The sequence below is a fragment of the Rhinichthys klamathensis genome, unplaced genomic scaffold (assembly GCF_029890125.1).
Source record: "Rhinichthys klamathensis goyatoka isolate OS25496 unplaced genomic scaffold, OSU_Roscu_1.1 h1tg000159l_1, whole genome shotgun sequence".
Lineage (NCBI taxonomy): Eukaryota > Metazoa > Chordata > Actinopteri > Cypriniformes > Leuciscidae > Rhinichthys > Rhinichthys klamathensis.
Window position 1 is genome coordinate 1,278,232 of NW_026606693.1, and position 144,179 is coordinate 1,422,410.

The following is a 144,179-nucleotide window of genomic DNA, read 5'->3' on the forward strand; positions in this document are numbered from 1 at the left end:
AATAATCTAATTGCGATTTTTTTCTCCAATATTGCGATTGCGATTTAATATGCGATTTTTTTTATTTTATCCTCTTTTTTCCCAACAAAACATAATGAATGATTTAAATATGACCCAACACAATATTAGATACATTTAGTGTGAAATGTTCTTTCCCATAGGCTGGGCCTATTTGTTAGAATTCAATTAAAACATGTATGACTTAAATTAAATGACATTTTTATTGAACTGCTCATTACAGAAACATCTGTGGCTTTGCCACTGTGCATTTAAATAATTTAAACAAAGGCATGCACTTTGTAAACACTGACTGTGTGCAAAATGTACAGTCTTGAGAAAAAAAATAATTAAAAATGATAATTATCTTACTGCTCCCAACAAGTCAGTAACATTTCACACAACTGAAACATAGAATTTGCTTCAAAGTAAATCAATCAAAGTAAATAAAGTTATAAATAAAAAACTGAGAAATGCACTTTTAAATTAGACAATAAAAAACTATTTGAACATTATAATATAGAATAGATCAACCTCACGTATCTCAAGTACACAACAATAACAAACCACAAAGACTAAAGTTCACTACGAGTATAGCACTGCCAGCCATAATGATCCAACAGTTTTGTTCTCAGTGGCTCACAGGTTTTTTGCTAAGAAAACCAGAATATTGACTTTTGCTGGCTTCAAGGATGTGCGAGTGCAAGTCACAATATTCCCTCCTGTGCTAAAAAGACGTTCTGAGGGAGCGCTTGTGGCAGGTACACAAAGATACTTGCGGGCCATGATGCACAACTGTGGGTAGCTGATCTTGTGCACCCTCCACCAAGCCAAGGGATCATCTTCTCCATCAATGGTAGGAGTCATCAGGTAATTGTTTACCTCTGCCTCTGCGGCATCTTCAAGATTTACAGGCAAAGAAGGAGAGGCTGCACTGGTCTTGAAAAAACTGCCAAGAGACCTCTTTGCCTTTTCCCCCAAAGGCTGTGCACTTTGAGGCATCTGAACAGTTTCAGTACGAGACCTCTTCTCCTATTAGATAAAAACAACAGCCATTAGTTTTCCAGTTAGATTTTACAGAAAAAATTGTGTTTTTGTGAAATACATAATTATCACTTACCCGATGATATGTACGTTGTGCTAAGTCTACAATCTCTGTCTTCAGTCGGGTCTTGATAGCAGGGATGTTTTCAGTACTGATGTACTGTATTTTGAACCTAGGGTCCAGGAAACAGGCAACATCCAAAAGCTCCTGGATGTTTGGGTCACCATATTTGTTATTGAGGTATGCTAGGACTTTGGTTTTTATTGATTTAGTCAGGTCAGTGTCCTCAGCATCTTCAGCCAGGACTGATGTGGCAAAAAGGTGGAGAACTGGCTTGAGGTAGGAGATGCTCACATACTCCTCTCCAGAAAGAGCATCAGTAAATTCCAGTAGAGGATGCAGTGCCTTGTGAATCGACTCCAACACATCAATATCCTGCCAGGTTGGGATGAGGGAGCGTGCATATCTATCTCCAGACAATACCTGAGAAATGGCTTTGGCCTGTTCAAGCACTCTGGCAATCATCATTTCTTTAGATCCCCATCTTGTTGGGCACTCTGTTATCAGGTTGTGCTCAGGGAGTTTGAGCTCCCTCTGTGCCTCCATCAGTGCTGCCTTTTTCTTCCAACTGTGGGAAAAGTGCCCCACCAGCTTCCTGCACAGTGCTGTTGCCCTTGACACTCTGTCATCTTTGAGTGCATTTTCTGAAAGAAATAAAAAGTAGTGTATTACACACAATTTGAGTTTTGTGATACAAGGCTATCACTATTACACACTCACATTCTCTGTAATTCTGAAATCCACACATCCACACTCCTCTCTCTCTCTCTCTCTCTCTCTCTCTCTCTCTCTCTCTCTCTCTCTCTCTCTCTCTCTCTCTCTCTCTCTCTCTCTCTCTCTCTCTCTCTCTCTCTCTCTCTCTCTCACACACACACACACACACACACACACACACGTGTGTTTATTTTTAAAATGTAAAAAAAAAAAAAAAAAAAAAAAAAAAAAAAAGAAATGCAGGTGGCCATTCCACCACAGACATACATATAAGCACATAAAATCAAAACATATTTAAATTTACATATTAGAAAAGTCACATCCACAATCACATCCACTTTCCACAACATAATTTATATATTTGTAATGTATATTCAGCTTATTACTAATTGACACATCTCTCTCTTTTGCACACGCACGCACGCACGCACACACACGACATAACTTACCAATGGCAAGATGTAATCTGTGCCCAAAACACTGGAGCCTCATCCATTCATTAAGCCGCGCAGCCAGCACCATATTTGACGCGTTGTCCGTAGTGATGCAGACGTGATTCTCCTCGTGGAGATCCCAGCTGGCAAGCCCTTCTCTCAGGCCGGCTGCAATATTTTCCCCTGTGTGGTCGTCTGGGAAGTAGGTAGTTTGTAGGCAGCGAGCTCTGAGGTTGAAATCTTCATCAATAAAATGGACTGTTAGACTCTGGTAAGGCTAAGCTGTGCGGCTTGACCACATATCAGTAGTGCTAGCAAAAAACTCCACCGTTTTAAGCTCCGCGGCGACTTTCTCTTTGCACTTTTTGTACAGCTCCGGTATGGCAGTCTGACTGAAGTATGTACGGGAGGGTATACTGTACCGTTTATCAAGAGTATTTACCAATGCCACGAACCCAGGCTTGGTCACCGTGCTAAGAGGCATCATATCTTTGGCTATGAACTCGGTTATTGCCCGAGTGATTTCCCCGTGCCGTTTTGAATTACGTTCATACGGAGTGACACTTTCGAACATTTCCGTCAGTGATCCCTGTCTTAAGGTATTTGGCTTGTCTGGCGCACTGGTGCTCGGTATTTTGGTCATACAACTGTCATACATTGATTTGTGGTATTTTTTTAAATGCTGAAACAAGTTTGTAGTGTTACCCCGAGAAGTAGCAACGGGAGCACAACATGCTCTGCATAACACGTGAAGCTGCGCAGCATCTTCTTTTTTGAAACCAAAATAGTTCCACAACCACCGACGTGCTGTTCCTCTTCGAGATTAAAGTCTCAGCTGTGTCAGTTTCTGACTGTTCCGTCGAGCCAGAGGCCATTGCGCAACAGGTTAAAGCAAGGACAGCATGAAAAGTTGATGCAGCCCAGCCGAGTTCTTCGCTCTTTCGCTCGCGTCACGGGACCACCTCAAATCGCGCACGTTGCGATTAGAAAATCGCGTTTTATCATATCGCGATATTATCGCAAATGCAATTAATCGTTCAGCCTTAGTAAATTCCTCTTCCATTCATTCATTAATTCCAATTCTAATTCCAATTCAGTACAGAATGTGAACAACTAAATTCAGATTCACACTAGATTCAGAGCTATTTCTTTGATCCCGATTTTTGCATAAGTCTGCTTCAAGCACACACTTTAAATGTACTTTTGTGTGTCTATTTGTCCCAGTTTCACTTGAATCCCGCTCAGTCTCTGGTGGTGATGGAGGGCGAGGATCTGGAGCAGATGAACGGCGCACTGAGGAAAGTTTCTTACATCAACTCTCGGCAGTTTCCCAGTATGGGAGCGCGTCACCTCCGGATCTCAACGGCAGTGCAGTAAGATCATAAATATTCATGAGAACTAGAATACTAGAGTGTTAGCTCTGAAATATGGCATTATGAATGATCAAACCATTCATTTCAATGTTACACAGTTGTGATTCACATCCCGGAGTCATACAAGAGCTTAATTTTAATTTGCTTCGGCTCAGGGCTGGAAAAGTTATTAAAACTGCATCATACTGTGAAACACAATATGCAGAAGCTGTATCGTAGGAAAATTAATACAGTATTTGAAACTAGATTTGTACATTTTCTGCTAGATTGCTGTCTGCTTACTGTCTAGTTCAAATCCTCAACCCCGAGTATGAGCGATACCAACCCTTTTTTTGTAACCTTTTCACTTTTCCTGTTTTTGTCTAATTCGTATTCAATGCTTAGGGAGGTTTCATTTTTATGTACAGACAGGGAAATGGAAAGAGAGTGACAGAGATTTGTTTTTTTGGAGCACACGCGCACCCATCGGCACCCTGTAATTATTCAGAACAGAGCATGAATATGCATAAGCCCCTGGAGGATTATGACCCGCCCCTCTGAGCTTCGAGACAGGCTGTGGGCGGAGTCTTTTCGGCTAGATCTGCTGGGAATTAGCTTGAAAACACACACGCACATGCATAACGCTAAAACACACACAATAAAGGCAATCATATAAGTATTATATTATTTTGAGTAAGACATAGCTATAATTGTACGCTTGCTTCTCTCAATAACATGCAGATCACAGACTTATATTAAGACACGAGACACGACCATGTGTTGTGTTTGTAAAAGTAATTTACACCATTCATTTACACTCGCTTCTGCAAATAAAATAACACATAGCTTGCCAATGAGACAAACATAGCACAGCAAATTATATGACTCAGAATTAAAGCAACTTGCAGGGAAAGCAATGATTGAAAATAGAGACTATAGACCTATGCGGACAGTATTTGTTTTGCATGGTGACCCGAGGCATTTACATTTATATTATTTTTTACAAACACTAGGGGCCAGATTTACTAACAGTCTGCTAAAAAACTACCGTCAGAATTTACTTAAGACACGCAGTGAAAAATTAGCGCTGGAAAGGCGTGGACAGTTATTTTTGATGATGAACTTGTTGCATATGCGTTTGTAGGAGTTTCCCTTTCAGACGCAAAATTTATGGGAAGAGAGTATTTAAATGAATCATGCAAGGTGATTTACTAAGGTTTGCATTAGTCATTTTACTGGTATATATGACATTATTTAACACCCAAAAAATGTATTGGCAATTTATTTCCCTGTCCAAATGCATCGGGGATGCACTGATATTATAATTCTGGCCAACAACAATAAGCTAATAATTATTTTTGTGTTTTAACTAAACAGAAAAAATTATATGCTTTGTCTAAAAATTATTAAAAATATTATAAAACATACATTAAAAATCGTGATCACATATATGATTTTATAAAAAATAAATTTATTAAAATGATAATAATTGTATTATTATTTACCAACTTACTGACATCATTCATTTATAGAATTTTTTTAATCAGTGGATTTCCTTGACCTTTAAATATACAGGTCCTTCTCAAAAAATTAGCATATTGTGATAAAGTTCATTATTTTCCATAATGTAATGATAAAAATTAAACGTTCATATATTTTAGATTCATTGCACACCAACTGAAATATTTCAGGACTTTTATTGTTTTAATACTGATGATTTTGGCATACAGCTCACGAAAACCCAAAATTCCTATCTCAAAAAATTAGCATATCATGAAAAGGGTCTCTAAACGAGCTATTAACCTAATCATCTGAATCAACTAATTAACTCTAAACACCTGCAAAAGATTCCTGAGGCTTTTAAAAACTCCCAGCTGTTTAATAACTCAAAACCGCAATCATGGGTAAGACTGCCGACCTGACTGCTGTCCAGAAGGCCATCATTGACAGCCTCAAGCAAGAGGGTAAGACACAGAAAGAAATTTCTGAACAAATAGGCTGTTCCCAGAGTGCTGTATCAAGGCACCTCAGTGGGAAGTCTGTGGGAAGGAAAAAGTGTGGCAAAAAACGCTGCACAACGAGAAGAGGTGACCGGACCCTGAGGAAGATTGTGGAGAAGGACCGATTCCAGACCTTGGGGGACCTGCGGAAGCAGTGGACTGAGTCTGGAGTAGAAACATCCAGAGCCAGCGTGTGCAGGAAATGGGCTACAGGTGCCGCATTCCCCAGGTCAAGCCACTTTTGAACCAGAAACAGCGGCAGAAGCGCCTGACCTGGGCTACAGAGAAGCAGCACTGGACTGTTGCTCAGTTTTGCATGTCATTCAGAAATCAAGGTGCCAGAGTCTGGAGGAAGACTGGGGAGAAGGAAATGCCAAAATGCCTGAAGTCCAGTGTCAAGTACCCACAGTCAGTGATGGTCTGGGGTGCCATGTCAGCTGCTGGTGTTGGTCCCACTGTGTTTTATCAAGAGCAGGGTCAATGCAGCTAGCTATCAGGAGATTTTGGAGCACTTCATGCTTCCATCTGCTGAAAAGCTTTATGGAGATGAAGATTTCATTTTTCACCACGACCTGGCACCTGCTCACAGTGCCAAAACCACTGGTAAATGGTTTACTGACCTTGGTATTACTGTGCTCAATTGGCCTGCCAACTCTCCTGACCTGAACCCCATAGAGAATCTGTGGGATATTGTGAAGAGAAAGTTGAGAGACGCAAGACCCAACACTCTGGATGAGCTTAAGGCCGCTATCGAAGCATCCTGGGCCTCCATAACACCTCAGCAGTGCCACAGGCTGATTGCCTCCATGCCACGCCGCATTGAAGCAGTCATTTCTGCAAAAGGATTCGCGACCAAGTATTGAGTGCAAAACTGAACAATTATTTGAAGGTTGACTTTTTTTTTGTATTAAAAACACTTCTTTTATTGGTCGGATGAAATATGCTAATTTTTTGAGATGGGAATTTTGGGTTTTCATGAGCTTTATGCCAAAATCATCAGTATTAAAACAATAAAAGACCTGAAATATTTCAGTTGGTGTGCAATGAATCTAAAATATATGAACGTTTAATTTTTATCATTACATTATGGAAAATAATGAACTTTATCACAATATGCTAATTTTTTGAGAAGGACCTGTAATTAAACAGGGAAGAAAAAAAAAATAATATATATATATATATATATATATATATATATATATATATATATAAATAATTTAAAAATAATTTATATAAATTAGATTATATTGCACTTTCACAGCACTGAACAAAATGTTCGATCTAACTTATTTTGATTTTATTTATACACTGAATTAATGATTAGAAGTAATGATTTCAGTGAAAAGTACTAAACATTTACTTACTACTACTAAACATCATTGCAAAAAAAGATTTTTTCTTGTGTTCATAATCGTTGGAAGGAAAAAAAAACAAAGACAAAAAAAATAAAAAAATAAAATTTGATTAATTGCCCAGCACTGCATGCAACACAACATTATAATTTACAATATTAAAAAAATATATATTTACTTTGAGACTTACAAAAGATGACATTTACTGTAAAAATGCCATTAAATTATTATTGTTAAGAAAGATTCATTTTAGGTTAACGATAGATGAATGCAAACAAAGACAAAGGCAATCTAAATGTAAAAAATAGAAGTACATCAGCATGCTCAATTAAATATTCAATATCGAACAATAAAGAGAGTTCACACTTGGCTTTTCTCAATGCCATGATGGAATATGCTCATGAGATTACACAGATCTGAGGCAGACATCCGGGTTTGTTGTATAAATGGCAGAATGCCTTCTTTAATCAACTGCCATTTGAATGCATGCATGGAAAATCCATGCAAATGTTCGACACACATCACCCTGAGAAATGATTAACATCAGAATAGGGCTAAAGATGTCATATAGCGTGCATCAATATAGCTTGTTTGTTTAGTTATCACCCAGTAGTCACATATTCTAAAATAATAAGTAAAATCACATTATAGTATAAACCTACTGTATCTTTTTGCAAACCGCTGTTTCACAATGAAATGTGGATTAATCTTTTCAAGCCTCAGTGTATCTAAACCTTTAGTCACAGATGGTTTCCTCCATTCATTTCCTGTCTTGATGAATGTGAGTTTGTTTGTGTCAGGATTAAAAACAACATCTTTAATTAGAGAGGGCGGAACGTCCTACTTCCTGTCGTTCAGCGCTGAAATCACTAGAGTTGTAAATTAATTCTAGTGCACACCGTTTGTGTGTTGCTTTTAAGCTTATTAAGTCCAATTACTGCAAGATTCAAGAAAGCTGAAGTGTTATTAATTCACTCCAGGCGTAGTTTTTCCTCTTTGTTTTAAGTTATCAGCCACTGCAGTCTCCGTAATGAGTTGGGAACGGCTCCAAGTCATTTGTTTACACTCTACAAATCACTGTCTAATGCGTCTTATTATTTATATCGAAGTGGAGATGTCTTCACCTCTAAATGAGTGTGTGCAGGATCCAAAATTAACTTTATCTGCCAATGTCAGAGAAAATTTACCAGCTCAAAATATTTCTTACTTGTCATGAAAAGATATTTTGCAATATACAGCCAAAACATTATGACAACCGGCCTAGTATGCCGTTGATCCTGCCAAAACAACACCGCCCCGCAGAGGCATCGACTCTACAAGAGCCCTGAAGCTGTCCTGTGGTCTCTGGCACCAAGACTTCAAGTCCTTCAAGTCCTGTGGGTTTCGTGATGGAGCCGCCATTGATCGAACTGGTTGCTCCAGCACATCTCACAGATGCTCAGTTGGATTGAGATTTGGGGAATTTGGAGGACAGAGCAACACCATCATGCTCCTCAAACCATTCCTGATCAATGTGTGAAGTGGGGCAGGGTGCATTATCCTGCTGAAAGAGTCCACTTCCACCAGGGAACACCATTGTCATGAAGGGGTGTACTGGTCTGGAACAATCAGTACGTTTACATGGACAACAATATTCCGATATTAAGCCAGTTAAGACAATACTCTGATTAAGAAACTACTATGTAAACAGGGCTTTCTGATTACCTTAATCTGGCTAAAGTCAACAAATCGCATTATTAAAGCGCATTACAGACATGTACACACCTTAATCACACTATTAACGTTGTGTGGGAGTTTTCGACGCAATTTGCGACAGCACACATACACACATGGCAGCAGTGGTCAACCGTTTGAAGGCAAACAAGAGATCATGGCTTCAGAATTTGTATCCAACCTCGTCTATTTGCACGTATAGCATGATAAAATAATTAAAGGGTTAGTTCACTCAAAAATTAAAATTCTGTCAGTAATTACTCACCCTCATGTTGTTCCAACCCCGTAAGACTTTCGTTCATCTTCGGAACACAAATTAAGATATTTGTGATTAAATCTGAGAGCCGGATCACTCCATAGGCTTCTTAAGGGATCGAAACTGGCCGGCCCAAAAGTTATGAAAGACATCGTTAAAATAGTCCGAGTGACTACAGTGGCTCAATCTTAAGTTTATCAAGCGACGAGAATACTTTTTGTGCGCAAAAAACAAATAAAAATAACGACTTTATTCAACTAATCATTTCCTGTACGGCCGTGACATTTCACGTAGTGAAACTACGCAAAGCTTCTGGGTTGTACGTCACGCATCACACACATGACCAGCGTCGGCCAATAGTGAGCCTACGTGTGACGTGCAACACAGAAGCTTTGCGCAATATCACTATGTGAAATATCACGGCCCACAGAGAAGGAAATGAATAGTTGAATAAAGTCGTTATTTTTGTTTGTTTTTTTGCGCACAAAAAGTATTCTCGTCGCTTGATAAACTTAAGATTGAGCCACTGTAGTCACTCGGACTATTTTAACGATGTCTTTCATAACTTTTGGCCCGGCCAGTTTCAATCCCTTAAGAAGCCTATGGAGGAGTGATCCAGCTCTCAGATTTAATCACAAATATCTTCATTTGTGTTCCGAAGATGAACGAAAGTCTTACGGGGTTGGAACAACATGAGGGTGAGTAATTACTGACAGAATTTACATTTTTGGGTGAACTAACCCTTTAACTGCACTTGAAGCTTTCGTAAAATGAAACACCCAAAACTGTATATGATACTATAACAAAGACAAACTGTTGATACGGAGGGAACGTCAAACTGCGTGCCATGGTGACGTAATGACGTGTGCCATTAATCGATCTATGGTCTTTAACAACGGGAACATGAAAGGAATATTCTTAAAGCAACTCATGTAAACACCTTAATCAGAATATTGTCTTATTCAGATTAAGGTCAATAATTAGATAACTGCTCTCCATGTAAACGTAGTCAATGTTTAGTAGGTGGCACTTGTCAAATTTACATCCACATGAATGGTCGGACCCAGGGTTTTCCCAGCAAAACACTAGACTAGAGCATCACACTTCCTCCACCGGCTTGTCGTCGTCCCACAGTGATCCTGATGCCATCACTTCCCCAAGTAACCGGCGCACATGTACACGGTTGTCCAAGTGACGTAAAAGAAAACGTGACTCATTGGACCAAGCAACCTTCTTCCACTGCTCCAAGTTACAGATCTGACGCTCTCGTGCCCTTTTTAGGCTCTTTCGACGGTGGACAGGGGTCATTTTATAGGCACTTTGATTGGTCTGCAGCTCCATACACTGTAAAGTGTGTTCTGACACATTCATCCCATAAACATCATTAAAAATTTGTGTGACTTGTGCCACCGCAGACCTTCTGTTGGCTCAGACCAGACAGGATTATCTTCATTGCCCTCATGCATTGATGAGCCTTGAGCGTCCAACACCCTGTCACTGGTTTGATGTTTGTCCCTCCTCGGACACTGTTAATAAATCCTCACCACTGCTGACCGGGAGCAACTCACAATCCTTGCCGTTTCAGAGATACTCTGACCCAATCGCCTTGCCATAACAATTTGGCAAGTCACTCAGATCTTTATTCCTGCTCATTTCTCCTGTATTAAACGTTGATTATGAGAACTGATTGTTTGCTCACTATCTAATCTACCCAGACCTTAACATGTGGCCTTGTTAGGAGAGATGATAAAAAAAAATCAGATATACCGACTGTGTGTCAGATGTCAGATAAAGCAGCGAGGGTGTACAAATGTACAAATATAGAGTGTGTATCTAAAATAACGCACAAAACTGAAATGCAAGGTTGTGTTTGTGATCTCTGCAGGTGTTTCGGAGAGGACGTGTGTATTTCTGTCCCTGATATTGAGGCAGCTGTCATGGTAATGCAGCCCAGTGAACCACGAATCACAATCACTGGGGCGGAGCACCTGACGATCCCCGCCTCCGACCTTGCCCTAGGCCTATCCCTGTTCAGAGATTTGCATATCATCAGCACAGTTACAAAAAGTGACGAACCTACAAACACAGGTACAGAGAAAATTGTTTCAAGAATCACCTTTCTCCTCTTAACAGGATAAGTGAAAATTCTGTCATCATTTACTCACCCTCATGTTGTTACAAACCTCACATTTACATATTGTTCTGCTTATTAAAACATGTCTTGACCCACCATATTTTATATACCAGAATGAGATGTGATAATGCAACATTTTCAGCAAATAGCCTGAGGAATATAGCTCACAAATGTATGGTGCTTTATCATCATTTTTGGAGCTTGACCGGATATGACAAAGAGCAGCAGCAAAGCATTCTGCTAAATTTGACCTTATGTCTTGTTCAAAAGAAAGAAAGTCAATGACATGAGGGTGAGCAAATGATGACAGACTTTTCCTTTTTGGGTGAACTATTTCTGCAACAAAAAAACAACACACAAACAATGCCCCAAATGCAGCGCAGAGCACATTATTCACTGACATACGGCACAGGTGTCATGCTGTTCTGGTGGCAAACAACAGTAAATGCAAAAAACATGTTAATAAATCGTAAAAGAAAGATGCTCACTGCTCCCCCCACACTCTGAACACAAGACATGAGTCTTTCATGAGGATGCTTTTCTAAATCTGAAACACTTCATTATCCTTAGGGCTTATGTGTTTATAACAACATTTTCCTTGCTCTTTCCAAATAAAGTTAAGCACTATGTAGACATACATACTGTTAAAAAATGTGGTGTCAGTAAGATTTTTTTTAATGAAATTAATACTTTTATTCAGCAAGAATGCATAAATTAATTGTCATTTGTATTGTGGCAAAAGATTTATGCTTAAAATAAATGCTGAATCCTGAAAAAATGTATCACAGTTTCCACAAAAATATAAAGAAGGACAACTGATTTCAATATTGATTTCTTGAGCATCAATTCCGCATATTCTGAAAGATCATGTGACACTGAAGACTGGAGTAATGATGCTGAAGATTCAGCATCACAGGAATAAATTATATTTAATTAAAACATTAAAATAGAAAACAGTTATTTTAAATTAGAATAATATTTCACAAAATGCAGCCTTGGTGACATAAGAGACTTCTTCCAAAAATATACCCCAAACTTTTGAACGGTGTACAAGGTTCAAAATACAATGTACATATTAACATATGACTTGCAACATTTACATATCAAACACCTATTCACTAATAGAGGTCATTTGCATACAGAAGCCTAAGTGAGATATTAAATGCTACACAATTTAGGATAGGTTCATTTTAAAAATAGACTACAATAGTTCAACCAAAAATAAAATTGTGAACAAAAAATGCATCATATGTAGCCTATTCCAGACGACTCATGCACTATACGTATATCTTATTTTTGAAAACTATGGGAATTAAGGCATTATTATTCATAAACCTAACCCTCTTGTTTCATTTTTGTATGTGTGCAGATCACAGGTCAGTTGTATTGAAGGAATTCACACATAATCTGGACTATTGTGACATCATGGTGTTGGGGGAGGAGTTAAAGGCGGGGCTAGAGAGTCTTGAACTGCAACACAGCGCCTTATTGGGCAAACACCTGGAATACGCCAACTCTAGCACCGGCATGTCCATATATGGTAAAGACACACATTCTACAACATACTATTGTCTTTCTCAATACAAAGTCCTTACATTTTTCTTCCTCTACATCTGTTTTAGGTGTAGACTCTATTTCTCACTACACAGAGGTGATTCGACAGGTGCGTTATCAGAGCCGCCAGGCTGTCGATTCCGTCCGCACTTTCAGACTCACCTGTTCTGAGCTTAATGGACGTTACACCAGTGATCAGTATACATTACAGGTGAGAATCAAACAAAGAATGTTTTTTTTTGCATCCGCACTAACTAAACCACAGCTCTGAACTATGAGCTAAAGTTGCTCTCTATCACTCTTTCTCCGAGGTCAACATCCTTCACAGTGAGGAAGCTGTGGAACATGTCAATCATGACATGGCCCCGCCCAAATACATGCAAATTATTCATCCTAAAGTCATAGAATCTAACAACTACTACAGCTTAGGTGAGTGTCTGTAATTGTGTTTATATTAATATAATAAGGTAAATATTAGAATGAAAAGAATTATTAATGGAATCATAAAGGCCCTGTTTACACCTGGTGTTAAGATGGGTTTTGGTCGATCGGATCACAAGTGGACGGCACTAAATACAGGTGTAAACGGGGTCTAAAACTTTCTTCCACTTCCAAACTTTCGACCAGATTGCTTTCGTAGTGTAAACGCTCATGTGGTCAAACTGCCACAAAAGACTGTCTACTCTCCACCTACTGACCTAATGGTTAAACATTATGGGATGTGCGCTAGCCAGACGGGATTTAAACTTTGTCGACTGAAGATCTAAGTTTGGTCTGAAGATGAAAAACATACCAAACAAAATGTTCTCTCACCATTCCTGATTTCTAAGACACACTCACAACGTTCGGTGTGATCTTGTGGCTATCAGAGCAGAAATTAAAGATGCCTCCAGTCGCGTTCATATCTAAATTGCGCAAGTTCATTTCGTCCATTTCATCAAAAGATCTGAAAAAGCCCATACATTTTACCCCGCCCATAGACCCTCCCCTCGAAGAAATCAGGGCAGAAGTGGTTAAAAGTGGACAAAAGAGACGAATTAAAACACCAGGTGTAAACGGGAATGTGTCTCCCTCGTCTACTTGTGATCGACCAAAACGAATCTTAAAGGGATAGTTCACTTTGAAATAAATTGTTGGTATGTTTTAGCTTACCTCAAGGACATCCAAGATGTAGGTGTCTTTGTTTCCGCAGTAGTTTCAATTTTGATATTTTTAGGTCAAACCATTCTTGTCTGTGAGTCATATAATGCAGGTCTATGGTCACCACCTCAAAGAGCATGCACAGAGAAGTCCAAATTAAACATGATTTAATGACTCGTAAATGTAAGTACACATTGATGGCCTAAGACACGAAACGAGCAGTTTGTGTGAGAAATCGAACAGTATTTATATTGTTTTTACCTCTTGTAACCACAGCCACGTCCAAGTGATCTGAGGGCGCCGGCGCTTCGGTCTGTGCAACCGCCGGAAGTGATCTCTCGCGCGTGTACGTCACTCATTGTTTACACAGAGATTTCGGAAGTGTTACCTTTCACTGTGAAGATCTAAACATATTTAGATATACAGGAAAGCGCAATGGAAGACGATTTCGATATATCAACAGACAACGTTGAATTTTTCACAACCATATTTAGATCACTTCCGGCGCTTTCCGGCGCTTGCGCAGACCGAAGCGCCCGCGCCCTCAGATCACTTGGACGTGGCTGTGGTTACAAGAGGCAAAAACGATATAAATACTGTTCGTTTTCTCACACAAACCACTTGTTTCGTGTCTTAGGCCATCAATGTGTACTTACATTTACGAGTCATTAAATCATGTTTAATTTGGACTTCTCTGTGCATGCTCTTTGAGGTGGTGACCATAGACCTGCATTATATGACTGACAGACAAGAACGGTTTGACCTAAAAATATCAAAATTGAAACTACTGCGGAAACAAAGACACCTACATCTTGGATGCCCTTGAGGTAAGCTAAAACATACCAAAAATTCATTTCAAAGTGAACTATCCCCTTTAATACCAGGTGTAAACAAAGGAACCAAAGTCATTAAAGGGATAGTTCACACAAAAATGAAAATTCTGTCATTAATTACTCACCCTCATGTTGTTCCAACCCCGTAAGAACACAAATTAAGATATTTTTTAATAAATCTGAGAGCTGTCTCACTCCTCCAGATTTAATCAAAAATATCTTAATTTGTGTTCCGAAGATGAACGAAAGTCTTACAGGGTTGGAACAACATGAGGGTGAGTAATTACTGACAGAATTTTTTTATTTTTGGGTGAACTAACCCCTTAAGTAGAATTGATAGAAGAACCTGATTAACAACTCTGCAAAGCATGGCTAAACATACAAAACAGATTTTACTTTCATCCCTCACAACTTGGCGTTAAATTAATTATGACATCTACTCTATATACAGTCTATAGGCTCTAAGATTCAAATGCGCTTATTGTCTTTCCAGTTGTGCCTGCCGTTGCTTCCGCAGTCGGTGTGGTGTGTATCGCCGCCCTGCTGGTGGTGCTGCTGGGTGTTTACCGTCTTAACCAACCACTAAACAAAGACAACATACACACACACACACTGCCAGAGAAACAAGCGGACTGTGACGGCTCCTCTCTCTCCATCACTGTCAACCCACTGGAGGTAAGACAAACCGTCTACAACCAACATAAGACATAATAATGTAAAGAAGCTGCCAAAATGTTGACGCCTGTCAAACTGTCACATCATGCACGAGTCTCCATGAATAACGAAAACATGTTTATCCAGCTGACGGGTGTACAGCAAAGTAACACAGCTGAACAACTGCTCTGAACACTGTAGTTTCTAAGGAACTAAAGTTATGTGCAAGATCATCAAAGTATCAAATTTTCATCTATCATAGCTAAACAAAATCTGGGTTACAGTGAGGCAATTTCAAAGGAAGTGAATATGGCGAATTTTAAATATTAAATCACTCAGAGTTTCAATAGCCATATGACGTGTGTTGACATGATTTATAAAACGATAAAAGTTGCTTACTAACCTTTTTATGTGTAATGTATATCCAATTTTACAAAATTGCCTTGACAACATAACTCTATAAACCCTAAAATAATTGCTAACTGTAAAAAACTGGTTAATATTATTTAAATGTGTATTTTTTTTATTATAAGCTTCACATAAATCTTCAAAAATTGGCCCCATTTATTTGTAAGTGCCTCATCGTAGCCTCGATTTGTGCTTTTTAAAGATGAGGAACGAGTCTAAATGAATTATTGTGTTAATTTTCCCATTCCTGTTGTTCCAAACGCATCTGACTTACTTTCTTCCTGAATGTTCACATCTGCAATTCATTTCCTTGGCTCGTCATCAACACAAAATCCTGTAAAATAAAGAAAGAAAGAAAACATAGTGACAAAGTAGAATTGTTGTAATGGTTAGAAAATCAACCAAATTAATATTTTAATCACTATCAACTGAGAAAGATGAATGTTTAAGTGTTCGATAACCACATTTTAAAGCATGTTTGTGTTACTTTTTTCTTAAAATGAAAGTGGATGGGGACTGGAGCTGTCAAACAACAACAACAAAAAACCACTGTAAAAACACTATGAAATTAGTCCATTAGACTCATACACTATTCCATGGCTGCGTCCGACCGAAATCTCATACTCTCTTGAGTAGGATCTTATTTAGAATAAGTAATTACTTCACAACCACTGTAAAAGTATGTTCTATATAGTGTGAATGTATGTAGTATGAATGTAATCTGGACGTACTACTTTTGCTATGTTGTCATTATCATGTGACGTACCGGCTACCACCGTTAGTTGTGACACTGACTGCCATTTACAAATCCTCTCCTGTGGCCTCATGGGATAGTAAAGTGTCCATCATATGCACACTTCACAATCTCACCGGAAGTAGTAGGTCATCCAGATACTTGCTTCCTGAATTCTGACATACTTATTTTGTCACATACTGTTTTTTGCCTACTATATAGTACGGAAGTATGCTATTTCGGATGCAGCCCGTGTCTTTTTAAGTTGTATGCTAACTTTATGTGTGGAACAGACTGATGTTGATTTGTTATTTAATAAAAGTCCAGCTCGACAGCCATAGTCACCATTCAAGTTCATTGTTTGGAAAAGAGCAGCTTGGACATTTAGCTGTAAATATCTCATAATAGTCTAAAGAAAGTCACATGGTTTCCAAAAAGACATTTATGAGCAAATGAAGACACAATTTAAACTATTCCTTTCAGATCCTTTGCTCTTTTCTCATTTTTGTAAAACAATGTAAAATATTTCATTTGAATTACTATGAACGAGAGTAACCAGATAATTGGTTAATTCTAGAACTTTCCGGAGCTTCAGTCAGCAGAAGAAGTAACCGAGGAGGAAGAAGATGAGGAAGAGGAATGTGGTGTATCAAGTACCGAATCAGACAGCGATGTAGAGGAAGCTACCACATCTTTCATACATCATCAAACCAGGATTCAATGGGGGAAAGCAACATTACACTGCTGAAAACACGCTCAAAACACAACGCTTACCTGTAGCATTGTAGTGGCCTGCAATACAAGCGAGTTTACATGCAAACAAACGAAAAGACTCGGCTCTGACAAACTAATAAAAGCCCTGCATCCCGTCTGATCCCTTTACGCGCTCAGTCTCTATCGCTGGAGGACAATAATAACAGAAAGTACGAGACAGTGAAGTCACAGAACAAGACTTTCTCTGCGCCGTTCATCTCATTTGATGTGAAATGGTCATCCTTTCATAAACACCCATGAATTTTAGCTCTAATAACTGACGGTGAAAAAGTTTTTTTTTGTCGTGAGTCTCGTACATTTTTATAAATCCATGCGTGCGCCCTTTAAATGTTGTCTTACTACTACTACTCTGTGTAACATTGGCTGCCTGTGTGTTTTTGTGTCCGAATGGTTTTGTAAATGACTGTTCACTCATTATAAAGTGCGAATGGATGGGTTGTATTTGTATATCTTACCGACTTTTTTGTGGTCGCTGCTGCACTTTCTGTACATGGGTCAATAAAATGGTTTTAAGAAATGAGTCGTCTAATTTTTACTCTTTCACGTGGCTATCAAATGTTTGCTGTAGTAGAAAACACAACAATAAAAAGTATCAACGTCGAACTGGAACCTCAAACGGCTGCGAACGCGCACAAACAAAATATCTGTAATACAACAGCGCCGTCTAGTGGTGCATCACACGAAGCACGTGTTACACTCGGGGGGTTTTAGACCTTATTCAGAGCAGTAGCCTACCACTACAGGTATCAGGGGCGTCACTAGGATTTTCATTTTAGGGGGGCTAAGCCCCCAATATGATTTTTTTTTTTTTAAATAAAAAAATGTAACACTTTAGTTTATCTAAAGATCACTATTAACCATTTTCATTACGATGCAAAGGCATGGTTTTATAATAACTGTGGTCCCTAATGTGAGGTAGGGCAAATAAGGGGGTTCGGGGTCTCCCCGAGAAAATTTTGATTTCTCTGATCTACATATGTGCATTTTAAGATGTTCTGAAGGCCAAAAAAACTTGGATAGTGGGCAGCTGATTATTTTTCTCTCCTCATCAGCATCACACTCTTTTTCTCTTTGTTTTTATCTTGCCCTGTCTCTTCCCCTCCTAAAGCTGAGCTTTGACTGATATAGGCTTTTCATTTTTGTCTGTCAGTGAAGAAAGTAAACATGGGGTCAATTGATAGGTTGATTTTGCCTATGAATCATTTTCTCAGACGCGTTTATTTACTGAAAGCTACTAAAGGTAATTAAGTTTATTAAATGCATTCACAATATGTAGGCTACACATTTATTATTGATCTAATGCCTAATACAGGGCCGTAGACAGGGCTTTAGTCACAGAGGTCCTAAATTTGAGGTTGGTAGGGGGTTCAAATTTTTTATTTCTCTGATATGTGCATTTCAAGACGTTTGAAGACCAAAAAAGGATAAGAAATAGCTTTAAAACCATGTCAGTGGGCAGATTATTTGTCAATACCTGCTCTCTTCTCATCTCCATCACTCTTTCTTTTTTTCTCAGTCTCTTCGTCCCTTTCTCTTCCCCTCCTAAAGCTGAGCTTTTTTAATTTACTAAAGGCTACAATTTGTATTATATCCTCAATATGTACACATTCATTATTAATCTTGTGCCTAACATGATGAAAACGGCTTTGTTAATGTTTCTTGTAAACTAATTATTACATTACATGAGTCACGTTACATAGGCCTATTTTCAGTTCAAAATGGCGAAATTAGACAAAACTATATTAGTTTGCCTGATTATTTTTTGTCATTCGTTTAACATTTATGACCTAAAAAAAGTAAAATATGAAATGTTAAGTTTAGCTACTTACATCTTATCTCGCACTTGACCGTACGCGTCGAGTCGCACTGTTAAAATTCGCGCTCAGCAGCGTCTGTGAACATAAAGCCTGCCTACTTTGATTTGATTGGTCATCTCAAATATTCTGACATTGACGAGCAGTGACAGACCAATGAGGCTCAGATGAACACACATGAACACACACACACAGCCTGTCCTCTGTTTCTGACGTGCTCTCTGTCGGCGCCGCTGCGGATTGAAGATGAAGAACGCGCTGAATCTGATTATAACAAGACTGAAGCGAACACGAATTTGTGTAGCCTACATTAATCTCACATTTTTAGGGGGGCTAGGCAGAAGTTTAGGGGGGCTGAAGCCCCCCTAAAAAGGGCCTAGTGACGCCCCTGACAGGTATGATTGCTTGCTTTAAGTTAATTTCATTATATAAATCGCAGCAGGTTTCAGACAAATATTCGATTTATACTTCGGAAAATACTACAGAGATGTTGTCAATAAAAGAGTAATTTTATTTATGTCACACTCACTATATGGACAGCTTTTAGGTTGCAGAGAAATGTTTATTGAGACAGTTCTCACAAAAAGACAAAGTTTTAATAAACTCCCTCAAATTGAGGGCATCGTTTCACACTGACAAGTGACGTTTTGTTTCTAGCGTTCAGCACAGTGTAAAAGATTTTAAGTGATTCAATACTTTTGCTGTTCCCCAATTTAACATTAAAAAACACCTCCGCAAATTGTGTGGCATTTCTATGGAAGCTTGTTTCCACGACCACACTGAATAAAAAATAAAAAGGTAAATGCATTTTTTTATCTCACAATTCTGACTTTGTTTTCTCTCTCAGAATTGCATGAAATAAAGTTACAATTTCTATGTAAAAGTATTTTTTTCCTCAGAAATGTACTTTATTTATAACTCTAAATTGCGAGTGTATATCTCACAATTCTGAGAAAAGAAATCTGAAGCATCAATTTGAGTATTGAGAATCACCCCATTTATTTTATTTAACTCACACGATCTATTTGAATGTATTTGACATGAAAGTGAATGTTGCTCACTTGTTAGGCACGACGCGTTTACAATTCGTTTACCTTCTTTAATTGCCAAAATTTTAATGCTAAATTTAACCCATTCCCGTTTGTCAATTAAAGTTAATTCAGGCATAGTTTTAACATTTTTAGTCATTAACAAAACAGAATTACAAAAGGATTCACATTTTAACACATTATTGTTAAACATGAGTTCTGGAAGACGGTGGGCTGAGAGAGTGATTACGGCACTGTGATTCTTTGAAACTGAAAGATAAATATTACAGTCAAATGAGGAAGAAATAAGATTTGAATGTTGAATGCGCCCTGAAAAGGACCCCATGTAAACTTTTTTTTTTAATGCGAGTTCTTTACACGCCAAATATCAATCAGATCAAGAAACTATTATGTTATGTTACGGTAGTCAAGTCAAGTCACCTTTATTTATATAGCGCTTTTTACAATACAGATAGTTTCACAGGAAAATAATGCAACAAAGTTTGTTTCCAGAAGAAAATAGCATCACAGAGTCCAGTTAAAGTAAGCTCAGTGATGATTCTTTTTTTTTTTTTAAACGTGATGTCATCGTCCAGCTCAGTTCAGTTCTCATATAATGGTGCCAATGCCGTCAGATCAATAATATTGTTGAATATTAAATGAAATGTCCCCAACTAAGCAAGCCAAAAGCCAATGGTGACAAAGGCGAAGAAAGGTGAAAAAGGCAACAGTTGCAAGGAACCAAAACTCCATCAGGTGGCAGAATGGAGAATTTTATTTTGGGAGAAACCAGGCTCAGTCGGGAGGGGCCAGTTCTCCTCTGGCCAACGAGCGAACAGTGTATGATTATGATTCAGGCAGCATTATGGGTCAGAAAACAGATTGGATTGGAATTTTCAGAATATTATCCAGTTCCATCTGGTTGAAGATCAGAGTCATCACGCGCGTATGGAGACGGGTTTGTTGGCGATCAATGCCGATGGCTGTCGTGTCGATGAGGCCTTCACATGGGAGTCTGGTTGACACAATCTCTGCTGACACTTCAGCGATGCGTTGTGGTCGTGTCTAGACGCAGGTCCACCATCTTATCTGGATACGGCCCGGATCCGGCTGACTACATCATGAGTTGTGGACGTGTCTAGACGCAGGTCCACCATCTGATCTGGATACGGCCCGGATCCGGCTGACTACATCATGTGTTGTGGTCGTGTCTAGACGCAGGTCCACCATCTGATCTGGATACGGCCCGGATCCGGCTGACTACATCATGCGTTGTGGACGTGTCTAGACGCAGGTCCACTGGATAAGGCCCGGGTCCGGCTGATTACAGTTAACCTCGGAATAAACAGAAAGACTAACATTAGCGTAGATAACATTCTTTTCCATAGATTTACTTATAACATAAGTGTTCCTGATTCTGGCTGGCCTAATCTATGCAGCCTAATAAGCAAGTAAGTAACTAAGTAAGTTAAACTTGCTTTCTGGAATACCCCCAGGAAACAGCTCCCAATATTAAAAGATGTCACCACCGACAACTTTTCTCACTTTTCCTCATTTACCTATATCATAATTTCTTTGACAATATATTTATAATTTATATTTTAATTTGACACTGAGAGTAAACACTTAGCAAACTACTTTTAAAAAAACTTTGGCGAATAGCACTTGCTATTTTCTAAAAAGTTTGGTATTTGTTCTTAGAAAAAGACACTGGTGTGAAGATAAGTATCATATCACACAGATACCACAAGCAGATTAAGGAATGATGTAAGGAATTATGAAATCAGGAACAATGACAACACTGCATCTCAAAATTGTAATATTTTTTTTCATAAAATTGTAAATACAATTTTATTTTATTTATTTATATCGGTCTCGGAGCGACCATCTGGTTGAACCATCAGATCCAAGCCGTTCTGAGCCGCCGTTCTATGAATTGCATAATCTTCCTTAAAATGTGTACACGTCTTAATCTTTGGCTCCCTGTATATCAAGCTTTTGTTTTCTCCTCTATATTTTGTAGATCTATTGTGCAGAAGTTCCTCATCCAGGATTGCCAGTTGCTTCAGCAAGTCTATGTCAGGCTTGATGTATCTAATCTTTATGAGACGATCAATGGCATCCTCCACTCTCCAGTGGTGGTGGATTATGAGGTATGCCAGAAAAAGAGTAGGGGCGTAGCTGACACCCTCAGTGCAGTGAATGAATACCTTATCTGTGGAAATAAAAACAGAAAGTCAGTCAGAAAAAGTCTCAAACAGTTTGTCACTCCAGAACACTTGATAAAAGATCTTACTTTCTGGGTTTTTCAGGGCCTTGTGGATGAATTTGGCAGCTGGCAAGAAGTATTTGTTGATTTTCAAACGGCGTGTTGAGGGCAAGCCACAATAAGTGATGTTCATGCCTCTGTAGTAACTCGCCCCTGTATCAACTGTTTCTCTCAGGTCTTTCTCCCGTGGGACTCCCAACAAGACCCTCAGCTTCTTCTTCACGGCAGCAGCATTGAGGATGTGAGTAATACCCAGCTCCTTCAGTCTCATTCGGTCCCTTGCTATCTCTCTGCACAAGAACACAACAGCCAAGATTAGTCTTTGCTAAAGAGGATTTATAATGTAGAAATATAATTGTGTTTGATTCAAGTTCATACTCCTGCATTACATTATTAATCACATGGTTCATATTAGTCTAAATGGGTTGTAGACTTACTCATTTCCAATGAAGATGTTTTCCCAGACCTCAGTGACAGGTTTCTGAGGCAGTGTACAGGCCTTCACACGATCCACCAATGTGAAACAGGTTTTTTCCTTCATCTCAGAAACGCTTGGAACCGGGATACATGATTCATCTGAACCAACCAGATCCAATTCAGCTTCCATGCTACCCTGATCGATCCCACTTCTTCTCCCTGAAGGCCCTGCTGAGTCGGTCAGATCATCAGACAGGCTCTTCAGGTCTGAGATGGCATCATTGACTTGAACCTCCTGACCTTCTGAGGGCACTGGTTCTTGCTCAGAATGGTTTGGATCTGGGACACTCGAGTCCTCTGGATCAACCAGATCCAATTCAGCTTCCATGCTACCCTGATCGATCCCACTTCTGCTCCCTGAAGGCCCTGCTGAGTCGGTCATATCATCAGACAAGCTCTTCAGGTCTGAGATGGCATCATTGACTTGAACCTCCTGACCTTCTGAGGGCACTGGTTCTTGCTCAGAATGGTTTGGATCTGGGACACTCGAGTCCTCTGGATCAACCAGATCCAATTCAGCTTCCATGCTATCCTGATCGATCCCAGTTCTGCTCCCTGAAGGCCCTGCTGAGTCGGTCAGATCATCAGACAGGCTCTTCAGGTCTGAGATGGCATCATTGACTTGAACCTCCTGACCTTCTGAGGGCACTGGTTCTTGCTCAGAATGGTTTTGATCTGGGACACTCGAGTCCTCTGGATCAACCAGATCCAATTCAGCTTCCATGCTACCCTGATCGATCCCACTTCTGCTCCCTGAAGGCCCTGCTGAGTCGGTCATATCATCAGACAAGCTCTTCAGGTCTGAGATGGCATCATTGACTTGAACCTCCTGACCTTCTGAGGGCACTGGTTCTTGCTCAGAATGGTTTGGATCTGGGACACTCGAGTCCTCTGGATCAACCAGATCCAATTCAGCTTCCATGCTATCCTGATCGATCCCAGTTCTGCTCCCTGAAGGCCCTGCTGAGTCGGTCAGATCATCAGACAGGCTCTTCAGGTCTGAGATGGCATCATTGACTTGAACCTCCTGACCTTCTGAGGGCACTGGTTCTTGCTCAGAATGGTTTGGATCTGGGACACTCGAGTCCTCTGGATCAACCAGATCCAACTCAGCTTCCTGCTCAGAAACACTTGGAACTGGGACACTTGATTGAACGATATCAACCAGACCCGTTTCAGGTGTTGGCTCAGGAATGCCTGGGTCACACAATGGCTCCGGAACAGCAAAAAGCATATCATAGAATCCACAAATTTTCTTCATCAGCCAAACTTGTGTACTTTCTGAAAAACAAAAGAAGAATATGTTATTAGGAACATCTCAAACCACAGATTAGATATAAATAATTAGTTTGACTTGAAAGACATTTCTGTTTGCATCTCATTGTTAATTTATAGTATTTAACTACTTGACACGCTTGCCATTGTACTGTTTTTTAAACTACAGGTGGTGACTGGAGTAATTTTTGTTGTAATTGTTTGTTTGTTTGTTTATTTTAGTACACTTCTCCAAAACCACACTACAAATTAAGTGTAAAACCCAGTAAACCTTGAGATTATAACTTGTGACATTATAACAAAATATATGGATATGAGAACATGCATACAACTAAATTACCGATCTCTTAAAAAATGTTTTTTATTTCACTGAATATTTAGTAGTTTCATGAACATTTTTATTGAACTTGGACCTTTATGTTCATTAAAAAGTCTTATTATTCTATTGTAGGCTCATTTAAATGTGATCAACTTATTTAGACATTAGCAAACTGGGTGCCGGCGATGATGACACATGTTCGGCCAGATTCGCCTCAAAGTCGTGCATCTTTGGAAGCGGAAAAAGTTACAAAAAAATGGCGTGCACGCGCCCTCAACGCAACGGTCGGGCACACCGGCGAAGTCGTCATTTTTTAAGCGCTCAGGAGTTTTTTTATTGAGAAATAAACTAATTTACATACACAATAGGCATTGAACAAACAATAGTAACACTTTACAATTCTCAAAAGGCAGACGCAGTTTCAAATAACGAGTAGCGGACAAATTATTTCTTTTCTTTTACTGCAACGGTACGTCATATGTTTTAAAAACAAAATTCAACATTTTAATAACACTTTTAAAAAAATAGCCCACTTGCAAATAAATTGTATTGCAAATAAATTACTAAATGCTAAAAGTGAATACATGTAAATTAATTTGTGTTGCATTTACAATCCTGTGAAAAGCTCCCCTACTTCCCGCGCCCCTAAATATATAGAACATTTATCAGTGGTGCATGTTGACCTGTGCATGTTTAACATTCACCTGTTGTGCTGTTCTCGGGAGTTTCAGGAGCTTCTGTTGGAGGCAGCAACACTGAGAATACGTTCTTGACCTCCAGGTGCTCATCTCTCTCTACACAAGCTGAGGCTGAGGTTGGGGTTTTCACATCAAGGTCAAACTCCACAACGTTCCCCTGCAAAACGTTGCAACTGACTGACATGTCCTCAGTCGTATCGACCTCCAGCTTCGCATCGATCATTGCCGAGGGACCGAAAAGGTCGTAGAGCGCCTCGCTGACCCTAAACTCCACCTGCGCATCTTCCTCTTCTGGCACCCAGCAAGTTTCAGAGGTGTAGAACTTGCCGTCAACGTAGATCTCCATACACACCTCAATGTAGTTTGAAGACATTGCGCGTTGTGTATCTAATGCTGACAAATCAAAGATGTACAGTTGTCAAACTGTATACGACAATCAAGCACACTGTGTGTGACTCTGTACAGTTGAGTCTATAAACTGTGAGTAGCTGCCTACGCTGAGTATAGACTCTGTCTGTATAGAATGACGACGTCGTTTTACTAAACTTCTCTGCTATAATGCAATCGATACTTCACTCAAAATCGCTTCTGTTCGGGAATAACGGTGAACTGCAAGGACTAGAGCTTGAGTATTTATAATCTGTGCTGTCTGTGACGTAATCGAACATTATGACGCGCCAGAGCGGCAGCAGCGGCCGTGACGCGCCATTCATGGTTGCCATAGAAACAGATTGTTTAGCAATCGCGGGCTCAACAGTTTAGTTTTCTTTTATTCTCGAATGATATATATATATTATAATTAATATATAATATATATAATTATTAATATGAATTAAATAATATAAGACAAATTCCTGTACTCATATTACATTTTCTAAATCGATTTCAATGTGTAGTATTAGCAGGTATTAGGTTATATACGGTAGCATTAGAATGCATCAGGCACGGCGCCAGGTTTCCAGTTTTGGATGGGCCAGACCAATTGTGGGTGGGCCTTAAATTAAAACGTTATCAAATTCAAAATCAAATCACTGTTTAACCTAATAAAAATGACTGACTACTATACTCTTATATTATCTGGTTAGAACGACATGATGGCGAGTAATTAATGACAGAATTTTCATTTTTGTGTGAACTAGCCTTTAATAGTGTAAAACTTCCAGACAAATTATTTACTAATGCTACTAACAATCCTACTATATTTTCTCACATTTTATTATTCTATAGCCTATAAATGTTGTCACCTCCACTTGTTCGTCTGTCTGTTCATGGCCACGGTAAAAGCAAAACTGCCGGTCACGTACACAAACGTTTGCTTCACTATATTATTAGTGAGGAAACTGAATATACTTCAATTGATTTTCAATCACATAACCCAACCTATAAACATACATGTGGAAAACACTACATGTTTTGGCCGATTTATAAGCCTTTTCAAATAGCAAGGACCAGTAAAATGTCCTCATGATCAGTTGTCATAATTTCACTATACCGGTACATTTGGACCTCACAAAATAGGTTATAGCCAAACCTGTACACACACAGCAATGAAAGTGACAAAAACATGAATATTTAACAACTAATATATCAATATGAGCAATACACTTTAGGTCTTAGTGTAATTTATATTAAGTAAAATATAAATTATAAACTTTAAAGCTAACAACTTTGAACGCTTTCTGTACGCTATTCTTCAGAGACCCACAAGGTGACGCCATTAACCCAAAAACTCAATAATATAAACCCGAAAATAGATATTTAAATATAAATCATCAGTAGATTCAGCAAAACTCAACATGATGACCATTTGAAAATACACTAACAAAAATGTTACTACATCAGAATTGGAATGAAAAATATTAATCTAAAAGCAAGTGATACAGCAATGAAAGAGGAGCAGACTGCATTTGGGTTGAGTTTTATTTTTATTCACATTTCAAAAGTCACAAATGAACAAAGTCGTGTCTGCCATCTTGCAGGTTTTCCACCACCACCCGGAGGCCCAAAACACAGACTGCTCTGGCAGACATCAAATTCATATAAAAATCAGATCTGTAAAAATCTGCTTCACAGACGCCGCGGCACATTTCATAGTCGCGTTTATACGCTAAAACATCTGAAAACCGATTTAATCAGCTTCGTCATGATTACAGCTAGGGGGGTCAAAAACAAACAACAACAGAAAAGATTTTAAAAGATCTCAGGCACTGTGGATGATGCGTATTAGTGAAGACTGGTGAAACAATAACGACTTGTTTTCTGGAATAAAATATCATGCTGGATTTATGTGCAGAGAACCAAGTCTATAGTTGTTGAGATAAAAGTGAAGGAAAATCTAAATCATCAGCTCTTAAGAAAATTATTTCCATGGAAGACATGAACTTGAGTCATTCTCAAACACAAACACCTTATTGTTACAATCACCTCATAATCATGTATAAAAACTAGATACTCGTCGTCTGGCTGCTCAATTCGGTAGCGTCCGTCCCTATACGTCACTCGATTAACATCTGTGCACAGCACAAAGCTTCTACAGTCCTGAAGTCACCAGCACCAGGGATCATTTCTGAGCGGGTGTCCAGTTTTTTGGCTGTGTGTGTGTGAGAGAGAGAGTCTCATTGGTACTGCAGGTAGTTCTTGAGCGTCTGTGGCAGTGGCAGAGACTGGATGTGATGGATTCGGTGTCGACCCAGAGCCTGTCGCGCCGCTCTCCTGCACAGCTCCATCAACGGCAGGGGTTCAGCTACGGGACACAGCAGAGGTCGGTTAGGGTCAAAGACCTCAAGCCATCATGTGAAAACATTCATTTGGACTTCAAAAGACCAACATTGATTCAAGATAAGCTCAACGATTCATGGTTGTGACACTACAAACTGATCAAAAAGCCAGCCAATCACGAGAGAGGCCATTTGGTAACACTTCAGTATGGGGAACATATATTCACTATCAACTACAACTTTTGCCTCAAACTCTTAATTTACTGCTTATTAATAGTAAGGTAGTTTTTGTAGCGTTTAACTTTAGGTATTGGGTAGGAGTAAGGGATGTAGAATAAGGTTATGCAGAATAAAGCATTAATATGTGCTTTTTAAGTACTAATAAACAGCCAATATCCTAGTAATATGCATGCTAATAAGCAACTAGTTAATAGAGTTGAACCCTGAAATAAAGTGTTACGGACATTTATATAGAGAATAATAGAAAAAGGTGGGAATGTTTGTAAAACATCTTTGCGATTTAATTTGACCCACAACTCACAAATGTTTAGACATATACGGTTAAAAATTAAAGCATTGCGTGACATTAGTGGAACTTGAGGGTTGACTTTATACACTACCATTCAAAAGTTTGACATCAGTTTTATTTTGTTTAACAAAAAATGAGCACTTTTTTTTATTCAGCAAGCTTGAATTAAATTGATCAAGCATGACAGTGAAGACATTTATAAATGTTACAAAATATGCAATGATTTCAAATGCTGTTGTTATGAACTTTCCATTCATCAAAGAATTCTGGGGGAAAATGCATCAGGAATTGCACAAAAATATGCAGTGGCACAACTGTTTTCAACAATTGATAATAATCAGAAATGATTCTTGAGCAGCAAATCAGCATATTATACTGATTGTTGAGAGATCATGTGACACTGAAGACTGGAGTAATGATGCTGAAAATACAGCTTTGATCACAGGAATAAATTACATTTTAAAATATATTCAAATAGAAAACAGTTTTAAACTATTACGGTTTACTATATTTACTTTACTATACTATGTTTATTTAATATTACAATAGTACTGTTTTTACAGTATTTTTAATGAATTAAGAGTCTTACCGACCCCAAACCTTTCAATGGTACTGTACATTCACTAATTTTCCAGAATACCAGCTGATTTAAAGACACAAGCAAAAATATTAAAGAAAATGTTGGTGAAGAGAAAAGATCATGCAGCACAGCAAGTGCTGTGTAAAAGCATCTGCTAAAATCTATGACATTTATGGCATTATTTATTCATTAAGTGTGACTTGCATAGGCTATTGGGAGGAAATACCAGATACAAATGCTACTAAGTGTAGTAGGATATGATCTCTTTAAATTCGTGATCAGTGTTGCAACGTCTATTAGATTGCATTTTCAGAGACAGATGTTAGGAAACATGAGAAAAATTTAGAATGCTTTCATAGGTACATCATTTTTCAAATCTGCCATTACAAAAAAAGCACTAGATGAGCTACACGTAAACATGTTGTTACAAATGGTTGCGCAATTACTCACATAATGAAGCAACAGCAAAGCTATAAACAGCATCTCAGCTAGAGGCTGGAAATAAATACACTACACGTCTTTTGCCCAGACTTACAGTCTGAACGAGTCAATGCTAGTTGCGGAAAGTCAGAGACGGTGTGCAGATTTCACAGAAAATATTGCGTTCTCTATGATGGACACAGACTCTGTTCTTTTAGCTATTCTATTAGCTTCAGACTTTGATTCCATTCAGTCTAGGCGATCAAACATGCTTGATATTTTGTGTCTATTTTAGTGCACGTTGTTTTTATTTGTCATGCGTTGTTATGAGGGGCGCATGTTTCTGTATTAGCTTGTTGTGTTCGGAACGACTTGAAAGTATTTTCGTCTTAATTGTATAATACCCGGTTTTAACGTCGGCTTACACCAAGAACGATAACTAATATATAACTATGTTATATTTTTATTATATGTTATATTATATATTTGTTAACTATAAGCACATGCTGCAGTTGTGGCCAGTGACTTTAAATGCTTAAGCTCTTTAAAGCAATATGAATTCTGATGCTGAATTTAATAGCTCCGTCAATAGCTAGTGACCAAATATGAATTATAAATAGTCAGATGTAACCACGTCAACTTAGAATGAATTGGTAAAATCAGATTTAAATTTCATTCGGATGGGTTGTAAGGGGTGGTTAAAACCTTGTCTAATCTGTTCGAGAGGACATGTAAACACTTGAACGGATTGAAAACTTAAAACCGGAAAGTTCTGCGCATGTGCAATGACGTAGTGACGCATGACAGACAGAATGAGCTGTTAAAAAAAAACATTTTAAAACGATATTGTTCCTCCGTGCTTTTATTGTTATAGTTGTGGTGTGGACTTCTCCATTCTGATACAATTAGAATGATTATTAAAACTTTATAGTTAGCATTCTTGGTGTGAACGGGCCTTTAATTTGTAACAATGTAGTCACTATGTGTATGATGCCTAGTGTTATAAATGCGTTAAGATTTTAAAAGTAGTGTAAGTAGAAGCCCCATGTAGAATTTAGAAACCCTTGTTATTAGTGACACCAGTGGCCGTTAAGTGAACTGCAGCCAGCAACTTTACACTTACGATAGTTTGTGTGTAAAGTATATCCGAGACTATTGACTATATAGATCTGACTATATGAGACTAGTTTGAATGAATCCCTTTTCTTTGCATGACACTGCCATTACAGAAAACCTTTTTCAACATTTTCCTGAACATTGTATAAGCATTCGTTTCATGAGTCAGAACGGATGAGAGGCTCTCAGGAGCGTGTGTAAAGTTGATTTTCCCAGCAAAAACATCTGAGCCCTTCACATAAAAATTAGTCTACAGGCTTTCATAGACAACCTAGGAAGTCGGGGAAGGTCTCGTTTTTTTAAGTTTTCTTACAAGCGGTTCACACATTGGATATTAATGCATCAAAATTCGTACATATAGCCCCTTTAAATCTAAAGAGCTGGCTTCAAATCAACATGCACCGCCCTTGGATACGGGATTAAGGAAAATATGGGAAAAAAGGAAAAACAGAAGTAGCAAAACCTGATATTGATACATACGGTCTAATCCGTTGATGTAGGTCATGCTGACTTCACAGTGACCCCACACGGCGCTGACGATCGGGTACAGCCTCTTTCCTTTCAGGCCACGAAACGCCACGCCCAGGTAGTTCCCATCGGCACAGAATCCCAGTGTGCCTTCGTCCATGTCCAGCACCACCAGAACCACTTCGGGCACGGAGAACGTCCCTTCCTCATCTTCGTCTTCAATAAACTGCGGGTACGACGGCGCCGGGCCGGTCTGGCTCTTTCTGTCGTGGTACAGTCGGCCTCGTCCCAAGTCCCAACCCCAGGATTCGGCGTCACTACCGACTAGGGCCGAATATCCGACGGCTCTCAATGGAGCCAAAGAAGTTGAGACCCCAACAACCGCGTGCGTCCCGCGCTGCCGAATGGGCCATCGCAAAGTCCATGCGTGCAAGCCGCGAGTAAAGCCGACTTTTCCCCGCACACAGTCCGTGCTTTGGGCCACCGGGTGGCGGTGGAACGTTAGCCGGTCTTCGTCTTTGATGAAGAGGTTGAGCGAGCGGTCGTCCGGGTTCCAGGTGTGCAGCAGCTGGGTTTCCGGTCCCGCCGGAGGCATGTCCAACAGCAGCTCCAGACGGCCGGGTAACGGGACGCCGCGACTATGGAGCGACGCACACACTGGCGGATACGCCAGCTCACCAGTCTCCGGCTCATCCGCGGATTTCACCACACCCGACACCCTCTGCCCCATCACGGCCCAGCCACGGGCATCAACAACGACAGCCGGGGTTACCTCATGAGCAGGGTGGACCGGAGAGCGTCAGCCAATCAGAAGAGACGACACTGCCCCATCCACGAGAAGTCGTTCGGACCGGAGTAGACGGCACTGTAGAGCAAAATGAAAGCGAGTAAGGATGCTTGTTGTGACATTTTTATGTTGCTGCACTTCAATCAAACTAATTGCAGACTAGGTGCATCAATTACAATGTTGTTCTCGCCTGAACTCATCATCAACAACATCATTATTCCTGACACGTCAGTAAACAACATGGAGGAAGGGCTAATTTTTGCTCGATAAGGACAAGCAATTCCATGTTTTACAAATTAAAAGTTTGTACTTTACACTCAAGCAACTTCTTTTGCAAACAATATTTTCAAATATACACACCATTCAAAAGTTTTGTATATTTTTTAAAGAATTCTCTTATATACAGCCTTGTGGAGCATAAGGCTGTACATCAAAAACACACAAAAAAAAAACTATTAAAAATAACAGTTTTCTCGTTGAATACATTTTTATAATGTAATTTATTCCTGTGATCAAAGCTGAATTTTCACCATCATTACTCCAGTCGAGTGTCACATGATCCTTCAGAAATCATTCTATGACGATTTCCTAATCAAGAAACATGTCTGATTATTATCAGAGTTGAAAACAGTTGTGCTGCTTCATATATTTGTGGAATTGGTGATACATTTTTTAGGATTCTTTGATAAATAGAAAGCTCAAAAGAACTTACACAAATCTTTTGTAACATTATAAATATCTTTACTGCCAATTTTGATAAATTGAATGAATCCTTGTTGAAAAAAAGTATACATTTTTCGTTTAAAAAAAAAAAAAAAAAAAAAAAAAAAACTTGCTGACCCAAGCTTTTGAAGAGTAGTTTAGCTATCATAGGCTTATTTAATCAACCCAATAATGGTAATGGCATTAAACTAGAATGGATACGTGTAGACGAAATCAAAAATATACATTAATATGAATAATTTAGCAGTATTCATTTAATAACAGATCTGAAACCTTCACATACACAATTAAATATTTTGCTAAAACTAGTTTATTTAGCAAAGAAATTATTTCTACCCAGTATGGCTGTAAATCAGGAAAAGGCGAAAGAAAAAGTACAGAGGAAGTCTTCACTAAAGAGACACTCCTCAAGACGGAGATGAGATTTCACAGCATCTGAAGGCGCCGCTTGCGCTCACACTCCACCGCAAGCATGAGACTGAGGGAATCGGTTGTGAACCTGAGAAGACCGAGCTTTCACAAGAGTGTGTGGATCGGAGATGAATATTCCCTCTTGAGCAATAAAGAAAGAAACGACAGCACGTTCTGTTGGAATCACTGACACAAACGTGCAGTCAGGGCCAAAAAGCAAACTTGCACTGGCCAAAACCTAATCCAGTAACTCATTTTCTCCGGAAAAAGAGCCACATTTGACACAAGTCCACATGGGGTGTGCACATTTCCCATAAACGCCCTCACATGAAGAGCACGACTCATCATTCCAGCTGCTTCTGTTACTGAACGGAGCATCACAAGAGCCAAACACTGCTCAGGAACTGAGCTCGACTGGCCTAAGCCAAACAAAGACGCCTACATCTTAATAAACCAAGACGGCAAGACGAAACAAAAAAGAAAATGAGAAAACGCTGGGTAAAGAAACTTGGATTTCTATGATAATCAAAAGTTACATTTTGCCAAAAAGCAAGAATGCAGCTACTAATCACGCAATGTTATAACCGGAGTGATAAAGAGATGAGATGTCGTTGCGAGGGTGAGGGCAAGTTAATCGCTGCACCTGAAATCACATGCTGAGCAGGAACTACATCTGAATTTCAACTTACTTTAGTGGCATGTTCTTTATCGTATGAATATGGGTAGTATGTACTTAGTAGTACTTCACTGCTATTCATAAATCCTCTCCCGTGGACTCATGGGATTGTGAAGTGTCCATCGAATGCACGCTTCAGAATCTCGCCGGAAGTAGTAGGTCATCCTGGGACTTTTTCACCTATTTTTCTTCGAATACTACATATTAGGGAAGTATTCCATTTCGGACACAGTGAATGTCTTTGATGAAAGATTATGAAGGCACATGAATTAAAAAAATAATAATGTTGAGGTGCATGGATAAATCATTTATAACAAACACAGCAATATTCCATGAAAAGAGTTGCCAATTAGATTTTATGGTGACTTTAACATTTAAAAATGAAGAAATAAAGACAGCCTAATATCAGTATTGTAATTGTATAGTTGTACCGCAAGATAAAAATATCATTATTATATTACTTTTCTTAAATACTCATTTTTGTACAGTGAATATTACGACAGTAGTATTTCTTTTTAATTTGTTATAAAACATTTATTTAATTATTTTAATATATTCTTATATATTTTTAAACAATTTTATTTTACAGTGAAATAACAGTAATTTCTTATTTTGTTATAACATTTTTATTTAATCATTTTAATAATTGGTTATCATTATTATTATTATTAAAACAACAATTAATATCATTAAACATATTTTATAGACATTGATTCAAAAATCACAAAATGTTTGGCCAAATTGTGCAGCCCAAAAAACAAGCACAGCATGGAGCATTTTCAAATAAGTAAATAAATAAAAATCACATTAAATTTATCTCAGCAAAAAAAAAAAAAAAAATTTTTTTTAAATGCTAAAATTAGATTTTTACTCAAAATGGCAGCCCCAGTTTCTAGGGTGAAATGGTTTGTTACTTAATGGCTCAATACAACCCTTAAGTCTCTAGATATTGTTCGGGTTTCTCATTCACTTTTTTCCAAACCAGTTGGCCAAAATTGTACATCTCATCGCTTAGAATAGTAACAGCACACATATCATCAACAAGACACGCGATTTGAGTGAATAGTGTGGGATGAAGTTCAATACTAAGTGTTACAGGTTTGTTCAAATCACTAACTATGAACATATATAGTAATAAAAGCGATTTGAAGAATGAGATTTTGTTAAGCACACATAAACACTGGATTACTCCACACAACAAACACACAAGAACAGTCTGAGCTTACCCTGCATGCATTGCTTCTCCTGTGTCAGCATAGAGCAGGAGGAAAGGGAGAAAATGAAAGAGAAATGAAAAGGGGTAAAGCAGTTCACAGTGGAGAGAATCCAGAGCAACTCTCCACCCTTCAGCCAAACACAGAGCCGCCTTTCCTCTCTCTATCTCTCTCTCTCTCACACACACACACACTCGTTCATCCAGAACACTCCTCTCACTCATGACGATGGTGATTCACCGGAATGAACTGTGGTGTAAGTGTGAATAACTGAGCAAACACTTACCTTCCAGATCACTGCAGGACTGAAGGAGGACGAGTTTTATTAGGCCTTGAACTCCTGCGCAGAGACAAAGAAGAGTTCTGTTAGGAAAAATGCTATACCTGTGCACAACCAGAACCAGGAAGCTAACATCTCATCAGTCAGCACACATGCAGGAGTTTCTGTTTCTCAAAGAGTAAAATAAGCTCATCTTTTTCCATTTTCATGTAAACTAGGGGTTGCGCAGACAAATCGATTAGTTTTTTTGTGAAGAATCTGGTTCTATTGTTATATTTTGAGTAGTATTCTACAGTGTTCTTATAAAGCATACACACACGCTAATATATATATATATATATATATATATATATATATATATATATATATATACGGACACATTCCCAGGACGAATGTATTAATGTATTGGTACAATGTATTTAAGTATTAATGTTAATGTATAAACATACTATTATTCAAATATAATTTACGTTCTGCATAATATCCCTTATAATGTGCATGCAGAAATTAACAGTAACCTACATTAATAAATGCTTTAAAATAATTACTTGTTAGTAGTTATATGGCTACTTAGTAATGGCATCAAGTGAAGTGCATTAACTAATATTAACACACTAAACAACCGTAAAACCAACACAAAATCAATATATATAATAAAATGTTACCAAAATATGTCCTGAGTAAACAGAGTACATGACCTTCCCCAAAAGCAGCATTTGTGCCTCATTACGGTAAACATTGACCCGCTGACTAGTCGACTAGAAAGAATAAGCAGTCGTGCACGGCCTAGTGGACACAAAAACAGCTGGTCATGCCTGACTACAGGACCGCCTCCATCTGTCACATCTGCATTATTCATGCTTGCAGTGTCCTACATTAAAAAGGTATCGAAAACTGTCTGATCAACAGAGATGTGATGCTGTGGAGCATCTGAGTCATGTTTGAGTACAGTTGTATATAAGTGAAGTTATTGTGCATAGTGTTGATTTAACAAGACTATCAGTACTAATAACTTCTTTAGGCGCCAAGATTGTATGTATTAGCAGAGCACCACATGTGGTCAGTGACTCCACCAGCGTGACATTCACAATGAAGTTCAAAGGTCACACAGAGTTCAACGTCAGGTCAATGAAGACCCCTGAAGCATGCGTTTGTGCTTCCGTGACGACCTCGTCTTACGTTTGACCCACACGGGTGAACAGTACACGTCTTTGCATGAGCCATAAAAAAAGGAGAGAATAGAACGAGATGAAAGAAAGAGGAAGAGGAAACCGTACTGGGACTTCCTGCTTCCGTCAGTCTCGTTCTGAGCATGCTCGAAAAATGACCGAGCAGAATGACCTCAGCTGAAAGGAGAAATGACAGCACTGTAGTTTTAGAAACACAAGACAGAAGCTGAGAAAATGAACTTTTGCCTCTTCATGAGAAGAGCCATAGCATAATAATCTTTTAAAAAAAAGCTGTGTTTTAAAATAAAACGGGACATTCCCAGAACATTCCAATTCGGGATAAAATAGGCTTTATCACTTTCCAGTAATGTACAATTTTTTATTTTAAGATTTAATAATCTATGTTAAATGCATTAATATACAACTGTTCAACGCTAATTTACATTCAACATAAAAAATTAAAATGTGGCCTTTTCATGAGGTGACTGGTTTCAGTGGATGGTCAACAGCAACACTATGCAGAATTAAAGTTCCCTTTTCAACATTATATTTTTCTAATTATTATTTATCTGAAAACTGGGCAACACTTTAGTTTAGGGTCCAATTCTCACCATTAACTATTTGCTTATTAGTATGCATATTACTATGTTTATTAGTACTTATAAATCACATATTAATGCCTTATTCTGCACGATCATATTATAAATCCCTTAATCCACCCCGATACCTAAACTTACTAACTATAAACAGTAGTTAGGAGTTTGAGTCAAGTCAAAGCATGATGCTAATTCTGATTGACATATTCCAAGTCTTTATTTGATGAACCCTTCGACCTTTAAAGGAAACAAAACTTGAAAGCTCAAACAAACACACATGTACACGACTGTCTCAATGCTTGTTTGCATAAGGGTTGAGTTTAAGGTATCCATAATGAATAACGAACATATGCAAATTATATAGGTAATGGGAAGCGGGCATGGTTTTAAAGAACAAAGACGGATGAGACAAAGGGAATAGAAAGAACTTTGCAGAAGTGACATCAGCCCACACTAAGAAATAAATAACATGTCTGAATCATTGCTGACATATATAAAAAGTATATACAAAAGATTTTAATAGTCTCCCCCACTGTTCACCAGTGATTTATTCGTGCATTTCACAATAGCTGTGGTAGATAAAAACACGGAGGGAAAAAGCATGATTAGATTATCTCTGTAACTCTTTCCACTGTGACCTTTACACGTAAACACTCATGGAAATTGACACACAAACCTATTTTCAAAACATCCCTTTTTCATGTGCACTGCCTGACTGACAACGTTTTTTCCAACAACAAAAAAAAAGCCTTGAACGAAATGTTTACAGACACATCTGTGCAAGCGAAACAGTGAGTTTTAAAGGTGGAAAAGGCCAAATATGTTGCTGGCATGTGGCACAATTAAAGAGCAAGTATATTTGCAGCATGAAAACATGTATGACATGATCCAGAACTAGAATACACAATCCTAAAACGACCCGATACTGTCCTGCGGTTTCAGCTGCTTTGAAACAATCTAACGCACAAACACAAACAAACCAGCCACGCGCTCATCTACTTACTCTCGCGAGAATCCTTTCGCAGCTTCAGCGCAGACAAAAACACTCGCCGCCAGTCCCGAGATTTTCAATTCTACACTGTATACGCCCGTATATAACGTGTCAAATTCGTTTAAAACAAACTTTAACGCTAAACGAACGCGTCGGCGTCCTGTCGCTCGCTTCCGGCCGGGAGGAACAGACCGCGCTGATGGCTTTTGTTCCGCGAGCTACTTAGCGAGTGACGTCACCGTAGGCCAGTGCGAGCTGATTGGCCGCGTCGACGCGAGGGCGGTGACGAAAGCATGAAGGGTTCTGGAGAAACGAAGCTTTTCGAAACTCTGAATCATTTGCTTGGCAAAATGATTCACTGAATCGAAGCGCTCCAAACACCACAGACGGGCACAGTTTTTGTTTGTCAAAACTGCGCAAATGCAACAAAACCTCAGCTCAAACTCAGCTTTTACAAACCAATTGTTTTCATGAAAGTGATATCTATTAAATGCATTGCACAAATAATTAAATACCATTAAATATTAAGGTTCTGTAAATATTTTACTTTATGATTAATATGTAGTGATTGGCAGGACTTGGCAAACTATAGGTCAATGAGAAGCAATTAAATGTACTTATTTTAGTATCAAACATGCACTCTTATTAAGATGTCACCATTCACCAGAACTGTGACCCCAAAACCGAGGTATTACCGAACCGTGACTTCTGTGTACCGTTATACCCCCACAATCTATTTTAAGTTTTAATTTTGGTTTGGTGTAAAGATTAGTTTCATGTATGCAAGCATAATTTACTGTTAATACTACAGTAAGTACAGAAACTGATTCGCCGGTCTTTTCTTCTGGTCTCTGCATGCACTTGACCAGTGTGTGTTAGCAGAAGTGCTGATCGGTGTGTGTTTGCAAAAGCTGATTCCACATTGAAGCTGAAGACAGCAGTCTCTGTCTGAACTGGCACAATCTCAGCCTTGAATAATCAATCTATTAATAAACTAAAAACGGTGGTATATCTCAGTGAATTAAGGGTAGGCCAAGACACCTCAGGGCAGTTTACAGAGGTGCATTGCAGGCTAAAAGTTTAATAGATAGAGGGTGAAAAGCTTGAGAAAGGAGTAATCCATATCCTTTCTGATGTAATGTTGCTCATGGCTAAATGCTTCTGCACAGCTCTTCACCCGAGAGCTGAAATGTTGCTCAAATAAAGTTAATTTAATCAAGTGATACATGCTTATAGTCAGGCTTAGCAAAAAAACAGAAAACTTTGTGTTCTGGACGTTTTTGAAAACGATACCATTATCATATCCGTGTAAAAAAGAAAAACGCGCATTTGTGAAAACGCTGACGCCATGCGCTTGCGTATTACGTGTAAAATCTACAGGCGCGTAGTGTTTCTTTACAATGTGACAATGCCAGGTTTGGCCTGGCTGTACCCAGGCCAGTACCTGTTCCTGTTTGTGGCCAGGAAACAACACAAACATTTCACTAAACCTCCTTTCATGAAAGGCCTCATGACACATAATGCGTTTCATTACATTAGAGCTTATTCAACTCTGGAGCTGGTTAATGTGAAGCTCTGATCTCTCACATGCAGACTGAAAGGCTGATTTCATTCTTGTCAATAGTCTGGCAGAAACAAAACTGCTGAAAAGCCTCTTCTTTCATTCCAGTAGTTCTCTAGTTTCATTACGGTGACGTCTGTAGATCTTCTGTGTATTGGCACACTATATTAAGCACAATGCACTGTGTCAACAGGCTGAGACAAACTACAGGATCATGACTTGTGAAACGAAATCTATTACTGTCTCTTAAAACACTATAATGGACAAACACATTACTTAAAATCACACATAATCAGAGATGTCAGTGCAATCATTTTATTTTTGCCATCATACAGAGACAATAGACAATGTTTATGTTGCAGAGAAATCTATAGATCAGTCTAAACAAAGTCAATAACTCAAATTGAGAGAATCGTTTCAAACTGACATACTCTTTGTTCATGTCTTTATGAGGTGGCTTACAATCAGAAAAATAAAAATACATAGGCTAAATGTGAGATTAAAGTGATTTAATAATTTTGCTGCTCCCCAACGAAATTTTACGGAAACTCTAGTTTATTTTAGCTAACTACGCACAACTACTTCATCTAAATCTCACATTATTTACTCTGAATCTGAAGAAAACGTGTTGCCTGTGCAACAGAACAATGCTTATGATAAAATACTTATACTTTTCCATAACACTCATATTTAAATTCTTGCACTTAATGCTGTAAGATGCAATTTGCTCATGTTTACATTTCATTTATATTAGTTTTAGGGTGTATTCACACCAGGAAAGTCCGATGGTTCACTTGCTTTGGTCCGGACCAAATACATTTTTTTTTTTTTTTTGGGTACGGTTCGCTTTCACACTGCTCTTTTTGCAAGTGAACCAAAATTTGTAAACAAAACCACACGTGTGCTAAGGTCGTCCATTCATTGGACAAGGATTCTCAAGTAGGGAAATCAGGAAGTGCAAAAAAGGCTTTACGTAAATTAACGCAGCATCATCCTTGTATTGTAACTATCGTTACATTATATGAACTGCAAATGCTTTTTTTTTTTTTTTTGCATCTATGCGCGATTAGACTAAAGAGAACGCTCTGTATGTGAATGTCCTGATGCACACACTCATTCATTCATTCCATTCCAATGATGCACACACGACGCGCAGAAAGACGCGCAACAGATGTAATGTAGTAGGCTACAACAGATCACTTTTCCATAACGCAACTCCGACTACGGAAGCCTGTTAACTCAAAGGCGCAGTGCTTTCTTGCAATTGGGTCGGTTCATGTTCACACCGTAAACGAACCGTACCAGAGTTCGTTTGGAACCGTACCGAGACCACCTCTTCAGCTGGGTCTCGGTTCGGTTGTTTGGTCCGCACCCGAGTTCGATTGCTGTATTCACACCTGCCCAAAAGGTCCGCACCAAGGGGGGAAACGAACTAGAGTTCGATTCAATCGAACCAAACAAGGCAGGTGTGAATACGACTTTAACTTGTTCAAGTCTCTGAAGTCAGCATGAAACAGAAATTTCAATCGCCTTTCTTTCCTATTGTGACGTATATCTGAGTGAAACGGCTTCTCGAACAAGAACAAATGTAGGGCGGGACTTGACTGTCCACGGGGAATTGATTGGATAGTTGTGGTTTGCTGTATAGAGGTTATGCGTGTGACGTCACCGTCGGGCGGAGTGACTGCGGTTACACACACTGAGTGGCAGAAAGACTGAGCGGCAGCATTGGTTTTCAGCGTGAATGCAGCGAAAAACACACAAAACACATCTACAACGGGAAAGAGCTTTGCGATTGACTGTACAACTACATTTGACAAGAAATCTGAGGTTTATTTTTTACAGACTGCCGAAAGCTACAGAAAAGATAAGCAAATGGATTCACAGAAACAACTGGACTACAGGCAGCGAAAGCTTTGATTTACAGTTATCATTTTGAGTCAAAATGCTAAATTTAGGGGTAAAATCATACCCTATAATATTGTATTGTTATATAATTTATTAACAACTCATCAATTAAATATTTACCATCATGTATTCTGCATAATTGGATGTTTTTAAAGAAACACTGACAAAAAACTATACAAGTTTTAAGGCTGGATGATATATAACATGGATATATAAGTAATCACATGGATTTAGACCTACCTATACTGTATTTATATAAATCGCTCACAGGCGTATTTGCTTTATGAATTTCCTGCTCTTCCATTTAAATCGATCAATATAAATGTCAGGAAACACGATTCCTGACTGTCAATATCCATTGATCACTTGATCTTTGGTAAGTTGTAAGGAACACTATATCAAGTCCAACCTTTAGTTTAAACTGACAATCGTTTGTTTTACTCGCGTTTCCGCAGTTTCCCCTATTAAACCAAGTCACACAGCAGCTCTTCTGCCACTCAGGAGGCGTGTTCCTGCGGGAAAGTGACATCAATGCATACCCTCTATTGGTCAATCTCATGTGAGTGACAGGTTGCCCCGCCCTCACGCATCATCAGAGAAGAGATGTCACTGCAAGAGGGAGGGCAAGTTATTTTGATTCAAGATTATAACACATGACATGAATTTAAAGTGATAGTTCACCCAAAAATGATCATTTACTCGCCCTCAAGTTGTTCCAAACCTGTATGAATGTCTGTCTTCTGCTGGACACAAAAGAAGATATTTTGAAGAATGTGGGTAACCAAACAGTTGATGGGCCCCATTGACTTCCATAGTATGGAAAAAAAAATACAATGGAAGTCAATGGGGCCCATCAAATGTTTCAAGATAATAAATGATTTTAATTTTTGGGTGAACTATCCCTAAACAAATTAAATAATGATGTGCACAAATAAATAATTAATAATAAATACTGCAATATTCCATAAATATAAGAATTGTACATTTTGATTTCATGGTGACTAGTGCCACTTACTTATATTCATCAGTTTTGATTTTTCTGCATGTTGTTTTGCAATATTCTAATTGTGCACTGTTTAAATGTTATGCAAAAGCACTGCAATTACTTCGGCAATACAAATGTACAATATTATTCATGCCAATAAAGCACTACAAACTAACTAACTGGATGGATGAATTTTGCTCACTGTGAAACTTTGGGAAATGCTTTTTCATATGATTTGCTACCGAGTTTGAATGTCTAAACCTCTGTCCACACTGAGTGCAGTGGTACGGCTTCTCTCCGGTATGAAGGCGCTCGTGTGATTTCAGGTGTGCAGACAGAGAGAAACTCTTGTCACACGATGAGCACTTGAAAGGTCTTTCTCCAGTATGAATGATCTGGTGGCGTTTCAGTTGTCCAGGCGTAACGAAGCTCTTCCCACACACACAACACACTTGATCTCTCACACCCGTGTGTATTTTCTCGTGCAGTTTACAACTTTCCTGCAGTGAAAAACTCTTGCCACAGAAAGAACACACATAAGGCCTCTCATTCGTATGGACTTTCAGGTGGTTTTTCAGATTTGATGATGAATTAAAATCTTTCCCACAATGCTCACAGTTAAATGGCATTTCTCCAGAGTGAAGGTGCAGATGATTTTTGAGACCGGTTGCATCTTTGAAACTCTTCTCACACTGAGTGCAGTGGTACGGCTTCTCTCCGGTGTGAACTCGCTCGTGGGATTTCAGGTTTCCAGATTGAGTGAAACTCTTGTCACAATATGAGCACTTGTAAGGTCTTTCTCCAGTATGAATTATTTGGTGTTGTTTCAACTGGCCAACTGTGGTAAAGCTCTTCCCACACTTCGAGCACACATGGTCTCTCACTTCATTATGTATTTTCTGGTGCTGTTTACAACTGTCCAGCCGTGAAAAACTCTTTCCACAAACGGTACACAAGTACGGCCTCTCGTCTGAATGAATTTTTAGGTGTTTGTTGAGATGTGACAATGAGCTAAAATATTTACCGCACTGATCACAGTCGAAGGGCTTTTTTCCAGAGTGAACAGAGAGATGATTCCTGAGAGATGATTTATGTCTGAAACTCTTTCCACACCGAGAGCAGGTGTGCAGCTTTTTCAAGTTACAATGTTCCTCCTCCTCTTCATTCAATTCTTGTCTTGGCTCTTTCACTTCCATCCAATCTAAAATAAACATATTAAGTTTAGGTGAACCCTGATTTAGTAGCAGATATCAACAGAGATCAGGTATATGTCCGTATCAGGTATATTGATGTGCCAAAGGTTCATTCTGTCATTCTCTTGTCAAAGCAATTAAATAGTGGATGAGAATTGCTATAGAATGATATGATCATTCGGATGCATTTTCTGTAGGGAGGCACCAATATGAAAAATTTGGCCGATACCAATAATTCTTTATATTTGAAAGCCGATAACAGATATATTGGGCGATAAATCTAAATCCAAATTTTCATATAATTTTTGAGAGCCTGATTACAAAAGCAAAAGTCTCACCATTAAATCCATGACCATGTCCAAATAACAATAACATTAAAAAATCAACATATATCTGCAGATACCGATATGGTGGGTGATATGTTGTGCATCCCTGATTTCTGTATCATTTGCCATTCACTTACTGTTTATTTCACTGACACAACATCTGTTTTGTTACCTTAAAGAATGGACACCAACCTGTTTGTTCCTCTGTATCTTCATGATCGATTCTGGATGGTTCTGAATCACTCGTGTCCTCAATCTCTACTTCAACAAACGCCATCTTTAACAGTCACAACGAACTCAGCTTTAACATCTGGAGTATCCCTTCTCTTGTATGATGATGGCAAAATTCCCAATTTTTATTAGTGATGTTTTGGGAGGGGCACCAGATCTGACAAATAAAAAAAAGGAAATAATAATAGAGTTTTAGAGTATAAGCCGCATATAAAAAAAGCTCTATAGAAAGGTTGCTTATGTAACCAGGGCTTTTGTAAGCATGAAACGGCACACCTTATTGAATTAAAATTAGAAACCTGACATAGAAAACAGAGATTTACATTTACATTACATTTATCCATTAAGCAGACGCATTTTTCCAAAAAGACAATCTAGTGTGCAATGACTTGTAAGTTACTCAGAAAGCTTTACTAAGAAACAAGTTACAGGTGAAATGCAAATAAAATGAATTTTTTTTTATAAAGAATGTCTATTTATATAGAAGCTGATCAAGATTTATGGCTACATCTAATTCTACATTTCATTTACAGTACAATGTACATCAACTCAACACAAACATCAATTCTTACATTAGAAAAGAAAGTTTCAAATAACATTAAACCTTAAAACAAAATATTCTTTATCACACATAAATATACACTCACTAGTCTCTGAAGAACTCTCTGCCAACACATTACACTCTAATTATTAAAAAACCAGAGTTCATAATGCGTTTCATACTTCAACACTCGCATAATCTCTCGAGTTTCTCTCTACGCATGCGCATTCTCTTGTTCTTTTGGATTTGAATGGGAAACTCGAAAACCATTTAGTGCATTGCTGCCACCTACTGGAAATGTTTATTCTGCCAATGGCACCAAAATGAAGAGATTTGAGGAATGTAAGTTTTGTCTATCTGAAAGCTAAGTATCTATAGTAGTAGTTAAAAGATAACTTGGAAAAGTTAATACTGCAGTACACAGAAAACGAATATGCAAATTTGCAAGCACTTTTGTGTAGTAATACGTGTCATGCAAACAGAAAATTCACATGTGCATGTACATTTTTTACACATTTAAGTGTATAGTGAAAGAGACAATTACCATAAAATGACATCCAGGCAAACTCCAATTTATATGCTTTTATACATGGTAGATTGGTAAGATTGCGATTCCTTTTTCATTATATGGCAGGTCATTTGCCAATTTAGCAGAATTAAAAAGATATTCCCACACACACCTTAACCTACTTGTGAAATACAAACACTGAAAGACATAATATAATCGATTATGTATTGCAATCACATTGTGTTGTATTATCCTGGCATTAAAGAGCACAGCCGAGTTTGACATTTCACTTGGACCTCACTATCAGTGACGCATGTAAACACATGGGCAGAGATGCTCTTTATTTCTGAGATACTTTAACACAATATTCCCCAAAATTAAACAATTCACAAAAAAGGGAAAAGCCTTTGGAAATTCCTTTAAAAAAAAATATCACTGAGGATGACTCAGATAATGTCAAATTAGGTACATTTATTAATGCTGTTAAACATGTTTAATCTAAAGCAATAATGTGAGCACTTTGTGCTGCAATAATGAACTTCAATCATCTTATCTTTTGTTGTACAGGATAGTAAAGAGTTGACAGGAACGCGCAGAAAACCATAAAGGCTTTGAGTATATCTATACCTTTACATAAACAATTTCAGCATTTCATTACTGATCTAAATTCTTCTTTTCTCTATGATATGATCCTGACAGATGAATCTCTACCAACCCCAAACGCAGGGTATAAGGGTTCAGTGAAAGTGGTCTGGACTCTGTGAAGGAGAGTCAGTGTGTCAGAGACGCTGTAGAAGGACAGAGTTCCTGCTCTGTGATCCAGATACACTCCTATTCTAGAGGAGGAGAAAGCAGGGATTGGGACATGCTTATCATCATGTCTGACATAAAAATTCTGGTCACAGTGGGTCAGTCTCCAGGACTTGCTATTAAACCCCAGTCTGCAGTCTTTACTCTTTCCTTTACGAGTAATTCCTATGTAGGAAACTGCTACAGACCAGTCGTTCCCACTGCACTCGACCTCCCAGTAACAGCGACCGCACAAACCCTCTCGACACAAGACATTGCAATATCCATCAAATCGCTCTGGGTGATCAGGATACTGCTGGACTTCAGCTGAATTTGATACTTTTCTGTTCTCTTCTGACAAGATGAGGTTTTTGCGTGCTGTGTTTGGATCCAGTTGCAGTTGACAGAAATCTGATGAGGACGGAGGGACAAATAGATATTCAAATAAAGTCCTGCCATCCACACTTCCCCCTCACAATGTCACATTTTAATAGTTATTTCTAACAATAAGCAGATAAATTTATTATTTTTAATAAATAACAGATATAGAGATAGTTAATGAATATTATTAACTATCACTATGCAGTTGTGTGAGAGAACAATCTATAAAAATAAATCTCAACTTACACTGCAAAAATCCATTTGGAGTTTCAGATTCTGGAAACTCTGAGAAATGGACATTTGACACTAAAGGGGTAAGAAACACAATCGAATGTTTTGTTTTTATATGAAATCCAAACATTTGAATGAATCACCTTATTTTCAATTTAAAAAAAAAAAAATAGACCTTCTCGTGATATTCTGGCTGTTTCCTGTTGATAAACGTCCTCCAAAACCTCCTTAAACGCTGAGATTGAAATGTCTTTAAAAGACAGATGAGTGTGTTGAGTGATGGAAACGTCTTCAAATGAGGGTAAAACACACACAGACTGACAGCTCTGAAATGAGAATATTAAAAATAATTAAGACTTAATTTTTGAAGCAAAACAGATATTTTCCAAAACATAAAGCAAGCACGGCACAACAGTGTTTTATTTTATGGACGTTTCTCAACATTTTTGCATCATTACCTTCAGACACTGGATCTGATCATCAGTAACCAGAAGTTTGTCAATCTCTGCTTGTCTTTTTCTGAGTTCTGTCAGCTCTTGATCCAGATGTTTGTGAAGTTCCTCTGCTCGATCTATCTCAGTCTTCTCCTGAGCTCTGATCTGCTCTTTAATCTCAGAGCGTTTCTTCTCCAGAGAGCAGATGAGCTCAGTGAAGACCTTCTCAATGTCCTCCATGCTCTCTAGCGCTGAACTCTGTTGGACAGGAACAACAGCCTAAATACTGTATTTATAAGACCAGTTTCAATTAAATTACTCCATTATCATAAATATTTTCCAAATCCAGAGAGTAATTATGCATTCTATCAGTCAAATGAACTGGTAAAACTAAAATGTAGCTTGTTTATACTGGATTAGTTTTCCGGTTATTTGCAAACATACTTTATATAACTACAAAGAACTGAAAGCAATGCTTCCGAAAAATAAATTACTACTTTTGCATGCGCAAAAACTACATGAACCAGAAAACATTAGCATTGGCACATTTGTTGTTGTTGTTTGTAGGAGTATGTTTTCGCTCTTGTTTTTCCGCTGCAAATATCACTTAAGATTCTCTGTGGGATCTGTAATAATACGTCACTTTTACAAGCACTGTAAACATCACTGTCATACTCACTTTAAAAGACTTCACAGCTTCACGGAGTTCCCGCTTTCCTCTCTCTCGCTCCTGGATCAGCTTCTGACACGACACCTTTATCTCCTCTAACTCTTTCTGAAGATGTTAACAAAAGGAGGAAGTTGGTCAGTATCTCACTAATTTAAATTGGTAATTTTAAATTAAAGTACACAAGCGTTGATTACCTTTTTACTAGTCCATTCTGAATCCAAAGGCACCACATTGTGGTTTTTATGACCGTCAATCATACACAAGTAACAAATACACTGACGATCATCCTGGCAGTAAATCTCCAGTAGTTTCCCATGACTGAGACAGATGTTCTCCTGAATATCTCTGGAAGCTTGGACTAGTTTGTGCTTCATAAACGCAGGAGATTGATAGTGAAGCTGCAGGTGAGTTTGACAGAAGGAGGCCAAGCACTGCAGACAGGACTTTACAGCTCTGTTCTTCTCTGTAGTGCAAACATCACACTCCACAGCAGCCGTTTGTAGAGACGTCTTCTGCAGCGTCTCCATCATCTCAGCTATCAGAGTGTTCTTCTTCAGTAGAGGTCTCTGACTGAAGCTCTCTCTGCATTGGGGACAGCGGTACGGCGGCCCCTGCTCCTTCTGGCCCCAGCAGTCAGTAATACAGCTCATACAGTAACTGTGTCCACAGGGAATCGTCACCGGCTCCTTCAGAGGATCCAAACAGACTGGACAGCTGAACTGATCCTCATACTGACTCGCTGCAGATTCAGACATTTCTTTGCAGTGTTCAAAGATGAACAGATTATCCGTCTCTGTCCTGTAATTGCCAAGAAAAGCAAAGTTATTAAATGCTTGAGTGAAAGGACAAAGTCAAAGTGTCCAACCAAAAAATAGTTTGAGAGAAGCCTAATCACAATGGTAATCACAGTTTAAATTGTTTAACTGAGGAAAGAAATTCTGTTTTATGCTGATCAACTGCAGGCTGTAAATATTGTTGTATATGCTGTCAATAGAGTTGAACTTGTATTTATCCAGAATAGTCTTTTTAGTCATGATCACCACAGAAATAGATATGTATTTTAAAAGAACAAATCGCAAACGTAAAGAGTAAAAGTAGCCTACAGCTTTTAAGTCGGCATGTAACCCATTTCATTACTTACGTTTTGATTAGACAACAAAATCCAAAAATACTCGTTTAACAAAAGTAACGTTACAAAACAAAAATGTTGTTTTACCAGGCCTGATGCAATTTACAGGAGTAGAAACTCTGTACACACAATGCGATTTCCTTACCTCGACAGAAATACAACTCAAATATGATTTGCTTAACAGTTTTGCTCCAAAGAACAGCGGTGTTGATCTATAGAGGTTGAATAACTTATGAAGTGGAGGCGAAATAAGTTTCATTTCGCTTGAAATCAAATAGGCTAACTTACTTCCTGGTTCTCAGCGCGTAAAAATAAATAAAAACACAACAATGGGCGTGTGCTAGCTGTCTCAAAGAGGAGAGGCGAGAGAAAGATATATATTCACATGTGATCGACTGCTGACCATTATTGACCTGTAATTATTAAACTACACATTCACAATTGAAGATCATGAAGTAACGTTAGTTTATCTCGTCCACTACTGGGATAACGACGCTCTACCGAGGGTTGTTCCATAAAATACGCTAAGAAAAGTGGGATTAAACTCCAACACCTGACTTGAATGACTCTAACAAATAAGTTGGGGCTAAAGCGTTTTCGTAAAAGGTAATTGAAGTTCACGCAATCCCACTAATTTGATCCAGGTGTTTATCTAGTCTAGATAATTGCGTGTGCACCAGGTGTGCACGCGTGTCTGAAGCAGTCCTAGAGGTCGATCGAGGATCAAATCGATCCACCATCAAACAGCATATATTTTGTGCTGTTTTATGCGTTTATGCGTTTGAGTCTTTTCTTCAGTGCAAAACATACATTTCACAGGTATTTTCTCCATCTGTAAATGTTAGAAAGTCGTGCAAATATTTCCATTTTAATGCTAAACTTCACATTGAACGAGCGCTGCTGCGCGCATGCGCGCCAAACAGGAGCGCAATAATTCTGACTAAAATATACATTTTGCTTGGAAAATCCATATGCAATATTTTATAACACCAGAAATATATTTTAATTATAATGATTTATCTTTAGGATGTTGGATAAGTTGCAGTGAACTTATATCTCATTACACTCATATATTTTATACTTAAAATAATAAATAAAAAAATGCTCAGATAGCCTTATTGAGGGGAATTTGTTAAGAAACCAAATATAATAAAGATACAAAATATAGTTTTGGGTAGAGGACCTATGCTACTTAATAAAGATGACTTATACTTATTTAGAATGGTGAGAATCACAGCTTTTAATGCAATAATTTATTTTGGAGAAAATATGAATGCCCAGTTTTAAATGATTGGTTAGATTTAGTTTCTAAAGTACACTATGAAGAGGATAACATGAAATTAAGAGCAAAAGTATACATTTTGAAAAGATATGTGCAACTCTAAAATCAAAGAATATTCCAGGCCTAATATAAAGGAATACATATTAGCCACATTAACTACATTTTTATAGAACCCTCCCTCCCTTTTAATTCTAGCTATTTTTTATTTTATTTATTTACTTATTTAATATCGAATATGTGATATTTAAATAATATTATTGAATAACTCATTAGGAATTGTGTGTCATTATAATATGTGAATGTTTCATTTTTATTAATATTTATTGTTATTAATAAATATTTTGTCTTTTTTCCCTTTTTTCATATATAAAAGTGTCTAACTATATACTCATTGGTTATTGTTCTAATTATGTATTTTTTAGGCTATGTGTTGGTGGGTATTATCACAAAAGAAAAAATGTAGAAGGAAAAATAAGGAATATTTATTGAGGAAAAAATATGATGTCTTTAAAGGAACTGTCCATTTGTATAAATGTGTTTGAATTGAAAGACATAATAAAGTAATATATATATATGCAAAAATATTTGTAATTTTGACATTAGCCTTATTTAGAATTTTAAACCTACAAGTGTATTTCTATGATAGCAATAACTGTAAAGGGTCAATTGTAATGGGGTAAATTAAATGTAGGCTTATACTGTAGGCCAATTACTAGCTCAGGATCATCTTACAGTTAAAAAGTATATTGTACTGTATGTAAAGTATTGTAATTTTTAATTTGGGGATTTAAACTTCTGCTATTTTGGATTGTAATTTTCTAATGTTCTTCTAATAACCATGAAAATGTACTACAGCTGCCAAACAACACCAGAGAGAAATGTATTCATAAATCTTTAAAACAATCTAATTAAATCTTGGGCACAAAACATTCAGCCAGTAGGAAAATAAAACCTGTAGGATATATATATATATATATATATAGGCCTATATAACAACTTTAGGCAAGGCAAGGCAAGGCAAGTTTATTTATATAGCACATTCCATACACAATGGTAATTCAAAGTGCTTTACATAGAAGAAATTCAAATAATCAAAACAAATAAGAATAATTAAAAGAGTTTAAAATAAAAAATAAAATAAAATAGCTACAGTAAAAACAGTCGGACAAAGTGGCACAGTGCTCATTCAGTAAATGCACAGCTAAACAGATGTGTTTTGAGTCTGGATTTGAATGTGACTACTGTAGGAGCACATCTCCTGGAAGAGGTGTTAGTGAGGCCAGCAGGGGGCGCTCACCCTGTGGTCTGTGTGGGTCCTAACGCCCCAGTATAGTGACGGGGACACTATACTGTCAAAGAGCACCGTCCTTCGGATGAGACGTTAAACCGAGGTCCTGACTCTCTGTGGTCATTAAAAATCCCAGGATGTCTTTCGAAAGAGTAGGGGTGTAACCCCGGCATCCTGGCCAAATTTGCCCAGTGGCCTCTGTCCATCATGGCCTCCTAATAATCCCCATATATACATACACTGATTGGCTTCATCACTCTGTCTCCTCTCCACCAGTAAGCTGGTGTGTGGTGAGCGTTCTGGCGCACTATGGCTGCCGTCGCATAATCCAGGTGGATGCTGCACATTGGTGGTGGTTGAGGAGATTCCCCCTTCCATGTGAAGCGCTTTGAGTGCCTAGAAAAGCGCTATATAAATGTAATGAATTATTATTAATTATTATTATTATCTGATCTCCTCTGGAAGCTGGTTCCAGCTGCGGCTGGCATAATAGCTAAAACCAGACTCTCCATGCTTAGAGTGAATCCTTGGTATTTCTAGCTGATGTGATATACATAAGACCTTTAAAACATAAAACAAATCTACAGATCACTGTTATCTAAGAATAATAAAAATATATACTTTTAAGATTATTAAATCATGATTAATGAGAGCATAACCATTTTAGTTTGCAAAAAGTGGTGGAAATTTACCATTAAGGTCTACCATTTACTGACCTTTTTGCATTTGTGAATAGTTCATTGATGTTATAAATAGTTCATTATAGTAATTTATGGTATATATTCTGGTTTTATAATTGGTCTTTTTTCTGCTCTATGATCCTGACAGACGAACCTTGTCCAGTTAGAAACGCAGGGTATAAGGGTTCAGTGAAAGTGGTCTGGACTCTGTGAAGGAGAGTCATTGTGTCAGAGACGCTGTAGAAGGACAGAGTTCCTGCTCTGTGATCCAGATACACTCCTATTCTAGAGGCAACAGGGATACGGACTTGTGCTTTAGCATGAATGAAACTGAAATTATGCTGATAATATCCCAATCTCCATGATATTTTGTTGGAGCCAAGTCCACAGTCTTCACTGTTTCCTTTACGTCTAATTCCTTTGTAACAAACTGCTACAGACCAATTGTTCCCACTGCACTCGACCTCCCAGTAACAACGACCACACAAACCCTCTCGACACAAGATGTAGGAAAAAACATCAAATCGCTCCGGGTGATCAGGATATTGCTGGACTTTATCTGAAAGTGATATTTTCATGTTGTTTTCTGACAGTTTGAGTTTACTGTATGCAGTGTTTGGATCCAAGTGAAGTGCACAGAAATCTGAGGAGGAATGAATAAAAAAATAAAGTAAACTTTGGTTCCAAATGGTCACATTGTAACAGATCATATCCACTGAGACTTATCAAATATGAGTGTTTGTCTCGAAGAAACTACAGTTCAACTTACACTGCAAAAAATCTTGTTGGGTCTTTGGTTCTGGAGGCTTTGTAACATGGATATTTGACACTGGAGAGAAAGTACAAAACAAAGATATGATTAATTTGTTGGTTTAATCATACAGAGTATGACAAATTAATACAACATATCAAAGATTCAGACCTTCTCGGAATATTCTTGCTGTTTGCTGTTGACAGGCGTCCTCCAAAACCTCCTTAAACACTGAGATTGAAATGTCTTTAAAAGACAGATGAGTGTGTTGAGTGATGGGAACGTCTTCAAATGTGGGTAAAACACACACAGACTGACAGCTCTGAAATGAGACAAATACAGCTCCGCTTATTATGTAAAGAGATTGTTTAAAAATGTGAAACAGTGAGTATAGAAACATGATGTATACTGATGAAAGAAATTTCATTACCTTCAGACACTGGATCTGATCATCATTAACCAGAAGTTTGTCAATCTCTGCTTGTCTTTTTCTGAGTTCTGTCAGCTCTTGATCCAGATGTTTGTGAAGTTCCTCTGCTCGATCTATCTCAGTCTTCTCCTGAGCTCTGATCTGCTCTTTAATCTCAGAGCGTTTCTTCTCCAGAGAGCAGATGAGCTCAGTGAAGACCTTCTCAATGTCCTCCATGCTCTCTAGCGCTGAACTCTATTGGACAGGAACAACAGCCTAAATACTGCATTTATGTGACCAGTTTCAATTAAATTACTCCATTATTATCATAAATATTTTCAAAATCCAGAGAGTAATTATGCATTCTATCAGTCAAATGAACTGGTAAAACATACTCGGTTACCTAACGTAACCTCGGTTCTCTCTAGAGAGGGAACAAGTATTGCGTAAGTTTAGCTTACGCTACTTAAAGTTAATCTTTTCTCGAGATATTGAAGCCAAAAATTATCCTTAATTTTGCATTCTTTGTCAACGCAGTGCAGCAGCTGCAGACCTAGAGCGGGCTGTCTAGCGTGCTCATTGACTGCTCTGCGGCAACTGCAGCAGCCTACCAGTGAGCCTAGCGTGACGTCACGCCCAATGGTGGCGCTTCGCGCTCACTACGCATCACAGCCCCCCAAAGTGGGTGTGGCTTAGCGTATAAAAGCACAGCTCAGAGGCTGCTTCCCTGGTTTTCATCAACTGAAGCGAAAATCGCTCGTGGCGCGAGCACGGCCGGTTACGCAATACTCGTTCCCTCTCTAGAGAGAACCGAGGTTATGTTAGGTAACCAAGTACTTTCTCTTACGAGAGGTTCTCTCGTATTGCGTAAGTTTAGCTTACGCTACGGGAACCCCTCGTCAACGCCAAGCATTCACTATATGAGTCCCAGGGAATCCGAGGAACACTGAAAAGTGGGCGGCCAGCAAAGCGGGCCGACACATGTATATATAAGCACCCATGGGAACTGCAGAGTGACGCTGCCGGTCTGCATATTACATATCAGCCCATATTAGTGCAGCTCAACCAGGAGAGCTAAATAGTTGAAAGTAGCCTGCGCACAAGCATGTGGGCAGAACATACACATCTTAGACTGACAGAAGTCTAGCCTGCAAGGCGGGAACTTCCATGTTATAAAAACCTCACAAATGTAGATGGGGAGGCCCAGCCCGCCGCCATACAGATGTCGTGAATGGAAATTCCGTTGGACCATGCCGAGGCCATGCCTCTAGTGGAATGAGCACTGATGCCCAGAGGGCATTGCAGACCTTTCGACGCGTAAGCGGCACCAATAGCATCCACTATCCATCTGGACAGGGACTGTTTCGAGGCGGCGAGACCTTTGGTGCGCCCTCCAAACGAAACGAAAAGCTCCTCTGAGCATCTGAAATAGGTGCGAAGTAATGTAAGCTCTCGCTGTCGGATACTGGCAGAGCCGACAGAGAAATAACCTGCGCTCTGAAAGGAGTGCCAATCACCTTCGGGACATAGCCATGTCTTGGTTTGAGGATGACCTTTGAGTCAATCGGGCCAAACTCGAGACACGCGGCGCTAACGGACTGGGGGTATCCGTTGATTAACCATACGTGCAGAGACCAGCGCGCTGGGTGGGGATGCCAGATCGAACTGCGAGCTTGAGAGAGGAGATCTCTCCTCACTGGCTGTGTTTGACAGCCACGTTAGGTCTGGGAACCAAGTTTGGTTCTCCCATCGCGGGGCTATGAGGAGCACCGGGCGGCGCATTTCCCTGATTCTCTTGATTACCTGTGGTAACATCGAGACCGGAGGGAAAGCATACAGTGGGCGGCTGGGCCAGATTTGGGCCAGCGCATCCTCCTTCTTTGAGAAGAACACTGCGCAATGAGCGTTGTCCTTTGACGCAAATAGGTCGACTTCCGCTCTGCCGAAAAGGCGCCATGACAGCTGGACTGTTTGGGGGTTTAGAGACCACTCCCCGGGGGGAATATTGTCCCTGGACAGTCTGTCCAGGCCGTCGTTCAGATACCCTGGCACATGCGCCGCTCTCAGCGAGCGCAGAAAGTGCTGGGCCAAAACAAGGAGGCGTTCCGTCAGATCACAGAGGCTCCTGGATCTGACACCACCCTGAAGGTTCACGTAGGACACAACAGACATGTTGTCCGAGCGGACTAGAACGTGTTGGTCCTGTATGAACGGGAGGAAGCGCTTCAGCGCGTTCTAGACCACCAGCATCTCCAGACAGTTTTTATGAAGGCATTTGTCTCGGTCTGACCAAAGGCCAATGACTGGTCTGCCCTCGAAAAGGCTGCCCCAACCTGAGTGGGAGGCGTCTGTCGAGATGACCTTTTGGTGCGAGATAACTCCCATAGTCACCCCCTGCTGGTACCAATCGGCCGCTAACCAGGGCTGCAGAGCTGAAATGCAGCTCTGAGACACTCTGATCTGCTTGTAGCCGCGCGTCCATCCTCGGTGAGGTACGCGAGCGGTCAACCAGCGTTGTAGCGGGCGCATGCGCAGTAAGCCCAGCTGAAGCACTGCTGCAGCTGAGGCCATACAGCAGAAACGTTTTCAGGGAGGCGGTGTTGCCCCTCTGGAAAGATGCGGCTAGGTGTCGATTACGGCGCGCGCGCTCTGTCGACAGGCGAGCCGTGTTGTGGAAATTTTAATTGTCATTGATCCCTAACAGATATCATAAGAGAGAGAACCTATTCAATGTGTACAAATATATGTGTGTACGTGCTTGTGCGTGACGTTTAAGGAACATATGGGACAGGACAACTGACCTTAGGGACGGACAGTTTTGGCCAGTTTATTTCAGTACCAGTTTGTGTCTTTAAGTAGAGACTGAATAGCAGTAAGGACCTTTGCCCGGTTGCATAAAGCACCTTAAGTGTAATTTTCCCTTAAAGTCGCCCTTATGTTTCCCTTAAACCTAAGGGTGTTGCAGAAAAATACCCTTAAGTGTTACTTAACGGTTTTTTTAAGTGAAACGTCATAAACACTTAGAATTTCCTTAAATGCTGTTTTTTCACTTAAGTAATCGTTAAGTGTTGCATAAAACCCCTTAACGGTAATTTCCCTAAGTATAACTTAAGGTTTGGAAATCGTAACCTTAAGAGTAACGCGGACAAAAATAAGACGACATGGCTGAATTTATGAAACCAGCTGAAGATCATAGGGAATAGGGAGAACCCTTTGGACCAATTTAGCCATGAAAAATTGTTGCAAGAATACCGATTTGATCGACGCGCAATATTTGACATCGCTATCAAACTAGACGGCTGTCTGTCTGTCATTACACGCGACTCGCATGTAAACTATCACAACGTTAAGTCAGTGTGCGCACGGAGAGTGTGTGGCCGACAAAAAATTCACAGGAGAACGAGCTGATTCTGTGTTTTAAAAGGAATCATGACAGAAGAAAAAAGGTATGCTATGGAAATATACTCAGCTGTATTTCGAGACACAGAGCCAGAAGTGCATTCACAAAACCTAAACAAATGCCAAAGCATGAGACGGTGAACAACACAAACTGCCGCCACGTTCGGAGCTAACGCGGTGTTGCGTGATAGCGTCACTGGACTGACACGTGATATTCCGACATGTTAGTGTTTTGCGTATCTATGGCGTGAATCCAGGATCGCTGTCGTGAAACACTTAAATGTTTCCCTTACCTAAGAGAACCGTTTAAGAGATTATATGCAACACCCTTAAGTTGTTCTCTTAGGTAAGGGTAAATCGCCCCTTAAGTATCATACTTAAGGGAAAAACTTAAGGTGCTTAATGCAACCGGGCACTTATCTGGGTGGGTGAAAGGTACAACGGGTGAAGAGGAACCTTGAAAAGAGTATAAAGGCTGTCTCATATCTTCCTGTTGTGTGTCACTCTCATGCACAGTGTAACTTCTGTGTGTCAGATTGAACCTATTCTTGCAAGAATAAAATCATTTTAAAAGACCTTTTGTCTCAGAATGTCTCTTGCGCAGTGATATTGGTTGATATTGGCTTCAGAGCGCCCACGCACTGGTGACGGTTAACAGGTTAATGATTTTTTTGCCACAACAGCCGTCATAGCCACAGAGTCCAGTTCTATTCCTAGAAAGCAAATTGACTGACTGGGCAGTAATGAGCTCTTGGTCCAGTTGACCGTGAGACCCAAGCTTTCCAAATGACTGAGGAGCATAGCTCTGTGAGATACGAGTTCTATCTCCGACTGTGCTAAAATCAGCCAATCGTCCAAATAGTTCAGAATTCACACGCCCTGATTTCTCAAGGGGGCGAGAGCCGCGTCCATGCACTTCGTGAACGTACGGGGTGCTAGGGACAGGCCGAACGGGAGGACGGTGTACTGATATACCTGGCCGTCGAAGGCGAATCTCAAGAATGGCAAGATAGCTCCTCACAGTGGACGCAGCCTCCCGACGAAGTGCGAGGGCTGCATGGTCTGGGCCCAGGCAGAGAGCGCAAATCACATGGCGGTCTCCGACGCTGAGCGGGGCTCGGCACGAGCCAAAGGAATTGCGAGGCATTCTGAAAAGAACGCTCGCGCTCTTTTACTTAGAGAGATGTGTGTGTCGCAGCGGCGAGCACACACAGTAATGCAATAGCAAAAAAAGATATGTCGCCAGATAGCGTAGCTGGCACGGAAGGCTTGAAGGTGGCGAGAAGTGACCGGCTTCTTCAGGCGCTTTCCTCTGCTTGCAGTCGCTGATTTCAACGGCGGCGGCTTCTCTCTAGATCCAGCGGTGCGAAGAGCTTCGCTGAAGAGATGAAAATCACGGAAGCAGCCTCCGAGCTGTGCTTTTATACGCTAAGCCACACCCACTTTGGCGGGCTGTGATGCGATTGCGTAGTGAGCGCGAAGCGCCACTATTGGGCATGACTTCACGCCAGGCTCAGTGGTAGGCTGCTGCAGTTGCCGCAGAGCAGCCAATGAGCGCGCTAGACAGCCCGCTCTCGGTCTGCAGCTGCTGCACTGCGTTGACAAAGAATGCAAAATTAAGGATAATTTTTGGCTTCAATATCTCGAGAAAAGATGACTTTACCCGTAGCGTAAGATAAACTTACGCAATACGAGAGAACCTCTCGTAAGAGAACTAAAATGTAGCTTGTTTATACTGGATTAGTTTTCCGGTTATTTGCAAACATACTTTATATAACTACAAAGAACTGAAAGCAATGTTTCCGAAAAATAAATGACTACTTTTGCATGCGCAAAAACTACATGAACCAGAAAACATTAGCATTGGCACATTTGTTGTTGTTGTTTGTATGAGTATGTTTTCGCTCTTGTTTTTCTGCTGCAAATATCACTTAAGATTCTCTGTGGGATCTGTAATAATACGTCACTTTTACAAGCACTGTAAACATCACTGTCATACTCACTTTAAAAGACTTCACAGCTTCACGGAGTTCCCGCTTTCCTCTCTCTCGCTCCTGGATCAGCTTCTGACACGACACCTTTATCTCCTCTAACTCTTTCTGAAGATGTTTACATAAAAGGAGGAAGTTGGTTAGTATCTCACTAATTTAAATTGGTAATTTAAATTAAAGCACACAAGAGTTGATTACCTTTTTACTAGTCCATTCTGAATCCAAAGGCACCACATTGTGGTTTTTATGACCGTCAATCATACACAAGTAACAAATACACTGACGATCATCCTGACAGTAAATCTCCAGTAGTTTCCCATGACTGAGACAAAAGTTCTCCTGAATGTGTCTGGAAGCTTCGACTAGTTTGTGCTTCATAAACGCAGGAGATTGATAGTGAAGCTGCAGGTGAGTTTGACAGAAGGAGGCCAAGCACTGCAGACAGGACTTTACAGCTCTGTTCTTCTCTGTAGTGCAAACATCACACTCCACAGCAGCCGTTTGTAGAGACGTCTTCTGCAGCGTCTCCATCATCTCAGCTATCAGAGTGTTCTTCTTCAGTAGAGGTCTCTGACTGAAGCTCTCTCTGCATTGGGGACAGCGGTACGGCGGCCCCTGCTCCTTCTGGCCCCAGCAGTCAGTAATACAGCTCATACAGTAACTGTGTCCACAGGGAATCGTCACCGGCTCCTTCAGAGGATCCAAACAGACTGGACAGCTGAACTGATCCTCATACTGACTCGCTGCAGATTCAGACATTTCTTTGCAGACAGTCTGTACCTCAAATAGAAACTGTTCTGCCAGAAGTAAATCATTAAAGTACATAAATCCACATGTAAATCATTGATGAAAGAGCATGTATACAAATCTACAAAATGCTAACAGTTTTGTGAATTAATATAAAAGAATCCTAAACTCTTGATCCGTAACCAGAAGAATAAACATGAATCATCCAGATTAACATGGAAATATTATCAAACTCATACAGTAATTGAATGCCCTGTTTTCGATGCAACAAGAAGACATAAAACAATTAGTTAAGGATTTCTGACGTTCTTACCTGCTTTGACAGAAAAAATATTCCCTCCTTTACAGCTTTAACCAAACTAGAAGAGTGTGGAGAGGCTCGTGTAGCAAGGATATAGGTTTCGTTTCTCTCGAATCCACAAACTTCCTGGTTTTCAGTGTGCGAGAGAGAGAGTGTGTGCGAGTGTGACGATCTGCGGCTGGAGTGCCCGCTTGAGCCTCTGGGGGGCACTCCTTCTTCTTCTTCTTCTTCTTCTTCTTCTTCTTCTTCTTCTTCGTTTTTTACTAACGACTTGCAACCATATGGAGCATTATCGCCACCTACTGTATCTTAGTTACATTTGTTTAAATCCTTATGTTTAGTCCAATTTGTTGTAGATACAATGACACGATTTTAAGCACCATCTTTCCAGAATTATTTGAGAAGATATTTGTAATATCCATTTGCTTGATTCCTTCATGTTCCAGTCCATTCCTTAGAGCCAGTCTTTGATTTGAGTATTTAGTGCACTCAAACAGCACATGTTCCACAGTTTCTGGTTGACTGCATATCTCACAATTTCCCGTTGGATGCTTCCCTATAATGTGGGGCACTCCTTCCTAGTTTATTGTTTCCTTTATGTTTTACCCTGGTCTGATTAGGGTTTATTTTATGCACCTGTGTTTTATTATCTTGTTTAGCGCACCTGTCTTAAGCCTGAGTGGCCCTTTATACCATTGCTCAGTATTGTATGTGTCTGACTGCATTACCTAGCCTTGTTCCAGTTTCCGAATATTCCAGTGTTTCGATTCATCTGCCTGTTCCTGGTTTCCCGTTTGCCTTATCCCTGCATTGATTTGATGTTTGTTTGGACTGCTTACTTGGTCTTGACCCCTGCCTGTTTCCCTGTACCTGTCTCTGGATTCTCCTCATAATAAAGCCTGCGTTTGGATCACCTCTGTCCTTGTTCCATGTGCAATTTCATGACAGAATACTGAGCCACTACTGATCCAGCGGCTGAGAGGAACACGGACCTCGTTATGGATCCCACAGCGCAGATCGCAAGCCTCCGTCAAGGAGAACGTCCTCTCAAGGTTTTTGTGACAGATTTTTTGAAGCTCTCTCGTCAGTCCTACTTAGATGATTTCTGTTTAATGATGTTATTTCGGGGAGGACTGTCTGAACCGCTCAGCTCTGCTATACCGTTTCCGAGTTCAAGCTGGACTCTTACCCAATATATTGACCTGGCCCTTTCCATGAGCGGTTCGCTTTTTACTGTGGATTTCTTGGAACTTTTGCTTCACAAAGGACCCGACGATTCGCCACTTTACAAGGGACCCACTGAATCCACGCATCAATTGTCTCCCGGTGAACCAGCGCTTCACACGTGCTCCGCCGAGTTTGCGCTACATGAAAGCCCAGTTGAACCAGCGCTTCGTAAAGGGTCCGCCGTATCCACGCAACATGTGAATCCCGACGTTCTAACACTTCACGTAAGCTCCGTTATATTCCTGCCTCAAGAGTTTTCTACTGAGCGCGTGCCAGCCGAGTCAAGTGAGTCAAGTGCCGCCGAGTCAAGTGCGTCCAGTGCTGAATCTAGCAAAGTGAGTGATTCAGACCAAGTGATTGAATCAAGCCCAGTGACTCGCCGTTGCAGGAGGAGGAGGAGGACTCGTTCGGCTCGCCAGGCTCCGGTGAGTGTATCCAGACGCCTCGCCCTGCCGGCCCCGCCTCTGCGCCTCGCCCTGCCGGCCCCGCCTCTGTGCCTCGCCTTTCCGGCCCCGCCTGTTAAGTGTACTCTGCCCTGGTCCTGTGTTATGTGTACTCTGTCCTGTTCTCCTGTCACTTATGCTCCAGCCTACTTACGGAGCGTGCCTCCCCGTGGTCTCGTGCCATGCTCTGGTCTCCAGGGCCCCTGCCTCTCCACGGGCCTGGCCCTCCACCCCATCCCCGTCGACCTCCCTCCGGAGCTCTTAGGAGCGTCTGGAAGCCGCTCCTTAGAGGGGGGGGGGTTATGTGACGATCTGCGGCTGGAGTGCCCGCTTGAGCCTCTGGGGGGCACTCCTTCCTAGTTTATTGTTTCTTTTATGTTTCACCCTGGTCTGATTATGGTTTATTTTATGCACCTGTGTTTTATTATCTTGTTTAGCGCACCTGTCTTAAGCCTGAGTGGCCCTTTGTACCATTGCTCAGTATTGTATGTGTCTGACTGCATTACCTAGCCTTGTTCCAGTTTCCGAATATTCCAGTGTTTCGATTCATCTGCCTGTTCCTGGTTTCCCGTTTGCCTTATCCCTGCATTGATTTGATGTTTGTTTGGACTGCTTACTTGGTCTTGACCCCTGCCTGTTTCCCTGTACCTGTCTCTGGATTCTCCTCATAATAAAGCCTGCGTTTGGATCACCTCTGTACTTGTTCCATGTGCAGTTTCATGACAGCGAGAGAGAGAGAATAAACAGATTGATTATGTGAATCCGTGACTTTGCAGTTTTTAATGCTATACTATACTTTGCTTAAAATCATACCGAATCTCTTTACACCAATAATCAGTTGTGGAAACATCTTGAAAAGAAAATGGTCTTTTCCCATAAATTTCTTATAAAGTATTATTTTTTAAAGTAGGCCAATACATTGTATCATACATATTTCAAAGTTAAGGATTCATTAGTTTGATATAGCTTGCATTGGAACAAACACTAACATCTTAGTTGATGAGTTTATTTTTGACAAACATATACTATATATTTAACCAGCCCATTCTCATCCCAAGGCGTCATCTAACTGACGCTTTTGACCATGCGTCAACATGCCGACGCACATGGCACCCCTTAAGCGCAACATGACATCATGACTTTGCGTAAACATACACGCCACTTTCAATTCAAGTGGCGTGTTATCTATACGCATTTTGAGCTATCCGCGTGTATGTCCACGCCGAAATCTTTTGCGTGTATGTCTACGCCATTAAACGTCCGAGTGATTCCGCGTGTATGTGTACGCCGTTAAATGTCCGAGCGAAACGAAGCAAAATCTATATCTACATCTGTGGAGCGATATTTCTTTTCCTAGGATGGTAGGAGAAGACTCATAAATGGTATTAACCCCAGTGACGGGTAGGTTTAGTGACGGGGTTGGGGTAGGTCATATATTTATATATACATAATACAGTAATATAACGTTAAGTCAAAGGCGTTGATAAACACGCTGAAAAGCGATTATGCGTGTTGATAGTACGCCAAAAATGGAAATACGAATTGGCGTGTCATACATACGCCATTTCATGAGATCAGTCTGCTTAAGCGTCAATATGAGACGCGTCTCCTAGTGGTCTAAACCTAACCCTACCCCAGACCTAAACCTACCCATAACGGAAGCGTCATCTAACTGACGCTAAAGGGTGCCATGTGCGTCGGATTTAGACGCATGGTCAAAAGCGTCAGTTAGATGACGCCCGAGGATGAGCGTCTCATATTGACGCTTAAGGGGTACCATGTGCGTCGGCATGTTGACGCATGGTCAAAAGTGTCAGTTAGATGACGCCTTGGGATGAGAATGTGTTGATTTAACATATGAGCAGAAACTGGCAAACAAAAGCTTAGGGTCTATTTTAGAATAAAAACTAATCTATCCAAAACTAGTCAACGAAATGTTGTCTTTCATATTTCGTCTGTAACATAGTAAACAACAGTGCTCATCTGTGCTGTTCATTCATTCACACACAGAGATGCGATTCATATTTAAACAGTCTTTTTGCAAGCTGTAGTAAACAACAGTGCGCATCTGTGCTGTTCATTCATTCACAAAGAAACGTGATTCAAATTTAAACAGTCTTTTTGCGTTTACAGACACTATTCTATATCCCGATTAGAACAAAGCACAATAATAAAAAACTTACACAATTATCAGCTAGATCCGTTGCTCCTCGAAATGAAAATAAACCATCACTTGTTCTGAGGTAAATTTCCCAGGATTATTCCTCACTGCCTCTCAAGACGACATAGTTCATTAATCTGATTAAACTTGGTGTGTTTTACCGAGTTGATGTGGGCGCTGACTCATTTGCATGTTGCCTCAGATCATTTGCGTCACATTAGCAGAATAATGAGCTGTGAGAACGATAATGAGAACGACTGACATCTCTCTCTTTTTATATAGATTACATAAACAGAGAATATTTATTTTAGTTTTGAATTAGATTATTGAAAAGTACACACTTAAATGATTACAAAAATATATTGCTCATGCCTGGGTGAATAGTGAATAGAGACATGCTCCAGAAAAAAAATTCAAAGAGACGGAGAGGCAGAAAGCACACCCTGTTTATTTTCTTAATTTTACAAAAGCACAATTTCGATTGTAAGTGGACACATAAAAAAGTAGACATTTAACAGTTTATTTTTTCATATTTCTTAAGTCTGTATGACCAAAAATTGTAAGTCTATTTTGCTGCTATGTGAAAAAAATCGAGACAATCATGCAGGCGCGATAGTGGACCCCAGAGGGTTATTTACTATTTCCCCTTGGGACCTGTCAACAGTCCTCAGGGCCCTCAAAGGGCCCCCCTTCGAGTCTCTACAGTCGGCCGAACTACGGCCAATTTAGCTTAAGACCGTACTTAGCATCAGTCAAGCGAGTAGGCGACCTGCAAGCACTCTCTGTCAGTGCTTCCTGCCTTGAGTTTGGGCCCAACGACTCTAAGGTCATTCTCAAGCTAAGGCACGGCTAACGTGCCTAAAGTGCTCTCTACTCCTTCAGTTATTTCACTGTCTGCTTTTCCCGCTTCAGAAGACGAGTGACAACTAGACTTACTCTGCCCTGTACGGGCCTTCAGAGTGTAAATATGGAGCTTTTTTTGGATTTAGACCATCAGAGCAGCTTTTTCGGTGGCCGCACCAAAGGGGTTTCCGGTCACGAAGCAAAGACTGTCTTTTTGGACAGTGGACGCTGTTACATTGGCTTACACGTCGATGGGCCTTCAATGCCACATCTGCGTCAGAGCACAGTCCGCGAGGGACGTGGCATCTTCCTGGGCATGGTCCAATGGTGTGTCTATTGGCGACATCTGTGCGGCGGCCGGCTGGTCCTCACTGTCCACATTCGCCAGGTTTTACAACTTGGAAGTCCCTGCCTTGCAGGCACAAATTCTATCTGTCTAGTTGACGTTGACCTCTAGGTAGCTCAACCAGCTTTTACCTCTCTGGAGGGTTCGACCTTAGTCTGAGCAACTTTTTTTGGTCGGGCATAATTCTGCTCCTCTCAGCCCTCTCAGGCTAGGGCAATGGAACACGTCGTTCCGCTTCGCATAGCACGGCGTGATTGGATTGGTTCCCCATCAGCGTCTAGCAAGACGCAATACGAGTGAATGTTTCGAAAGGGAATGACCTGATTCCTTTGGTGAAATGGGCTACTTTTACAGGCAGATGCCCCGCCCACTTCGGCAGGTTCTGCGTTCTCCCCCGGCGGGACACGCACTGTTATAGCTGTGCAGTAGCACTGCGTTATTAAATAAAAGGCTTCAATAATCTGAGAAAAATATTGCGTCTAGAAAGACGCAATATTCATTCCCGTTATCTCAGGGCAAAATCAAGCATTTCACATCCTGAAGTCAATCCAGTCATCCAAATTGTAAAGAAATACGGCCCAATGTACTGAAGGAATTTTCAGTATTGATTTTTCACAGGTGTTTTATCATATTTTAAATTATATGTTGCATTGTTTTGTAGGATTAAATGAAATGTCCGTAACCTTAACATATTATGTCCTGCAGGAAAATGAATTGCAAAAAATAATTTCCAAACTAATTGATGTTTACTAACTGCATTAATTATTATGAGCTGCAGTAAATAACCTTGCTGAAGATGAGGACTTTCAGATGCCAAGATGATGAAAGTACATTACTTTAATATACCAAACTAGAAAATACACTTTGATTTAAGTAAACTGGTTTACATATGTTTAAGTATGCAGAGTTACTATTGAATTTAAAGGAACACTCAAAAAATGGTTTTGTGGCACTGTTCTTTTTACCCAAATATGTTTTGTTAAAGTAACACACATATATTTCTTTTACCAACAAAACACACTATTGTATTGCGTTTAATTAACTTAACCTGTATAATTTTCAACTATACTTAATTATTATTCATTAAACTAATGTAAAGAGTTTAATTTAAAAAAAACCTGGATGTGACTATTTCCAACGTATTGGATGAAGATGCCGTGTGAAGAAAATGGAATGGTGTCACGATGTGGGTTTGTGTCCTGTCATGTTCTTTGGTTCACTGTCTTGTTCATTAGTTTTCCCAGGTGTTTCTGATTTTCCCACGCCCCCTTGTTATCCTGTTAGCTCGTTTGTACTTGATTATTTAAGCCCTGTGTTTCTGCCCTGTCTTTGTGAGTTGTTATATGTTTCAGGATTAACGTGAGTGTTGGTTTCCCAGTGTTAAGATTCTTGTTCCGCGTTCTGAGTTTCTGTTTGAGTTTATTTAAATAAAGCGTGGATCCAGCCTCCTATCTGCCTTCACCGCACCACGTTACAGAACAACTCACCACAATATGGATCCAGCAGTTGTCAGCAACCAGGCCCTCATAAGTTTCCTTGCCTCGATATTTCAGGAAGGCCAGTCCATCGAAAGGTACGTGAGGGACTTTATGTCGTGCTGTCGTCTGGGGGCTTTAGACGACCTTGAGCTCATGGAACTGTTTTGGAGCGGGTTGGACGAGGACATTGCCGAGTTGATGCCGGATGACTGTACCAGCTGGACCCTAGAGGGGTATGTCAACCTGTCTCTTCTTTTGGAGCGGTTCGTCATTTACTGTGGGCGTGGAGGAGAAGAAGCGGCGAGAGCCCGCGCTCCGCGAGACCGCGCTTCACTTCGGCTCAGCCGAACCCGCGCTCCGCAAGCCCGCGCTTCACGTCTGCTCAGCCAAACCCACTCTTCGCGTCGGACCCCTCGAGCCCGTATTCCGCACTGGTTCTGTTGAATTTGCTAATCCCGAGACCGCGGCGGAGGTTTCGCCGGCCGAACCGGAGTTTGAACGCGTGCCAGCCGGCGCGAACGAGTCAAGTGAGTCAAGTGCCGCCGAGTCAAGTCCCGAGTCAAGTGAGTCAAGTCCCGAGTCAAGTGAGTCAAGTCCCGAGTCAAGTGAGTCAAGTGCCGAGTCAAGTGAGTCAAGTGCCGTGTCAAGTGAGTCAAGTGCCGTGTCAAGTGAATCGAGTGAGTCAAGTGAGTCAAGAGCTGAGTCAAGTGAGTCAAGTGCCGAATCTAACCAAGTGAGTGAATCCAGCCAAGTGAAAGATTCAAGCCCAGTGAAGCGCCGTCGCAGAAGGAAGAGGAGGACTCGTTTGGCTCGCCAGGCTCCGGAGGGCGTTCCCAGATGCCTCGCCCTGCCGGCCCCGCCTCTGCGCCTCGCCCTGCCGGCCCCGCCTCTGCGCCTCGCCCTGCCGGCTCCGCCTCTGCGCCTCGCCCTGCCTGCGCCCTTCAAGCTCCGGGAGGGCTTTCCTGAACCCGTGGATTTCCCCAAGTATTTTTTTGGGGGGGGCAAAGGGTCCGGTGAGGAGACCATGAAGGCTGCGCCGCCATGGTCGTCTGCAGGGGCTTCACCTCCATGGCCGCCATCACGTCCTGCTCCGCCCTGGCCTTCGCCTCGTCCTGCTCCGCCCTGGTCACCGGCCCAGTCTGGTCCGCCCACGCTCTGCGGCCCAGGCCCGCCTTGCCTAGGTCCAGGTCCCGTTCTCCTGCATGGGCCTGGCCCCCCATCCCTCCCCCAAGACCGCCCTCCTGGACTTTTGTTTGTTTTATTGGGCTTCAGGAGCCGCCCTTAAGGGGGGGGGGGGGGGGGTTATGTCACGATGTGGGTTTGTGTCCTGTCATGTTCTTTGGTTCACTGTCTTGTTCATTAGTTTTCCCAGGTGTTTCTGATTTTCCCACGCCCCCTTGTTATCCTGTTAGCTCGTTTGTACTTGATTATTTAAGCCCTGTGTTTCTGCCCTGTCTTTGTGAGTTGTTATATGTTTCAGGATTAACGTGAGTGTTGGTTTCCCAGTGTTAAGATTCTTGTTCCGCGTTCTGAGTTTCTGTTTGAGTTTATTTAAATAAAGCGTGTAAACTGCGTTTGGATCCAGCCTCCTATCTGCCTTCACCGCACCACGTTACACATGGCCTCAGAGAAAATATAAAGTTAATCTAAAGGCAAAGACTTTCATTTCTGTGAGTATTTCGGAAAGTCTGTCCTGGAATGCTTTAAATTAGGGCCGGGACTCGATTAAAAAAATTAATCTAATTAATTAGAGGCTTTGTAATTAATTAATCGAAATTAATCGCATTTTAATTGCATAAATATTTGACCTGAGAACAGGGAGAAGTAATTTTTTTCACATGGATTTTTAGCATACCATTGAATAATGACTGAATACATAAGCTTAAGCAACAAAATATTGTTTATTTTTGTTCAACCAAGTCCAGCAGACCAGTGCAATTTTTACCATTAAGTGTAGCAATAGCATATTGCTACACTAAGTTACACTAATAGCAATAGCGAGTTATTCCTTGTTGCATAGCTTGCACACAGCATGCTCTTATCAGACTGATCTCATGAAATGGCGTATGTATTTCCATTTTTGGCGTGCTATCAACACGCATAATCGCTTTTCAGCGTGTTTATCAACGCCGTTGACTTAACGTACATTACTGTATATATAAAAAATGTATGACCTACCCCAACCCCGTCCCTAAACCTATCCGTCACTGGGGTTAATACCATTTATGAATCTTCCCCTACCATCCTAGGGAAAAAATATCGCTCCCCAGATGTAGATCTACATTTTGCTTCGTTTCGCTCGGACATTTAACGGCGTAGACATACACGCAAAAGATGACGGTTCGTTTCGGCGTGGACATACACGCGGATAGCTCAAAATGCGTATAGATAACACGCCACTTGACTTGAAAGTGTCAAGTGGCGCTTTTGTTATAAATGAAGTCTGCTTCAGTGCTTCAGAAGCTGCGGTTTCGTCAGCTTCTTCGTTCATGTTCACTGTGGTTTGTTGGATAGACTGTAAAAGGTTTGTTGTTGTCTGAAGTCATCATGAACGCTAGTTGGTGCTCCAGTATAATCGGTCCGCCGAAACTCATCCAGTGAGAAACGTTCCGCGGTGCAAAAATAAGTGTTTAACGTGTTATTTTTTGTGTAATTAATTAACGCGTTAAAGTCTGTAATTAATTAATCTTAATTAACGCGTTAAAGTCCCGGCCCTACTTTAAATATATTGCAATGAAAAAAAAAAATATTTTGGCTGCTTGTTCAAATTGCTTCAAATGAGCTCAAGCAACACAATTGCTACATTTTGTCCAAACTTAATTTGATTGTGTTCAATCTGCTTAAATATGTAAAATTAAAGTTTACTTAATCCGTTTGTGTTGGATTACATGAATGATTTGTGTTGCGTTAACTTAAACTGGGCGGTGCTTGTTAGTTCCCAGCATGCTTTGCATATAGCTGAATTAAGAGAGAATAAATGTTGAAATTAAGTTTTATTTTGTGTTTTTGAGAAAATGACGAAAGAGGAAGACTTTATAGTGTGTAATTGTGTTTAATGTTCAATTACATTGCAATTATTAGAACCATTTAAATTACAGTGGGTTACCATTGTGGAAAAGAGTGGAGCATTTGGTTAGGTTGTGGACTGATTAATAAAATATAACTCTTGTTGCTGAAAGAGCATATACATCTTAGCATTTAATATGTTAATAAGTGCTATTATAGGCTAATAGTAAGCTATAGTATAGAATTTCAATTGAGAAATTATGTAAATCCTACATACTTTTATTTGTCAGTGAAGATTTAAATAAACTAAAGCATGTGCACCAAACTTAACCGGTTTAAGTTACAGGGAAGCAATTCCATTGATTTGTTTGGACTCATTCAGTTGTGTTGTCACAACACAAGGAGCTTACATAGATTCAAAAAATCCCATTAATGTTAATTAGGCATGTGCCGGTATAAAATTTTCATGCTGCGGTTAATTGATTGAGCTTTTATCACGGTATACGGTATTATCATGATATTTTAATTGCTCAAGAGAAACAGATGGATTGTGGGTATCTAAACAACTTGCATCATAATGTGTAATTGTGATTTTCAAAACATATGGTAACTAAACAATTTTATTAAGTTTAGCGACAACATGTTACAATGTTTACATGGTACAATGACTGGTAGGCTACTGTTTGTATTATTCAATTAAATTCTTGGATTTTATTTCAATCTTAATTCAATATTGACTCATTTGGATAAATATTAGGTAGGCTACAGTCTGCATGTAAATTTTTCTCAAGAAAAAAATATATCTCACAATGCTGTAAACATACAGAGAGAAATGAAATACAATGCGGTTTTCATTATAATAACAATTATGTAATGACAAGTAAACATATAATAAATATGTAATATGCACATATTTAGCCAAATACTCCTCGCTGTACTGTATCTTTAAATAAAAAGTAACAGATGATCGGTTTACTTGAACTGAGGCGCAGCGATCTGTCACAATGGACAGAACCTAAGAGCTGAATGTTTTTTTATATATATATATCAAATGTAACCTGCTCTGTCTAGTCTGTCGGTGTCAGTGTCCTCTTTGCTCCGCGATTTTTCTCTGCGTGAGAGCGTGTGAAAAGTGTCAATTGAGTAAAGCGCCTTTCAGACAGGACGCGGAATGCGCGGCGCTGGCCGCTGGGTTCAACGTTGCCCTTCAGATACAACGCGATTTGCTATTTTGCAAATAAAAAGTTGAACTATTTTGAACTTTGACCCAGGCGTGCTTTGGTCGACGCAGCAACAAAACGTCCCCGCGCGTGTTCCGCGTCCTGTCTGAAAGGCGCTTATTAAGTCTCAAGCACTGATCTATATAATGACTTCATTCTATATAGATCAGTGGTCTCAAGCTGAATGCGTGAGAGTTGGCAGCCCTGCAATCGTCGGCAGCGTTCCTCCTCCCGCCATGCTTCTACTCCATGTGAGGATTGTTTAGACTAGAGTGCGCACTGCCGCATGCACACAGTGCTTATACATGTGGGGATTGTTTACATCGGAGTGCGCACGTGTTTTGCGCAGCATATACGCAGTTTAAGCGGTTGATGGAAAATAAGCTAATGCGCGTTCTAAAAGTCTAAATTCGAATCTATTATTTTTCACGGTATTTTGAATTGCCCGCGATAACAATATCGTGCATATTCATTACCGCGATTTATCGCATTACCGAATACCGGCACATGTCTAATGTTAATAAAACGCAATTTGCTTGTGTGGAACCACTGTCCATAATTAAATTAAGTAAGTTTAAAGAGTCATTTTTTTGAGTGAATGTTTGATGTGTAAATACATTATAAAAGTATTTTAATGCAGTTATTATGCCTTGTAATGCACCTTATAATGCATTGTATGATCTTATGAGTAAATGTAACAGTTATGATACATTATAATATACTTATATATTAATTGAACACACCACCTTTAGAAAGTATAATGCATTAAAAGACACAACAAACGACCAATTTAAGAATATGCAAATATTATACATAAAGGTTTTAAGTGTTGCGTTTAAAAAAAAATCAAATGTATATTGTGTAGATTTTAATGTATTATTTTATGAAAATTATATTTTTAAATTCTGCTCTTCTATTATCCTGACAGACGAACCTTTACCAGAATAAAATGCAGGGTATAAGGGTTCAGTGAAAGTGGTCTGGACTCTGTGAAGGAGAGTCATTGTGTCAGAGACGCTGTAGAAGGACAGAGTTCCTGCTCTGTGATCCAGATACACTCCTATTCTAGAGGAGCAGACACCGGGGATTGAGACTTGGGTTTTATCATGTATGAAATGGACATTCTGTAGCGAGCGGGACAATCTCCATGATATTTTGTTGGAGCCAAGTTTGCAGGAATCACTGTTTCCTTTACGTCCAATTCCTTTGTAACAAACTGCTACAGCCCAAATGTTCCCACTGCACTCGACCTCCCAGTAACAGCGACGGTACAAACCCTCTCTAGACAAGATATAAATATACCAATCAAATCGCTCTGGGTGATCAGGATATTGCTGGTCTTTATATGTATGTGATATTTCCCTGTTGTCCTCAGACAGTTTGAGGTTTTTGTGTGCAGTATTTAGATCCAAGTGAAGTTCACGGAAATCTGAGGAGGAGGAATGGACAAAATTTTTTATAAATTGAACAAAGTAAACTTTGGTTCCAAAATGGTCACATTGTAAGATATCATATCCACTGTTACTTATTAGTTAATAAGTGTGTGCCTTGAAGAAACCACAGTTAAACTTACACTGCAAAAAATCATTTTGGGTCTTGGCAACATGGACATTTGACACTGAAAATAAAATAAAAAACATAACTTGTGATTAATTTGTTGGTACCGAGTATGAATGGCAATTATATCAAAATATTCAGACCTTCTTGTGATATTTTGTCTGTCTGCTGTTGATAGACGTCCTCCAAAACCTCTCTGAATGCTGAGATTGAAATGTCTTTAAAAGACAGATGAGTGTGTTGAGTGATGGGAACGTCTTCAAATGAGGGTAAAACACACACAGACTGACAGCTCTGAAATGAGACAAATACAGCACTGCTTGTTATTGTCACTTTCTGAGTGGCTGCAATGAAGTGCATAACGATAGAGAAATACTAGAGAAATCTTTAATAGAGCATATGTAGGGGATAATCAGGAACTAAATAAGATAAAGCTGATGATAATCACAGAAACAGGGACATAATCAGAAAGCAAAGAAACTGAAACTAAGCAAAGAACAGGAAATTAAAAGAAAAAAACAGAACAGAATAACAAAATAAAAGTCCATTACTGTAACAGTTATGTAAAAGAGACCATTTAAAAATGTGAAACAGTGAGTAAGTATAGAAACATTGTGGTGTCAAGGACTTTCATTACCTTCAGACACTGGATCTGATCATCATTAATCAGAAGTTTGTCAATCTCTGCTTGTCTTTTTCTGAGTTCTGTCAGCTCTTGATCCAGATGTTTGTGAAGTTCCTCTGCTCGATCTATCTCAGTCTTCTCCTGAGCTCTGATCTGCTCTTTAATCTCAGAGCGTTTCTTCTCCAGAGAGCAGATGAGCTCAGTGAAGACCTTCTCAATGTCCTCCATGGTCTCTAGCGCTGAACTCTATTGGACAGGAACAACAGCCTAAATACTGCATTTATAAGACCAATTTTTCCATTATTTGCAAACACACACATATATATTTCTTTCTTTCTTTTTATTTATTTTCATCATATTAAATGATTTTACAAGCACTGTAAACATCACTGGCATCTTCTGATACTCACTTTAAGAAGCTTCACAGCTTCACTGAGTTCCCGCTGACCTCTCTCTCGCTCCTGGATCAGCTTCTGACACGACACCTTTATCTCCTTTAACTCTTTCTGAGGATGATCACATACAAAAATCAATATTAAAAAATAAAACTATAAATATATACCTTAACAATCTCATCTTGTCATTATTAAATATCAAATTAAAACATTCAGTTATAGTGAGATAATGAGGAGGTAAGAAAGGTACTATTATCCCCAGTAATTTAAGTTAGTATTTAAAGACAAATAAATAAATAATTTTGATTAATATTATAAATAAAAAAAAAATCTAATCTACCTAAAATTGTAAGGATTCATTACCTTTTTACTTGTCCATTCAGAATCCACAGACATCATGTTGTGGTTTTTATGATTGTCAGTAACACACAAGTAACAAATACACTGATGATCCGCTGAATACACTTCCGCAGGTCCCCCAAGGTCTGGAATCGGTCCTTCTCCACAATCTTCCTCAGGGTCCGGTCACCTCTTCTCGTTGTGCAGCGTTTTTTGCCACACTTTTTCCTTCCCACAGACTTCCCACTGAGGTGCCTTGATACAGCACTCTGGGAACAGCCTATTTGTTCAGAAATTTCTTTCTGTCTTACCCTCTTGCTTGAGGGTGTCAATGATGGCCTTCTGGACAGCAGTCAGGTCGGCAGTCTTACCCATGATTGCGGTTTTGAGTAATGAAACAGGCTGGGAGTTTTTAAAAGCCTCAGGAATCTTTTGCAGGTGTTTAGAGTTAATTAGTTGATTCAGATGATTAGGTTAATAGCTTGTTTAGAGACCCTTTTCATGATATGCTAATTTTTTGAGATAGGAATTTTGGGTTTTCATGAGCTGTATGCCAAAATCATCAGTATTAAAACAATAAAAGACCTGAAATATTTCAGTTGGTGTGCAATGAATCTAAAATATATGAAAGTTTAATTTTTATCATTACATTATGGAAAATAATTAACTTTATCACAATATGCTAATTTTTTTAGAAGGACCTGTAAAGGTTTATCCAAACTGGCAGTCAAGGGGGTAATCCATCAGCCGGAAGTTGAAGCCTCGCGGAAGCCTGCTGTCAGCATTCCATTGACTCCTATTCATTTTGGCGTCACTTTGACAGCGAATAACTTTTCATCTGAGGCGTCCAAAGACTCCATTTGTCCATTATTTATTTCTAAAGAAACACGACAATGTATAAAAGGCTCCATTACCTTGTATCTTACGTTATGGCCCCGTAGAAGCAGTTTTTGTAAAAATAGGCTAACGATTGCGTCATAACGAATCGACTCTCCGTCGCACAGTAGAGAAATCACCGTATAGACAGAAGTAAAAGCTCGCAGGCAATCCGGGGGACGTGGATGCATAAAGTTAAGGGAGAAGCCCATAGAGAGTCATAAAGTTGATCCTGCTGCTAGCTCATGGACAGCTAATACTCACTCTCTCCGTCTCTGTGAGATTCGGAAGGGAATTATTCAGATTTCACTCGGCCCAGCTACTAGAAGACATACAGGTTGCTCACGTGACAGGCTCAGTTTGAGCCTGCGCAGTACGCCTGGCTATCAGCTTTTAACAGGCTTCAATTTTCTCCGTGGAAATCAATGGGGTCGCTGTGTCCATATGACTGGCAACAGGCAGGAGTTTTGACCCGGAAGGGCAAAGGGTTTTTGACCGCTGCGGCGCATTGGCGCTGGAAACCTATTGTTGACAGTCTATTATATGTATATGTATATGGTTTGCCATTGAAACTGGATAAATGGACATTTACCTCTGCACGGTCAAACAAATAAACTGAATAATCAACAAAACATGGTGAATGATAGAGTATGGTAATAGAATAACAAAGGTCCAGCACGTCAGCCAGGGCACTGCTGGGCTAAACCACCTCAGTAGCCGTCAGACTGAGCGATTACAGGACAATACAGTCACCTCTTGCTGCAATCCTTGTCAATCTGTAAGCATTTGGTGCGGTGTTTACAAACTGTACAAATTAGTAGGAAGCAACATAGAACAAAATAGCCGCTGGATTTAAAACATTTAATATAACGTTACACTTGACACGTAAAACATTTGTTCAACATCGATTGTAAACTGTTTGTTCAGCCGACTGCATCATGGATTCAGACATGGATTATTATGAGCTGCAGTAAAGAAACCTTGCTGAAGATGAACACTTTCAGATGCCAAAATTACAGAATAAACAAAATCAAAATCAATGTAATCTGATTTTGTAACATCTGATAATGAACTGTATATTTATTTACTAAATTCAAATTACGAGTGTCTTAAATGGGTGTTGAATATTCATTGATGGTGTTTAAGTTTGTTCATCCAAACTTCAAATTAAATTTAAATTAAAATACCGGCCTACGTGTTTCAGAAGTTTAGCAATTGAATCTGAAACTCAATCAATTAAAAATTAGTATGGTCTGTCTGAACTCTCTTCTGCTCTATCCTGACAGAAGAACCTGTACCAACCCCAAACGCAGGGTATAAGGGTTCAGTGAAAGTGGTCTGGAGTCATTGTGTCAGAGACGCTGTAGAAGGACAGAGTTCCTGCTCTGTGATCCAGATACACTCCTATTCTAGAGGAGCAGACACCGGGGATTGAGACTAGCGTATTATTATGTATGAAATAGACATTCTTTTGAGAGCGGGACAATCTCCAGGATTTTGTGTTGAAGCCAAGCCTACAGTCATCACTTTTTCCTTTACGTCCAATTCCTTTGTAACAAACTGATACAATCCAAATGTCCCCACTGCACTCGACCTCCCAGTAACAGCGACTGCACAAACCCTCTCGACACAAGATGTAGAGAAACGTATCAAATCGCTCTGGGTGATCAGGATATTGCTGGTCTTCAACTGAATGTGATGCTTTTCTGTTCTCTTCTGACAAGATGAGGTTTTTGTGTGCTGTGTTTGGATCCAGGTTAAGTTCATATAAATCTAAGGAGAATGGATGCACACAAAGAGAATTATAAACTTTATTATTCTTATTATTTTCTTTATATTTCACTTTACTGATATTTATCAAATAACATGTGTTTGTGAGCAATAGCTCCACTTACATTGCCAAAATGTTTTTGGAGTCTTTGGTTCTGGAGTCTGTGTAACATGAATATTTGACACTGAAAACATTAGAAGAAAATCAACAATAAAGTACATTTTTAGGTGTAGTCATGTATAGTATAAATTACACATTTTATATTCCAAGGAAAATCACCCAGACCTTCTCTGGATATTCTGGCTGATTGCTGTTGACAGGCGACCACCAAAACCTCCTTAAACGCTGAGATTGAAATGTCTTTAAAAGACAGATGAGTGTGTTGAGTGAAGCTGGGAACGTCTTCAAATGAAGGTAAAACGCACACAGACTGACAGCTCTGAAATGAGAATAATAATTCAAAATTTGTGAACGCATGACACTTTTTCCATTCATTAAGAGAAACTATTTATGGTGATATGTTGTGAAAGGTTCACACACAGATATGATAAATATAAAAAATACTTTCATTACCTTCAGACACTGGATCTGATCATCAGTAATCAGAAGTTTGTCAATCTCTGCTTGTCTTTTTCTGAGTTCTGTCAGCTCTTGATCCAGATGTTTGTGAAGTTCCTCTGCTCGATCTATCTCAGTCTTCTCCTGAGCTCTGATCTGCTCTTTAATCTCAGAGCGTTTCTTCTCCAGAGAGCAGATGAGCTCAGTGAAGACCTTCTCAATGTCCTCCATGCTCTCTAGCGCTGAACTCTAATCAGAGACACAAAGATCTGATCATGCAGATTGTTCTGACTCAAAACAATACAGGTAGAAAGAAATTTAGTGGCAGCTCCAAAAGTGACAGAAGTTTCAATAAGAAAACTGTGAATATGTCACGATTCTTATAGCAGTTTTTTAACCATTTTTTGGAACTCAAAATCCATCGGTTATCATGTACTTTCGTAGAATTTTATAAAAGTTTAAACCTAAACAACACATATAGAAACATACTTTAAAACCCTTAGGTGCTTTTCTGACCGTATTGAATTTGAAAAAATCACAGCTTCATCGGAATGTTACGAAACTTGGTGACTTTTATGGCATTAGGTATGTGAACAAAAAAAATTTTGAGGTCATGATTCGAGCTGGCTAAATGGTCGTAAAAAAAAAAAGGTGCCTTTTGTGCTCTTCGGTCAAAAATGACCGACCATAGGAAATTAATGGGAAATTGACAAAAACACAAAAATTCTCTATGATGCAGAACAATGCCACGATGCAGAAAAAAAAGTGCTCAGCAATAAAGGGGTGACACTCTAAAACATCAGTAGTGAAAAACATAACATAATTAAAAATTATAATTAATATATTTATATATATTAGGTCTCCAGTCACTTTTGACCGGGAAGATAACAAGTGTTGCCCCCAAATGAAGAGCACCTTAAGAAGCTTCACTGCTTCACTGAGTTCCCGCTGACCTCTCTCTCGCTCCTGGATCAGCTTCTGACACGACACCTTTATCTCCTTTAACTCTTTCTGAGGATGATCACATACAAAGGAGGAAGTAGGTTAGGTACTATGTCAGTCATTTAAATTAGTAATTTAAAATAAATAAATAAATTTTACTATTATCAACTCAAGAAAAAATTACAACTACCTAAACTGATAAGCGAAAAATAGTTTATGCATGTTTGTTTATTATTGTTGATATTACCTTTTTACTAGTCCATTCTGAATCCACAGACACCACACTGTGTCCTTTATGATTATCAGTACACAAACAACAAATACACTGACGATCATCCTGACAGTAAATCTCCAGTAGTTTCCCATGAATGAGACAGATGTTCTCCTGAATGTCTCTGGAAGCTTGGACTAGTTTGTGCTTCATAAACGCAGGAGATTGATAGTGAAGCTGCAGGTGAGTTTGACAGAAGGAGGCCAAGCACTGCAGACAGGACTTTACAGCTCTGTTCTTCTCTGTAGTGCAAACATCACACTCCACAGCAGCCGTTTGTAGAGACGTCTTCTGCAGCGTCTCCATCATCTCAGCTATCAGAGTGTTCTTCTTCAGTAGAGGTCTCTGACTGAAGCTCTCTCTGCATTGGGGACAGCGGTACGGCGGCCCCTGCTCCTTCTGGCCCCAGCAGTCAGTAATACAGCTCATACAGTAACTGTGTCCACAGGGAATCGTCACCGGCTCCTTCAGAGGATCCAAACAGACTGGACAGCTGAACTGATCCTCATACTGACTCGCTGCAGATTCAGACATTTCTCCGACAGCGTGTCCTCAAATAGAAACTGTTCTGCCAGAAGTAAATCATTAAAGAAAGTACATAAATCCACATCTCATTAATGTAAATCATTAATGAAAGACCATGTATAAAAATCTACAAAATGCTTACAGTTTTGTGAATTAATATAAAAGAATCCTAAACCCTTCATCCGTAACCAGAAGAATAAACATATGACATCCAGATTAACAATGAATTATATCAAACTCATACAGTAATAATTGAATGCTCTTTTTTCAATGCAAGAAGACATAAAGCAATTAGTTAAGGATTTGTTGACGTTCTTACCTGATTTGACAGAATAACAAGTCAAATATTCCTTCCTTTAGCTTTAAACAAACTAGAAGAGTGTGAATCCTTAAGCAGAGGCTCAGGTAACAGGGACATAGGTTTTGTTTCTCTCGAATCCACAAACTTCCTGGTTTTCAGTGACCAGAAAAGACTTTGACTTTTACAACTCTTTATTAAAACATGTACTAAAACACTAAAATACAATGTATTTCACCCCTGTAGACATACTGCTACAATCTACACATGCAAAGAAAAAAATTAAAAAAAATATAAATAAAAAAAATAAAATAAAAAATGACCATTAAACATCACCAATTAAACACTATGGTTTCATCTTCACATATTGACAATAAAGCACCATTCACACACCATTTAGACTCAAATTCAAATAAGTTTTTTGTGATTTCGTAGAATTTATGTTCCAGTCTGATTCTTGATTCAACCAAAGCAGTAAACATTTTCAGCGCGCTCATATTTCTCCCCTCAGCAGCCATTCTGCAAGTCTTCCAAATGGCTAGTTTAGCTTGCTTGTCCAACTGCAAAATTTGCCAAGGTACACTGTTCTCTGTGTGTTTTTGAATACTTACATCCATAAATAAAAAATGTCTTGTTAAAACAAAAACCTAGGCTTCCAAGTATTCTTTCCAATAAGGTAAACAGTGATACTAGCCTAGGACATTCAACAAAAACATGAAACACAGTCTCTGGTTTAGTACAAAAATTGCAGAGTGATAAAACAGCCATATTAAACTTAGAAACAAAACTATTTGTAGGTAACACAGTGCAATATTCTCCGCTGCAAATCCCCAGATCGTTTTGGAAGGGGACCTTTATTCAACAGTCTCCAAGAGGGAGCAAGATCATCAGAGTCCATAAGATACTCTCTCCATTTTGTATCACATCTCTGATTAATATTCCCAAAATAGTCAGTCTTTACACATATCTGATAAAACTCTCTTTTTCCAACAGCCTGAAAATCAAGCTCCTGCAACCCCTTCAATTTCAATAACTTCCCCTCTTGGTCATCCTCTGTACAAACCCTTGGAGACACAAGTAACTTAGGGAAAGAACATTGCATCGAATCACCAGACAGGAAACAATTTACAAAATGGAGAAATTGGGAGGGAAAATCAGCTTTCAGACTGTTTATGAAATGTTCCACCATCCTCACAGACCTGAATCCCACCTGTTCACAAATTTTGGCTGCTGGTCTCCATTTTCTGGAAGCAATATCAAACAGATGTGCAACTGTGGTCAAGCCCTTATCTATAAATGTTTTAGCAATGATATTAGACATGCAAACATTACCACCAAGAAAGGGATTATAAAACAGTGGCTCATTCAGGCCAAAATGGTCATTTTTTCGTCCAAATTCCTTAAAAACAGTCCAGGAATTTAAAACTGAGGCATAAAATCTTACATCAGACAGACCTATAATGTTTCTACTATACAAAGACATCAAAAACAATTGTTTATCAAGAGAAAAGCCTCCAAAAGTTCTGAGCAAAGCCAGGCCAAAAGACACCCATGATGTTGTTTGCCCTTTAGAATAAAGCAAAGTCTGAGCAACTTTAAGCCTCATAGCTTTAACTTTAGCGGTCACATCAATTAACCCTTGACCTCCTTTGGTAACTGGCAAGTAAAGAACTGCAGGGGGAAGCCAATGGTGACCGTCCCAAAAAAAATCTACAAACATCTTCTGCAAACGTTGCAAAAGAAGTTTTGGTGGATCAAGTACATTTAATCGATGCCACAACATTGATGCAGCTAGGTTATTAATTATAAGTACTCTACCCCTATATGACAAATTAGGGAGAATCCACCTCCACCTTTGTAGACGGCCAGACACTTTATCAATTATACCTTCCCAATTATTCTCCATATATTGATCTAGCCCCATAAAAACCCCAAGCACTTTGAACCCTTCCAAGCTCCAAGAGCAGAGCTGAGGAAGTACTGGAGGGCCTCCGTTCTCCCATTTGCCCATCAAAAAGGATACACTCTTTTGCCAATTTATTCTTGAGGAAGATGCTCTTTGATATACATCCAGAGATGCTACCAGATTCTTAATATCCTCATCTGACCTTATTACCACTGTAACATCATCAGCATATGCACTTAATCTAGCCGTTACCAAATCTGTACTATAAGGACACACTGTAGAAATCCCACTTAACTGACGTCTCAAAACTGCCAAGAGTGGTTCAATATTAATAGCATATAAAATACCTGAGAGGCTGCACCCTTGTCGTATGCCTCTGCCAACTAAAAATGGTCTTAAAAGAGTGCCATTTACTTTTAATATGCTATATACATCCGTGTACAGCAGCTTAACATAAGAAATAAATGACGAACCAAAACCAAAAGCATTGAAACATTTAAAAAGAAAGCCATGATCAACTCGATCAAAGGCTTTCTCTTGGTCCAAGGAAACCAAACCTACATCGAGTTTATGCACTTTAGCAAAGGAAATCAAGTCTCGAACCAAAAAAAGATTATCAAAAATAGATCGATTCGGAATACAATAAGCTTGATCTACATGAATCACTGAAGATATACAAAGTTTGAGTCTATTAGTCAAAGCTTTGGAAAATATTTTGTAGTCAACTCCGAGCAATGACACAGGGCGCCAATTTTTAATGTCTCCAAGATCACCCTTCTTGGGTAGTAAAGTAATCACGGCCCTCCGAAGGCTCACAGGTAATGTGCCTCTTTCCAGACACTCCAAGAAGACAGAAAACAAGTCCTTCCCGATCACCGACCAAAACTGTTTGTAAAATTCAGCATTCAACCCATCCAATCCTGGAACTTTGCCCGAAGAGAGTTCCTGAACAGCTACAGTCAGTTCAGCAAAAGTCAAAGGTTGATCAAGTCTAGATTTCTCCTCTTCTGTAAGTTGAGGTAAATCTTGAAGAAGAATATCAGCCATTTCATCATCACAGGGTTCAGCCTTGTAAAGATCTTCATAAAAAGATAAAGCATGTGACATGATTCCACGATCATCAGTCACTTTTCTCCCCCTGGAAGTTTCAAATGACATAAAATCTTCCTATTTACGGTTTTCTTCTCCAGATTAAAAAAGGATGATGTCGAAGCGTCCATATTGTTAATGGTGGTAAACCTTGCTCGTACAAGTGTCTCTTGGGCCCTCTCTTCTAAAAGATTCCGTAAGAGAAATGTATTCCGTTCGAGGATTTCAGCAGTGTCCACACCATCCGCTTTATCATCAGTGTAAAGGATGTCTTGTTCAAGCTGTTTCAATGTACTTTCCAGAATGCTTTTATTATAGGCAATATAGTTTTGACAAAAAAGTTTAATTTGTGTTTTGCCAATATCCCACCATTGACTTAGGGACTTATATAGCATTTTACTCTCTCTCCACATCTCCCAAAAAAAGGTGAAAGAGTGCACAAAGTTGTGATCTTGCAACAGTCTACTATTAAACTTCCAAAGCGAGTGCTTAAAAGTGCTCTGTGCAGTAGAAACTTCAACAGACATGTACTGGTGATCCGATAAGGCAGTGGGCATAATACAACTCCTAAAAAACCTACTTTTCTGCACATAGATTCTATCAAGTCTGGCTCCAGATATCATATTAGAGTTTACTTTCAACCAGGTATATTGTTTGGTCTGAGGGAAAGCTTCTCTCCAAACATCTACAAGACAATGATATGTTAACACAGTTTTAAGTTCTTCTGACGACTGCTTATGTGGTTCTGCATGGTTCCTATCTAAGGTATGATTTATGGTACAATTAAAATCCCCAGCCAGAACAACCATTCTATCCTGCAAAACATCACTTAAAGCATTTTTCAGTTTTTTAAAGAAAAGAATTCGCTCTGAACCAATGTTTGGTGCGTACACATTAAATAGCGAAAGATTGAGTCCAAGAATCGTTATATCAACACGCAACATTCGACCAGGAACCAATTCAAAAACACTCACAGGATGCTCCTTATACTCTGGCCCAAAGAGAATTGCAACCCCTGCGCTAACACTAGAGCCATGACTTAATATAGCCTGCCCCTTCCATTCACTCTGCCATTGTACTTGATTATTTAAATCTGTATGAGTTTCTTGAAGAAAAACTATACTAGCCCTCTTTAACATAATATAATCAAAAAGACTAAACCTTTTAACAGCATCACGACACCCATTAATATTTAACGTGCCAAATCTCATGGATGCCATAAAGAAAAAGAAAGAAAAATACCCAAAAAATTGCATGCTAGCCATATCACTTTTTGCCTGGTAAATTCAGTATACTTCTTACATTGCAAAGGATCTTCTTAAGGCGGTACCGTTTTGGTCTATCAAGCTCATCAAAAGTTGCCTTCCGCATAGCTACAGTACAAGACATCAGGAAAAGTTTCAAATCCGGAAAGTGCGACTCAATACTGGGCTTGCGAAGCCCCTTCGTATTGTCAAGGAAGGTATTTATCTGCTGTAATGAATAAAATTTAATCCTACCTTCAGAAATATTCTCCAAGTCCATCATGTCATTCCCATATAGTTCCTCGTCATCCTTATCTAAATCCACTTCTTGCGAAACATTATCTCCTTGACTCTGATCAATCGATTCATCAGTAGTTATTTTAATATCACTTAACGTTACTTCGGGTCGTATTTGTTGTTCATTCTCGAGTGATTCGGACTCATGCGCATCTTTTGCACGCGCATGATCCGAACTCAACTCTGGCTGTGTAACAACGGCTATGACATCAGCTACCTGGTCAACCTGAGCTATCTCCACGGCACTATTGCTGGAATTAGTCGACAGGGATCTTTCCCCATTCTCCTCGAGCGAGCCACTCGGCGCCGGCGCTGACTCCGCGACGGCTTGTGGAAGTAGTAACGGCGCAGCGTCCGCAACATCAGAACCTCGCGCCCCACCGTCAACCATATTATCAGCCAAACCTTCATTAGCGCTATTTTTATTACGATTCGGGCAAGTCTGTCGAACGTGTCCGAATTCGCCACAAATGAAGCATTTCATGGACTCAGAACTTATAAAAATAGTGTAATCCTTCCCTTCAATAGTTAATTTCGCCGACAAGTTCAATGGATCGCTCTGAGAATTCAAAATCATGAAAACCTGGCGCCGAAACGACATCACATGCTTAAGTTGAGGATTTTTGCATCCAAGCGTGATCATCTTAATGGGACTCACTAATTTACCATATCGCAATAGTATTTCCTCTAGCTTCTCATTTTTGACAAATGGAGGTACGTTTGACAGAACAATCTTTTTTGATGGGCTCAACAGAGGCAAAACGGGAACAAACATTTCGTTTATTGTTAATCCGCTCTCTATTAAATCATTAACCATTTGGCTTTGACTCAAAAAAATGACTATCGCCTTATTCATGCGAGAGGCAGACCTGATGTTTACGCCGCCGACTGCAGCACTCACGGCCACCAGGCAATCCTCTACTGACACAGACGCATCAGGCATACATTTGCAACCATGTCTGATAGTCAGTTGCGAGAAATCACCCGCATTAGTCCCCATTTCCCCACTCGCTGACCGAAGTCAGCCAAAAATAATCCTACCACTAAATAAAACTAAATTCAAGAAAGAGAGAGAAAAGAAAAAAAAGGAAGAAAACAAAAATATATAAACTCCAGCTCAACAACACCTCTCACCCACGCCAAACTCCGTTCACTCGCTCCCAGCATGCAACACACAGAGAGAGAGAGAGAGAGAGAGAGAGAGAGAGAGAGAGAGAGAGAGAGAGAGAGAGAGAGAGAGAGAGAGAGAGAGAGAGAGAGAGAGAATAAACAGATTGTTTATGTGAAGCCGTGACTTTGCAGTTTTAATGCTCTACTCTTTGTACTTTGCTTAAAATCATATCATGTCCTGTTACACCAATAATCAGACTACAGTTTAAAGGTTCGTAATAACATACAGAAAAAGTGTTTCTTTGTTTTAACTGCTTCTTACACACTTCCAGCAATCTGTGCGTAAAATGATAAAATCATTAATGAGTTCATGCTTGTTGCTTGTACAATGTCATTGGCATAAAATCTTTCATAAATAATTTCTTGTTTTAACAAGTGATGCTTCTTTGTTATAAGAACAGCAGGTTTTCATTCAGATGCTGTGGAGAAAATAATAATCACACACAATCTCACAAAGATCATGCAATCTGGAGACACAATATTTCCTAAAACTGCCACATTCATCAAATATCACTAGAATGTTATTAACACGAAACACACCATTTCATTTTATTTTCTCTTTATTTGGTCAAAATTACAACATTTATTACATACTAAACTGAAGAAAAGTATAGGCATATAGAGCTACATTTATCAAACATTTCTACTTTGTATTGACAGAAGGTCTGTTTAAACTGCGCCTCTTTGAAAAGGTTTCACAGCTGTTTCTCAGCTTGTTGTCAACAACGTCTGCTTACCGTAACTCAATGTAGTGTTAATATGAAGGAATTTTCAGCATTGATTTTTCACAGGCGTTTTATCAAATTTTGAATTACACATTGCATCATGTTGTGTTTTAGAAAAGAAAAAGACATTTTTTCTTTTTGTAAAAGAAATGTTCATAGCCTTAACAGATAATGTCCAAACTAACTGATAATGATGAACTGCATTAATTATGAGCTGCAGTAAATAACCTTGCTAAAGTTGAGCCCTTTCAGACGCCAAGATGATGAAATAAATACACACAAAATTTCACTGTAACATTTGAATCTGAAAAATGTGATAATGAACTGCAGATTTATTTACTGACATCAAATCTGAGAGTGTCGTAAGGTGATTGTGATAACTAAGAAAGTATCTTTAAAGTACCAAACTTGAAAATACACTTTGATTTGAAGGGATATCACCCAAAAATGAAAATTAGCCCATGATTTACTCACCCTGAAGCCATCCTAGGTGTATATGACATTATTCTTTCAGACGAATACTATCAGTTATATATAAAAAATGTCCTGGCTGGGAGTGAATGGCTGTATGTCTGAAATGGCTGAAAGAGTAACCCTTGAACTTGACGCACAACATATTAGCCGCGTTTCCACTGCCGGGCCAGGGCTAACAGCGAGCCGAGCCGAGCCAGTGGCCTCGGGCCTCAAGCACCGGGCTTGCGTTTCCACTGCCGGGCCAGTAGCCCCGCAGCGCTGCCCTAATCCCCGCCCCTAACACGCCTTTCTGGATCAAACGTCATTTAACCAACCCATTTCAGCGGGTATTATGAATTTATTTATTTTTTAAGTTAGGAAGATATCATATTAACTCACCGGCCGTGGCTGCAGCCTGCAATAGTGTCCAGATTGTCTCGCGAGTCGCCACTAACAGAGGGAGGGTGACCCAGCACACCGTCCATCAAGTCGAACCATGGAATTTGGAAAGTTCCTTCTCTGAGCTCCGCTTTGTCCATTGTGCGTTTGAATCGCCTTGTACAATACTGCGCCCGCAACTTTTTTTTTTCCTGAACTTAAAGCGTTGCTCACTGAATGCTTAGCTTAGAAAGTTCAGCATCGATGTATTTTATAACGTCCTCGTTTCTTCACACGCCGTCAAATTGACGTTGTACCCTTTCTTCTGCCCAAATGCTCAGAAGAGCTTTGGTATCTTCGACAGACCAATAAGTTACAGGCGATTCACCATTTCGAGCAGCGATTATTTTGCGCGATATAAAAAAGTAAAATGTGCATCTTGCTTCAGATCATAACGTTCCATAACACCGATAAACTCCGTCTTTTACCTTGACCACGCCTCTAGCCCGAGCTGGCCCGCTTTGGCCCAAGGTATTCGACGGGCCAGAAATCCTGGCCGTTGGCCCCGATCAAGCCCCGGAAGTGACAGTGGAAACGCGACTGGCTCTGGCACGCACTAGCACGGCTCGGCCCTGCCCCGGCAGTGGAAACGCGGCTAATGATGAATGCGGTTGCCCAGCCTTGTTTGGTTTGCCAGCAGTCATATCACCCTGTAGCCCAAGACTGGTTGCCCACTGAAGCTAAGCAGGGCTGAGCCTGGTTAGTACCTGGATGGGAGACCTCCTGAGAAAACTAGGTTGCTGATGGAAGAGGTGTTAGTGAGGCCAGTAGGGGGCGCTCACCCTGTTCTCTGTGTGGGTCCTCCTAACGCCCCAGTATAGTGACAGGGAAACAAGTCAAAGAGCACCGTCCTTCGGATGAGACGTTAAACCGAGGTCCGAAAAAGAGTAGGGGTTTAACCCCTGTATCCTGGCCAAATTTACCCCTTGGCCTCTATCCATCATGGCCTCTTAATCATCCCCATATACTGATTGGCTTCATCACTGTCTCCTCTCCACCAGTAAGCTGGTGTGTGGTGGGCGTTCTGGCGCAATATGGCTGCCGTCGCATCATCCAGGTGGATGCTGCACATTGGCGGTGGTTGAGGAGATTCCCCCTTCCATGTAAAGCGCTTTGAGTGCCCAGAAAAGCGCAATATAAATGTAACAAATTATTATTATTATTAAACCGCGAGAGGTGTCAAAGCTTACACTACTCCTACGTCATACATTATCAAGTGTCACTCTTTTGGCGTAAGTCGACTTGCGTACGGCCATCTGCCGAAAGCTAGTTATTTTAGTCAATAAAGTTTTAGATATAGATATTTTTATTACACGAACCAACGCTTCACTTCAGAAGGCCTTTATTAACCCCCGAAGATCTGTGTCACTTTAATCATGTATGGATGCATTTTGATGGACTTCCAAAGACATACACCCATTCACTCCCATTATATACACCTAGGATGGCTTAAAACCATGGAGTAAATCATGGAGGAGTAAATCATGGGCTAATTTTAATTTTTGGGTGAACTATCCCTTTAAGTAAAATGTTTTACATATTCAGAACTATTCAATTTAAATGAATGTTTGATGTGTAAAATTAACTGTCAAATACAGTCATGTCGTTTTAAATGTAGTTTTCTGATAATATTTTTTAAATTCTGTCCTTAATGATCCTGACAAACGAACCTTTTCCAGCTAGAAACGCAGGGTATAAGGGTTCAGTGAAAGTGGTCTGGACTCTGTGAAGGAGAGTCATTGTGTCAGAGACGCTGTAGAAGGACAGAGTTCCTGCTCTGTGATCCAGATACACTCCTATTCTAGAGGAGGAGAAAGCAGGGATTGGGACTTGCTTATTATCATGTGAGAAACAGACATTCTGATGATAGCGGGACAATCTCCAGGATTTTTTGTTGGAGCCAAGTCTACAGCCAACACTTTTTCCTTTACGACCAATTCCTTTATAACAAACTGCTACAGCCCATTCGTTCCCACTCCACTCGACCTCCCAGTAACAGCGACCGCACAAACCCTCTCGACACAAGATGTAATGAAACTCATCAAATCGCTCTGGGTGATCAGGATATTCCTGAGTTATATCTAAACATGATATTTTTCTGTTGTCTTCAGACAGTTTGAGTTCTTTATGTGCTGTGTTTAGATCCAGTTGCAGTTGACAGAAATCTGAGGAGGATAGATGCACACAAACATTGAATTATGAACTATTATTATATTCTTTATTTTTCCTATGCACTTTTAACAAATATTCACCAATTAATACGTTCAGTATTTGTGTTTGAAAAAAATAGCTCAACTTACATTGCCAAAATTTATTTGGAGTCTTTGGTTCTAGAGTCTGTGCAACATGAACATTTGACACTGAAAACGTGAGCAGAAAGCAACAATAAAGTCGATATTTAGGTGTAATCCTACATAGTATGAATGACACATTTTATATTTCAAGGAAAATAAGCATTCAAACCTTCTCTGGATATTCTGGCTGATTGCTGATGACACATGTCCTCCAAAACCTCCTTAAACTCTGAGATTGAAATGTCTTTAAAAGACAGATGAGTGTGTTGAGTGATGGGAACGTCTTCAAATGTGGGTAAAACACACAAAGACTGACAGCTCTGAAATGAGAATAATAATAATTCAGACTGAAAGGCACAGAATGTAAGTTTCGCCACTAGAGGTCGCTTATTCAAAACAATAATAAAGGCGTGAAAGAGTGTAGAATCATGAGAGTTGTCGTCTTCACCTCCAGAGCCGGGAATCCAACGGGAGTCATGACTCAGGCAGAAATCATGTTAATGGATAAGCGAATGTATTAAAGTTTTATTAACGTTACTGTGGTATGAAGCAGAGCGGGGCCGAGAGCCGTAGGACATTTTACCTTGCCTCCTTCCTTGAACTTGAACTCTGTTGCAGTTACAGTTGATCACCTTAATTCACATTATTTTATTTTATTCAAATGAAACAGTCGAAAGTATTGAATTACTACTCAAACAGGTCACCTTATTTGACAAATTAAAATTGTGGAGTAACGCCGCACTGTTTTAGTTGGTCAAAACAATCATGATAAAATACATTTGAGTTTGTTGAAAGTTTTGTTAACGTTACTGTGTGCGTTCACTAGGTGGCAGGTATGAGACACTTGTTGCACATTACAGTAAGCTAGATGGATGTTAAAATATCCATGCACGCGGCGCATGGTCTAAAAGGGTTGTCCCTATTCTCTTAATGAGTAATGGGTGTGATTTGGGCTTAACGCGCAATAAACTAATCAGAGTCTCATCTCCCATTTCCTTTCAACGCCAGTTGCGCTCGCGCCATGGTGGATTCGCTATTTACATGGCGAATTTGCACGCGGAAAGACCGAACGCTTCTCCAGAGAATAAATGGATCTGCTCATGCGCGAGGTTAAAGCGTGCGTGCAGACCATCTACGGGACAAGTCGGATTCCACCATATCTTTATGTAATAATCTTTTACATTGTAATCCTTTTAATTTTTATATTTGGCCTGTTTGTGTTCTGCTGCGCGTCCCTGTGTGTGTAATAAGCAGAGAATACATACGTTGTGGACCCGCCTAGACGCACATTACTAATGTGCTCTTTAAATAACAACAACAAAAATAGCGCCATTGACTTTAGAACAGGTTTCAGTTGGTTAATGGCGCAGTGTATTTCAGTTGCCTCAAAATAGCAACGCGCCATCAATGCACCTGAACACACCTTGCTTACAGACCAGCACACTCATGGGCACACAGATGAGCGCAAATTAATTAGCTATTTAAACAACGTGGTGCAGGACGTGAAAATAATAACTGCATCGGGCTGAAACTAGCAAAAAATACTCGCGTCGCGCCTAATGCTGTGTTGCACCGGGTGTATTATAGGGGCCAAATATATTAAAGCTGGTGTTTTCATGGTTTCTATGGAAGTAAAACTGTCTGGAAATATATATGACGATATGACGAATATATGACGTCATTAACGTCAATGCAATTACACGGGCCGTCACCCTGGTTAAAATGTATTTAAACATTGTTTGAAACATTTGGGATGTACACAAGTCAACTAAGTATATAACATTGTTCAAGTGGTTTTTAGATATTTTCATTAAAAAAAATCTTACATTTTGTGCCTTTCATTTTTTTGAAGCAATTTTTTCCAAACATAAAACAATCACAGCACAACAGCGTTTCATTTTATAGATAGTTTTCGCTATCGCTAATAGGCATTTTCGCATCCTCACCTTCATACACTGGATCTGATCGTCAGTAATCAGAAGTTTGTCCATCTCTGCTTGTCTTTTTCTGAGTTCTGTCAGCTCTTGATCCAGATGTTTGTGAAGTTCCTCTGCTCGATCTATCTCAGTCTTCTCCTGAGCTCTGATCTGCTCTTTAATCTCAGAGCGTTTCTTCTCCAGAGAGCAGATGAGCTCAGTGAAGACCTTCTCAATGTCCTCCATGCTCTCTAGCGATGAACTCTGACGGAGACACAAAGATCTGATCATGCAGATTGTTGTGACTCAAAACAATACAGGTAGAAAGTAAATTAATAACAGTCCAGCTCTAAAAGTCTCAATAGGGATCTCCCAGTCACGTGACCCCTAGCCGCGTGTCAGCCATTTTGACGGAATACATCCGTCGGCTACATAGATCCATTGCCGTGGGTAGTATATATTATTAGTATATTATACTAATAATATAATTATTAGTATATTATTATACTAATAATATAATTATTAGTATAATTCTCCTAAATATTGCAATACTTTGCGCTACAGTATTGATATAATTGCATGCGCAAAATCATGGTGCAAAATATCTCGATACTGAACAGAATCGATTTTTTCCCCCACCACGTCATGTCATCGCACTTATTTTTAGCATCACAAAAATAAATATACAAGAGGAAGATAAAGGAATTAGGAATCATATATCCATATGAAGCACCACAAGTTCTAAATGTGTAGAAAAACTAGGGATTGATAAGATTTTATCAACATCAATGCCACTAACGGTTCTGCTTATCGATCCGATTCTTTAACGATTCTCTTATCGATTCCTGATAGCATAGACTGCACTGTGTGGAAAAAAGTAGGCTAGTCATATGCTTTTTCGGGGGGAAAACAAGTGGTTTTATTTGTTTTAAAGCTTACACTTGAGCAAACTGTACTCATGTAATTTATGTAATAAATGGAACCTTATTGTAAAGTGTTACCGATTAGTTATACACCGATTAAAAATGTCCCGTGAGTTCAGTGTTGGAAAGATCAGTTGATTTAACCATTCATTAAAACGAATCGGTTCAAATGAGTCATTAGTTCGCGAATCGGACTTGTAATTTTCGGACGTGTGCGCGTTGTGTGATTATCCCGCGGTTGGGACATCCCACAAGATTTGTGTCATCACAGAAAACGTTTCATCACTGGATAGTTTTTTTCGTTTATTTAAAGTGTGGTTTATGTCAGCCGAATGTGCGGAACGCTTTTCCGATAAAGGCAACGTAGGCTATTTTAGCACAATTCACACCCAGCGGTAGCCTAATTCAGGAAAAACAAATCTCCGAATGCTCCACATGAAACTTTAGTCTCCCGACCTTACCATCGTGTCGTTTATTTTGATTAATATGTGCGAGGGAGAGAGAGCAAGACAGCGCTTAGTTTTGAGACGGTTCAACCTTACTTTCGCTTTGCTCCGAAGAGAGAGTGCGCGCGCGCGACCGGGGCGCTCGCTCTCTCTCTCTCTCTCTCTCTCTCTCTCTCTGCTCGTTCGGTTAAACATGCGCCCTGTCACAAGCGCAGCAGTTCATCTACATTACTCACCGATCAAATAAGACTTTGGCGGTACAAAAATTCGCTTTGGACGCCGTGCTATGGTGATTGATAAAGGACAAGTTCACGGTCTGTAGCCTACATACTAAGGCTGACTCAGAGCAGGAGCATCGATAAGAGGACTCGTTAACGTCGAGGGCATACAATATCGATGGATCGTAAAACTTAGAACCGGTTCTCGAGTGGAACCGGTTTTCAATGCCCATCCCTAAGAAAAACTTCCTGAGATTGAATTCGGTGACATTACAGCTACCTTTTCACTTCCCATCACGCTACACCGGAGTTTCATTAAAAGAAAATGATTTTTCAATCATCACCGCAAAGGTTGGTCAATGTATTTTTATCACCAAATTATAGTACCTGTAATAATTTTTAAACTGAGTTTACAGGGAAAAACACAAAACAAAATCACCAACAAGATTAAGTGTATCTTTAATGAATTTGTTTAATCTAGTTTGATCCAAGAAAAACTAAATAATAGCCTATGCTTATATACTTTTTTATACTTATCACTGACTGTTACTGTATGATAAACTGTCATTGAGACTGTTGTCTCAACCAGTGTTTCTAACGATTTATAAGAAGTGTCAAATAAAATACAAGATCAGCTTTTGGTATTTGAAAACAAAAGAATGTAATGTGATAATACGCCTAACGAATTAACTGATCTAGGATGTATGCGTTTTGCCTGTTTATTGCCGCCAAACACTTTTCTCCGTTTTGTTTCTTTTGGGATACGGTATAAAGATATTCCTTTTGTATTATCACGTATCTGATCGCATCCAAATGCACAGCATCGCTCGGGCATGATAGGAATATTTCGCGACGAGCTGTATTATCACCGGCGGTTTAGCATTTTCTATTCCGTCAAGATGGCTGCTCCAAATGGCGTGACGTCATGCGGGACGTCCCTATAAGAATTAAAATAATGAATTGTGTTACGATTCTTTTAGCATTTTTTTTAAATAAAATTTTGGAGCTCAAACCGTCTCGGTTACTGACGTAACCTCGGTTCCCTGAGATAAGGGTAACAAGTATTGCGTAAGGCTAGCTTACGCTATGGAAAAACTCCTTTTCTCAAGAATATTGAAGCCACATTTTTAAAACGCAGTGCAGCTGCACAGCAGACACAGATGAGCGACAGCGCGGTCATTGGCTGTGCTGCGGCAACTGCACGAACCTATGGCGAGGCTGCTCAGGCTCAGTGAGTTTCAAGTTTATCAAGCGACGAGAACACTTTTTGTGCGCAAAAAACAAACAAAAATAACGACTTTATTCAACTATTAATTTCCTTCTCGTCACACGCATCACACACATGACCAGCGTCGGCCAATAGTGAGCCTACGTGTGACGTACAACACAGAAGCGTTGCGCAGTTACACTACGGGAACTCACTCGAGGCCCACAGAGAAGGAAATGAATAGTTGAATAAAGTCGTTATTTTTGTTTGTTTTTTTGCGCACAAAAAGTATTCTAGTTGCTTGATAAACTTAAGGTTGAGCCACTGTAGTCACTTGGACTATTTTAACGATGTCTTTAATAACTTGTCTGGGCCGGCAAGTTTCAATCCCTTTGAAGCCTATGGAGGAGTGATCCAGCTCTCAGATTTAATCAAAAATATCTTAATTTGTGTTCCGAAGATGAAATGGAAGTCTTACGGGGTTGGAACAACATGAGGGTGAGTAATTACTGACAGAATTTTCATTTTGGGGTGAACTAACCCTTTAAGTTTGAGTTTTAAGGACAAATGACAGCGTACTGATGTGGAAAAGGAAAAGTCCGTGAGGAAACGGAGAACCAGAAATCCGATAAACAGGAACACACAAGGAGAACCGGGAACAGGCTACAACACACGGACGCTCCAACAATGATCTGACAAAGACAAGACGAAAGGCGTTAAGTAGGCTGGCTAGATGAGATGCAGCTGGCGCTAATGAGGGAATCAATCATCAGCGGTAACGCCCACATGGAACAATCAGTACGAACATAACACACACACACGCAAGACATGAATAAGACAGTGGATCTAACAACCGTGACAGTAGCGTGCAGGTTGTTTGACCTGACACCGCACTGGCGATTTATGTAGGACACCACTGCCAGGCCTGGTAATCTGGCATACTGGGCAAATGCCCGGTGGGCCGACGTGCTTTTTGGGCCGATACATTTCTTCTTCTTTTTTTTACGGCCCATTCGTTTTGTTTTCTTTTGCTTAATTGGCGGCGCTGGGTTAATGCCGGTGTAATGCATTGGTCAAAAAAAGTCAGCGTTAGGTTTTTTGTTTTGTTTCCGACAGACCAGCCCACGAAACACGTAGATCAGCGGCCCATTGGTTCTTTTCTTGATGGACACTAGGCTGGACCAATAACATCTTTAAACACCTCCCCCTCTGGGCTCTGAGCGAGCGTACAGTGTCAGTGTGTATTTGTCAAAATATTCTGAGAGATGGAGAAGAAACTCAGGGAATGTGCAGAGAAATAGCGTGAAAAATAGATACAGGCCCTTCAAGCAGACGCCGTAAAATGTGTCAAAATATGTTTTCTTCAGCAGCAGGACCTTCATCGGCTCCAGTGGCTGATGATGATAGTGAGGTGGATCAGGAGAGATGAGAAAGTGTAGAGCCTGCGGTAAGCAGAACTACTTTCAACTATGTCATGAGTGTAGGAACCCATTACCCAGTTACACATGCCCCGAACCCCCCTAGAAGGCCAGAGGTCCACCCACCACAGTTTTACCAAAACTCCTGTGAGAAACACTGGTATTGCTATGCCAATAGAGCTTATAGCTTGTTTTTTGGATGCAACACTGTGGAATATTGTTCAATTGTATTAATAAATTACAATTTTGTATTTATTTCATCTGTTAACTCTCATTCGTTCTTACTCACTCATAACATGGCATTAGTGGTTTTAAGGAAAAGGAGTTGGTATACATATTCAAGGGCGTGCAAAGATGGGTGGTGTTTATGATCATATGTTGTGGGCCAGTCTGGACTAAAATGTCAGGGAAGGTTTTTTGTCCCAGTCCAGCCCTGACCACTGCCATGTTGTCCGTCCGGACCAGGACGTTGTGGCCTTCCTAGGTTAAGAATGGGTGCTTAAATAGCCATAAGCCACGCCCATTCTGATGGGCTCTGACACGCCAGGGCGCGAAGTGCCCAGATTGGTTCACGCGTCTGAGCCGCCTCGCCATAGGTTTGTGCAGTTGCCGCAGCACAGCCAATGACCGCGCTGACGCTCATCTGTGTCTGCTGTGCAGCTGCACTGCGTTTTAAAAATGTGGCTTCAATATTCTCGAGAAAAGGAGTTTGAAAAAGCTAGCCTTACACAATACGAGAGACTTTTCGAAAGAGAACCCATTGGTCATTGTCTACTTTAACTGAATTAAAAAAAAAATAAAAAAATTTTTGCATGTCAAACCAACTTTAAAACTAAAGAACACATAAAGAAACATACTTTGAAAAGCTTCACAGCTTCACTGAGTTCCCGCTGACCTCTCTCTCGCTTCTGGATCAGCTTCTGACACGACACCTTCATCTCCTTTAACTCTTTCTGAAGATGTTAACATAAATAATAAAACAATACGCGACAATAGACACCAGTCCAGTAAAGGGGTGTAACATACTGTAGTACATAAAAATTACAGCACATCAAAATATGCAATATAATAATAATAATTAAATAGTTTATACATGTTTTTTATTATTGTTGATTTTACCTTTTTACTAGTCCATTCTGAATCCACAGACACCATATTGTGGTTTTTATGACTGTCAGTCATACAGAAACAACAAATGCATTGATGATCATCTTGACAGTAAAACTCCAGTAGTTTCCCATGACTGAGACAGATGTTCTCCTGAATGTCTCTGGAAGCTTGGACTAGTTTGTGCTTCATAAACGCAGGAGATTGATAGTGAAGCTGCAGGTGAGTTTGACAGAAGGAGGCCAAGCACTGCAGACAGGACTTTACAGCTCTGTTCTTCTCTGTAGTGCAAACATCACACTCCACAGCAGCCGTTTGTAGAGACGTCTTCTGCAGCGTCTCCATCATCTCAGCTATCAGAGTGTTCTTCTTCAGTAGAGGTCTCTGACTGAAGCTCTCTCTGCATTGGGGACAGCGGTACGGCGGCCCCTGCTCCTTCTGGCCCCAGCAGTCAGTAATACAGCTCATACAGTAACTGTGTCCACAGGGAATCGTCACCGGCTCCTTCAGAGGATCCAAACAGACTGGACAGCTGAACTGATCCACATACTGACTCGCTTCAGATTCAGACATTTCTTTGCAGTGTTTAAGATGAACAGATTTGAAGTCTCTGTCCTGTAATAAGGGCTGTTTTGCCAAGAAAAGCAACATTATTTGTCAAATATTTGAGTGAAAGAATTGATACTGTCAAAATTTTACACAGTCCAAGTATCTAACCAAAACATCATCTGAGAGAAGCCTAATCACAATGCAGTGTTAATTTTGATTTTGTTTTAGTCATAGTCTGACTAAAATGCCATTTAGTTTTAGTCATATTTTAGTCATCCAAATTGTTTTCGTTTTAGTCTAGTTCTAGTTTTACCATGTACCACAAATTGGTTGTATAACCAGTTTACCCATGGTTTTACTAAAGTATATTGAATTACATTTAAGCTTAGTTACAACAAACATCTACAAAATAACAACATAAAGAAAAGTTACCATTTAATGATACAGACTTTATTACAGAAGTTACACAATCTTAAAGATAAAGAAAGAAAGCTGTTCTCTTCTGATCAACTGCAGGCTGTACATTTATCTAGAATAGTCTTTTTAGTCATGATCACCACAGAAATATTTTGTATTTGTAAAGGATTTTGAAATTGTAAAGAGTTAAAAAGTATAGTTTTGAGGTAGGCCTATGTAATCGAGTTCAATTCAATAGTAGCCTATACGTTTTCAATAGATAACAAAATCAAAAGATAATCGTTTAGCAAGAGTAGCCTACAAAGCAAAATGTTGTTTCACCAGGACTGTTACAAGGAAACTCTGTAAACAGACACGTGCACACGCACACATAATTGCACGCGATTTCTTATTAAAAGGCGACAACATGATAAAGACATAATCTTTGGATCTAATGAAGTCCTTACCTCGACAGAAATACAACTCAAAAATGATTTGGTTTACAGCTTTGACACGAAGAACAGCGGTGTTAATAAAGGTTGAATCAATTGTTGGAGAAGTAAGTTTCGTTCTCTTGAATTCAAATACTTCCTGGTTTTCAGCACGTAAACAAAATAGGCGTGTGTTCTGTGTGAGAGAATGAGAGAAAGATAAATAAAATGTTTATTTTTACCATATTGTGATGAATAAGGAAATGATTGGAATTTAGGTGGGATTAATGTACACGCCCCTCTTAATCTAAATGAGTGTTGCGTAATTAAATTAAAAGGTACAGCTGATGTGGGAGGAGTTGATGATTATTTAAGGATGTTGTGAGTACTGCTCGGGAGAGATTCGGGGGAGCTCTCACTTGTGGGGAAACGCCAGACGGCCGCTCGGGATGATTAGTGTCTCCGGCGGTGATATACAGTTAGTGGAGGGTAAATGTGCCAGATAGTCAGGGACGCGACTTCGGGCTAGTGATGGGCAGATCAAGGCTTCGTGAAGCAATGAAACAGTTGAAGCAAACGTGCCATATTGTTTTCGAGGCTTCGAATCAATCCGACACCCGTCTCCACGGTGACACCTAGTGATCACTTGCAGGTGTTGATCTGAAACAACTTTGATTTTTAATCCAACGAGCCAATAATATATATATATATATTTTTTTTTTGCTAATATATGAAGCTTGTAACCTGTAGTCTCTTCACATTGCATAATGTTATTTTGGTCATGAAAAATGAATAAAAGAAATCAAGCCACAATGTCTCACTTTCTTATAGATTTGTATTAAAAAATATCAATCTCTCTGCTGTCGAAGGACTCAGCTACTTCTTTTTTTTTACAGAAAATTTCTCCAGCCTTTGAAAAAATCCTCTCAAAAGGGACACTTGTTGTTGGCATGCAAAGATATTTTTTTAGCAAGGACATACAAATGAAATGAGGAAAGATTACTGCTCTCTCTTTCCAGTAAGTTAGGGGATCATGAGTTCTGGGCAAAAACGCATCGTTGAGGTATTTTTTCACTTCCACTGTGGCATCAGCTGTAGCATTGTGTATCATCTGGGTTTCACGGATGTGATTATCAAAATGTTCCCATAAACTGTCCTGTGTTTCTACTGGTGTTGATGATGATGATGATGGGCCTGATGTTGACATTTGTGGCTCTGAATGAAAATGAAAATCTATTATATGCATCTATCTATTAATCTATGTATATCTAATAATCTATCTATCTATCTATCTATCTATCTATCTATCTATCTATCTATCTATCTATCTATCTATCTATCTATCTATCTATCTATTACAGGGGCGATATATTAAATATTGATGTCCCCGTCCCCACCAATTTCAAAATCAAACCTACGCCACTGATCTATTATATGTATCTATCTATTAAATGTATATATCTAATAATCTATCTGTCTATATATATATTTCTATCTATGCATCTATGAATGTGTCACTATATGTACTCTGCCTCTCAGTCAATGTGTAAATTTAAATGGAAGCCTAAATATAACTAAACAAATCGCACTATAAATGTAACTATATCACCAAAAATCCGCTACCTCAAAAACTCCTTTCACAAAAACCCACGATGTGAAAATGCGTTTACTTCACTTTTATACTGTGTGTGATAGTGTGATCTTTCCCGACCGACCTGTCAATCAAACCCTGACTCGGCGGTCACGGCGGAGCACTCCACCTGATGAAACACTCAGAAGCTTCATTTAGCCGTAGTCACGTGACGTGGGTGTTTTGAATCACGCTTCGGATCAGTGTTTCGAATCATCTGCGCTTCGGGATCTCGCAAAGCTTCGGAACGACTGTTTCGCGTCAGCCATCCCTACTTCGGGCTAGGAGAGCTCCTAATCGGTGTGATAATTGCAAGCAATAGAGAGTTTGGAGAAACTGATGCTGTCAGTCGAGTGACGCAACCGAAAGGCTCCTGTCCTGGGTATCCTCTTTGCTGGACCTCTTGAATCCTCTTGAGTCTGCATGCTGACCAATGGTCAATGGACTGAACAGAGATTTCCTGTGTATCCTTCTCGTCAGGACGTGAGCTCGTCTGCTTGTGGATCAATATACTGAGCAAGGGGGGTAATGTGTTTTATGAGCTGATATTGTGTTTTAACCATTAATAAAGAGTTGTGTGTTAACTGCCGTCCGTGTACTGGTCTCTGCCTCTCGCGAACACCGTCGGTTGTTATTATTTTGGATGTCTCGTTTGATCTCGGATGTTTTAAGCAACGTACGAAGAACGGGCCACTGAAGTCTAATCTCTTATAAGTGTAATGTATGTAGACAATAACCCTCATTTCTGTATTTTGTTTCAGGAAAAATGTAGTTAGTGCAAATGTAATGGGCATTTGCACTATTTTGCTCAGTCATATATAGCTATATATATTTATATATATTTTTTTTTACATATATATTTACAGTATTATTATTGTTGTAACTAGCGTAGCCAGAAAAGAGACTCTGGGTGTGCATCAGAAAAATTGGGTGTGCCACATTTATTGTCAGATTAATGTGCAAAAAAAACCCCTAGGGTTCAACATTAAGCCTTTTCACGTGCTTGTCCGAGAACTTAATCGGTCATTCACTTGTCCGAGTAAAAAGTTTTTTTGGTGTTGTACATATAATGTATTCTGAAGTAAAAAAAAATATCATCAGTGTTCAGTCAGCTTTGACATATTCAAATCTGCATGTTTGTGATATGTTAACCTTTATAAAAGGGCCTTTTCCCTAATCGTTTTAAATGCTTCATCTTTCACTTTAAATTCTTAAATTTGATCAATAAATTAGAATAATAAGACACTATAGGGCTGTTACCAGTCAAATTAAATTTACACTGAAAAATTACAACTGCATTAATGTAATGAGATTGTTTTAAATATTTATTGGAATATGCAAATAAGAAATGTTGGAAAGAACTTTTAACCCTCTGGGGTCCTTCGGCCCAAATGGACCCGAAGCATTTAAATATATATATTTTTTTAAATCATTGCTTTATCGGAATGGTCCGAAATTTGGTGACTTTGTTGGTACTTGGCATATGAACACCCCAAAAAATTGGGGACAGGATTTGAATAGTCTAAGTGGTTGTAAAAAAAATAGTCACACTCAGGACCTTCGGGTCCAAATGGACCCGCATAGGAAATGAATGGGAAATTGGCAAAAATGTGAAAATACAGAGTTATTTTGTGCGTACAAACTACAAATCAGCCACGATCCAGAAAAAAAGCACACAACAGTGAAGGGGTGAATCTATAAAACATCAAGAGTGCAAAACAGACACATCCACACACACACACACACACACAAACACACTTTTATACACATACACACTAATAAATTCAGATTACATATGGGTTTTGAATTTTTAAAATGCTCAGTTTGTCCACCAGATGGCATCCATCTCATTTCAAAAATTGCTTTCATGAGGCCTAGGCTTGACTCTAAAATGAAATACAGCTTTAAAAAAAAAAAAAACAATTTTTTTTTTTTTTTTTACATTTCTATTATATTCAATGGGGAAAAAATGGGTCATAATTATTGCATTAATATTAATTATAAATCATTTTTATTTTTGAAATTATCTCAAAACACCAAAAAAGAAAAGAAAAAATATTATAAAAAACAAGTAAAAAAAAAAAAAGATGATTTTTTTTAAATAAATATTAATCCCACCCTTCCGGCCCATTTGGACCCGAAGGTCCTGAGTGTGACTCTGAAATGAAGGACCCCAGAAGAAACTAAACCACCAGTAGGTGGTGGCAGGCGACCGTCTAAATGAATAGACGTTGTGCTATTCTGCTGTGATCTTTATTTGGAACTATTTTCGCTGCTGAAATGGAACAAAAACAGTCACTTAATAGCCTATTAAGTGACTTAATATTAATTGTTTATTGAACATATGAAATATTGATCATATGAACTGTTTCACATTTTCAATCGTGATGGTATTCTGCACTCTTGATCGTGTATTGCTTCATATGCAATATAAAAACTATGCAATATGTTAACTGAGTTTCACGATCATTTGTTTCCATTTCTCCTCATGAGGCTGCGCGAGCCTCAACAGCACAGCCTTGTTACTGTCAGTAGGCTACATTCGCCACTTACACTGAATGCAGAATCATTCTCTTGTTTTGGCGATTCCCTAGCTAGTTTTTATGTTGGTTTTTTTTTTTTTTTTTTTGTTATTGACGTTTTAATCAGGCTAACTGAGTTCTCGTTCAAACATCAGCCATGAGAGGCTAGTATTGTGTCCGGCTGTCCATTTTTATTATATTTATTATATTTACATAATAATCAAAATATATAAATATTCTTCTATATATATAAAAAAAAGTGGATTTAATGAATGAATGTGCATAGAAAAGCACATTTTCGTTTAATGTAAAAGGGATGTATGTCTATCAGCGAAAAAGTTCAGAGCCTTGCCTCGGTTGCGGATTAACATTGATGACGTCATAATGAAGCCCCGTCATGAGCGTGGAATTATACAACAGTTAGAAAGGCGATTCACTGTGCTCAGTTTTCTTCATGATAATTCTGCTGTTTTTTATCACCTGGTTTTCTGTTTTTGGCAATTATCATGGCTCTTAAAAGAAAAATGAGTTCTGGCAGCGCTCAGGTGTACGAGCCCCAGCAAATTACACCCCCAACACCCAGCACTAAATTTGCGGCGGAGTACTATCAGTCAGTTACTGACCGTGGGGGAAATGAGATGGCGAAGAGAAAGAGGAGGAGGGAGGAGAGTTTTGACGAGGGGCCAGAGAGAAAGAGGAGGAGGAAGGAGAGTTTTGACGAGGGGCCGGAGAGAAAGAGGAGGAGGGAGGAGAGTTTTGACGAGGGGCCAGAGAGAAAGAGGAGGAGGAAAGAGAGATTTGATGAGGAGCAGGAGAGGAAGAGGGAGTATAGTTTTGAGAAGCTGCCATCTCTTAACTTCTTCAGGCCAGGTCAGGGTCAGCAAGTGGAGGACCAGTCTGAAGTCCTTACCTCTAAACATCTGCAAGTTCAAACCCCTCCAGCTCAAGTCCACCACAGACCCGTCAGTCCAGCATCAGTTTGCAACAAAGTGGACTTGACAGTTGAGGGTGAGTTTACTGCTATAATCTCAAAGATTACACACTTTTCACTGCTAAAGTTTCATGTTAATTTACAGGGGTTAATTCAGACACACACAGACACACACACACACACACACACACACACACACATATATATACATATATATATATATATATATATATATATATATATATATATATATATATATAAGCAGTGTTTCTTGTGCTGTTTTTAAGCAGTGGCACTTCAATGTGAAAAAAATGTCACTTAAACTTGTGATTTATTTGGCCTACGTAAAATAATAAAATAACTTGTCTTCTCTTTGTATGTAGTAAAGATAGACATACTTTTACTAGCTCAGAGACATTTTTTTTTTTTACCTTTTGATGTGTTTAATGGCCAGTGTAATAATTTGGTGCCCTGGATATTGACATTTAATTTTTTATTATTTTTTAAACAGTATAGATGATTTTTGTGTTAATGCTGCTGTTTTGCACATCCATTTATCCAAATGTGTATGACAGTCAGCCCATGAATCCATACGAATTATGCATGGATGCTTGCTTTGGTGTTGCCACCACTCAAAGTCCTCATGGCACCCTATAAATATTTTTCGAACTATTAATTGTGTATCTTTTAATAGAGGACATTTTGAGCCAATATGAAATCAGCAGAATGCTTGGCCAGGGAAGATTGGCCACTGTCTATGAAGGGAGGCGCTTGGAGGACATTCTTCAAAATATCTTCTTTTGTACAGCTTTGGAACAACATAAGGGTGAGTAAATGATGACAGAATTTCCATTTTTGGGTGAACTATCCCATTTGTCAGTGGAAACTTCACGCATCGCACCTGGTTTGGAAATGTCCACATTGATTCCTAAATTGATGCACCAGTGTTTTTGAATCGAATAAAACCTATTTTTGTATGCTAATGGGTACATTGAAAACATGCAGTAGTATTTCAAGCTTACTCATCAGACAAAATGTCTTTCCTTCCGGCACAGGTGATTATTCCCCATCTGAGTTCAAAACTGAGGGCGGGGACCATGGGAAACCTGCCACTGTATGGTCACTGGGAATTTTTCTGTTCACATTGATGTGTAGACGATTCCCAGAAAGTAATGATCTGGAGATGATTGATGACAACATCTTGCTTGAGCTTAGCGTTTCAGAAGGTAAGATGGTATCAAGAAGACAAATTGTTATTCTGAATCATACTAAACAGAACAAAGAAAAAAGGCGCCAAAAGTAACACCTGAGCCAAATGGCTATAAAGATGGGCTTGTTGATAATGCAGGAATTTTTCCGGATTTTCTGACCTTACAGATTAGCACAGTCAAATCTTATAGCTTATTATTACAAAGACAGCAGGTGTAAAGTTTAAGGTTATAATCTGACTCTCTCTCTCTCCCTCCCATTGTTCTTAACAGAATGCCGCCATCTGATTCGATCCCTCCTTCAGCAGGACCTAAGCGGGCGGATTAGTTTGGGGAAATGTTTTTTCCACAGATGGTTTGAGGTACTGAGCCTAATATCAGCCCAACATGACTTTGACTTCCATCAAAGTACACCACCAACGGACGAGGGGCCTGAGAGAAAGATAAATAGGACGAATAGTGTTGAGATGGTGTCCGCGCCCTCTTTCTGTGACCCGAAAGGCAGCTCAGATCAGGGTCAGGCTCAGCATATGGAGGATGAGGCTACTGTATACGAGAGACATGCTGAAGGTAAATCAGATAACCTCGCCATTTGAATCTGCAACTGTTTTTTGCTCTGTACATCAAAAACTTGACATAATCTTTCAGCTAGATATGAGTATCCAATAATGGAAGCTTAATTAACATTAAGCATAATCATAAATGCCCCTAACTGAAGAATCATCATAATGTATGAAGGATTTCATTATTATTTAATTGAATCATGTTTTTGGTTAATATTTCCAGCATTATATCAAAATGTAGTGGAAGGTAGCTTTCAGGAGCCTCATTTCAGTGGCCTTGAAGCAGGGGTGTAGCACAAGATCCCGGGCCCTATGCATAGGCAGTCCTGATGCCCTACCCTACCCCACATGTATAACCAAATTATCATCTTAAAGTGTATGTTCTGGCAGAACATACACTTTCAGATGATAATTTGCTTATATGTAATCTGAAGTTAAGGCTAAATAAATAAACTGTACACTAATAATGCTGTTTGCATACAAAACTTCATTATAATAGCCTAATTTGAAACATGTTTAATTTTAAATTAATAGGCTATAATATCTCAAATTAGCAATAATAGGCTAATCAGTGTCACTCATAGGTAGCTTGGTAGCTCTGTAGCTACAGTGAAACTCGAAAAATTAGAATTTTTCTGCTCTTTTATTGGGTTGTCTCAGTTCATTTTTAGCACTAACGATCGCAGAGATATTCAAGCAGTTTAGCACTATACATTTCGTGTTCTGGTTTGTGCTCACCTTTCTTTGAAAAGAAGTCAGTAACCAATTGTTTCCCCTCATTTTGTTTTCTTTCCTTCTCCTGTCTTTCCTTTCTTTTTTGGTGGCCTGATTTAGCTTTCTTTGAGAAAGACATTTGTACAGCGCTCAAGAAGATGCAGCTCAACTAAACTACACTTTCCAGAACCCATTGAACTGCTGGCGATTTATACGGGCATTTGGACTCAGCCTGGCTTGTCACACGGTAAGATGGCATTCATCACAAAAAGATAAAACCTGTGCCAGGAATTCTGGAAGTTCTGAACGTACAGTTTAGAATCTTAAATCTTACAGCTTATTACAAAGATAGCAGATGTAATGTTCAAGGTTGTAATCTGACTCTCCCGTCTCTCTTTCTCTCTCATTGTTCTGCACAGAATGCTGCCATCTGATTCAGTGTCTCCTGCAGCAGGACCCAAGCCGGCGGATTGGTTTGGAGGAAATCCTGCCACATTCATGGTTTCAGGTACTGAGCCTAAGATCAGCTACTAATGGCTTAGAAGAAGTATTCACATTTTGACTCCCTATTATTATGCATTTGTTTTTATATGTCGTATCTTTATTGTTTGTGACACAATTCTGAAGTCAAATCTCTTCTAAATGTAACGTATGTAGACAATAACTTTCTGTATTTTGTTTCAGGCCATCCTGTAAGAAAAAAGGGATCAAACTAACTGATTGACTTCAGATGCTGGGATGTCCAAATGGAATCTGCTTAGGTATGTATTATAATTGTCAGAAAACACAGACTCGCAGAAGTAGTGAGAAACAATAACAAACGTTTATTCATTCAGGTAGATGGCAAGGTAAGTAAATTGCAGGTAGACAGCAACCATAAAGATGATGAGGATGAAGCTTAAGCAGTCCAATAGAGGTACAGTGCACCACACGCACACTTCACACCAATGAGTCGCTGAGTAGCTAAATTAAGAATTTGTTTCTTCTTACTGGGAGAACTATCCCACTATTTTGAATCAAATAAAACCAAATATTTCTTTCGCATGCTAATGGATACAGTGAAAACATGTTTACAATTTTAAATCGTAATCTCTTTCTCTCTCATTGTTCTGCACAGAACGCTGCCATCTGATTCAGTGCCTCTTGCAGCAGGACCCAAGCTGGCGGATTGGTTTGGAGGAAATCCTGCCACATTCCTGCCACCCAGCCCATCAGCTTTTTGAACTGTTGCCTTCAGGAAAACGCTTTAGATCGATCAAAACACGCACAACCAGACTCCTGAACAGTTTTTATCCCAATGCCATCAGGATAATGAACCATGAACTGAAACCACATCCTCAAATTATTACCACAAGACATTCTTGACATGATAGACAATTACGTGAAATAACACTAAGTGGCAACTTGCAATATGAATTTAACTACTCTTTACTGTGTACGTTGAAAAGTACAAAAAATTTCATTGTATGTAAGTACAATGACAATAAAGAAATCTAATCTAATCTTCATGGTTCAGGTTTCTTTTCCACTGCATGGTACGGTACGGTTTGGCTCGCTTCGGCTCGCTTTAAATGGTACTACCGCTGTAGAGGTTCCAAGCGTACCGTACCGATACTAAAGTGTGACGTGAAAACACTGCAGATCACTGATTGGTCAGATAGAATCGTCACTACCAGCGTCACTGTATTAGATCAGCTACCAATGGCGTTGAAGAAATATTCACTATTTTTTGTATATTTTTTGTTGATTTATTTTGACACAATTCTGGGGCCCGTTCTTCGTACGTCGCTAACTCAGTTAGCTGGATTTGATTGTTGGCGATTTGGCATGATCTTGGATTGTTTGGTTCTTCGACGCTCATCCTGGACTTGCTGTCATAACAACAGGTGCGCCAGCTTGAACCTGCTCGTGAGCAGGCTTATTTCATGTAAACAGGATTAGATCGCGGCTTTATAAGCGGAGCTGATACGGGAAGTCTTTTAGCGCAGCGCGATAGTGTACTTTTTGAGAGATATCATTTTTCTCATGACTCGTGAGGATGTCGTTTACATCATTAATTTGTTGGAAACGCATAAATGTTCGACTCGTTGGAGTCGGGCTTTAATAACAGTGCAGGCAAGTTACTATTGCGATTCTTATCCAGATTAGTATTATATCAAATTTTAAAAAGGCAGTTGACTGACTAAAATCTCTTAGATGGTGTGTGACTATGTTCCATATCACAAATATGGCCAGGATCTGTGCATGACTCAAGAATTTTCAGAGATTTATGCACATTATTTGAACGTGGGAAGGAAAAAAAAAAAAATATAAAGCTCACTGTATTACATACACGTATGCTTATCCTAACAGAACTGAATTTTTCCATTAAACAGGTGATTACAACAGGATCCTGCTTGGAGACAGGTGTTTTATGACCCCATTCCCTGACCCAAACCCCAGACCAGTTACAATGCAGCTCTAGCCAGGACAAGGCCACACAATGAAGTGAACTTTAACTAAAGTATCTGAAAAGTCTGAGGGTTGCACCTGACAGGGCCTGTGACATTGCATGGGCCATATTACACAACATTGCACCATCAGAAAAAATATAAAACATTTCATTAAATGTTTAATAAAAGACAAGACAAATATGCTTAGTTCCTTGATTTTTATTTTAAAGGTCCCGTATTATGCCCCTTTTCACAAGATGTAAAATAAGTCTCTGATGTCCCCAGAATGTGTATGTGAAGTTTTAGCTCAAAATACCCAACAGATAATTTTTTACAGCATGTTTAAATTGTCATTTTTTGGGGCTCAGAAAAACGCGCTGTTTTAGTGTGTGCCCTTTAAATGCAAATAAGCTGCTGCTGCCGGCACAGGGGGCGGAGCTTCATGAGCTCGTGCTCAGTCTCTCAGGACAATTTCATCTCACGGAATGATGATAATATCAGAAACTCTCAGTAACGGTGTTCATTTCGAGTCGGACAATAATGCCTACGGAGTCAGAGTGCTGTATAGAGATGGAACAGGTATAGTTTAGTAGTTTAATTACGGTTATTATAACGTATTTGTCATCTGCTTGTATGTATCCATTATTCATTAATAGCCTACAAGTCTGCTGTTTCGGACCAGGTCCGAATGATGATCAAACATATACTGATGAGTTTAATAAAGTTTATTGTACATCACACAAAAGATGAAGCGTCAGTTTTACTTCAGAAAATCACCGTAAGAGCTGAGTAAACACAGTAAGTTATAAGAAGTGCGCAAGTTGAGGGAGTTGAGGGAGCATTCCTGTGGGCGGACGTTAGTCAAAAACCTGTTCTACTGACGTCATTAAAGAAGGAAGTAGAGGGATGTAGTCCAAACGGGCCGTTCGATGTAGGCGACTTCTGTTAAATAAAATATCTCGCTTGGCATTGAACTTTGAGCTTTATAATTTTACAGATATTATTTATACTCTAACAACAACATTACACACTAACTAAAGTGTGAAACATGGGATCACGAAGAACGGGACCTTTAATTGTTCTTTGTAAAGAAAAGCCAGTGATCAAGTCATCATTTGCCTGCAAATAATATATATTGTACTCTGTGTGAAATAATATATTAGCACTTACTCTGAAGTTCCTATGAAGCAACTCTATCTCTAGTGCCAGTTTTTTTCTTTCTTTAAGTTGTCACATATTTTCAAAATACTCTGTTTTCTATGGGTAGGGGTAAACCTGTCAAACACATGGCTTATGCATCAAAAATTAAAAGGAAAAGTATAACACTGCCCACCTCTGCATCACTGCTTTGTGCAGACTCTTCTGTAGATGTGGACTCCTGCAACTCATATTAGAAATAATAGGTACTCAAGTGTAAATTAAGTAAAGTTATTTATGCACTTAAAGATACCTGAGAGGGTTTCTTCACTGTCCTGTGCATTGGGGGAAAAATTTGGCATTACAAAGTGTTGTACTTTCTTCCCTTTTGATGTAACATTTGAAAAAGTCCACTTACTGCACTTGCTTCAGCCACTTGCTTGGGAACACATAAAAGTGTTGGTGTATTGTTTAATACTGCACAAAAGAGGAAAACACAATTTCATTACAATGAAGTACACTGGGGGGAAATGTGATCAATAACTCATGGCAACATTTTTTTTTTTTTACATTAACTATGTAGTTTCACAGTCACACACTTTCACAAGTCAAAGCAATTCATTGCTACTCAAGGTTTAACAGCTGATATGACTGGACAGCCATTTGGATTATAGGCCTACCTAATTTAATGCAGCAACAAATTATTTTACAGTGTAGGATCATAAAGTTAATTTCCCAGCAGTGAAGGTGTTCTGCTCCTGGCCTCTGGCTGTGGGTCTGAGGAAGAGCTGAACCCAGGGATGCCCTCCACAAGGTTCACACTCAACCCAAGGGTCAGCTCTTCTGCCTGGGTATAATGTGGGGGTGCAGGACCACCACCTGTTTGTTTTTCTTTTCTTTTTTTTTTCTCAGCCTTTTTCTTGGTTGCTTTTATAAACAGGCAAACATTTATTAACAGTGCTTTTTAAAAGAGATTAGTTAGTACAAATTACTATTATGTAAAATATTCTAGTACTTCACTTTTACTTGTTCCCATGTTCTAGTAGTGGGTGGTGACTGACATTACAATGAACAAAGTTATTAATAATTTAGAAATTATTAAAATATAAAAATATATTATACTTTATATAATATTTAAACTACAAACTTAGTTTGTCTGCTACGTTTTGCCAGCCCTCTCTCTTGGCTTTTGCACACTTTGAGGTGTTCCCTCACGCATGCGTGAGAACTGAGAAGAGGACGTTCTTCTTCTCATAGACATCATATGATATCTATGCTTCTTCTACTACTTCTTGTTCAGTTCTCGCGCATGCGTCGTGGAAATCTCTTGAACTCTCGTCTCAGGCCCACAAGGAAGAAAAGGAATAGTCGAATAAAGTCGTTATTTTTGTTTGTTTTTCCGCACAAAAAGTATTCTCGGCGCTTGATAAACTTATTGTTGAGCCACTGTAGTCAAATGGAATATTTAAACATTTTCTTCAATGACTTTCTGGGCCGTCAAGTCTCACTCCCTTATGAAGCCTATGTAGCAGTGATCCAGCTCTCAAATTTAATAAAAAATATCTTAATTTGTGTTCCGAAGATGAACGAAGGTCTTACGGGGTTGGTACAGCATGAGGGTGAGTAATTAATGACTTAATTTTCATTTTTGGGTGAACTATCCCTTTAACTCCAGTCACGCAGCAGCTCTTTTGCCACTCAGTCCGGCTGAGGGGGGCGTGTTCCGGCTGGAAAGTGACGTTAATGCATTCCCTCTATAGACGAATCCGGCGAAACTACCGGAAGTAAGCGGGCTGAGCTGTTGCTGGGTAGCGTTGCGCCATTGCCTCCTATTGTTTTATTTGCAACTTGCGTCCACTGGAATAAACAGCCCGCGATTTACGACTGTCACTAACGTTACAACTTTTATAATGTCGAGTGGGAAAACATGTTGGCATTTTGAAAAATCATCGGATGCCAGGCGAAGGAGAAAATACTCTTGAATACCTTTAAAACAACCGAAGGGGCGCATTGGGGTAGTAACGTTAGTAACAGTACTGTTATGTCTGTTGTTAATGTTTGATTTGCTTGACTGTGACAGATTTTTTTTTTTAATAAATTAAATTAAATATGAATTTTTTGCTATAATAACAATTATTTAATGACATAAGTAAAAAAAAAAAAAAAAAAATGTAATATAGTCCTCAGCAAAATCTCCTCTCTAGCTATTTTTTCTATTCAATTAACATGCTATGGTCATTCAATGGCTTTCCTGAGCTAAATGTAACGTTATGTGACATAATTGTTCTCCTGCTGTTATATTGACCTCTTTCCATGGTTTAAAAACACTAATTGGTCGATATTATGTATACTTTCTAGCTGTACCTTACCCTTGCCTTTTGCAATGTGAAAATGAGATAAATAATGGACACAAATGAAAAACATGAATTCGTTTATTTGATGTCATTCATTTATTTATTGTTGCCAAATGGACAGATCTTTTTATAATTTCCTTGTTAGCTAACGTTAGCCTAGCTAGCTTGCCAAGCTATTTTCATAAATAATCTGTAAGATCGTTTGTACCTTCATCTGTGACTGGAGGCCACTGTCTAACATCATCAACCCAACAAGTCATTCTGCCTGGCTGTAGCTGTCACATAGAGCTGTCATCGAGGGTGCATTATCACCACAGTCTATGGTTATCACCATAGACAGTAAAAGAAATGGACAGAGCGATCTCATTGGAACTCAGTTGAAGCCCACTTTTAGCGATTTTTGAGAACTTCCGTTCCTGACGCGCAGACTCAGACCGACTCAAACTAAGCTTGATGACGTGAGCAACCTGTCTGACAGACGTTACTCTTCTAGTAGCTGTGCGTGAAAACTGCCAACGTTAATCTTGCAGAGACGGGGAACTTGAGCAAAGAGTTCTTTGGCGTGAGTGAGCAGGAGTAAGAATTCCGTTGCTTTTATGGACTCATTATCTATGGGCTTCTCCCTTGACGGGACGTCCCCCCGATTGCCTGCGAGCTTCTCCTCCTGTCTGTACGGTAACTTCTGTACAGCGCGACAGAGAGTCGAGTGGTTATGACGCAATCGTTAGCCTATTTTTACTAAATCTTTTTCTACGGGGCCATAGTGTAACATAGAAGGTAATGGAGCCCTTTATACATTGTCGTGTTTCTTTAGAAATAAATAATGGACAAATGGAGTCTTTAAACGCCTCAGATGTAAAGTTATTCGCTGTCAAAGTGACGCAAAAATGAATGGGAGTCAATGGAAATGCTAACGCAAGTGAAGTTCTGCTACAACATGGCGGCACCCGGCCGACTTCAACTTCCGGTCGATGGATTACCCCCTTGGTTATCACGGAGGATTGTTTACATACCGGTAACAGCTCAGTAATGGCGTCGCCACAAGATGGCAGCCTACACAGAACGCTCGTCGGATTCGTCTATAGTGTGTTATGTGTATGCTAGGTCAAAGAGATGTGTTTTTAGTCTAGCTTTGAACTGACAGAGTGTGTCTGCTTCCCGGACAATGTTAGGAAGACTGTACCAAAGTTTTGGTGCTAAATAGGAAAAGGATCTACCGCCAGCAGTCGATTTTGATATTCTAGGTATTATCAACTGGCCGGAATTTCGAGAACGCAATAGGCATGAAGGACTATAATGCGTAAGAGCTCGCTCAAGTACTGTGGAGCTAAACGATTTAGTGCTTTATAAGTAATCAGCAATATTTTAAAATGTATACAATGTTTAATAGGCAGCCAATGCAGTGTTGGCAGAACCGGGCTAATATGGTCATATTTACTGGTTCTGGTAAGAACTCGAGCTGCTGCGTTCTGAACTAGCTATAGTTTGTTTATTAAGCGTGCAGGGCAACCACCCAGTAGAGCATTACAATAATCTAGTCTTGATGTCATGAACGCATGAACTAATTGTTGTCACAGCTCTGTCTTCCTTGTCTGGGTTTCCTCATGGTTTAGTGACAGAGCTGTGACACTCCAGGGTTGTCGTGTGTTTGTGTCTTGTCTAGTCTGTTGTGAGCACATGGCTGTTATGTTGTTCCTTGTGCCATGTGCTCTTCTGTCTATTGTCAGCCCCTCCCATCTCGTTATCTGTTAAGTGATTAACGTTCTTCACCTGGGTTGTCTCGTTAGTCTCCTGTGTCTGGTTCCTATAGTCTCCTTTGTGTTTGCAGTCCAGTGCTGGTTCGTTGTACATGTTACGTGTCTTCGTGTTCCTCCTGTGATGTCTAAGCCCTGAAGTTTGTACCTACCCTGTTTGTTTTGTTATTAAATCACTCTGCATCTGAATCCACGTCTCGTCTACCATTCAGTGACAGAATGCTGGGAAATGAAGTCAAATGTGAAAGACACCGTGAAAACGTGGACCTCTAGTGACAACCCAGGGAAACACAACCAGACACTGTGACAATTGTTCCGCATTTGTCAATGACAGCATATGGCGTAATTTAGATATATTTATATACATGCATGTGTGTGTATCTATATATATATATATACAAAATAATACATAGTATACACACATATTACGTAAACACAAACTTTTATTTTGGATGCGATTTATCGTTTCATTGTTTTTTACATCATAAAAACCAGCTGTGTTAACAGTGGTGTGTAGACTTTTATATCCACTATTTAATAATCTGTGCATATGTAATGAGATGCGCATATTTTGAACATTTAAGCATGCAAAACAGTTTAGTTCCCCCCTAAACCATCATAAACAGGAAGTGGCTATCCTGCAAAGATTAATTTCCAGCTCTTTTCTTTGGCAGGTCCTCCTCCTCCGTACAGTTATGATTATGAGATGTATCCTCCTGCCCTCCGGCCGCCTCCATACACACCGACTCCACCCCGAGCAAACACACACTCTCCACCTCCACCGTATCCAGGAGACAGCCGGAAATGAGCCTGTGTTCTGCTGACGAGGATGATGATGATGATGATGATTGCACATAAACCCCTGCACAACTGGGAATAAAGCAGAGGATTTGAATATTTTTGTATTAATGCCATGGACATTTATGGTCTCACAAATCTAATGAACACTAATAATAGTTATTTCGAGCAGCGTGAGACCAGGACAGGCCTACAAACTCATATGAGATCAAAAATGTGATTTGTTCAAAATCAGTGTTGTTATTTTTGTTCCATGACAAGTCAAAAAGCTGTTAATATGGGAATAAACTTCATGTGTGTTTTACAGAGTAACAATATATTCTCATACCTACAAAAAGTGTCTTGATTAATCCACTGAGGAAATAATAGGATTGTGGATGCAGAAAAATGGGTTTGTTCATATCCATAGAAATTTGAAAGGACTAATAGGGCAATTTGTGTTATTTCCGTAATTACGAGATTTCAACTCGTAATTCCAACTTGTAAACTGGGAATTTTCTGAGAGTTCCGACTTGTATCACGTGACCGCAGTATATTATAAAAACACGCCAGGCGCAGTTAACTCTTCTCAGAAACTACCTATTGTGTCCGAACAGCAAATCTTTTCATGTCAGTGTTTACTTTTCATAATAAAACCGAAGCCTGCATGCTTTTTCTTTTTTTTTTGCAAGGTGATCCATACAGCAGGTATTTCTATCGCACAATTTGTTATTATGTTGAATTAATTGCGGCCTTTAAAAGCTATTTTTCCTCACACGGTCAATAAACTACACTAGAATACAAATATTTCATTCAGAAACCCTCTGAACGTCCACACGGGGGCAGCAAATAACTGAGTCTAATGCGCATAATTCAAGATTCTCTACCTGTAATATACCTATACAAGACATTTAATGCCTTGATTTATTTATTTTTATTTTTTACAATTGCATGTAGCTATGAGATGAGAACGACTTATAGTGAAAACCTAAAAATAAACCGATTATATTAGAAAATTTTAAATAAATGTAACAAACATTTATTGAAAAACAAATAAATTCTCTACCTGCAATATACCTATAGGCTACAAGATATTTAATGCAATAAAATGCATGTATTAGATGAGCAATAACGACATAAATTATAGTGAAAACCTACAAAATAAACCGATTATATATTTTTTTTAAATGTAACAAAAATTGATTGAAAACAAATCTGAGGAGTAAAATATTTTTGTTATTACTATAATATATTGGATTACTAAGCTAAAAAAAATACACCGATTATGTTTTAAAAATTAAAATAGCCTAATAAAGTAACAAAAAATTTATTGAAAAAAAAAACAAATCTGAAGAGTACATTTTTTTAATCACTATATTAATATATTTGATTACTCATACAATGTACGTTTCAGGCAAACAAGCTGAAATAAGCAACAATAAATTATGTAAAAAAAATACAAATAAATATAAAATATATTTTAATTTAATTTAAAAGAAAAATATTTATAAAATAAGGTAAAATAAAGGTTGTAGATGTAAGAGTAGTCTTGGATTTTATTGTAATGTTAGTTTGCAGTGTTTTCAGGCATTCCCTGCCCCCCTCCCACACACTCATTCCCGCGCCGCGTCACATGACGCGTTGTTCTTCTGACTCGCCTTCATCGCAGGCGCATCGCATTCTTCTGGGAGTCGACACGAAACACACACCGACATTTTACACCGAACGGATATATTTACTCGATCAAACCCAGCACTGTTTGTTGGAAGCGCAGAGGAGAGGAGCAGAATGGGCTGTCGAGAGGTTTTCATGTTCCTGATGGTCGCGACATCGACGCTCGCCGAGGTAAGACATCGACAAAAGATCGTATCGCGGATCAATGTGACCATCAATGTAACAAGTCGATTCAATGTAACGATCACAGCAACGTTAGATACACAAGAACGACTACGATTCAACGAAATAAAAATAAAAAAACAGCGGCGACTGTACATTTCGTCAGCAAACATCGCGACGATTATTATTTATGCGTTCTGAACGAGGTTAAATTATTAATATTTTTTTTTGAGTCATGTAATATTATCTAAGGAATTTTGTTTGCTCGGTTGGTGTGGATTTTTTTCCGGTTACATTGGAAATATTTCTCGCGATGTAATCGCTACGTATGCGAAATGTATCGTGCGATGTTTTATATCCAGAGTGAGAAATATGCTACTGTGTAACCGATCCACTAATTCATATTAATAAGAAAACTGTCATATCATAAATACTCGGTCTGCTGCGGTCGCGTGATTTGTCTATATGAACATAATTTGACAACATATTCAGTGCTTTACACATGCATTGCTGTTTTATATCGACTCTGATTTGGTGTAGATCCGGATAGTTAATGGAGGAATGCGTTCAGTGGCCTGTTGGGTTGGGATTAAACAACAGGGATCATGATGGGATCAAACACGAATCCTCTAGGAATCAAATGAGATGCTATTGGATAATCTGGAACTGAATGTCAGGATCTCGTTTGGATTGATTTCAATCAACCGTGTTGTTGTTGTTGGTGGGCGCGTGTGGAGAACATTATTTTTATGACGTCACGTCGGGTCAGTAAGTCAATAATTGTATCTCTTAAAACTCATCTTTGATCACCAAACCGACATATTTAAACGTTTTTACCTTTAAAATGTCTTAAAATATCTTGAATGTAACTCGACACCCTTGCATCATTTAGTATAGGCGGTTCTATGAATATGCAAATGAGCCCCGCCTCCACTCATCACTCAGCTCAGAGATCCACTGGTTGACGGTTGATCTGATTGGTTACAAGGTCGTTTGTGACGTCAGAAACACCAGCGATTTCGTGTTTTTGAGACTGTCTTTGGTTCACTGCAGTTTTAAGGAGGAAATACTCAGCAATGCTGTCGACTTATGAACTTACACACGGTTTGTCTTAAAGCGTATTAAAAACACCACATAGACACATAAACAACATTAAAAGCTGGATTTACACCACAGGGGGACTTGTTAAAATGTATCACTGCTCTTGTCGCGCTAATATCACTAGAAACTTTCCGTTTTGTTCCCAAACCAGCCTATGCTGGTTTATGGTGGTCAAGCTGGTCTCCCAGTGTAGCCAGCTAAAGAAGTGGTCAAAACCACTCTAAAACCAGGCTGGAAGACCAGTTATAACCAGTAAACCAGTTTAGTCTGATGGCCTGAACTCAACTGGGTGAAACTGCGGCAACATTGTGTTTCGAGGAACACGCTATTTTTAAACGCTAACAAGCGGTTTAAGTTTATTTTTACTTTAAGACACCATTGTTTTGGCTCTTGTCTAAGCCTGTAATCCTCCACGCCACAGTCTGGCCACTCCATTCTCACCACATTTACAGACTTTTGAAGGATATTATAACAAGCTACTGTGGTAAAACCATAGTTTTTGGGCATTTACCATGGTATTCTTGGAGTACTACTACGCCAATGCCATATGAATATTGTGTGTATGGTATTACTCCCTGACTCCCAGTTCTTTTTAAAGGCATTGTGAGTGTAATGAAGCTCTGTTTACCAGTTATAGATGTAAACAACATTAGCTGGATCTGAAGCTCAAGTTATTTTTGAGGTCATTAATTGTGAGATGTTGATTCGCACTAAACTGCATTATATTAGTGTTTAATTGCTTTCACATTTTGTGGTTTTGTTGGTCTTGCTAACAAAAGGTCTGGAGAAATGGAGGTTTGACAGATGCTTTGCATTCATGGACTGATATAGCAAAAAACAAAAGTTCTTCTGCCTGTTTATGATATTTAATAAGCATCTCAATGTTTATGTATTTATCTGAAATGACTAAAATAAAGAAGAACCATCATTTGTTTCAACCATTAATGCCAAGAAGTAAATCTAGCCTGTTTTCCACATACAATTATTCATTAAATGAGTTCAAAAACATATTTATACAATACATTTGTATTTATATGCACCACAAGATTATTCAGACACCAGATGTAATGTGTGATATTGTTTCACTAGTGTGTGCAGGACACTATAGTTCATTTATGTAAGTGAGGAGAGCAAAATAAAGTAAACTGTGACATATTACACCCAATAATTCTTCATACAGTGACTACCAGTAAAGATCGGGAGCAGAAATGATTCGGACACTTTGAGCTGATCATGTTTTGCTGAAGTGTGTTTTCTGTAATTGCTAATGCTCTTTTTACACACACACTGAACAACATGAAGCATTGCTTGGTCACTGGTTGAGCTAAACTGGTATTATCTAATTGTGTAGTTCAATTTAACAGCTGACAGATATTCAACATAATTCATGTGTGAGAGTCGAACAGAAGGACGGACAAAACCAGTCAAATATCCACTGATCTGATAAATAAATTCTTGTTATAGTTTATTACCGTTTTAGCGAATAAATGTGATAACGTGAGAAATGTTAAAGGAGTCTGAATACATTGTGGTTTGACTGTACCTACATATGATTTACTAAAATATTTCTTCTTTGATTTGTGTAAATGTTTTTGAGTGATGGGCAAAATAAAAAGCGCATTATACTGATTTACTGTACTACAAGGGCCGAGTTGTTGATGAAAGTGTCTTTGTTGTCATCTGTGCCTCGTATGAAACGCCATATTGCATGTTCTCTGTTGTGATTATCCGCTGTCGTCCAGAACTATCGACCTGTGAAGGTCACGTGACCCACACTGGCATTCAGAGCCGGCTTTGAGATGAGCGCTGGGCTCACACACACTGAATGCGTGGCTTTGTTGGCGGTAACATGACGTGTCAGCAGGTGAGCGGTGTGTGTGTGTGTGTGTGAGCGGTGAACACAACAGCTTCTTGAATAATCAGGATGAGTTTGTGCAAAACCTGCAGTCGGCTTGGCCGATAGTAAACTTGTGATATATTTTTGTGCCAATATATAAAATTAAGCAACAATATCTCATTTTGTTGCATTAGTCTAGTTTCTCAATGCTTCTTTGTCATCTTAATTTTGCTACACTGTAAAAAACGATTTTCGAAGTCGTAAATAAAAAATATCGGAGTACGTTTTACCAGAAAAAATACTTGCAAAACTTTTATTCAATTGTTTGTGAAATTTATTTACTAGCGATTTCTAAGTGAAAAAAAAAAGCTTAATTAGGAACAAAAAGGTTTGATTTCATCGTTTCAATGAAACCATTTATTGCTCAGAAATGTTCTCCACGTGGCATTTTTCATAAATAATAAATAAAAGTACATAAACTTTGGTGGATGTAAATCATAATGATTCATTTGCGCTGTCACACAGAAGTCTTGATATGCAATATTAATATATTTTAGTAAAACACGTAGCCAAGTGTTGTTATAGTGGTGCTTATAAATGTATAAAATGCAAAAAAGTACGAGTATTATTCATTTAGTGTGTTTAAACTATATATACATACTGTATTTTCTCGCGTTAAGTGATTTTAACGCAAGAAACGTTGTATCCTGCAACTCATCCCCCAGTAATGATGCTTTGATTCATGATATTTGATTCATGGCTGATTTTAAAATCCAGGAAGCACACACACACACACACACATATATATGCCCCAGTGCATCTGTCGCCATGGAAACAGCCCCGCGGAGGGTCGTTTATAACGAGAGCGCTGTGAATTACACATCCATGTCACATGACAGATGCTTCGAGTTGTTAGGTTTGACCTCTGACCTTCACAGCCACGAGCAGGGAAGCGTGATTAGCACGTCCCACAGGAGGATTGGTGATGCCGTAACGCATGTGTGATGCTGAACCCGGTGTTGCGTGTCATTGCATGAGAAACGAATATTACGGCGCGTGCACTTGCTGTAAAACTGCTTTGAAGGATCTGTACTGTAAAAGCTCTCGCCGTGTGAACACATGCAGGTGTTATTATTAGTGTTGTGAACGTGATATTGCTCATTCTGATTTAGACAGAAGCACATTATCGTGTTAAAGCATGTTAAATAAATTCAATCAATAAACTGATTTATTATTAATTCATCATCATACCACACTCCCAGCTAAGAAGTAATTTTCTCTCAAAGTTATGAACAAACATTGTTTCGTTAATAGAAGGTTTGTTCAATGTTATCTGGTCTGTAAAAGAGCACACACACATCTTTTCTCCTGGCATGTTTTGTCGGTTGTTCATTTTTTAAATGTAACTGATTTTTTCGGAATGTTCAAAAGTAACATTCCTCTAATGTTTGAAGAATGATACAATGAATGGAATGTTCAAATAACAAAACAAATAGTTTTTTTAAACCTCTAATAAACTGGATGTTTTGAACAGTCATAAACACAGATGGAGGCGATCGAGTCACAGTCGTTTTGGCAGTTTTGATTCATATGCCGTGTAATGTTTGATTGCATTATAATGTACAGGGTTTTTCCTGGGTCAAAAATGATCTTATCATTTCCGACACTGTCATCATTTCTTGCCTTAAAAAAAAAAAAAAAGCAGATTTGACCAATTTCATAGCTTTGAAAAATAAAAATCCTTCTTTGCTAGACCTAATAACTAATTTGGTATATATAGGTGAAACTCTGAAAATTAGAATATCGTGCAAAAGTTATAATTGTGATGATTATGGATTACAGCTTATAAAAACCCTACTTTCAAAATCTCAGAAAATTAGAATATTACATGAAATCAATAAAAAAAAGGATTTTAAATACAGAAATGTCGGCCCTCTGAAAAGTATAATCATGCGTATATATATATATATTAGTTTCACTTTTTTAATTTGAGTTACTGAAATACACAAACTTTTGCATGATATTCTAATTTTTTGAGTTTCACCTGCATACTAAAAAATAGAATTCTAAAAGTGGCATTAAAAAGTTTATTTGAACTAATTGTCTAATTTTCTACCATATGGCCTACAATTGAATACAATTAGCAGCTAGTTAACAACAACAACTTGCTTTGTGCTTTTTCTGTTTTCCCCTCACTCCAGTCTAAAATAAATGATTTTTTGGTCATTTTTCTACACATTGTCATATGGCTATTTGCGAGATTATTATTTTGCTTCTGTGTTTGTGCATCAAATCAAGACTGATGTTTTCGACAGGACTGTTTTCTTAAACCTGTTCAGTTCTAATGCATAGAGTGCAATGATAGTTGTGAAGGATGTGAGATAAACAGTGTATCCCGGTCTCGTGTGTTTCTCCCGCTATATTTAGTGTTCCTCAGGAGAGAGAGGGGCGAGGCACATATTCCTGTCTCTCTCGCCCTCGTTCGCTCGCACACTTCCAGCCTTTTCTCTGAACTCATGTGATGTTTCATTATGCCAGAGAAACAAGCGCGCCGCCATCTTTAGAAATCTGTGTTTGAACTTCAGGTTTTGTGGTCGCTCTGTATATTTCTTTTATTAGCTTGTGAAGTGGATTTACTTATTGTAGAGTTAACGGAAGTTATCATGACCATTGTAATGTTTGAACAAATGTCAGCAGACCGGGAAGATTTTAAATTATGGAAATGCAAACCAGAAGACTCTCTTGTAAATAGAGATAGATGTGTTTATGTTGATGAGGTACCGTGAGAATCAGAATATAGACATTGGTTTCAGTAGTTAAGGGTGTGTGTGAATCTATTAGATTATTTGTAAAATAAGCAAAAACAATAATGCATTAATTAATTTTCATACACTGAAAAAAATTGTTTTGAAAAATGAGCAAAGCAAATATTAAATATGTTTTACAAGAAAATGCTATTTCAGTTATTTTTTTCTGCTTCAAAATTTCACGTTTAAATCAATCAATGTGTTGCTTGCCGTTTCCTTGTAATTTTTTGTGTTGGAAATTTTCTTTCTACACTACTTTTTTTTTTCTGTGTCGCATTTACTCGCTATTGCAAGTTGATTAAAAGTGCCACTGTTATGCTATTTTAAAGGTTTCTAATGTTGTTTTTGCGTCTCAACAATAGATTTACACGCATCCAAGACCAAAATCACACTAATGTCCTCATAATCTCCACTGCAGCTTCAGCTCTTTCTCTCAGTGTCTGAAACGCTTCCATCGAGGATTCAGTCTCTCTAAGCCCCGCCTCTCTGAGAGCTGCTCTGCTGTGATTGGTCAGAGGGATAACGCTCATTATCATATCTGAACCTCAGCTCTTGATCACAGTGATACGAACAGTAATGATGGCGTGGGTTTCACCGTATCAATCTCAGAAAACAGCGTCTCCTCGACACGAACGACACGAGCCGAACTCTCCCAGTCTCAGATACACTACAGTGTTTGAGGGCGGAGCTAAGAGACGCTGCTCAGCCAATCAGGAGCAGAGGCGGGCATTATGCAAATTAGTTACACAAGGTTCAGCAGGAAGTGAGACTGAATTACTGACGACTCGTTTCAGTTCAGAATCACTTCTTTCTTTTAAGAGACCATAACTTTATTAATCTGCAGTTTAATCTGTAAAACTTCAGAATATTCATAAAAGAATTATATAATTTTGTATAATATAATAGTGCATTTGCAAATGTACAGCAGAAGTTACTGTGTTTTTCACTAATGCGGATCTTTCTGCTTCCGGAAAAGTGTGTGTGTGTTTGTGTGTGTGAACTCTCTCACAGATCCGTCTAGATAGTGTGTGTGTGTGTGTGTGTGTAAGTAGTGCATCTGTTTGAGGGCTGACGTACATCTGAGTCGAGGACAGGGCAGTTTTAAGGATAGTGTTGTTGAGTAAATGATGTAAATGTCATCAGTCATATTGTGTCTCTCAGATATCAACACACACGTACAGCGTTATTGTGTTTTACTGCGGTATAAACGCACTAGCGATCTATAGCATCACATTTATGTAGATTTGTGCTGAAGAACCACTGATTCGATGAAAGAATGTTTCTGAAGGTGGTTATTGGGTAAAAGTATCAGTCGTTTGGAATAAAAGCAGCTCATTTTTGCATGTTACTATATCAACATTATGTTACCTTATAAATAATAATTAATAATGCACTATTTTATTTAGCTTTGCCTTTTAGTTATTTTACATGAATGTTTTGATGGCTGATTTCAATTAAATGTATAATTTTATGAATTGTATATATATTTTAGTATATGTATGTTTGTGTATGAGAGAAAGAGAGAGAGAGAGTGTGTGTGTGTGTGTGTGTGTGTGTGTGTGTGTGTGTGTGTGTGTGTGTGTTTGTGTGTGTGTGTGTGTGTGTGTGTGTGTGAATATGGACAGTCAAAACAAAGATGTGTGTGTGTGTATGTGTGTGTGTGTGTGTGTGTGAGATAATATCCGCTCCTGGCTGGTACCGGATCTTCAGGGTGGGTGTGTGTTACAGTGATTACAGGCCAGCCATTTATACACACACACGCACACGCACACGCACACACGGCAACGCAATCAAGACGTCTGTTCCCACAGAGACTGTTGCCATGACCCCCCCCCCCCCCCCACACACACACACTCTGCTGCCATGGCGACGGTCAGGCTCACGCCCATAAACCCCCAGTGTCCTCTGGGAGAAAGTGTGTGAGGGGTGTGTTATTGTGAAGGGCTTTTTTTCATAATCAGGGTATCCGCGGGTCCTTAAAAAGTCTTAAAAAGTCTTAAATTAGATTTTAAAAATTTATGGCCTTAAAAAGTCTTAAAAAGTCTTATTTTGACTTATGAAAGGTCTTAAATTTTCAATGGCAATTTGAGTTAGACATATCTAAATGTTTTCCAAATTAAAACTATCTAATTAGCGTACTTTTTTATTTACTATTCGTTCTTTGTGGATTTGCTCGTTCACGTGACATTTCGCGTCACATTCGCGCCAGCATTACGTCTGTCTCCTGCACGCGAAACAGCAGGAGAGGAGAAGAAAGCTGGTTAATTTCAGTTCAATTGTAAGTTCATTCTTTATGTGCGTAGTGGTGTGCGATGTGTATTGTCTATTATGATATTGTAATCATTGTTTTACTTTAACGTTAAGTATGTACGAGGGCGCACTGCGAGCTGACATCGCATTTGTCTCTCATGCTTGCTTTCACTGCGTGATGTGTCATTATAGGTATGTTCCCTAATAGACGTATAAAGTTTTTGTATTTTATATATCATATGTTGTTATCATACAATATTACATCAGCAAGAGGGCTGTTTTCCCGTGCACAATAGCAAATATGATATTTATTTTATATAACAGTTAAATTAACATTGTTACATTTTATAAACAATATTGTCAATATTGTTTGTTTTCCCTTTATTTCGCTGACGAGAATTTCAAAATGAAACCGTAGCAGAGTCTCAATGCAAAAGACAGCGATGATTTCTTGACTGAAATCCGCGTTTTGAACGAATCATTTTAACGATTCAATGAACAATCACTTGCAGTTCCCGAATGAATCAGCCGTTTGAACAAATCGTTTGAATGAATGACTCCCTTAGACAGTGACTTGCCGCCACCTACTGGCGGGTTTAGTTTCACATTTAAAGTACCCTGTAATTAAAATGTTACAATTAGAAATCAGTTCATATTTAAATATTGAATTAAGAATTGAAAGAATTGAATATATCATAGCTTTATTTATGCAATTGTAAATGGAGTATAAATATATTAATGCCAGTTCTGATGCTGCTTCTGTGTCTCCTCTGCACTGCAAAGATGGATTTTGATTTAATGATTTAATATAACTGGTAACAGTGGTATTGTGTTATTATTCTAATATAATTTAATTTGAATGTTAGAATTTGACATAAAAGGTGATGCATACCTCTAAGTAAAAAAAAAAAAAAAAGTCCATATATGGGTGAAAATGTCCCTGGAACTCAATTTAAGGTTGCAAATATTGCCCTTTAATAAAAAAATGTTAATTCCTTTCACTGCTGTGAACTGACCACTGCATACAATATGAAAAATATGAATATCTTCGTGAGTCAGCTGTCAACAACAGGCCTAAACCAGCCATGGTACCAGTACACAAACACAATCAGTAAAATATCATCTAATTATCATCAACAAAACTTTGAAAATATTGAGACATTTTTTTTTCAATATTGCGCACCCCTAATGTAAGGTATTAATTTTGATTTCTTCAGGTCTTAAAAAGGTCTTAAAAAGCCTTAAATTTGACTTTAAAAAGTGTGCAGATACCCTGTAAGATGGAAAAATGTGGTTTTACAGATACTAGACACGTGACTTTCAAATGAAAGATTGGTATCTTTTATTTTCATTTCATATTGGTATCTGCTCCAGAGAGCAGATGAACTCAGTGAAGATCTTCTCAATGTCCTCCATGCTCTCTAGCGCTGAACTCTGACGGAGACACAAAGATCTGATCATGTAGATCATTGTTGTGACTCAAAACAATGCATGTAGAAAGTAAATGAGTGGCAGTCAAGCTCCAAAATTGACAGAAGTCTCAATAAGAACACTGTGAATTGCATATCACAATTCTTATAGCAGTTTTTCAACTCAAAATTCATCGGTCGGTCATCATGTACTTTTATTGAATTTTTTAAATCTACTTTTTTTGTGTGTCAAACAAACTTTAAAACTAGAGAACAGATAAAGAAACATACTTTAAGAAGCTTCACAGCTTCACTGAGTTCCTGCTGACCTGACACGACAGAACTCTTTCTAAGGATGTTCACATACAAAGGAGGAAATAGGTTAGGTACTATGTCAGTCATTTAAATTAGTAATAAAAAAAGAAAAAAAAGATTTGACTATTCTTAACTCAAGCAAAAATGACAACTACCTAAAATGATAAGCATTGATTACCTTTTTACTAGTCCATTCTGAATCCACAGTCACCACACTGTGTACTTTATGATTATCAGTACACAAACAACAAATACACTGACGATCATCACAGTAAATCTCATTAAATATAATTAATAATTTGTGTGTGTCTGATTGGTCCAGACGCTACATAACTAAGAAAGTACATGAATTTAATCTATCAAACTATAAAATACACTATTTTGTTTACATATACATGATTTACGTATGCAGAACTATTGAATTTAAATGAATGTTTGATGTGTACATTTAACTTTTTTTTGGTAACATTTTAACATAATGCCTTTATGTATGTAAGGCTTGCCCAATCGGTCCAACTTCAGTTTCTGATAAGCAGGTAAAGGTCTGGACTCTTGGATCGGCGTGTTACTGTCTTTTTAGCGTGGCAAAGTGATTCCAATTAAGCTTTTATCTGACGCCATTTTATCACAACCTCGACTTTAGGTTGGAATGCCAATTTGTTATTGGTCATTTATATAATAGTTTAGCAATACATTTGATTGTTCTATTTAACTCTTTACTCTTATCAATCATTAATTCGGGTGCCAAAGTCGCACAGTGTCCTCGCACCGGCCGTTATATATATTATGCGGGCCCACGATCACAAACTCTCCAGCTTTGGGTCACTAAACAGAGGTAATTGGCTAATACCTTAGACGGTCACATTCACGCTTACACAATCTAAGATATTTTTGTATAGTCCCCTCGGTTGTATACACTTGAATTAAAGTAACATTTTCTTTAGACAGAGGTCAAGGCCACTACTACAGATATAAGCAGACCAATGTACTTCTCTGATAGTAGCTTTGGTTTGGTCAAGCCATGGTTTCCCACTTACAATTGACTAAAGTAACATTACATTAAACCGAGTACACTTGAATTAGTGCCAAAAATTAGCCGGGACTCTCTAATATCGCAGTTGGTGTGCCCTATGCTCCACTCAAAACTGGAATCTAGTCCGTTACTAATCTGACGCAGATTTGCGGTAACAATGAATACAACGTAATCTACTAAAGTAAATGATTTCAGAGTAATTCAGATTCAGAACAAATTCAAATGCAACAATTTATTATGTCAGGTAAATGTATCATGCCAATATCATAATCAGTTCAAAGATAATCAATACAATAACATCAAATGCTCAGAGATAAAGAGTAAAAGATGACTCTAGAAATCCCCTGACTCAAGAAATACATAATGCTGAGTGTCTGAAAGATATTATGGGCCGATCTCATCACAAATCACGCCCTGAACCCTCTTCAGCATCTCCCTAAATACTCAGACCAAGGCAGAAACCTCTTTTCAAATGTAAACATGAGTTCACAGCCGGAGTTTGCATTAATCACCGTCCCAGACTTACTGGGGACAGAAGTTGATTTACATGGGGGCAAACCCACAGCAGTTAACAAGACATCTTTAAACTCTCATGTATAATACTGTATGATAATTGTTCATATTAAACCATATAGATTTTTGGTTCAGGTAGGGGTGGGGGAAGTAAATTGGGAGATGATCAACTCAAGTGTGATCGTGTCTGGAATGTATGGAAGCTTGTTTCCGCCACTGAATAAAAATATAGTAATAATTGTGACTTTTTATCTCACAATTCTGACATCTTTTCTCAGAATTGTGAGATATAACTCGCAATTGTGAGTTATCAGGCCAATTTTAAGGGGGGAAAAAAAAAACTTTTTTCCCCTCAGGATAGTTTATATCTCACAATTCTGACTTTACTACACGCAATTGCGACTTTATATCAATCAATTCTGACTTTATATCTCGCAATTCTGACTTTATAACACGCAATTGCGACTTTATTTCACGCAATTCTGACTTTACAACACGCAATTGCGACTTTATATCACGCAATTCTGACTTTATATCACGCAATTGCGACTTTATATCAATCAATTCTGACTTTTTATCTTGCAATTCTGACTTTACTACACGCAATTGCGACTTTATATCAATCAATTCTGACTTTATATCTCGCAATTCTGACTTTACTACACGCAATTGCGACTTTATATCAATCAATTCTGACTTTATATCTCGCAATTCTGACTTTATAACACGCAATTGCGACTTTATTTCACGCAATTCTGACTTTACAACACGCAATTGCGACTTTATATCACGCAATTCTGACTTTATATCATGCAATTGCGACTTTATATCAATCAATTCTGACTTTTTATCTTGCAATTTTGACTTTATAACACGCAATTGCGACTTTATTTCAATCAATTCTGACTTTTTATCTTGCAATTCTGACTTTATATCACGCAATTCTGACTTTATATCTCGCAATTGTGAGAAAAAAAAGTCAGAATTGTGAGATAAAAAGTCGCAATTACCTTTTTTATTTTTCATTCTGTGGCGGAAACAAGCTTCCATAGGAATGGAATGGTAATATAGAAAGAGAGTTCAAATGTTAATTTCCTGTTTTCTCAGAGAGTAGCTCTCTCTTCCAGTTCTTCCATTTTCTCCAGTCTTAAATGTATAATGCATTATAAAAGTATTTTTAATACAGTAATTATGCATTGTAATGCACCGTATAATGCATTGTATAATTTCATGAACAATTGTAACTACAGTTATTATATATTATAATACTTATCTATTTATTAAACACACATTACGTTTAGAAAGTATAATGCATTGAAACAGCAAACAACCAATTTCAGAATCTGCAAGTATTATAATGCATTCTAACTTTGGTTACAATTATTTATGAAAAGATATAATGCATTATAACATTCATTATGAATACCTTCAGAATCCATTATACATCAGGGCTTTAAGTAAAGTGTTCTGTTTTTTTATTATCAAATACAGTCATGTAGATTTTAATGTATTATTTAATTACATTTTAAATTCTGCTCTTCTATTATCCTGACAGAAGAACCTTCTCCAGAATAAAAAGGGTATAAGGGTTCAGTGAAAGTGGTCTGGACTCTGTGAAGGAGAGTCATTGTGTCAGAGACGCTGTAGAAGGACAGAGTTCCTGCTCTGTGATCCAGATACACTCCTATTCTAGAGGACCAGACACCGGGGATTAAGACTTGCTTATCATCATGTGTGAAATAGACATTCTGGAGATCAAGTGACAATCTCCATGATTGTATGTTGCCACCAAGTCTACATTCTTCCTTTTTTCCTTTACGGCCAATTCCTTTGTAACAAACTGCTACAGACCAGTCGTCCCCACTGCACTCGACCTCCCAGTAACAGCGACCGCACAAACCCTCTCGACACAAGATATAAATATACCAATCAAATCGCTCTGGGTGATCAGGATACTGCTGCTCTTCAACTGAATGTGATGCTTTTCTGTTCTCTTCTGACAGGACGAGCTCTTTGTGTGCCGTGTTTGGATCCAGTTGCAGTTGACAGAAATCTGAGGAGGAATGAACACAAATATGGAGTTATGAACATTTTTATTATGATTATAACCATAATATGTCGCTTTGTATTTTTTTTTACTAATATCTATAAATTATTATGTACAGTATTTGTGAAGAAACAGCTCAACTTACATTGCCAAAATGTATTTGGAGTCTTTGGTTCTGGAGTCTGTGCAACATGAACATTTGACACTGAAAACATGAGAAGAAACTCAACTGTAAACTCAATATGAGATGTAATCACACATAGTATTAATGACATTTTATTTCCCAAGGAAAATCATTCAGACCTTCTCGAGATATTCTGGCTGTTTGCTGTTGACAGACGTCCTCCAAAACCTCCTTAAACTCTGAGATTGAAATGTCTTTAAAAGACAGATGAGTGTGTTGAGTGAAGCTGGGAATGTCTTCAAATGAAGGTAAAACACACACAGACTGACAGCTCTGAAATGAGAATAATAATTCTGACATAGTTCGAGAGATCTTTTACACATAAACAATCACGGCACAATACTGTTTAATTTTTTAGATTCTAAACAATTTTTGCATCAATACCTTCAGACCATGAAGCTGATCATCAGTAATCAGAAGTTTGTCAATCTCTGCTTGTCTTTTTCTGAGTTCTGTCAGCTCTTGATCCAGATGTTTGTGAAGTTCCTCTGCTCGATCTATCTCAGTCTTCTCCTGAGCTCTGATCTGCTCTTTAATCTCAGAGCGTTTCTTCTCCAGAGAGCAGATGAGCTCAGTGAAGACCTTCTCAATGTCCTCCATGCTCTCTAGCGCTGAACTCTGTCAGAGACACAAAGATCTGATCATGCAGCAACAGCTTAAAAAATACATGTGACCAATTCAATTGTCATAGATCTTGTTCAAATCCAAAGTGATTATGCTTTCAATCTAATGAAACTGGCAAGATTAAAATGTTGCCTATTTAAAGGGGTCATATAATGCCATTTTTGTACAAGCTAATATGATTCTTTAGGGTCTAAATTAAAAGTTTGTAATATACTTTAATTAAAAATTCTCATTAGTATTGTAAGAAAACAGTTATTTTACCTGGTCAAAAATAGCTCTGTTTTCAGCATGCCGTTTCAGTGCATATGCCTTTAAATGATCATGAGCTTTGCTCACCCCGCCTCTCTGTTCTGTGTGTACATCGTTTGTAACACAATAACCATAACGCGTTGTTCATTATAAACGTGGGATTATGAATTAAATTGAGAACGTCGTACATAGAAAACATGCCGTAATGTACCCTGAGTGTAAACCTTAGACTCATTCATCGTGAAGCGTGCAAGCGATTTGCAAAGATATAAATATTAATATAAAGGTTAATAAAACGTTACACTCACTTCAGTTGTTCTAGAGGTTCAGGAGGAACACGAATATCTGGTACCGATCCTTTATTCAGGAGCAGCTTCTTAGCAAAACCAGCTTTATACTGACCCTCGTTTATAAAGCAGTCTGGTGAGAAATGATTCGGCAAACATGAGAGCATTGACGTTGCTCGTGGGGAATATTCCCTTCGAAAACAAACTTAGCCACTGCGTCTTCAGCGGTTCGGATTTAGGAACATTAAAATGACTGCTGTGTTCGTTATTGCACCCAAGAACAGAACACCACAATCGCTTAGACGCCATTCTGCTCATAGACAGTGCTCCAGCATATCAACAATGAGCGCGCCGGTCCGCGCAGAGTATGGTTGACAGCTCGCTCACGAGCGAGGGCGGTTCTGTGTTGAAACCCGGCTGTCAATCAACAATCGCGGGAGGGGCTTCCGACCGTGTGACGTCACACGGTCGAACGGCTCGATTTGAGGCAGGGGAAAACATATAAGGAGATTAAAACAAAAACACTGGATGGATTTTTATCATTATATGATGGTTGTGTACAGGCACTGCCAACACACATTTCAGTACAATCAACTTGAAAAAGTGCATGAACCATTATATGACCCCTTTAAAACATCTGTTGTATTTGTGATTTGACCAGTCGTCTGGTCCTCGTACTGATACTCACTTTAAGAAGCTTCACGGCTGCACTGAGTTCCCGCTTTCCTCTCTCTCGCTCCTGGATCAGCTTCTGGCACGACACCTTTATCTCCTTTAACTCTTTCTGAGGATGTTCACAAACAAAGTTAATATGTAAAAGAAAGATTGAACTGCACGCGGCAACATTCGGGGACTAATTCCACATAATGCACACTTGTTTTTGCAAATTAAGATTGAATGTCATCTGTATATTTTGTTAGAATAGGGGATGTGAAACATATAAAATGATAAATTACAGATGAACATGAACATAAGCATTTACCTTTTGATTTGTCCATTCAGATTCCAGCGAAACCACACGGTGGCCGTTATGATTGTCAATCATACACAAGTAACAGATACACTGACGATCATCTTGACAGTAAAACTCCAGTAGTTTCCCATGACTGAGACAGATGTTCTCCTGAATGTCTCTGGAAGCTTGGACTAGTTTGTGCTTCATAAACGCAGGAGATTGATAGTGAAGCTGCAGGTGAGTTTGACAGAAGGAGGCCAAGCACTGCAGACAGGACTTTACAGCTCTGTTCTTCTCTGTAGTGCAAACATCACACTCCACAGCAGCCGTTTGTAGAGACGTCTTCTGCAGCGTCTCCATCATCTCAGCTATCAGAGTGTTCTTCTTCAGTAGAGGTCTCTGACTGAAGCTCTCTCTGCATTGGGGACAGCGGTACGGCGGCCCCTGCTCCTTCTGGCCCCAGCAGTCAGTAATACAGCTCATACAGTAACTGTGTCCACAGGGAATCGTCACCGGCTCCTTCAGAGGATCCAGACAGACTGGACAGCTGAACTGATCCACACACTGACTCGCTGCAGATTCAGACATTTCTTTGCAGTGTTCAAAGATGAACAGATTCTCAGCTTCTGTAATAAGGGCTGTCTAGCCAAGAAAATCGGTTATTTGTCTTTTACTTAAGTGAAAGTATGGATACAGACAAGATTTTACAAAGTCCGAGTATAACCAAAAAAATAGTTTGAGAGAGGCCTAATCACAATTTTAATCACAATGTTTAAATTTTTTAACTGAGGGGAAATAAATTCTGTTCTCTGCTGATCAACTGCAGGCAAATCCTGTTGTATCTATGCTGTCAATAGAGTTTAACTTGTATTTATCCAGAATAGTCTTATTAGTCATGATCACCACAGAAATAGGAAGTATTTTTAAACAATCTTCGAAATCGTAAAAATTATAGTTTTGAGGTTTGCAATCGAGTATATCAATTCAACTCATATGGTTTCATTAGACAACAAAATACAAAAATAATTGTTTAGCAATGAAGTACAAAGCAAAATTTTGTTTCATCAGGACTGTTACAAGTTACATGATTAGAAACTCCGTACACAAATACACACACACACACACACACACACACACACACACACACACACACACACACAGACACACACAAATACATATTTGCACGCGATTTCTTTTTAAAAGCAGACAACATGATAAAGTCATTGATCTTATGAAGTCCTTACCTCGACAGAAATACAACTCAAATATGATTTGCGTTAAAGCTTATAACGCTTTTGTCACAAAGAACAGCGGTGTTGTTGATCTATTACAGAGGTTGAATCACTCGTGTAGAGGCGAAATAGTCTAGTTTCTTTTCTCTTCTCTTGAATTCAAATACTTCCTGGTTCTCAGCGCGTAAACAAAACAATGGGCGTGTGTTCTGTGTGAGATAATGAGAGAAAGAAAAATAAAATGTTCATATTGCCCACCCCCAGATTGACTGGTGAGCATTATTTAACTGTAATTATTAAACTTAGACATTTTTAAAAAAAAATGTTCTAGACTTAAACAACAACAACAAAAAAGTTTATCATACTGGGATAATGACCCTCATAAGCTCTTGGGTTAAACTTATCACAGCTGACATTTGATTTCTGCTGAATATATAAAATATGACTGATATGTCTGATGATCTGATGTAAAATACTAAATAAAGTATTTAATGTTAATCTATGTATTTTGTATTTTTAGATAGTTGAACAAAGACAGATCAAATGTCAAAATCTCAGTCAAAGAAATATCTGAATAACACTACGTAGTTCTCTAAATTATACATAAGCCTGTATTTTAACCAAAGGAATGTCATAAACCATAATAGTAATAAAATATGAATTAAGATTAAAATGGCTGCACTTAATTGGCTTACAAGTTATGATAAATAATGATGTCTGAATGTGCATCTAATTCATAGAATTATTAAATAACGATTCCATACATTATTGAACCGTTATTTATAAACGTACTATTTTTTTAGTACTAGACTTCGACACACAATTGAAGATCATGAAGTAGTTTATCTCGTCCACTACTGGGATAATGACTCTCTGGAGTGAAAAGCTCTTGGTGATAAAAACTGATCACAGCTGACATTTGATTTCTGCTGAATATGTCAATTATGTCCGATATCATTTTTGATGATTTAATGAAAAATTATAAATGAAATATTCCATGTAGTAAATATATGTTTTGACAATTTAGTTAAATAATTGAATAATGACAGACAATAAATGACAAAATATCAAATACATCTGAATGACACTAGTCTAAGTTTCACATAAACCTGTGTGTTTAGCTGAAGGAATGTCATAATAGTAATAGAATTCTTAAGACAATGTTTCCTAAAACAGCAACATTCCCACTTTGAATTAACCAAAATATCCCTGTTATTAACACAAATGCAACATTTCATTGAATTTTCTCTGTATTTTATCATAATTACAGATTACATTATCCATTAATATAGGGGAGACTGAGGGCAATTATACAGTTCCCTTCATAACTTACAGACTACTTAAATTACACTAATCATCTTTTGATACAAGAAAAGGTGCACTAATTCATATTACAATTGGTAACATTAATCATTTCCATAAACAATGACATAATGATTTGCCATAATTAAATGACACTGTTAAACTCTAGTCTGATTCACAGTTGTGGCACATGTAGATGTCACTGCCATTAGTTCAAGCCAAGTGTGCCCAGGACCGGCGAGACACACAAGACAGACAGACCTCCTTTGATTTTGAATAGAACAAACACATTTATTTTAATAAACCCGTTTTAAAATTAGTTTTACATTTTGTGAAATATGTTCATTTTCTAACAGTAAAGTATGTAAACACAGACAAACAACGTGCTGACATTGGCCATGTGGCTCGAGGGCAATTGTAACACAATTTCATCTAAACTTTAGACAGCAGAATAAAAAACTATATCCAAAAAGTAACTTTCATAAATCAAAATCAGTGTTTTGTTGAAAACTTCTGTTGAGGTGAAATGATCGTGCAACTTTTTCACAGACAGAGAAAGAATCACACTGAGCATGTGCAGATTAAGTGTCATCGCTTGTTTCTGATTGGAAGAATTGAGTGTTACAATTGCCCCTTATTAGCCCTGTCCCAAATGGCGCACTTCATGCGGACTTTCGGTCTCGTGGACTTAAATTACGCGTACTCGCCGAGTCTACGAGTCCGTAGGCCATCCCATGCTCTGAAGTGTGCTCAGCAGCGCCCCCTTTGTACCCTTGAAGCGGTCTTGCACGAAGCCCGCATAGATGCAGGCTCCACGCACTTTAACTACCCAGGAATCCTTGCGAAAGGCCAATCAGACAACGCTCACGGACAATTGTTAACATGGCTGAGAAGAACATATTTAAGTGTAATTATCATTACGGATTTTATGACAAGTTTAAACAAACATTATGATCATCGACCAGTGGTTGATGTCTCAAACATAGGCTAATAATAGCGAGCTGAATAATACGATCGCATTATGATTCATTAAATAAATAGAACCGAATGTCAGGGCTTTACTGAGTCATATGTAAACACAACAACAATAGGCAGCATATTTCCCCGAACCTGTAGCTCCTGTCCATAACAACAATCAGACCGTCTTCCTGTTTCCGGCGTGACGATCGAGTCTGTCCCAAAAATACCTCTCAATGCGCCCTCGCGGACTCGCGCTAAGGGCCCTATCATAGGTCTGCACTAGGCCTACATGACGTCACCGAAGTGTGGACTCTGAGGAAGTCCACGAGTCCGGAGTGTGCCATTTGGGACAGGGCCATTGTCTCCATCAAACTGAAGTAGAACAAAATATAAAGATTAATCTTTAGAAGAGACATTGCTATGTATTGATGGAAGAGGATATTTCAAAAAGATGTGTCTTTAAAAGGTTTTCAAAATTGTGGTTTCTCAGCTTACCATCAGATACTGTAGTTATGAAACAGGCTAAAAATAAATCAAAATCAGGCCTCATCCTGAACTCAACAGTCATTCAAATTGTAAAAAAAAAAAAAAAAACTTTTCCACTCTGTAAACGGTTTGTTCCACAGCCGACTGCATTGTGGATTCAGGATCATTATTGAGTTGTGCAGTAAAGAAACCTTGCTGAAGTTGAACACAATATATACACAAATTCACTATAATCTGATATATATAACTGTATATTTATTTACTAAATCCAACTTGAGAGTGTCTTAAATGGGTGTTGAATATTCATTGATGGCGTTTAAGAAAATGTATGCCTTTTATTCTGCTCTTCTATTATCCTGACAGAAGAACCTTCTCCAGAATAAAACGCAGGGTATAAGGGTTCAGTGAAAGTGGTCTGGACTCTGTGAAGGAGAGTCATTGTGTCAGAGACGCTGTAGAAGGACAGAGTTCCTGCTCTGTGATCCAGATACACTATATTCTAGAGGAGCAGACACCGGGGATAGGGACTTGGGTTTTAGCATGAATGAAATGAACATACAGCCGAAAATACCACAATCACGATCACAATAACTGTGTCCACAGGGAACATACCTGTCAAGTATCCCGTTTTGGCCGGGAAAGTCCCGTATTTTACCCTTCTTTCCCGCCGTCCTCCCGTATTAGGATTTTCCCGTAAATGTCCCGTATTTTAACCTGCGTTATTGAAAAATAATAATACTCCGGGCGGAGTAAAAAAACCCCCAAAACATTCCCAATCTGAGCTCTGTCTGTCACTAGCCTCGCGATAACCACAGGGACTGTAGGTGGCACAAGGGCGTAACTTTGGATCTACCATTGGGGGGGTTAAACTCGCGGCATATTTATTAATTTATTGAATAATTTTCTTGTGTAAAAGGTAACATACTACATGCCCAATCACCCCAACAAAATGTTAATAAACTAGGCTTTAAGTTTAACTGTTAAAATGTATTTTATTAACATCACATTTTAAAAACTTGACATCAAATAACAGCATTAAATACTTTGCACATATTTGACAATCGGAATATCAGATATATCCTGCTATAGCTAACAAATTTGTGAAATTTTGAATAAAAAAGGAAATAAAAGCAGATCATCAGTCATTCAGCTATTGTGGCTGCGGTGTGACTAAGCAATGAAGGGCGCGTCTCCATGGGATACTCCGTGATACTACGAGTAGGCCTACGATATAACGATCGCCTTGAAAAACTTTTAAACTTATGTGTGAAAACGTAAGGCTTACATTTAAATGTGTCTTTGTTTTGTTTTGAGTGTATGGTCAATAAATAAAGGAATTAAAAACCTGTTTGTCTCGCCCCATTTGTCTTATTCATAGACTGTAAAAATAGACTGTAAAAATATGGTCTTATTCCCCACCACTGGGCCGCGCCCGCGCCCGCGCCACACTTTGAGAAACGCTGAGCTAACTTAACATCAAACCTCCGTTTGGTCAGGATTTTTCCTCTTTTTGGCTGGTGTCGACCAACAATGAAAAATCGTTGTCTGGCTGTGTCCTTTTCATCTTTCCATCCGTTAGCATGCACCGTCAGCTTTCTCCGACCATTCATCCCAGCGACTGCGCAAAATAGTGAACAAACTTGGTAGAGAAAGCGGGTTGGGTAATACCAAGTAGTCGGTGCGGTGGGCGGGGGGTACATTACAGATTATTTAAAATAATGATATCTTTCTTGCTGGCAAATGAATTTAATAAAGAAAACGAACAAAAGTATTAATTCGGAATATTTCATATTTATTTTAATCTGAATTATGTGATGATATTGGGGGGGGGGGGGGTTATATTAGCTGGATCCAAGGGCGTAGGTTTAGGGGGGGACGCTAGGTACTAGTCCCAATCAATATTTTGAGACGACAAATTTGTCCCCACCAATATTTAGCAAGCTCCTTTGAACTGCTATTTTGTTATTTGCGCTGCATTTGGATCTTTGCGCTGCTATTTGGATCGATTCCAACGGCCAGGACGACGACAGTTCAAGATACGCCGTAATTTGATTTGCTGCGGGGTATCTGACAGGCTACACGCGCGGGCCGGGACTACTTTTTGTGCTTGCACTCACTGGCAGCGAGCGGGTGGTGTGTGCGTGTGTGTGTCTGCGCGTGACGACGCCGACGGTAAGTTACCAGGGCTGTCTCTCTGCCTGCCATATACAAAGGCCAGAGTAAAACATTTTAATATTCCGTTTTTTTGCCCCTTTACTTTGTAGATCAGCTATGTCACCCAAGAAGAAGAAAGGGGACATACGAAGCTTTTTCATAAAGCAGAGTGTATAGGCAAAAATAACTAGCCACACAAATAACTAGCAGTAGTAGTGAGTGACTGACCATGCTTTCAAATGCAGATTCTACTGTGGGAAATAGTATTAACTGGTGACCCTGGTTACCCAGGATATTGTTACAGTTAAACCTAGCTTCTGCAATCTTTCAAGGTTAGGAGCATTAATTGGGGGTGTGCAGCACGGATAGACTCATAGAAGTCGCGCTATCATGATAGAATGCTACGTTAGCAAGTCACTGAATGTTAATTAGCCTACCTTAACTTAGAATCTTGCCGTCATAAACAGTGGATCATCTCAGACATTTTTCGTTTCTGTTTATGTAATGTATTTGTGAGTGTAGCTTGCTAGACACATATGCTGGAAAAACATGTTGGCAATGTTAAAAAGGTAAAAGTTAACACTGTTGGTTATTCAAATATAATGAATCATTATTTGATTGATAATATCCAAATTCTAAATAATAATAATTTATGTTAAATAAAATGTTTGGTTGTTCAGCATTACACAGTCTAGGTGTTTATTTTTTGAGAGTGCATTTTTGAGATTATACAGTTATACTAGCTCTTTATTGACAGTATACAGGATGGTGTATCAGGGTCAGGATACAATATAATGAGATGAAGTAGATTCACTTCTGTATTGTGATATTCTGTATTGCCAGCAGTCTGAAATGACAAAGGAAATCGCCATTAAAGCAATGTTAGGCTACTTATCTTACAACAAAATAATTCCCGGGGGATGGGGGATGGGGGGGGGGGGGGGGGGGGGGGGGTGTGTCCCCACCAAAGCTGAGACCAAACCTACGCCCATGGCTGGATCTGATTTTTGAGGGGGTTATGACCCCCGTAACCCCCGTGCAAATTACGCGCACGAGGTGCCAGTTGTCGCAAGGTTAGTGTGTGAGGTCAGATGATGAGTGACAACGCGGGGAAAACAAAAAACAAACAAAAACAGAGTCGGATGATCCACGCTATGACAGAGCAAGGCACTCCTGCCAAAAAAACAAAACCCTCATGTACTAAATACCGCGATCAAAGGGATAGCAAATTTACTTTTCTGAAGAGGAGCAGGGTGGGGGACAGTCACGCTTTTTGTAAGTTTTGTAACTGCGACTTTAGCATCTCACACGGGGAAGGAATGATGTATGTCAGCACGAGAAAGGGCGTTTTAGCATGGTACGAAAGATTGTTACAGAGAATATGACGTTAGACAACAGAACTGTTTGCTCTACTCTCATGTAAAATTAACCACTCTGGCCCAGTCCACAAATACACTCCTTCCAAAACAGTTAATACAAAGTCTGCAACAAATTTGTTCAATAACTCACTAAAAGAGTAAATAAAAGTTATGTGAAATGAAAAGAAAAACTGCAAATGAAAAGAAAAACTGTAAAAGAAAAGCAATATGAAATGAAAATAATGTGTGGAATGAAAATAAAATGTAAATGTAAAGACAAGCAATGTTAAAAGAACAAAACAAATTTGCAAATAAGCCTTTAAATAATGCTCTTAATATATACCCTATATATACCATACATATATATATATATATATATATATATATATATATATATATATATATATATATATATATATACAGTATATGTGTGTGTGTGTGTGTGTGTTTTCATTTAGGCTATAACACCTGTCTTAAAATGTAAGGGATACTAGAGAGAGGTATAAGGGCACAAACCATCAAACTGACAGTTTTATTGCCCCCATATAATTGGTTCCCACGCTTAGCCCCGCCCCTTTCTACCCCTCCCACCCACTTCCGGTTTGAACACCTGGACCAAGGGAATTTTCCCAAGGTCCCCCCCTCCCTCACCCCTCTGGCCACCCCTCCCCTTAGGGATGTGAGGATTTGAAGTGTGTCAGAGAAAGTTTTATGATTTTAAAAATGTAAAAACGTTAAAAAATGTTGAAAACACATTAAAACAATGTGTTTTCAAATCTTTTTTATTTATTTTTTATTTTTTATTATTTATTTTTAAGAAGGTTGATCGTAAGGTTGACGAGGTAAGTTCAGTGTTTTATTCAAAGTCCGTTGTACATTCAAAACCAATTTTAAAACAGTGTATAAATGTTAAAAGTATAAAATGTATTTCTTATAAGTGTTAGTGTTAAAATGTCATCAGACAAATAATCGTTTGTGCAAAACGTTGAAAAGAGGAAGATAAGTTTAGTCAGTTTTTGTGTTCAAACGTGTGAAAGAGCGTAGAGTGTAATCTCCGGGATGCATGATAAAAAACACATCTGATCATTCAGGAGGTCTGACAGGAATGATGACAACAATGTCTGCACGCTACCCCACACCCTGACTCCTCCCACGGCACACCCACAAGTGACGTGTGTGGGAAAGCATCGCACAGGGAGGACCCAGGCGTCATACACAAACCACACCCTCATGGTGTGATGTCATATGAGATTTAAAAACGAGCGCGAGCTCAGAGCGTAATACTTGTGATTTTTTTTATTCAAGTAGAAAACTATGGCCACTGCAGCTCCAAGACTCCTGAAAGAAGCATTGATGAGGTTATGGAGGATCTGACTTTGGCACCGCGGAAAAAACACGGCCCTTCATTAACGAGGTTTCTCCACGAGCCAGTGGAGCGTGTGGAATGTGTATTCCTCCTGTCAGGTGGCCGCGCGTGCATGTACAATTTTGATAAAAACAATCGAGAAGTTAGACTGAGCAATGTGGACGGTGATGAGAAATTTACAACGAATATGACGGAAGACCCCGATTTGATATTCACGGAACGAGATTGGATTTTATTTTATACAAAAGTCTGGCGAGACTTGAAAGACGGAGGAGACGAGCCTCTTTTCATTGCTGAGTGGAGTGGGTTAACAATGGGGACACGATACAGACTACTCGCTGATCATGTCCACAAATATGCAGAGGATTACATATACATACTCTGCAGTGATTTCGGAAAGGATGCATCCGCGTGTTCATGGCCCATTACCGAGAGTGAACATTTAGAATACTACGATTTAAAATTTATGTTTCAATGGAAGGATTTACCCGTGCTGGAAGACATTTTTTCTAAAATACATAAGCTTTTTCAATGGTCCGACGCTTATGAGAGGTACAAAAACATCAAAGTCAAACTGTTTCACCCTGAATTGTGCACGCCCAGCAGGAGGGGTGTTCATATAGCTCCTCCCACACTCTACAAACATTAAATACCTCCCCCATTCTGACAGCCTGACTCACACTCGCAACATGTCTCAGGAAGACGTCACCTCATCATCATACTCACCTCTTGGAACTATTGATGGATACCCTCCAATAGGATTATCACCGGTTTTGGGGGTATCAGATGCATCGAATGGATGTACACAGAGAAACATCGAATGGCTGAATAAATTTTGTACAGATTTTGGATACCATAACCTTGCATTCCTCACAAGTCATGGTTCTGGCGCATCCTCTGCGGCTCCACCCCCAGCAGTCTACGAGAGCCCTGGCGTCACGACCGGTGACGAACCGGATGCGTGTATAGGGGATGCCGGTCATAGGATTATTAAGGCGGTTGTAGCCATCATATTGGAATTTTTAATAGACAAGCGGATGAAGCAAACATGCGACGGTTGCACTGTGGATCATCCGTCCCAGACAAGACATTCCTGTTTATTTGAGCCGTGTCCCTATTACTTCTATGGATGTTTTGACGAGATCAGACAGGAGGTCCTCAGCCGTGGGTTAAAAAATATCCTGGCGCATGCTCTGACTCTGTATGGAGCTACTCCGCACCTGCAAAGAATCCAGGGGTCTATCGAGACGATTTTGTTCGAACTCCGGGATGAGATGTACATCGTGGAACACCTAGGATCTATCAGACAGAAACTTGTGGATGAAAGTTGCGAGGAGATTATCTACTCTGCTGTCGATAAGTGGAAACTCGTCGCAGTCGAAAAACCTGAGTCTACCACTGTGTGAAAATGTGGAATCTCTGCACATTCTGGATCACCAAGTATTTCTTTAAATCGCATGTTAAACAAGGGGTATCAAGTGTGCTCTACAAGATTATCGATGATAATCATGCAACAAATACCCACACAACTATGAATGATACAGGTCTAGCGAAGTTAATGAGTCATATGAACACTGCACGCGAGTCATCGAGCGACTGGAATAACATGGTGAACATATCCGTCAGTCATAACTCCGATCCGTACACGACTGTCAAAAACATCCTCGAACTAATGCCTGAATGTCAGAACTCTCTTAGAATAGGAAACATTGTATGTCTTTGTACGTATGTAACTGATGTCTGCAGATTGTTAAGAAAGAGGGGGGCGGATGCCCCTCAAATTATTGACCTGTTACTTGAACACATTCTGGAGAGAAATTTTGAAATGTGTGTGAGGTTTATTTTACTGTTTGGATGATCGACATTTAGTTCATTATGTATGCTTTGTAAATCCTAAAAAAAAAAAAAAAAGAAAAAAAAAATGTGTGTTTTTGTAAAAATTAATTGATATTCCTGAAATAAAATAAATGTACAAAAAAAAAAAAAAAAAAAAAAAAGTCTTTGTTGTATGCTGATATATATATATATATATATATATATATATATATATATGTGTGATTGCTAAAAAAAAAAAAAAATAATAAAATCTTGACAACTTTCGCCATCTGACTCATTATTCTCTGAAAACTCACAGTGACGACATGGCTAATCAGGACCTTATGAAAAAGATTTACTATGACCCTGCAAATTCCGGTGCATTGGGGGGTAAAAACAGGTTAAAACAGGCTGTTTTACAGGAATACGGTGTAAAATTATCTGATAAAGAGGTGACCGAATGGCTTTCAATTCAGGACACATACACGCTCCATCGAACTGCACCAATAAAATATAAACGGAACCGTGTAGTGGTGTATGGGAAAGACCAGGCGTTTCAAATGGATTTGGTCGATATGTCTTCTTTTTCTAAATACAATCAGGGTATTAAATATATAATTACGGTTATAGACGTCTTCAGCAAATTTGCATGGACCAGACCTTTGAAAAATAAGACCGGACCGGAAGTGGTTAAAGCTTTTACGTCTATTTTGAGAGAGGGGCGGATACCTGTCAAGTTACAGACAGATAAGGGTACAGAATTTTTCAATAAACATTTTCAGCAATTGATGAAAAAATATAACATACATCATTTTGCAACAGCCAGCGATTTAAAAGCAAGTGTGGTCGAAAGATTTAATAGAACTTTAAAAGGACGAATGTGGCGTTATTTGACAGCTATAAATTCCAAACGTTACTGTGACATATTGCAAGACCTGACAGATGGCTATAATTCAAGCTACCACAAATCAATTAAAATGAGACCTGTGGATGTGGATAAGGAAAATGAAAATGTGGTGTTTAATAATTTATATGGGAAAAAACGTAAAGAGACACCCAAGTTTAAATTCTCGATTGGAGACGTTGTACGAGTATCTAAAACCCGTAATATTTTCGCAAAGGGGTACGAACAGAATTATACTGAAGAATACTTCACCATAACGGCATGTATACCCCGAAATCCGGTCGTGTATCGGATACAGGACTATGATGGGGGACTTGATTGAAGGTTGTTTTTATGAACAAGAATTACAGAGGATTATAGTTAGTAATAATTCGGCTATCAAAGTTGAAAAAATATTGGACAAGCAACGTCGTGGAAAAGTCATGTACGTTCTCGTCAAGTGGCTTGGATGGCCTACAAAATTCAACAGCTGGGTCCCCGAAAAGCAGGTGGTGGATCTGCAAACCGTCTTAAAGTCGTAGTGAATTCGCGATAGGTGTCATTTATGTAAAATATGTCTGAGCTGGGGTTCTACGTCACGCTCCCGTGCAATGCCTCGACTAGCATCTATCCTGAGAATTGTATATCTAATTACAGAACTAGACTGGCCAGAAGTATAATTTTAAAAGGCCTGTGGGAGGTGGCATTGGTCGAATTTGAATATCCGTTGACGTGGTATGCGTTTAATGAGGATGACGCATTTTTTGTTATTGTTTGTGATCAATGTCTGCTGCAGGATAACCACGAGCTCCCTGTTAGGGGTGATGCGTTTCAGAAACCTCTAAAATTATCAACGAATCGGTATACGTTGAAATGCGGGTATTTTGAGGATGTACCCATCTTACTCAGAGATATAAATATCTCTCTCCCCCCGGCGGTACGTCTAGCCTACGACCGTATAAAGAATAAGGTATTTCTGAAAGCGCCTCACGGGACATCGCTGACATTTTATGGCAAGCTGGCTATCATCCTGGGTTTAAAACCAGGGGTTTCTATAGAAACTGTAAACAGTTCGGATGAACATCGAGACACACACATCACATATGCTCCGTTCCAGGCCGATATAAGTGGGGGTTTTTACACATTATATGTATACACTGATATAATCGAGTGCCAGACAGTTGGAGATGTCCATGTACCTTTACTAGGCACAGTACACATCGAAGGTGAGACTAACAAAGTTGTCAGTGTCAGGTACGACAAGTCACACTACGTGCGACTTAATAAAAACAGTATTAACGAGATTACTATAGAGATTAAAGACGACTTAAACAGAGACGTCCCATTCACCTACGGGAAGGTTGTATCTAAACTACACTTTAGACCTGTGAAACAACACCTGTTTTAAAAAAAAAAAAAAAAAAGGCTTATCTAACACCGTACCAGCCGGATCCCGAGCGTTACGTCTCGTACTACCAAGCGCAAACCGGAAACGGCATCCCCGGATACACAGGTGGCGGAGTTATGTACGGTGGGGGTTTTTTATCAGGCATCGGTGGTTTGTTTAGAGGCTTGTATAGATTGGCTGTGCCGCTTATTAGGAGAGGATTCAGTATAGCAAAACCACACATGAAAACTGCAGCAAAAAATATAGTGAGTGACGTCGTTAGCACAGCCCTAGCAAAGTCATATAACAACGATGATGGTCAGAGCGGACATGGCTTGATGGTGATGGGCCGTAGACGATTAAAGCCGCCTGGAGCCCGTATGAGAAAGGGGCGTGGTCACGGCATAAAGAAAAGCAGGAGCGTCACCAAAAAACGCTCAGTCGCAAAAATCAAAAGAAGAACTCGTGTGAAGCGCGTGAAAAGAACCACAAAATTAAAAAGACGAGTCAATACTATATTCTAAAAAATAAAATAAAAATATTAAAAATAAAATAAAAAAACATGTCTCTGTTACATTGCATGTCTGACGAATGCGTTAAATCCGAGCTGGATCTGTTTACCGTCCCTTTGACACAAACAGCTATTGAGAAGAACACCTACATCGAATACCCACCGATTTCGGCTATTTCTGATTTATCTCCGATTGAATTCTTCATAGCGGGGACGGGTGAAGATTACACAGATTTGAATAACACATTATTATTTACCCGTGTCAAAATAACTATGCCGGACGGATCCGATTGCCCTGAGGGAGCTCCAGTGACGGTTCTCAATTACCCGGCGGCGACAATCTTCTCACAGGTTGATGTGTCTTTGGGGGACCGTCTAGTTTCACAACCGTCCAGCACTTACCCTTATAGATGTATTATCGAAACGCTCATTAATTATGGGAGAGACACGTTAGAAAGCAACTTTTCAGCAGGTCTTTTCTTTAAGGATACGGCCGGGAGTATGGATTCGACTATCCCTGGAGCCGGCAACGAAGGTTTGACAAAAAGAGCCGCGTTCACCAATGCCAGTAATGTGGTGGAGTTATTAGCGCCGATACACTGTGATATGTTCTTTCAACCGAAACTATTATTGAACGGGGTTGATATTCGTATTCGCCTAACCAGAGCAAAAGACGCATTCTGCTTGATGAGCGGCGACGCAA

At 39.1% G+C, this 144,179-nt stretch overlaps 10 protein-coding genes across 14 annotated transcripts in view; 1 reads left to right on the forward strand and 9 right to left on the reverse strand.

The window, feature by feature from the left end:
• LOC130091087 (NACHT, LRR and PYD domains-containing protein 12-like) overlaps positions 1–15,967 on the reverse strand; it is a 287,371-nt gene extending 271,404 nt beyond the window's left edge. The window contains exon 1 of the mRNA XM_056258781.1: positions 15,921–15,967. Coding sequence (XP_056114756.1) covers positions 15,921–15,952 — 32 coding nt within the window. The 5' untranslated portion in view covers positions 15,953–15,967. The remainder of the gene's footprint in view (positions 1–15,920) is intronic.
• clstn2b (calsyntenin 2b) overlaps positions 1–17,216 on the forward strand; it is a 77,640-nt gene extending 60,424 nt beyond the window's left edge. Inside the window, exons 11-17 of the mRNA XM_056258783.1 lie at positions 3,475–3,623; positions 10,809–11,011; positions 12,427–12,597; positions 12,680–12,822; positions 12,923–13,040; positions 15,078–15,259; positions 16,957–17,216. Coding sequence (XP_056114758.1) covers positions 3,475–3,623; positions 10,809–11,011; positions 12,427–12,597; positions 12,680–12,822; positions 12,923–13,040; positions 15,078–15,259; positions 16,957–17,127 — 1,137 coding nt within the window. The 3' untranslated portion in view covers positions 17,128–17,216. The remainder of the gene's footprint in view (positions 1–3,474; positions 3,624–10,808; positions 11,012–12,426; positions 12,598–12,679; positions 12,823–12,922; positions 13,041–15,077; positions 15,260–16,956) is intronic.
• A 9,723-nt stretch (positions 17,217–26,939) lies between these two features.
• spsb4b (splA/ryanodine receptor domain and SOCS box containing 4b) lies at positions 26,940–37,956 on the reverse strand. Of its 2 annotated transcripts, XM_056258800.1 has the most exons (5): positions 37,723–37,956; positions 34,961–35,014; positions 34,687–34,705; positions 30,876–31,728; positions 26,940–27,776 (listed from the first exon to the last, which is right to left on the reverse strand). In XM_056258800.1, exons 4-5 carry the CDS (start codon positions 31,591–31,593, stop codon positions 27,649–27,651), a joined length of 846 nt encoding a protein of 281 aa, XP_056114775.1. In that variant the 5' UTR covers positions 31,594–31,728; positions 34,687–34,705; positions 34,961–35,014; positions 37,723–37,956; the 3' UTR covers positions 26,940–27,648. The 2 variants fall into 2 exon arrangements, with proteins under 2 accessions (XP_056114775.1, XP_056114774.1); XM_056258799.1 differs by lacking the exon at positions 34,687–34,705.
• A 4,129-nt stretch (positions 37,957–42,085) lies between these two features.
• Positions 42,086–44,777, reverse strand: si:ch211-276c2.4 (gastrula zinc finger protein XlCGF8.2DB). The gene is made up of 3 exons (XM_056258798.1): positions 44,562–44,777; positions 43,876–44,071; positions 42,086–43,365 (listed from the first exon to the last, which is right to left on the reverse strand). Exons 2-3 carry the CDS (start codon positions 43,958–43,960, stop codon positions 42,329–42,331), a joined length of 1,122 nt encoding a protein of 373 aa, XP_056114773.1. The 5' UTR covers positions 43,961–44,071; positions 44,562–44,777; the 3' UTR covers positions 42,086–42,328.
• An 835-nt stretch (positions 44,778–45,612) lies between these two features.
• LOC130091096 (tripartite motif-containing protein 16-like) lies at positions 45,613–48,293 on the reverse strand. Of its 2 annotated transcripts, none has more exons than XM_056258795.1 (6): positions 47,663–48,293; positions 47,478–47,573; positions 46,823–47,056; positions 46,540–46,690; positions 46,380–46,418; positions 45,613–46,163 (listed from the first exon to the last, which is right to left on the reverse strand). In XM_056258795.1, the coding sequence occupies exons 1-6, from the start codon at positions 48,221–48,223 to the stop codon at positions 45,643–45,645; spliced, it is 1,602 nt and encodes a 533-aa protein (XP_056114770.1). In that variant the 5' UTR covers positions 48,224–48,293; the 3' UTR covers positions 45,613–45,642. The 2 variants fall into 2 exon arrangements, with proteins under 2 accessions (XP_056114770.1, XP_056114769.1); XM_056258794.1 differs by having other exon boundaries at positions 46,380–46,439.
• Positions 48,294–51,879: 3,586 nt separating this feature from the next.
• Positions 51,880–78,437, reverse strand: LOC130091090 (E3 ubiquitin/ISG15 ligase TRIM25-like). 2 transcript variants are annotated; one of them, XM_056258786.1, is made up of 7 exons: positions 78,348–78,437; positions 58,596–59,194; positions 58,410–58,505; positions 53,029–53,262; positions 52,770–52,920; positions 52,617–52,676; positions 51,880–52,490 (listed from the first exon to the last, which is right to left on the reverse strand). In XM_056258786.1, the coding sequence occupies exons 2-7, from the start codon at positions 59,154–59,156 to the stop codon at positions 51,958–51,960; spliced, it is 1,635 nt and encodes a 544-aa protein (XP_056114761.1). In that variant the 5' UTR covers positions 59,157–59,194; positions 78,348–78,437; the 3' UTR covers positions 51,880–51,957. The 2 variants fall into 2 exon arrangements, with proteins under 2 accessions (XP_056114761.1, XP_056114760.1); XM_056258785.1 differs by lacking the exon at positions 78,348–78,437 and having other exon boundaries at positions 58,596–59,391.
• LOC130091109 (tripartite motif-containing protein 16-like) lies at positions 71,060–73,889 on the reverse strand. The gene is made up of 6 exons (XM_056258805.1): positions 73,880–73,889; positions 73,110–73,231; positions 72,762–72,857; positions 72,364–72,597; positions 71,870–72,020; positions 71,060–71,598 (listed from the first exon to the last, which is right to left on the reverse strand). Exons 1-6 carry the CDS (start codon positions 73,887–73,889, stop codon positions 71,060–71,062), a joined length of 1,152 nt encoding a protein of 383 aa, XP_056114780.1.
• Positions 75,286–78,064, reverse strand: LOC130091097 (tripartite motif-containing protein 16-like). Its single transcript, XM_056258797.1, has 6 exons — positions 77,480–78,064; positions 77,206–77,301; positions 76,306–76,539; positions 76,018–76,171; positions 75,857–75,916; positions 75,286–75,734 (listed from the first exon to the last, which is right to left on the reverse strand). Exons 1-6 carry the CDS (start codon positions 78,035–78,037, stop codon positions 75,286–75,288), a joined length of 1,551 nt encoding a protein of 516 aa, XP_056114772.1. The 5' UTR covers positions 78,038–78,064.
• Positions 78,438–87,283: 8,846 nt separating the features above from the next.
• Positions 87,284–96,686, reverse strand: LOC130091110 (tripartite motif-containing protein 16-like). The gene is made up of 7 exons (XM_056258806.1): positions 96,590–96,686; positions 95,190–95,804; positions 94,928–95,023; positions 89,889–90,122; positions 88,112–88,262; positions 87,949–88,008; positions 87,284–87,813 (listed from the first exon to the last, which is right to left on the reverse strand). The coding sequence occupies exons 2-7, from the start codon at positions 95,748–95,750 to the stop codon at positions 87,284–87,286; spliced, it is 1,632 nt and encodes a 543-aa protein (XP_056114781.1). The 5' UTR covers positions 95,751–95,804; positions 96,590–96,686.
• A 30,486-nt stretch (positions 96,687–127,172) lies between these two features.
• LOC130091093 (E3 ubiquitin/ISG15 ligase TRIM25-like) lies at positions 127,173–131,355 on the reverse strand. Of its 2 annotated transcripts, none has more exons than XM_056258791.1 (7): positions 131,267–131,355; positions 130,050–130,664; positions 129,756–129,851; positions 128,292–128,525; positions 128,027–128,180; positions 127,869–127,928; positions 127,173–127,729 (listed from the first exon to the last, which is right to left on the reverse strand). In XM_056258791.1, exons 2-7 carry the CDS (start codon positions 130,608–130,610, stop codon positions 127,191–127,193), a joined length of 1,644 nt encoding a protein of 547 aa, XP_056114766.1. In that variant the 5' UTR covers positions 130,611–130,664; positions 131,267–131,355; the 3' UTR covers positions 127,173–127,190. The 2 variants fall into 2 exon arrangements, with proteins under 2 accessions (XP_056114766.1, XP_056114767.1); XM_056258792.1 differs by having other exon boundaries at positions 127,421–127,729; positions 128,027–128,200; positions 131,267–131,354.
• Between the last annotated feature and the right edge of the window lie 12,824 nt (positions 131,356–144,179).

Coding starts and splice junctions, on each gene's coding strand:
- spsb4b (XM_056258799.1), bottom strand. CDS start 31,593: ATGGGGCAGAGGGTGTCGGGTGTGGTGAAATCCGCGGATGAGCCGGAG. Junction 27,777..30,875: donor CTACATCAACGGATTAGACC/GTATGTATCAAT, acceptor TGTGTCCCGTAG/CTGAACCCCTGCCGTTGATG.
- si:ch211-276c2.4 (XM_056258798.1), bottom strand. CDS start 43,960: ATGGCGTTTGTTGAAGTAGAGATTGAGGACACGAGTGATTCAGAACCA. Junction 43,366..43,875: donor AGATACAGAGGAACAAACAG/GTTGGTGTCCAT, acceptor TGTTTATTTTAG/ATTGGATGGAAGTGAAAGAG.
- LOC130091096 (XM_056258794.1), bottom strand. CDS start 48,223: ATGTCTGAATCTGCAGCGAGTCAGTATGAGGATCAGTTCAGCTGTCCA. Junction 47,574..47,662: donor CAGAATGGACTAGTAAAAAG/GTAATCAACGCT, acceptor TAACATCTTCAG/AAAGAGTTAGAGGAGATAAA. Junction 47,057..47,477: donor AAGCTGTGAAGTCTTTTAAA/GTGAGTATGACA, acceptor CCTGTCCAACAG/AGTTCAGCGCTAGAGAGCAT.
- LOC130091090 (XM_056258785.1), bottom strand. CDS start 59,222: ATGTACTTTAATGATTTACTTCTGGCAGAACAGTTTCTATTTGAGGTA. Junction 52,921..53,028: donor ATCAGATCCAGTGTCTGAAG/GTAATGAAATTT, acceptor GTCTCATTTCAG/AGCTGTCAGTCTGTGTGTGT. Junction 52,491..52,616: donor CCAACAAGATTTTTTGCAGT/GTAAGTTGAACT, acceptor ATTCCTCCTCAG/ATTTCTGTGCACTTCACTTG.
- LOC130091109 (XM_056258805.1), bottom strand. Junction 72,598..72,761: donor AAGCTGTGAAGCTTCTTAAA/GTGAGTATCAGA, acceptor CCTGTCCAATAG/AGTTCAGCGCTAGAGACCAT. Junction 71,599..71,869: donor AGACAAAATATCACAAGAAG/GTCTGAATATTT, acceptor CCTCCTCCTCAG/ATTTCCGTGAACTTCACTTG.
- LOC130091097 (XM_056258797.1), bottom strand. CDS start 78,037: ATGTCTGAATCTGCAGCGAGTCAGTATGAGGATCAGTTCAGCTGTCCA. Junction 77,302..77,479: donor CAGAATGGACTAGTAAAAAG/GTAATATCAACA, acceptor GATCATCCTCAG/AAAGAGTTAAAGGAGATAAA. Junction 76,540..77,205: donor AAGCAGTGAAGCTTCTTAAG/GTGCTCTTCATT, acceptor GTCTCTGATTAG/AGTTCAGCGCTAGAGAGCAT.
- LOC130091110 (XM_056258806.1), bottom strand. CDS start 95,750: ATGTCTGAATCTGAAGCGAGTCAGTATGTGGATCAGTTCAGCTGTCCA. Junction 95,024..95,189: donor CAGAATGGACTAGTAAAAAG/GTAAAATCAACA, acceptor TAACATCTTCAG/AAAGAGTTAAAGGAGATGAA. Junction 87,814..87,948: donor TCCAAATAAATTTTGGCAAT/GTAAGTTGAGCT, acceptor TATCCTCCTCAG/ATTTCTGTCAACTGCAACTG.
- LOC130091093 (XM_056258791.1), bottom strand. CDS start 130,610: ATGTCTGAATCTGCAGCGAGTCAGTGTGTGGATCAGTTCAGCTGTCCA. Junction 128,526..129,755: donor CAGCCGTGAAGCTTCTTAAA/GTGAGTATCAGT, acceptor TGTCTCTGACAG/AGTTCAGCGCTAGAGAGCAT. Junction 127,929..128,026: donor AGCCAGAATATCTCGAGAAG/GTCTGAATGATT, acceptor TCATGTTTTCAG/TGTCAAATGTTCATGTTGCA.